Raw genomic sequence first — 112,763 nt, forward strand, 5'->3', positions numbered from 1 at the left:
CGAGGGAACTCTGGGAAGGGCGTAGTCGGCAGAAAGGTGACGGACCCCGAAGAGGAGTCGGTTCCCGGAAGTCTCTCCGTAGTTCCGGGCATTCAGATCGTGGGCGAAACGGTCCCCCACCCCAAAAGTAAAAGCGGAAGAGGGACAGGCGCTCCGTACGGTGCTTTGCACACGGTGAGCGCTCAATAAATACAATTAAATGAATGAATGACCATCTTTGGATATTCTGGACCGGTAATATGGAAACTACCACATGCCAGTTGCTCTCTTCCCTTTCTAAACTCACACATAGACACACACGCACACACACACACACACACACACAGGTGAGCGTGCACAAAATTACACACACCCACACACGCTCATGCCTCACATGCACATTCGCAGGCCGGACCCCGACGACCGGAGGCTGGACACGTCGTGCCTCGGGCCCCCGTCACCGAGAGGCCGGCTCCCTCTAAAAGGCCCAATTCCCGGGGGCATCGGAATGGCTGCCCGGCTCTGACGGTGGCAGGTTCTGGAGGGGGAGAACGGGAAGAGCTGTTCATTAAGAGATTGTACCAACCGCAATCTGCTACACTGGAGAGGGAGAACTTTACCCTCCTCGTTTTAGGACGCCAGGGGAAAGGCTACGGAGGGGCACGGAGCTTGGCGAGGGCGTGGCCTCTCGTCCGCCAGCTCTCCAGCGGGGCTAGGCGAGAGGCTGGGAAGCGGGGGTGGAGAGGGCGCCCCGGGGCCGAGAACCGCTACCCCCGCCGGGGGCACCTGCCCTGTTCTCTTTCACCTCTCTCCCTCTCTCCCTCACAGCCTCACGCGCAGTCGCACACCCCCGTCAGTGTCCGGTGTCACGGTGATCCGCTCTTGGAGGGCTCGGGGCTGTCACACCTGGGGAAAACTGTTCGCCAGCCGAAATGACATCCTCTTGGCTCTCTCGCTCTCCTGGGAAGAAGGGAGGCACGAGGTCAGGGCTAACCGGAGGAACCCGCGGCTAGGATTTGTTTTCCGGGGGAAAGGTCTACCCGCGACGTTTCCCTGAGGGTGCTGCTTGTCTGGGCTCCGCTCCCCAGGAGCCCTGGGGCCTGCTCAGCGGGGCGGATCAGCACGCAAAGCCGCCAGCGGAGACGGTCCAGAGAACTGGCTCGAGGGGAGCTCCCGTGGGCCCCGAGGAGCCGGGAGAAACTCTTCTTGCCCCTGGGGGAGAACGGGAGATCGGTCGATCAAATCGTATCTCTTGAGCGCTTACCGGCTGCGGAGCACTGGACTAAGCACTTGGGAGAGTCCAACGGAACAGAGTCGGGAGACACGTTCCCCGCCCGCAGAGGCGGCTAGGCTAGAGGGAAGAGAGACGGATGCCGGCCGGAGTCATTTCCCTGGAGGTTCCGGGCTAGGGCCTGGCAGGGGCCGAGACTATCCGGGCCTCTCCCCCTTCAAACCTTGAATCATAATAATAATTATGATGGTATTAAGCGATCACTGTGCGCCAAGCACCGTTCTAAGCGCTCGGGTTTGCCGGGTGGGACGTGGCTGTGACCCCACAGGTGGCCGCAAGTGGGCCGGGGGCCTCGGATGTCGGCCGGCAGCCCCGCCTCTGCTTCGGGTCCCCGGGGAGGCCGCCGGGCCCAGAGCCCGCACCGTCTGCCCCCAACCCCACCGTGGAGACCCTTACGGCCTGGCGGCGCCTCCTCTTGGGCTGGACGCTCTCCTGCCCGTACGCCGGCCACTGGAACGGCCGAGGAGCTCCTCGCTCCAAATCCTCCGAGTCGGAATCTTCCTGCAGGGGCAGGGCAAACAGCTTCTCGGGGTAGATCTCCTTCAGCCAGCCCTCGAAGAACACCTCCAGGCAGCGGCCGGCCTCCGCCACCTCAGAATCCGGCTGGGGCGGGGAGAATTTAAAAAAAAAACATTAATAATATTCGTTAAGCACTTACACGGGACAAGCACTGTACTAAGCACTGGGGTAAATACAAGGTAATCAGGCTAAACATAGTGCCTGTCCCGCTTGGGGCTCACAGTCTAAGGAGGAGGGAGAGCAGGTATGAAATCCACATTTTACAGATGAAGAAACTGAGGCACAGAGAAGCAAAATGACTTGCCCAAGGTCACAGTAGAAAGGTAACAATAATGATGATACTTGTTAAGCACTTACTATACGACAAGCACTGTACTAAGCGCTGGGGTAAATACAAGGTTGAACCCAATGTCTTTCCCTCACGGGGCTCACAGTCTAAGCAGGCGGGAGAACGGATATAGAATCCACATTTCACAGATGAGGCAATTGAGGCCCAGAAAAGCCAAATGATTTACCCAAGGTCCCACAGCAGACACGAGGTAGAGTCAGGATTAGAACTCAGACCCTCTGGCTCCCGGGCCAGTGCCTTTTCCAGTAGACCCCGCTGCTGGGTGGAATGAGGGGAGTCCTCGTCGGAGCCGTGGGAGAGGGCCGGGCGGGGACTCACGTAATTAAACTTGGCGCAGTTCCAGAACATGAGCCGCACGTCGGCCACCACTTCTTCCGGAGAGGAGTAGTGGGCGATGTCCTTCTTCTGGAGCTTCCTCCGAATAATGGACAGGTCCATCGGCCGTTTGATGATCTGGTAGTAATGCCGAGCCTGCGGGAGTGGGGAGGAGGGAGAGGGGGCAGGGTGGGGCCCGGGGAGGTGATTACAAAGCTGCTAAAACCCCACCTCCTCCAGGAAGCTCTACCCAATTAATTCCCAATGCCCCAAGTCGTATCCATCCAAACAGCATCCCCTCACTCTTCTACATAGGTAAAAATAATAATAATATCTATGGTTTTTGTTAAGCGCTTACTATGTGCCGAGCGCTGTTCTAAGCGCTGGGGTAGATACAAGGTAATGAGGTTGTCCCATGTGGGGCTCACGGTCCTAATCCCCATTTTACAGATGAGGGAACTGAGGCCCAGAGAAGTGAAGTGACTTGTCCAAAGTCACACTGCTGACAAGTGGCGGAACTGGGATTAAAACCCACGACCTCTGACTCCCAAGCCCGTGGTCTTTCTACTAAGCCACGCTGCTTCTTTACAGATTCCATTGTATGTTCAATGATTTATCCTGATCCTTCATCCTGGCATATTTGCCTATCTGTTTTGGGTTTTTCCAACCACCCCCAAGAGCTGTACGTCGTTTCGTATGCCCGCCTCACTCATTAAAAATTATGGCATTTGTTCAGTGCTTGCTCGGTACCAAGCCCCGAGACAAGCACTGGCGAAGCATAAGATAATCAAATCGGACACAGACCCTTTTCCACCCAGAGTTCACAGTCTAAGAAGGGGGAATTGTAGCAGTCGGAGCATTTATTAAGCACTTACTGTATGCAGAGCACTTTACTAAAAGCTGGGAGAAAAGACACCGGTGGGAATTAAACATGGGCCCTGTCCTTCATGGGGCTCATAATTTACAAAATCATACCTAGAGTGTCAGTTCCTTGTGGGAGGGGAGTTCTGTCTCATTTCTGTTCTTTTCCAAGAGTTTACTAACGATGTTTTGCACTCAACAGTTGCTCAATACATGCCACCAACCCCACCCCCACTCCTTCTACTATTACTAATAATGATGGTATTTGTTAAGTGCTTACTATGTGCCAGGCACTGTACTCACAGTCCCGATCCCCATTTTACAGATGAGGTCACTGAGGCCCCACCCCCGAGAGCTTTCCAGTGGTGCCAGCGCCACTGAGGGCTGCCTGAAGGACGCCGAACCAACCCTCCTTAGAGGAAGAGCTTATCCCGGTGGCGCCGAGGGCCCGAGAGGGCAGAACTTGCCATATTGTACACTCCAAGCGCTTAGTACAGTGCTCTGCACACAGTAAGCGCTCAATAAATACGGCCGAGCGAATGAATGAACTTACCAGAGGGCTGACGGGCTCGTGGAACGGAAGGCTGAGGCTGCTGCAGCACAGAGATAGCACCAGCTTTTCGCATTTCTGCAAAGACCAAAATCCACCCTGTGACTCTAGACTGTAAACTTGTCGTGGACGGGGAAGTGTCTGTTATATTGTTCTATTGTACTCTCCCAAGCGCTTAGCACAGCGCTCTGCCCACAGTAAGCACTCGATAAACACAATTGATTGACTTGTTGAGCAGGGAGGAGGGTGGGAGAAGGGAACGCTGCAAAATACCTGGAGATTGGGAAATCTTGACCCAAGCCTTTACCTTGCTTTGTTTTTTAAAAAAAATGGTATTTGTTAAGCGCTTATTATGTACAGTCAGGCACTGTACTAACTGCTGGGGTAGATACAAGAAAATCAGATTAGACACAGTCCATGTCCCACCCGGGGCTCACAATCTTAATATCCACTTTACAGATGAGGTAACTGAGGCACAGAGAAGTAATGTGACTTGGTGGATCCGGGATTAGAACCCAGATCCCTATTGACTCCCAGGCCTGTGTTCTATCCACCAGGCCATGCTGCTTCCTTTGTCTTATACTCTCCCAAGCGCTTAATACGGTGCTCTGCACACATTATACACTCAATAAATACCACTTATTGACTGATTGAGAAAATAGTGACCTAGCAGAGTATGGGCCTGAGAGTCAGAAGGACCCGGGTTCTAATCCCAGCTCTGCCATTGGTCCGCTGTGTGACCTGGGGCAAGTAACTTCGTTTCAGTGGGCTTCAGTTACCCCATCTGTAAAATGGGGATTAAGACTTTGAGTCCCACATGGGACATGGATTATATCCAACCTGTTTAACTTGCATCTACCCCAGGACTTAGTAGAGTGCCTGGCAAAAATACCATTAAAAAAACAAATCAAGGCACAGAACTCTGACAAAACTAAGCCACCCTAATCCATCAGCAGGCCACGGCTCCTGTCCCTGAACTAATAGTATGGGAAGCCAGGGCCCCACAGACAAAAACTTGCTCTTCCCCTCCCAGAACAGTCGTCACCGCCATAACAGGCAACAGAGACAACAAGGGGTTTTTTTATGGTATCTCTTAAGCACTTACTATGTGCCAGGCACTGGACTAAGCACTAGGGTAGATAGGAGCTAATCGGGGTGTACATAGTCCCTGTTCCACATGGCGCTCGCAGTCTTAATCCCCATTTCACGGATGAGGGAACTGAGGCCCAGAGAAGTAAAGTGACTTGCCCAAGGTCACACAGAGCGGACAAATGGTGGAACCGGGATTAGAACCCGGGTCCTTCTGACGCCCAGGCCTTTGCTCTATCCACTAGACCACACTGCTTCAGGGCCTTCTCCTAAGACGAGGGGAGGTGGGATGTGATGGGGGGGGCAGGGGACACCGGGGGGCGGGGGGCACCGGGGGTAGGGGAGAAAGGGACGCCCACCTTCTGGTCGTAGTCGTTCAGGCCCCGCAGGGTCCCGTCCTGGTGGGCGGCTCGGCTGTAGCGGGTGTTGTCACAGTCGTACTCCACCTCGGGCTTGGTCAGGTTCCGGCAGAGGGCACACACCCACTCCCCCCTGGGGGGCAGAGAGGCTCTGCTCAGGCCCACACAGCCCCCCACCCCACCCCGACCCACCTCCGGCTCCCCTCTGGCCCAGCGCGCCAGTTCCTCAACTCTTCCTCCACCCGGGGAGATCTGGCAGGGGCGGCCTAGGCGGGCACATCCAATGAGGGGGTCCAGGAACTCAAGTAGGAGACAGCGGCACCTGGCCCTGTGGGGATTTTCACTAGGGACCGTGGGGCGACGTAGGTAGAAAACCAGAGAGCGCAAAGCTCTCAGCTGCTTCCACCCAGGTCTCCGGGGCAGAGCTGTGGAGACAGTTGCTGGCAAGTCCCCGGGCTGGGGAGAGGCCTTTACCCCAGGACTGGGCTGGGGCTGAACGGGGGCAGAAGAGGGGCCAGGCTGGGGTTGGACGGGAGCAGGGTAGCGTCCTGGCTTTGAACTGGGAAGCTGAGCGGGGCCTGGGCCGGGGCTGGAGCTGGGGCTGGGCTGGGGCTGGGCTGGAGTTGGACTGGGACTGGGCTGGAGCTGGATCAGGGCCAAACTGGAGTTGGACCAGGGCTGGGACTGGGCAGAGGCCAAGCAATGCCCTGGACTCCCACTGGGAAGGTAAGCGTTGGCTGGGGCTGGGGCTGGGGCCGGAGCCGGGCCGGAAGCCGGACCAGGGCCGGGCTGGAGCCTGACAGGGGCCGGGCAATGCCCCGCACTCACACGGGGAAGCCGAGCGTGGGATGAGCTGGGGCCAGGCAGCGCCCGGGATTCACACTGAGAAGCCGGGCAGGGGCTGAACCTGGGTTGGGCCGGGGCCAGAGCTCGGGCAAGCCGGATCTGGGGTCGAGCAGGGGCCGGGCAGGGCCCTGGACTCACACTGGGAAGCTGAGCAGGGCCGGCACGTGGCAGGAGAGGTGGTACACTTTGGGGCAGTGGTCACAGCAGAGCAGCTCCCCGCCGTTGAGGCAGACAGCGCAGAAGTCCTCGTTCTCGATGGGGTCGGAGTCCTGGTCCAGGGACGGCCTCTTGCCCCCGGGGATCCCGGGGCCGAGCCTGTGTTCCCCGGGGTATACGTCCTCAAACCCGGGGGGCCTCTGCCCGCCAAGGAGACCCGTCAGGACCTTCCTCTCTTCGGAATCCTCGGGCTGGGGTTTCACAGGCTCTGGCCCACTGTCTTGGTTGACCTTGGGAGAGGAGCCGAGAGCAAAGAGACACAGTTCAGGGGGTGGTTTGGGCGCGGGGGGAAAGAGTGAAGAGACTCCTGAGAACTCAGGGTCCCTAAGCCTGGAATTTACAAGGCTCGAGGGAGAAGTAGCATGGTCTAGTGGAAACAGCAGGGGCCTAAGAATCAGAAGGACCCGGGTTCTAGTCCCGGCTCTACCCCTTGTCTGCTGGGTGACCCTGAGCAAGTCATTTCTCTTCTCTGGGCCTCGGTTAGCTCACCTGTAAAATGGGGATTAAGACTGTGAGCGCCACGTGGGACAGGGACTGTTTCCAACCTGAATAGCTTGCCTCTACCCCAGTGCTTAGAATAGTGCCGGGCACAAAGTGTGCGCTTAACAAATACCATTTAAAAGAAAAAAGGGTTCTCCATAAGGAGGACAGTAGCTGGGCATCTGGCCTCTGTCAGGGACCACTGAGTCAGCCAGACATCTCCCCCTGCCAGAGTGTGCTCTGAGCTGGCTGAACGGTAGCCGGGCACCTGGCCTCTGTGAGGGACCAATCAACTCAGTCAGTTTATCGTATTAATTGAGCACTTACTGCGCTCAATTAATTACTGTGCTCACTGTACTAGGCATTTAGGAGAGTTCACCGTAACAATACAACAGACATATTCTCAGCCTACAACGGGTTTGACAGTCTAGAGGAAGAAACAGACATTATTATAAATAAATTAAATTACAGATATGTATATAAGTGCTTTGGGGCTGGGAGTGGGGATGAATAAAAGGAGCAAGTCAAGGTGACGAAGAGGGGAGTGGGAGAAGAGGAGAGGAGGGCTTAGTCAGGGAAGGCCTCTTGGAGGAGATGGGCCTTCAATAAGGCTTGGAAGGTGGGGAGAGAAACTGTCTGTCGGATATGAAGAGGGAGGACATTCGACCCAGAGGAAGGATGTGGACGAGAGGTCGGCGGCAAGACGGAGGTACAGTGAAAAGGTTAGCATCAGAGGAGCAAAATGTATGGGCTGAGTGGTAGTAGGAGAGTAGTATAGGTGAGGTAGGAAGGGACAGGGTGATTGAGGGCTTTAAAGCCGATGGTGAGAGGTTTCTCTTTGAAATGGAGGTGGATGGGCAACCACTGGAGGTTTTTGAGGAGCGGGGAACCGTGGCCGGAATGTTTCTGTAGAAAAATAATCAGGGCAGGGAGTGAAGTATGGACTGGAGTGGGGAGAGACAGGAGGCTGGGAGGTCAGCAAGGAGGCTGATGCAGTAATCAAGGCGGGATAGGATGAGTGCTTGGATTAACTAAAGTAGCAGTTTGGAGGGAGAGGAAAGGGTGGATTTTAGCGGTGTTACGAAGGACGAACCGACAGGATTTAGTAGCGGATTGAATACGTGGGTTCAGCGAGAGAGAGAGAGAGAGGAATCGGGGATGACGCCAAGATGACGGGCTTGTGAGACAGGAAGGATGGTGGTGCCGTCCACAGTGATGGGAAAGTCAGGGTTTGGGTGGGAAGATAATAAGATCTGCTTTAGATATGTTAAGTTTGAGGTGCCCGGTGGGACATCCAATTAGAGATATCTTGAAGACAGGAGAAAATGTGAGATTGTGAGGGAGGAGAGCGATCAAGGCCGGAGATGTGGATTTGGGAATCAGCTGCATAAAGATGGAAGTTGAAGCCAAGTGAGCAAATGAGTTCTCCAAGGGTGTGGGTGTAGATGGAGAATAGAAGGGGACTCAGAACTGAACCTTGAGGGATACCCATAGGTAGGGGGTGGGAGGCGGAGGGGGAGCCCACGAGAATGAGCAGCCAGAGAGATAGGAGGAGAACCGGGAAGCCGAGAGGCAGTGTGGCTTAGTGGAAAGAGGACGGACTTAGGAGTCAGAGGTCGTGGGTTCTAATCCCAGCTCCTCCAATTGTCAGCTGCATGACTTTGGGCAAGTCACTTAGCTGCTCTGTGCCTCGGTCACCTCATCTGCAAAATGGGGATTGAGACTGTGAGCCCCACGTGGGACAACCTGATGACCTTGTATCTACCCCAGCGCTTAGAAGAGTGCTTGGCACATAGTAAGCGCTTAACAAATACCATCATCGTCGTTATTATTATTAACCAGGAGAGAACAGTGTCAGTGAAGCCAAGGTTGGATAATGTTTCAAGGAGAAGAGGATGGTCGACAGTGCTGAAGTCAGCTGAGAGGTCGAGGAGGATTAGGATGGAGTAGAGGCCGTTGAATTTGGCAAGAAGGAGAACACTGGTGACCTTTAAGAAGGTGGTTTCTGTGAAGTGAAGGGGACGGAAGTCAGATTGGAGGGGGGCAAGGAGTGAATTGAAAGAGAGGAACTTGAGGCAACTGGTATAGACAATTCGCACAAGGAGTTTGGGGAGGAATGATAGGAGGGAGATGGGGCGATACCTGAAGGGAGCCATGGGGTCAAGGCAGGGTTTTTTTAGGATAGAGGAGACGTGAGCATGTTTGAGAGCAGTGGGAAAGGAGGTACCGGAGACCGAACAGCTTAAGATGACAGGAAGGGAAGAAGGAGGAGGGGCAAGTGTTTTGATGAGGGGTGAAGGGATGGAGCCTGGTGCACCGGAGGAGGGGGTGGATTTTGAGAGGACGCAGAAGATCTCACGGAGTCTAAAAGTGTGACCCAAGCTGGCTGGACTGTAGCTGGACACCTGGACTCTGTGAAGGATCACTGAGTCAGCCAGACATTCCCCCCACACCAGGGTGGGCTCTGGCTTGGCTGCCCTCTGTACCCCCAGTCAACGCTCCCCCGGCTCCCACTTGTTCACTTGTTTGGATGTCTGTCTCCCCACTTCGAGACCGTGAGCCCACTGCAGGCAGGGATTGTCTCTCTTTGTTGCTGAACTGTACTTTCCAAGCACTTAGTAGAGTGCTGTGCACACAGTAAGCGCTCAGTAAGTACGAATGGTTGAATGAATGAACACTTTTTTTAAAATCACGGTATTTGTTAAGTGCTTTCTATGTGCCAGGCACCAAATTAAGCACTGAGAAAGAAACAAGCTAATCAGGTTGAACACAATCCATGTCCCACGTGGGGCTCACAGTCTTAATCCCCATTTTCCAGATGAGGTGACTGAGGCCCAGAGAAGTGAAATGACTTAGCCAAAGTCACACAGCAGACAAGTGATGGAATCAGCATTAGAACCTGTGTACTTGTTTTGATGCCTGCCTACTTGTTTTGTTTTGTTGTCTGTCTCCCCCTTCTAGACTGTGAGCCCGTCGTTGGGTAGGGATTGTCTATCTGTTGCCGAAATGTACTTTCCAAGCGCTTAGTTCAGTGCCCTGCACACAGTAAGAGCTCAATAAATACGACTGAATGAATGAATAAACCTAGGTCCTTCGATTCCCAGATCCACGCTCTCTCGCTAGGCCATGCTTCATCTCGCTTGATTGCCGTATAAACTGGAAGCCACTTGTGGGCAGGGAATGTGACTACCAACTCTGTGGTACTGCACTCTCCCAAGAGCTTAGTACAGTGCTATGTACACAGTGAGTACTCAGTAATTGATTGACTGATTCTCCACTCCAAGAGACAGGGAAAGAGGAGGGAGGACATCCCCAGATTATGGGTATCCCACCGCAGGGACCCTAGCTTGGCAAGGGGGAGAGGGAGTTTCCCCAACCTCCCCTGCACAATGTGAGGAGCGGGCCCTCAGTCTGGAGGGGGTCCCTGGGGAGGGCCTCTGTGCAGTCAAAAGGGTGGCAATGTGGGAAAAGGTCAAAAGGCAGCAGGCTCACCACCGGAGAGACCTCGGAAATCTACCGCGGGGCATCCTTGTGCCCCACAGGTAATAATAATAATAATAATGGCATTTGTTAAGCACTTACTATGTGCAAAGCACTGTTCTTAAGCGCTGGGGTAGATACAAGGTGATCAGGTTGTCCCACATGGGGCTCGTAATCTTAATCCCCATTTTACAGATGAGGTCACCGGAGCACAGAGAAGCGAAGTGACTTGCCCAAAGTCACACAGCTGACAAGCAGCAGAGCCGGGATTAGAACCCATAACCTCTGAATGCCAAGCCCGAGCTCTTCCCACTGAGTCAATTGGCGGGTGACTGGACGGGACATGGAATCGATATACGGGGGGGTACACTGACACTCTTGACTACCTATTACCCTATTACCTATTACCATTACCCTATTTATTCATTACCCTATTTATTTTGTTAACGAAATGTACATCGCCTCGATTCTATTTAGTCGCCATTGTTTTTACGAGATGTTCTTCCCCTCGACTCTATTTATTGCCAGTTCTTGTCTGTCCGTCTCCCCCGATTAGACCGTAAGCCCGTCAAAGGGCAGGGACCGTCTCTATCTGTTGCCGACTTGTTCATTCCAAGCGCTTAGTACAGTGCTCTGCCTGTAGGAAGCGCTAAATAAATACTATTGAATGAATGAATACCTCACCCCGTGGCAGTGAGCCCTAAAGGGGCAGAGCTTGATCAAAGAAACGACAGCATCAGCCACACTGTCCCACAGGGTTGTTTGTAGCCGAGCCAGGTGGGACCGGGAAGTTAGTAAAGAATGACGAGATCCCTTTTTATTTTTCATTTTCTTTCATTCAGTCGTAATCACTGAGTGCTCACTGTGTTCAGAGACTACAACGCAACAATAAATAGACACGTTCCCTGCCTACAACAAGCTTACGGTCCTATAAGGGGAGATCCCACCCTCCCTGTGAGATAGAGTGAGGCAGGGATAATTATCCTCACTTGCCAGGTAAGGAAACTGAGGTCCAGAGAGGTTAAGGGAAATGCCCGAGGTGGCCCAGCAGGCCGGGGCAGAGCGGGAAGTCGAACCCAGGTCCACAGCAGCAGGAAGGAGAGGGAAGATGGGGTAGATAAGGGTTTACCTTGATGGCCATGGTGGAGGTCTGAGCGCCGCACTCAATGATCAGCAGAAACGTTCCGTCCTGCTGGCCGTTCTGGGGCTGCAGTTTGAACACGGGCAGCTCTCCCGAGGGGGCGGCGGCCCCACAGATTTTCAGCCGCTCCAGGCGCACGTAAGGGACCTTCAGCTCCTTGTCATAAACCCTGAAATAACAATAATAACTATAATAATAATTCATGATAATAATTAAGGTAGTTACTATGTGCCAAACACTGTTCTAAACACTGGAGTAGATAAAGTTAGGCAGGTTAGCCCCAGTCCATGTCCCTCATGGGGCTCACACTCTTAATCCCAGTTTTAAAGATGAGGTCACTGAGGCCCAGAGACGTGCCCCACCTCTCTGGGCCTCAGTGACCTCATCTGTCAAAAAGGAATAAAAGCTCCGCATCCCATATGGGACATGGACTGTGTCCAACCTGACTAAATCGCATACACCCCAGTACAATGCCTGAGCCATAGTCACGCTTAACACATATCGTAAAAAAAAATGCCAGAGCTGGGATTAGAACCCAGGTCCTCTGATTCCCAGGTCCATGAGCATTCCACTAGGCCATGCTACTTCTCCATCTGACATCCCCAACCCCTAGGGCCAAAGCGTTTTGGCTGCGGGGTTTTGCCGGAGATCCAGCGATCAGCCCGGGATCGTGGGGAATCAATCAATCAGTCAATGCTATTTATTGAGCACTTACTTAGAACAGTGCTTGGCACATAGTAAGTGCTCAACAAATGTCATCATCATTATTATTATTATTATTACTATTTGCAGAGCACCCAGCTAGAGCAGTTCACTGTGACTTCCAGCTTGTACCCTTCCCCCTGCCTGGGATTCCCTCCTCTTTTCAGCTCTCCCCATCTACAGTGTCCTGGAAAGCCCACCTCCTCCAGGAGGCCTTCCCCAATTCATTTTTCTTCTCCCCACGTCATACCCTCCCTGCTGCACTTTGGCTCCACTTCAGCAGCCCCAGCTAAGCAGTGTGGCCTAATGGATAGAGCCCGGTTCTGGATGTCAGAAGGTCCCGGGTTCTAATCCCAGCTCTGCCGTTTGTCTGCCGGGTGACGTTGGGCAAGTCACTTCATTTCTCTGGGCCTCAGTTACCTCATCTGTATAGTGGGGATTGAAACTATGAGCCCCATATGGAATATGAACTATGTCCAACCCGATTAACTTGTATCTACACCAGGGCTTCGTACAGTGCCTGGCACATAGTGAACACTTAACAAATACCATAAAAAAAAGAGAACCACACAGTGTGGTCTAGTGGAAGAAGTGCAGGCCTTGGAGCCTGAGGATCTAGGTTCTAATCCTGGCTCTGCCATTTGCCTGCTGGGTGACCTTGGTCAAGTCACTTAACTTTTCGGTGCCTCGGTTTCCTTAACTGCAAAATGGGGATTCAATACCTGTTCTCTCTCTTACTAAGACTGTGAACCCCATGTGGGACGAGGACTGGCCTAATTAACATGCAGCTACCTCGGCACTTAGAACAGTGTTTGACACATAGCGCTCGATCAATCATATTTATTGAGCACCTACTGGGTGCACAGCACTGTACTAAGCACTTGGGAGAGTACAATACAACAGAGTTGACTGATCTCTTGCCTGCCTACAACAAACATAACGAATATAATTAAAAACCCAGATGTAACACTTCTGTAAATATAGATTTACTGTATTCTTTGAGTACTTTTTCATCCACATAACCACCTTTCCAATCTCTTTTCCCTTCTATCTATAATGATGTGGTGTCTGATTTGTCATCTCCTTTGCTAGGTACCCTTAAGCTCCTTATGGACAAGGAATACTTTTTAACTGTACTATATTAAGCACTTATTATGTACCAAGCACTGTTCTAAGCGCTGGGGTAGATACAAGATAAGCAGGTTGTCCCGTGTAGGGCTCACAGTCTTAATCCCCATTTCACGGGTGAGGTAACTGAGACCCAGAGAAGTTAAGTGGCTTGTCCAAGGTCACCCAGCAGACAGGGGGAGGAGCCGGGTTTAGAACCCATGACCTCTACTGTTCTCTCCCAAGGGCCTAGTACAGTGCTCAGTAAATAGTAAGTGCTCAATATATACCAGTTACTGTTTGCTAGTGTACTCTCCCAAGTGCTAAGTAAAGCGCTCTGCACACAGGAAGCACTCAATAAATGATGGATCGCCTTGAGGGCTAGGAATCACTCACTCATTCATTCATTCAATGAAGCAGCGTAGCTCAGTGGAAAGAGCCCAGGCTTGGGAGTCAGAGGTCATGGGTTCGAATCCCAGCTGTGCCACTTGTCAGCTGTGTGACTGTGGGCAAGTCACTTCATTCATTCAATAGTATTTATTGAGCGCTTACTATGTGCAGAGCACTGTACTAAGCACTTGGAATGAACAAGTTGGCAACAGATAGAGACGGTCCCTGCCGTTTGACGGGCTTACACTTCACTTCCCTGTGCCTCAGTTCCCTCATCTGTAAAATGGGGATTAAGACTGTGAGCCTCACGTGGGACAACCTGATGACCCTGTATCTCCCCCAGCGCTTAAAACAGTGCTCTGCACATAGTAAGTGCTTAACAAATACCAACATTATTATTATTATTCAATCCTATTTATTGGACGCTTACTGTGTGCAAATCACATTGCTAGGCCCTTGGAAGAGTACTATATAACAAGAAAACAGACACATTCGCTACCCACAATGAGCTTACCGTCTAGAGGGGGAGATGGGCATTAATAAAAATAAATAAATGACAGATATATACATAAGTGCTGTGGGGCCGGGAGGGGGGATGAATAAAGGGAGCAACTCAGGGCAACACAAAAAGGAGTGGGAGAAGAGGAAAGGAGGCCTTAGTCGGGGAGGAGGTGGGCCTTCAATACGCCTTTGAAGGAGGTGGGGGAGAGTGTTTTCTAACTCTCATAATCTCCCAAGCTCTGCACGGGTTGACTGGCAGACGGGGGCGGGGGCTATCACACTGTTAGAAAGCCCCTGCCACCCCCAGCCTCCCACCGAGCCCGCTCCCCCCAAACCCCAGTTTGGGGGGCAGGAGAGCGTGCCTCCATCCACACCTGTTCTCGTTGGACAACTCCCCCAGCAGCCACATCCAGCGAGACGAATTCCCGGCAGCCCTGGCTGGATCCTACCCAAGCCCCCCCGGAGCTTCTTCTTCCATTTCTCCTGGTTAAGGAGTCTGAGAGCCTGAAGGGAGAGACTCTTTTCGGTGCCATCAGCAATGAACTTTCCCATTCTGAGAATTACAGAAAATGCCAGAGCCATAAAGCATTCCCTGACCACAGGACTCAGAGCCGGCCGGCCGGGGGCTCCGACGGCTGCCGTTTTATTGAAGTCACCTGGAATTATCCGAGAAAGGGCAAACTTCTGTCCTATTTGTGCAACTCACTGAGGGCTTTAGGTGCCAACTTTTCATCTTGAGCCCAGGGACGGAGCGCAGGCAGGATGTCTGGGAGCAGAGATTTATGGAAGTAAAGGCTTCCAGAAATAATATAAAGATGCAGCCCCACTTTTGAGGCTTTTTGATTTTTAATGCATTTTTTTAAGAGCTTACTATGTGCCAGGCACTGTACTCATGGCTGGTAGATACAAGTTACTCGGGTTGGACGTTGTCCATATCCCATATGGGGCTCACAATCTCAATCCCCATTTTACAGATGAGGTAACCGAGGCCCAGAGAAATGAAGCGACTTGCCCAAGTTCACACAGCAGACAAGTGATGGAGACAGGATTAGAACCCGGGTCCTTCTGACTTCCAGACCCATGGTCTATCCATTCGGCTATGCTGCTTCTCGAGGCTTCATCAATAATAGTAACAATTATTATTATTATAATTGTGGTCTGTTCAGCACTTGTCCCGTGTCAAACACTGGTCTAAGCATTGGGGTAGATTCAAGGTCATCAGGGAGGATGCAGTCCCTGTCCCACTGGGGATTCACGATCTAAATAGGAGGGAGAAGAGGCACGGAATCTTCATTTGGCAGATGAGGACACCGAGGCACAGAGAAGTTAAGGGATTTGCCCCAGGTCACACAGCAAACAGATGGCTAAGTGGGGATTAGAACCCAGCTCCTCTGACTCCCAGGCCCAGGCTCTTTCCCCTAGGCCACTCTGCTTTTCTGTAAGTGACTGTAAATTCATTCATTCGTTCAAAAGTATTTATTGAGGGCTTACTGTGTACAGAGCACTGTACTGAGCGCTTGGAAAGTACAATTCGGCAACAGATAGAGACAATCCCTACCAAACAACGGGTTCACAGCCTAATAGGGGGAGACAGACAACAAAACAAAACAAGTAGACAGGCATCAATAGCTGTGGAAGAGCGGATGATAGAATCGGAAGAAAAGGGTTTAGGAGTGCTAAGCATTTAACACAGTGCTCTTCACATGGTAGGCGCTCAAGAAATACCATTAGTTGCTTGACTGACTGAATGCAGATCTCAGAAAATCACAGGCAAACTAGACCGTGCCGTGGACCTGCTCGTAGCAGAAGACACACTGCCCAAGCCGACCACACAGTGCGGTCTAGTGCATAGCGCACGGGCTTGGGAGTCAAAAGGACCTGGGTTCTAATCCTCGCTCTGCCGCTTGTCTTCTGAGTGACCTTGGGTGAGTCGCTTAACTTCCTCTGTTCCTCAGTTCCCTCATCTGTAAAATGGGATTCAAACCCTATGTAGGACGGGGGGGGGGACTGTGTCCAACCCGACGATCTCGTATCTCCCCCAGGTCTTAGAACAGTGCCTGACGCATAGTAAGCACTCAACAAATACCACAGTTCTTATCGTTGTTATTATTTTTTTTCACTCGACCATAGTTCGGGACTAAACAGACCAGCGTCCTTAAATCAGACCACCTCACGCAGCTAAACAGGTGCTGCTGGCAGAGTTCAAGGCGTTCCCCAACCTCCTGGTATTTGTTATTTGTTAAGCGCTTCCTACGTGCCGAGCACTGCTCTAAGCGCTGGGATAGATTCAGGGGGATCAGGTTGTCCCACGTGAGGCTCACAGTTAATCCCCATTTTCCAGATGAGGTAACTGAGGCACAGAGAAGTGAGGTGACTTGCCCACAGTCACACAGCTGCCAAGCGGCAGAGCCGGGATTCAAACCCATGACCTCTGACTCCCAAGCCCGCGCTCTTTCCACTGGGCCACGCTGCTTCTCTGGGCTCATCCTACCTTGATACGATATCAATCGGGCCCAACCTGGGCCTCTCCCCTCCACCTCGGCCCCCCCAAGTTCAACTTTCATTCATTCATTCGATCTCATTTACCGAGCGCTTACTACGTGCAGAGCACCATACTTGGGAAAGTGCAATACAACAATAAACGGCGGCGTTCCCCGCCCACGACGAGCTCCCGGTGCTAGGCCGGCCCAGCCTCCGCTCGGAAACACTCGGACCTTTTGGGGCTCCAGTGGAGACCTGAGAGGATCTGGGGGGCCGGACACAGAGGGTGACTCTTGCCCATGGATCCCAACTCCCAGGGGACCCTCACCCCCACACACGAGCACCAAGGAAACAGTGTGGTCTAGAAGCAGCGTGGCTTAGTGGCAAGAGCCCGGGCTTGGGAGTCGGAGGACCTGGGTTCTAATCGCGGCTCCGCCTCTTGCCTGCTGTGTGACCTTGGGCAAGTCACTTAACTTCTCTGTGCTTCAGTTACCTCATCTGTAAAATGGGGATTAAAAGTGTGAGCCCCACACGGACAACATGATTACCCTGTATCTATACCGGCTCTTAGAAGCAGGGCCAAGAGAAGCAGCGTGGCTCAGTGGAAAGAGCCTGGGCTTGAGAGTCAGAGGTCATGGGTTCGAATCCCAGCTCTGACACTTGTCAGCTGTGTGACCGTGGGCAAGTCACTTAACTTCTCTGTGCCTCAGTCACCTCATCTGTAAAATGGGGATTAACCGTGAGCCTCACGGGGGACAACCTGATGACCCCGTATCTACCCCAGCGCTTAGAACAGTGCACTGCACATAGTAAGCGCTTAACAAATACCAACATTATTATTATTATTAGAACAGTGCTTGGTACATTGTAAGCACTTAACAAATACCATCATTATTATTATTTTTATTAGATCATGGGCCAAGGGAGTCAGAGGATGTGGGTTCTAATTCCAGCTCTGCCACTCGTCTGCTGTGTGTCCTTGGATAAGTCACTTTACTTCTCTGGGCCTCAGTCACCTCATCTGGAAAATCTGAATTAAATCTGTGAGCCCCTCATGGGACACGGACCGTGTCCAACCTTGTTTCTACCCAGCGCTTAGTTCAGTGCCTGGCTCTTCTTAGGCGCTTAACAAATACCATTTAAAAAAAAAAAAGTCCTGGGGAATAGACCCAGGCCCCTGGCGATAGAGGGAGTTGTTTTACCTGATATTCTGATTTCTCTTGGGGTCGATGTCAAATGATTCCTGCTCAGCTTTCCCACAATCTAGGAGAGAAGGGAACAAAGAGCATCCGCGGTTGCAATTCCGGCGTTGGGCCTTTCAAGCCAACGGCTCCCTCCCTTCGCAGACGAGCTCATCCTCCTCCCATTCCCCGACCTGGCCCCAGGCCTCCTTTCTCCGGGGAATGAACGACCGAGGCGTAGGGTGGCTCTCTGGACACAGCACGGGCCCGGGAGCCGGAAGGACCTGGGTTCTAACCTCTTCTCCGCTGCATGTCTACTGTGTGACCTTGGGCAAGTCATTTCTCTTCTCTGGGCCTCAGTTACCTCAACTGTAAAATGGGGATTGAGACTGTGAATCCCACGTGGGACGCGGACTGTGTCCGACCTGATTTGCTTGTATCCACCTCAGTGCTTAGTGCCTAATGAATACCACAGTTATTATTATTATGGAGTTATGGTTATTATAGAGTGGGCTGGTCCCATCCTACCCCACCCACCAGGGGCCCGGAATCCAGAGTATGGGACTGTTCCCCCCAGCCAGAACGAGACCCTCGTCCCCCGTTTTGTTCTCAGATTGGACAGGGCAGTCATCCTCCTCCTCCTCCCCTCTGTCACTTCTGGAAGCCCTGGAAGGAGACTAAAGGCTGGGGTCCATCCTCGGTTGGGCAGGGAAAGCGTCTGCTGATTATGGTATTTGTTAAGCGCTCACTATGTCCCAGGCATTGTACTAAGCGCTGGGGTAGATACGAGCAAACCGGGTTGGACACAGTCCCTGTCCCACGTGGGGCTCACAGTCTCAATCCCTATTGTACAGATGAGGTAACTGAGGCACTGAGAAGTAAAGTGACTTGCCCGAGGTCACACAGCAGACAAGTGGCAAAGCCTGGATTAGAATCCATGACCTTCTGACTCCCTGGCCCGTGCTCTATTCACTATACCATGCTGTTTCTCATAATAATTACGGTATTTGTTAAGTGCTTACTATGTGCCAGGTACTGTACTAAGCGCTGGGGTGGTTCCAAGCAAATGGGGTCAGACCCAGTCCCTGTCTCACGTGGGGCTCGCGATCTCGATCCCTGTTTTACAGATGAGGTAACCGAGGCACAGAGGAGTAAAGTGACTTGCCCAAGGTCACACAGTAGATAAATGGTGGAGCCAGGATCATGACCTTCTGACTCCCAGGCCCATGCTCTATCCACTCTATTTACACCGTAAGGCACAGAGTAAGCGCTCGATAAATACCATTCACTGATTGATTGAATCTAGATCCACCCTGGTACGCGGCAGGAATATCGGCACCTTCTAACCCCGAAGACCCACGGGACCAGCCATGGTACAAAATCTCCATCCGCCCACCCCAGGGAAGAAGCAAGATGGTATTTGTTAAGCTCTTCCTATATGCCAGTCACTGTACTAAGCGCTGGGGTCGATACAAGCTAATCAGGTTGAGCACAGTCCATGTCCCACATGGGGCTTCCAGCCTTAATCCCCACTTTCCAGATGAGGGAACTGAGGTCCAGAGAAGTGAAGTGACTTGCCCAAGGCCACACAGCAGAGCTGTGGTGGCGGAGCTGGGATTAGAACCCTGGTCCTTCTGACTCCGGGACTTTTGCTCTTATCCATTAGGCCAAGCTGTGTTCTATGTGGGGACAGCCTGAACGTGGATCTGGGTAAAAAGGGCCAGTTTTTGGAAGCCCATCGCGCGTCTCCCTAGTTTATCTGTACCTTCTGGATCCCAAAACTGCTTGAGCGCCACGGGGGGCAGGACGATGGGGGCTGCAGGCGACTCGGCCCGCGGCGGCTTTTTGACCGAGAGGTTGATCGGCTCATCGAGCATCTTCTGCGCCGGGAGATCCGATCCGTCCTGAACGTCCAGACAGCTGGCCACCGGGTCGGGCCCCGAGGAGTCACTAATGGGGCTGAAATTCTGGTTTTCCATCTTGAGAGAAGAAAAATAAGGCCCAGAGGAGGACCCGGGAATGTTGCCAGTGGCCGTTCCTCAGTCATATATCTGTAATTTACTTATTTCTATTCATGTCATCTCCCCCTCTAGACTGTCAGCTCCTCGTGGGCAGGGAATGTGTCCGTTCACTGCTGTTTTGTCCTCTCCCAAGTGCTTAGTACAGTGCTCTGCACACAATAAGAGCTCAATAAATACGATCGACTGACTTAGGCACATATCCATAATTTATGTATTTCTATTAATGTCTCCCTCTCCAGACTCTAAGCTCGTTGTGACAGGGAATGTGTCTGCACTCACTAAATACGATCGAATGAATGAATGTTTACTGTTGCGCTGTACTCCTCCAAGCGCTTAGTACAGTGCTCTGCACAAAGTATGTGTTCAATAAATACGACTGACTGACTGACTGACTGACTGACTGAATGAACGAAGGAAGGAAGTGGGCCTGGCTCAACCATCCCCTGGGGCGAGGAGATGAGCTGAGGACCCCGGGCCTTCCCCGAATGAGCCGCGGGAGTCTCACCTTGCACTGGGAGTTCCCGAGAAGGCCGTCCCCCGTGGGCGGCAACTCGCTTCCCCCTCCCGGGCGCAGGATGGCCGGAGCTCGGGTGAGCGCGGGGCCGTAGACGGGCAGCAGCTCGGGCTGGACCTCGGAGGCGAACGGGGAGTTCTGGGGGCGGCCGGCCGACAGGCTGGTCACGCTCTGGATCTGAGGCTCCACCGACCGTGCGGGCCGCGGGGATGTCAGCTCCCTCTCCAAGGGGCCGGAGAACCCCAAGATGCTCATCGAAGCCGCCCGCTGGGGAGGCAAAGGGATCGTCAACTGGGGCTTCTCCAACGTCGTTGGCTCCGGGACGCGGAAGCTTTCTGTCAGGGACCGAGAACGGGGATGCTCGCTTGGCAGTTTTGGCAGGTAATAATAATAATAATAATAATAATGTTGGTATTTGTTAAGCGTTTACTATGTGCCGAACACTGTTCTAAGCGCTGGGGTAGACACAGGGGAATCAGGTTGTCCCACGTGGGGCTCACAGCCTTAATCCCCATTTTACAGACGAGGGAACTGAGGCACCGAGAAGTTAAGTGACTTGCCCAAAGTCACACAGCTGACAAATGGCAGAGCCGGGGTTCGAACCCATGACCTCTGACTCCAAAGCCCTGGCTCTTTCCAGTGAGCCACACTCGGGGCGCCAAGGAGAACTCAGGTACTCACCGCCCCCATCCTCCTACCCCATCCTGGGCCCCTGTATACATGGCTTTACGCTCCATTCCTTTTGCCGACCTGTAATTTACTGCAGTGTCTGCCTTCCCCACTAGATTATAAACTCGGTGAGGGCAGGGATCGTGTCTATTAATTCTTACTACATGCTGTACTACACTGTACTAAGCGCTGGGGTGGATACAAGCAAATGGGGTTGGATGGAGTCCCTGTTCTGGGGGGCGGGGGTCACAGTCTCAATCCCCTTTTTACAGATGAGGTAACTGAAGCACAGAGAAGTGAAGTAACTTGACCAGGTTCACACAGCAGACAAGTGGCGGAGCCACGATACACACACACACACACACACACAGTAGTTATGTATAGTAGAGAGGGACAGTATTAGTAGGACACGATTTTGAGTTATTTTCCAGCGGTGGTGACGGTTTGCACAGAGCCATCCACACTCTCTCAGCCGGGCCACGCGCGACCCTCAGCAGACACGGCAAAATGGCCCTTCGTGGGCTGGGGGTGCCATCTGTTGCCATGGGACAGATTATTACTTTCTCCGTACCGACGGACTGCCGGAATCGCCATCTTTCCCATCCCTTCTGAAGAACGCAAAACCCCACTTCATCGCTCCACTGATCTTCCCAGTCCCCGTCTCCACTAAAGAAGTGGGGAGTCTCACGCTCCACGGCTATCGAAACCAGGATCGGGAGAGACCAGCACGGTGGACTCGGCCACCCAGACGCGGGACCGGGAAGATGCCACATCTCCTAAGAGAAATGCCGCTTTACGTTTACGCTCCGCTAATTAACTAAGCAGCTGGTGCTCTAATGAAAAATGATGACGGAGGAAATAAGCAGTTGATCAGTGCACGTAAACTGCAGTGAATTTGTCGGCTCAGACGGCTGGGAGTCCTGAATTACATTTCTGGGCAGAAACAACGAGGGCCTTTGGGTTGGGAAATGCCTGGGGTGGGAAAAGAGTATTAGGTCACTTTGGGTGAGGAAGGAAGATGGATGAAAAAAAGAACTGACTGATTGACAATAGGTAAACCACAGGAATGCTCTCGGTGGCTAAATCTGCTTCCTCTGGTTTTCCTTGACCAAGGCCAGGGAGATGACAGAAAAGATGTGTTGTGTAAAGTTCAAACGCCATCGAGCAGGAGAGCCGAAGGTGGAGACGCTTTTGCTGCTTCCGGGACGCAGCGTGGCGTAGCGGATAGAGCACGGGCCCGGGAGTCAGAAGGTCATGGGTTCTAATCCCGTCCCTGCCACTTGTCTGCTGCGTGACTTTGGGCGAGTCATTGCACTTCTCTGTACCTCAGTTACCTCGTCTGTAAAATGGAGATTAAGACCGTGAGCCCTCTGTGGGACAGGGACCGTGTCCAACCCAATTTGCTTGTAATAATAATGTTGGTATTTGTTAAGCGCTTACTATGTGCCGAGCACTGTTCTAAGCGCTGGGGTAGGTACAGGGTAATCAGGTCCCATGTGGGGCAAACAGTCTTAATCCCCATTTTCCAGATGAGGTAACTGAGGCACAGAGACGTTAAGTGACTCGCCCAAAGTCACCCAGCTGACAAGCGGCAGAGCCGGGATTAGAACCCATGACCTCTGACTCATAAACCCGTGCTCCTTCCACTGAGCCATGCTGCTTCTCTATAACGTTGGTATTTGCTAAGCGCTTACTATGTGCAGAGCACTGTTCTAAGCGCTGGGGGAGATTTACAGGGTAATCAGGTTGTCCCACGTGAGGCTCACAGTTAATCCCCATTTTACAGATGAGGGAACTGAGGCACAGAGAAGTGAAGTGACTTGCCCACAGTCGCACAGCTGACAAGTGGCAGAGCTGGGATTCGAACCCATGACCTCTGACTCCCAAGCCTGGGCTCTTTCCACTGAGCCACGCTGCTTCTCTGCTTCATAGCTATGCTAGCCATGAAGAGGGAGGGCGTTCCAGGCCAGCGGCAGGGAGGAGGTGGGATTTTAGGAGGGCTTTGAATGTGGGGAACCTGTCTTGTCCCCCACCAGTCTCTCTGATACCATGAAAAGGGCCCACACAAACTAAACCGCAGCCCCTATGTCTGACTCCTCCTCTAGACTGTAAGCTTCTTGTGAGCAGGGAATGTTTATTGTCGTATTGTACTCTCCCAAGCACTCAGTACAGTGCTCAACACACAGTAAGCGCTCGATAAATACAACTGAATGACTGGATGGATGAATAAATAAATTCTGCTGCAGTCCCGGTGGGAGACATTTTTAGCTACAATGGGTCGCACCTGGAAGTTTCCAGTCCTCTACCAGTCTCGATTATTCATTCATTCATTCATTCATTCATTCAATAGTATTTATTGAGCGCTTACTATGTGCAGAGCACTGTACTAAGCGCTTGGGATGAACAAGTCGGCAACAGATAGAGACGGTCCCTGCCGTCTGACGGGCTCACGGTCTAATCGGGGGAGACGGACGGACGAGAACGATGGCGATAGACAGAGTCGAGGGGAAGAACGTCTCGTAAAAACCGATGGCGACTAAATAGAATCGAGGCGATGTACAATTCATTAACAAAATAAATAGGGTAACGAAAATATATACAGTCGAGCGGACGAGTACAGTGCTGTGGGGATGGGAAGGGAGAGGTGGAGGAGCAGAGGGAAAAGGGGAAAAAGAGGGTTAAGCTGCGGAGAGGTAAAGGGGGGGTGGCAGAGGGAGTAGAGGGAGAAGAGGAGCTCGGTCTGGGAACGCCTCTTGGAGGAGGTGATTAAGTGAGGGAGAGTCAAGCAGAGGCCCGTCCGTTCCCTTCCTAGCTTGGCCAGTGGCTCGCGAGTGGAAGACCATCTGCTACAAGGCCAAACTCACCCGCGCTGGGCAGGAGCGGCACGGCAGAGAGACGAGGGCGGAGGCTCACGTTTACGCGGAAGGAGGCAACGGTAAATCACTTCCATATTTTGACCAAGAAAACCCTATGGATCCGCTACCAGAACGATCGCAGATGGAGGTGAGACGTTCGGGGAGAGATACGTCCACGGCGTCGCTGTGGGTCGGAGACGCCTCGGCGGCATACGACAAGCGTTCCATTCAGCTGGACACCGAGGCGTTCTATTTTTCAATATTTTCAATATTCAATATTTTTTCAATATTTTTTTTTTGTCCGGGACGTGGTGGTAGATCAGAACTAGGGCACCCGAATTCCTTTCTGATTCTTTGGAACCAAAAGTTCTTTTGAGGAGCCATCTCTAGAACGCTGCCCTAAATCGCTGGACCGGCACCACCTCCAGGCAGAAAGTCGGTTCGATCATTCAATCGTATTTACTGAACGCTTACCGTGTGCGGAGTGCTGTGTGCTTACGGTGTTCTTTTCACTGGAAAGAACAATTCGGCAACAGATAGAGACAGGGTGTGCCCAAGGAAGCCCCCAAAAGCCACCATTTGCTGCCAGCTCTGACTCAGGAAACCGTTGTCAAGAGGGGGAAGGAGAAGCCGGAAGCGGAGGCCATTAACTACCCAATGAATTCACTCTCCTAAAATAATCCTGCCTTTTGTCGGCGGCGACCACCTCCCTTTTCCCCTGTTGAGCTGGAGTTCATAAAGGGGATGCTGTGGAAGGACTGATCTCCTTGGGTAAAAGCCCATCCTGCTTTCAGATTTGATCCACTGAGCAACCCAGAGCATTAATGACGCTCCCGGCCAGATGGCAGCCCCAGGTGTAGGATAATGTCTTTGGCCTTTGACATTTTAATGTGCCGTCTGACAAGAGTAAATACGTTGGTGTCATTTCAGCCGCAGTCACCGTCATACAGTCCCGAGACTGGGTATAGGGAAGGGGCTGACAAGTCTTGATTAAAAAGAAGCGGCGAGAAGCGGTGTGGCTCAGTGGAGAGAACGTGGGCCAGAGAGTAATAAAGACCTGGGTTCTAATTCCAGTTCTGCCACTTGCCTGCCGTGTGACCCCGGGCAGCTTCACTTCTCTCGGCCTCGGTTACTACGTCCGTCAAATGGGGATGAAGACCGTGAGCCTCAGGTGGGCCCTGGATTCTGCCCAACCTGAACATCTTGTAACTACCCCAGGCCTCCCCTCTCAGGGTGGCACCTGAAGAGTTCCCAGTCCTCTACCGGTCTCGACAACGGGAGGGAGATCCAGGCAGAGGCACGATTAGACTGTAAGCCCGTCAACGGGCAGGGACTGTCTCTATCTGTTGCCGAATTGTACAGTCCAAGCGCTTAGTACAGTGCTCTGCACAGAGTAAGCGCTCGATAATTACTATTGAATGAATGAATGAAAGAATGAATAATTAAATATCCATTCCATTCCTAGTGTGGGCAGCGGCTAGCGAGTGGAAGACGATCCGCTACAAGTCAAAAATCACCTGTGTTAGGCAGCGGTGGCATGGGAGAGAGTGAGGGGTGGAGACTCAGATTTATTGTGCGGAAGGAGGCTACGATAAGCCCCTTCTGTATTTCTACCAAGAAAACTACGGATACACGATTGCAGATGGAGGTCGGGCATTCTGGGAGAGACGCGTCTACGGCGTCGCTATGGGTCGAGGACTCCTCGACGGCACAAGACAAGACCCCAGCGCTAAGAAGAGTACCCGGCACATAGTAGGTGTTTAAGAAATTCCATTAAAACGAAGCTTATAGTCTAGAAGGACCTGGGTTCTAATCCCAGCTCTGCCACTGTCTGCTGGGTGACCTTGGGCAAGTCACCTCTCTGGGCCTCAGTTCCCTCATCTGTAAAATGGGCATTAAGACTGTGAGCCCCATGTGGGACCAGGCCTCTGTCCCACTTGATTAATCTGTACCTACCTCAGTGTTCAGAACAGTGCTTGGAACATATTAAGTGCTTAAAAGTTATTATTATTACTATTAGAAGGAGGAAATACCACAAAAATGGTGGCGGGGGGGAGTCTTCCCAATGCCTCTCCCATCCGACTACCCTCCAGAACTAAACCCCCAACCCCAGAAGTGTACACGGGACACACACACACACCCCCCCAAGCCAGAGAAAAGGTCAAGGTGAGGGGAGATGGGGGCAATAAGAAATTTTGGTCCGACCCTATCTGGGTCATCAGACAGATTTCACTGCGCTGTGCTCTGTTCGAATCAGGAAGGGTGGCTCAAGTAAAACGTGCTCCCAAAGAACCCTTGGATTTGAGTTGGGGCCCATTTGAAATGGGCTCCCTGGTCCTCGGTACCGCTAGAAGGAGGGTTCCGATCCCAGCTCCTCCGCTTGTCTGCTGTGACCTTGGGCGAGTCACTTCATTTCTCTGTGCCTCAGTGACCTCATCTGTAAAATGGGGTTTAAGACTGCGAGCCCCACGAGGGACAGAGACTGTGTCCAACCTGATTAGCCTGTATCTACCCCAGCGCTGAGAACCGGGCACATAGTAAGCTTTTAATCAACACCACCATTAGTCAATAAATACAGTGTGCACAGCACTGGACTAAGCGCTGGGAAAGAGTACACAGGTGAGAATTAGACACGACCCCCCGTCCCTCGAGGGGCCCAGATGGCAAAGAGGATTCCGGGCCGGCGGAGAGGACGGTGGCCGTGGTCCCGTGGCTCAGGGGAAAGCAGCCGGTTGGGTCAGTACCTTCGTCACCAGGTTGGGAGAGGAGCAGCGCGCAACATCGCTGAGGCGGTGCAGGCCGACGGGGACTTCTTCCGCCAGAGCCTGCGGCGGGGGGACCATCACGGGCCGGTCCAGGGGCAGGACCGGTTTGGGGCCTTCCGATGCCATGGGGTCGTCACAAGCCTGACGGGGGAAAGAACAGAGTTTCTGGGGAGCAGAAAGAGAAGCAGCGTGGCTCAGTGGAAAGCGCTCGGGCTCGGGAGTCAGAGGTCCTGGGTTCTAATCCCGGCTCCACCACTTGTCTGCTGTGTGACTCTGGGCCAGCCCCTGAACTTCTCTGTGCCTCAGTTACCTTATTTATGGGCCATGAGCCTCACTTGGGACAACCTGATCAGCTCGTGTCTACCCCAGTGTTTAGAACAGTGCTTGGCACATAGTAAGCGCTTCACAAATACCATTATCATCATTCTAACCCCAGCTCTGCCCCCCGTCTGCCGGGTGGCCTTGGGCAAGTCCCTTCGCTTCTCCGGGCCTTGGTTACTTCATCTGTAAAATGGGGTTGAGGACTGTGAGCCCCACGTGGGACAGGGTCTGTGTCCAACCCAGTTTACTTGTATCCACCCCAGCGCTTAGTACAGTGCCTGGCACACAGTAAGCGCTGAACAAATACCAGAATTAATATTCATAGCAGAGTTTCCGTTCCTGGTTGGGGTCCAAGTAGTTGCTCCCTCAGACTGCTTCAGAAAGCTGAAGTGTTAGAAACAGGCTGGGAAAAAAAAGCTGGGTATCTTAGGCTCCCCCCAAACAACAGCTCTGCATGGGCAAATCTTTACTCTCCTAGAAGAAAATTCAGTGGATCACGGAATATCGCAGAACAATAGTTTTCCATAGCAGAGGCACTCCCAGCTTGGGGTCCATTAGGAACGCCTGATCCCTTCCAGCTCTAACTCAACTCGATGACCCGTGAGAAGACTTTCCACTTTGTGGATTGTTTGAAGCAGGTTCTTAAATTCTCCCTAGCTGCCAGCTTGCCTAACCTCTGACCTTCTCTCACACTGCAGCACCTGTTGTTCACAGCAGTAGCTCTCCCCAGGATCTGCTCAACTGCGACTCCGCCTTGCTTTTCCCATCATCTTTTTTTTTTTTTTATGGTATCTGTTAAGTACTTTCTGTGTGCCAGACACCGTACTAAGTGCTGCAGTAGATCATTCATTCATTCATTCAATAGTATTTATTGAGCGCTTACTATGTGCAGAGCACTGTACTAAGCGCTTGGAATGAACAGGTCGGCAACAGATAGAGACGGTCCCTGCCGTCTGACGGGCTTACGGTCTAATCGGGGGAGACGGACAGACGAGAACGATGGCGACGAATAGAGTCGAGGGGAAGAACGTCTCGTAAAGACAATGGCGACTAAATAGAATCGAGGCGATGTACATTTCATTAACAAAATAAAGAGGGTAATGAAAATATATACAGTCGAGCGGACGAGTACAGTGCTGAGGGGATGGGAAGGGAGAGGGGGAGGAGCAGAGGGAAATGATAATGTTGGCATTTGTTAAGCGCTGACTATGTGCAGAGCACTGTTCTGAGCGCTGGGGTAGATACGGGGTAATCAGGTCGTCCCACGTGAGGCTCACAGTTAATCCCCATTTTACACATGAGGTGACTGAGGCACAGAGAAGTGAAGTGACTCGCCCACAGTCACACAGCTGACGAGTGGCAGAGCCGGGAGTCGAACTCATGACCTCTGACACCGAAGCCCAGGCTCTTTTCCACTGAGCCACGCTGCTTCCCCAAGATACAAGTGAATCAGGTTGGACACGGGTCAGGTCCCACGTGGGGCTCACAGTCTTGATCCCCTTTTTACAGATGAGGGAACGGAGGCCCGGAGAAGTGAAGAGAATGGCCCAAAGTCACACCGCAGACAAGTGGAGGAGCCGGGGTAAGAACCAGGTCATCTCCCCCGTCTAGTCGGTCAGTCAGTCATTCAGTTATATTTATTGAGCGCAAGCCGTGTGCAAAGCACTGTGCTAAGCACGAGGAGGAGTACAATACAACAATAAAACGACACATTCCCTGCCCACAACGAGTTTACGGTCTAGAGGGGGAGATAGACGTTAACATAAATAAATACATAACTTAGAGATATGTACATCACCTTGATTCTATTTATTTGCTATTGTTTTAGGTCATGGGTTCGTATCCATGCTTAGAGAAGCAGCGTGGCTCACTGGAAAGAGCACGGGCTTTGGAGTCAGAGGTCATGGGTTCGAACCCCGGCTCTACCACTTGTCAGCTGTGTGACTTTGGGCAAGTCACTTAACTTCTCGGTGCCTCAGTTACCTCATCTGTAAAATGGGGATTAAGACTGTGAGCCCCACGTGGGACAACCTGATTCCCCTGTGTCTATCCCAGCGCTTAGAACAGTGCTCGGCACATAGTAAGCGCTTAACAAATACCAACATTATTATTATTATTATTATTATTATTATCCCAGCTCTGCCACTTGTCAGCTGTGTGACTGTGGGCAAGTCACTTCACTTCTCTGGGCCTCAGTTACCTCATCTGGAAAATGGGGATTAACTGTGAGCCTCACACGGGACCACCTGATGACCCTGGATCTACCCCAGCTCTTAGAACAGTGCTCTGCACATAGCAAGCCCTTAACAAATACCAACGTTATTAATGAGATGTTCATCCCCTTGATTCTATTTATTGCTATCGTTCTCGTCTGTCCGTCTCCCCCGATTAGACTGTGAGCCCGTCAAAGGGCAGGGACCGTCTCTATCTGTTACCCCTTTGTACATTCCAAGCGCTCAGTACAGTGCTCTGCACATAGTAAGCGCTCAATAAATATTATTGAATGAAATACCATTGAATGAACATAAGTGTTGTGAGGCTGGGGAGGAGGGACGAATAAAAGGAGCAAGTCAGGAAGGGAGTGGGAGAAGAGGAAAGTAGGGCTTTTCAGGGAAGGCCCCATGGAGGGGAGGTGCCTTCATTAAGGCTTTGAAGGTGGAGAGAGTCATTGCGTGTCAGAGATGAGGGAGGGTCTTCCAAGCCAGAGTAAATTTCTCTCTCCCGGTCCTGCCTCCCCTGAGCCTCCTTAGAATTCAATCAGTCGGATTCATTGAGTGCTTACTGTGTGCACAGCACTGTACTCACTACTCGGGAAAGTACGATACAACAGAGTTGGTAGACACACGCCCTGTACACCCCTATGAATTCCTAGGCACTTATCTGTTTATCGCCTCGCTTCTGGCTTGCTACTGCGTTATCCACTTGTGCGAATTTATAATCCGCTCTCGTGCCCCTCTATTGTATTTTTGTCCATTTACAGTTCCCGGTTTTTCCCCACTAAACTCCGTGGGGGCGGGGACCACGTCTTAACGACTTTGTCTCCGGTGTTCCCAAATGCCAAGCCCATTGCTTTGCAGACAGCAGGTGTTCAATCCATCAACAAATCACATCTACTGAGCGTTTTCTATATACGGAGCACGGTACTAAGCACCGAACTGATCTACCTTCACGACATTGCTAAAATCCGCCCTCTCCTCTCCATCCTAAGCGCTATGACGCTGAGCCAAGCACTCGGCCCATCCTGCCTTGACTACCGCATCTGCCTCCCCGTTCTCGTCCATACTTCGCACTGTTGTACGGATCATTTTTGGACAAAAGTGTTCAGTCCACGTCCACGTGCCCCCACTCTTCAACTTTAGTGGTTGCCCATCAACAAAAACCCCTTACCATTGGCTTTAAAGGACTCAGCTCACCCCATCCTACCTCACCTCACTGATCTCCTACTATGGCCCAGCCCGCACACTCCGCTCCTCTAGTGCCAGCTTACTGGCTGTGCCCCGATCTCGCCAATCTCCCTACCAACCCCTTTCCCAAATCCTCCCCCTAGCCTAGAACTCCCGCCCCCTCCATATATGCCAGCCCACCGCTCTCTCCACCGTCCAAGCCTCATTACGGTCACATCTCGTCCAACTCCACGGCACTTACGTACATGTCTTTAAATTATACATTATGAATTACTTATTTTTTCCCACTAATGTCTGTCTCCCCCTCTAGACTGTAAACTAGTTACGGGCAGGGAACGTGACTACTAATTCTGTGGCACTGTACTCTCCCAAGTGCTTAGTACAGTGCTCTACACGCAGTAGGTGACCACTGATTGATTAAACAAACATCTGGGAGAGTACGATATAAGAGAGATCGTACCGTTGATGATGATTAGACCGTAAGCCCGTCAGAGGGCAGGGACTGTCTCTATCTGTTGCCGATGTGTACATTCCAAGCGCTTAGTACAGTGCTCTGCACATAGTAAGCGCTCAATAAATACTATTGAATGAATGAATGATGTCCCCAGGGTCCCAAGCCCTTTCACCTAAATTGTCAGTGATGCTCTGTAGCTCTGGTGTTAAGTTTACATTCCATGAACACTTAAGGGAAGCAGCATGGACTAGTGAAGAGAGCAGCAGCATGGGAGTCCCAAGACCTGGGTTCCAATTCTGGCTCTGGCATTTGTGTGCCTTGAGAGTCTGGGTAAGTCGTTTCATTTCTCTGTGCCCCAGTTATCTCATCGCCAAAAATGGAGATTGAAAGCCCACGCTCCCTCCCACATAGACTGTGAGCCCCTTGTGGGGCCTGATTATCTTGGATCTACCCCAGAACTTAATACGGGACTTAGAACATCGTAAGTACTTTGGCCCAGTAGATAAAGCACGGGCCCGGGAGTCAGAAGGTCACGAGTCCTCATCCCTGCTCCACCACTTGTCTGCTGTGCGGCCTTGGACAAGCCACTTCACTTCTCTGTGCCTCAGTTACCTCATCTGGAAAAGGGGGATGAAGATTGTGAGCCCTATGCGGGACAGGAACTGTGCCCAGTCCAATTTGTCTGTACTACCCCAGCACTTAGTACAGTGCCTGCACATAGTAAGCGCTTAAGAAATGCCATAATTATTATTATTATTACTTAACAGCGTGGCTCAGTGGAAAGAGCGTGGACTTCGGAGTCAGAGGTCATGAGTTCGACTCTCGGCTCTGCCACTTGTCAGCTGTGTGACTGTGGGCAAGTCACTTAACTTCTCTGTGCCTCAGTTCCCTCATCTGTAAAATGGGGATTAAAAGTGTGTGAGCCCCACTTGGGACAACCTGATTACCCTGTATCTCCCCCAGCGCTTAGAACAGTGCTCGGCACCTAGTGAGCGCTTAACAAATACCAACATTATTATTATTATTAACAAATACTGCTACTCTTATTATTGATGATAATGATCCTTCTTTTTATGAGATCAGCTGAGCCACGTGTGCCCATTTTTGCTGTACTCCTGCATTCTCCGCCTCCTATCTGTGCAGTCTGCCTCCCTTCCCAGACGACGTCGCCAGTCAGTCGCCGAATGCGCCCAGATCATTTTCTTTAAAAGTTTCCATCGCAACTCCACCCCGCTGAGAATCACGTGGCTGTCCACCGCCGAGCCCGAGGAAACCACAGCCCCCCTCGGCCGGGCCGGGCTAATTCGCTGTAGCAGCAGGAGGAGCTGTGAATTTTCCCAGGCACCTCCGAGGAGTGAGAAGTCAAACTCCTTCTCACCCCCTCACCGGAGAGGTGCTAACCCTGTGCAAACAACTTTTCGGCCCCTACGGTGAAGGAGATGCTCCCTCCCAGGTAAGGAACTCGATCTTGTGTTCGGTAATTCCAGAAATGACTCTTTATTTTGGGAGGGGGGAGTGAGGAGGGTAATAATCATAATAATAATTGTGGCATTTGTTAAGTGCTTACTGTGTCAGGCGCTGTACTAAGCGCTGGGGTGGATACAGTGTCTCGAGGGGTGCCAAGCACTGAGAAAGAGGGGAAGCAGCGTGGCTCAGTGGAAAGAGCCTGGGCTTCGGTGTCAGAGGTCATGAGTTCGACTCCTGGCTCTGTCACTCGTCAGCTGTGTGACTGTGGGCGAGTCACTTCACTTCTCTGTGCCTCAGTTCCCTCATCTGTAAAATGGGGATTAACTGTGAGCCTCACGTGGGACGACTTGATTACCCTGTATCTACCCCAGCGCTCAGAACAGTGCTCTGCACGTAGTAAGGGCTTAACAAATACCAACATTATTATTATCAGAAAGAAATAGGGGGAGCTGGAGGGAAACTAAAACTTGGAAAAGTTCAGCGATGAAAAACATAAATCAAGAAACAGTCTCTTTAAAGTATCAAAACACAGGCTACCGGGTGCAGGACACAGCCTGATCTATCTCTTATTTTGCAGTGCTTGTTAATCAATCGTATTTATCACATTTATTGAGCGCTTCCTGTGTGCAGAGCAGTCGATCATACTTATTGAGCGCTTCCTGTGTGCAGAGCAGTCGATCATACTTATTGAGCGCTTACTGTGTGCAGGTCCCAAGTACTAAGTTCTTGGGAGTACAAAACAACAGTATAACAGATACGGTCCCTGCCCGCAACATGCTTGGAGTCTAGAGGACTGCACAAAGCACTAGGGTGAGTGCCACACCACAGTAGAACACAAACATTCCTGCCCACAATGTTAAGCGCTTACTATATTCTAGGCACTGTGTTAAACCCTGGGCTAGACACAGGCTAGCCGGGTTGGACACAGCCCAAGTGGGGCTCACAGTCTTGGTCCCCATTTTACAGCTATGATAACTGAGGTACAGAAGTTACGTGGCTTGCCAAAGGTGTCCATTCCACGGGGCTATCCTGCTTTCCCTTGAGGTTCCTCAGCGCCTTCTATATCCAACTCAAATAATCCACTGGGCTTCCAGGCCTTCAGAACCATAATAATAATAATGTTGGTATTGGTTAAGCGCTTACTATGTGCAGAGCACTGTTCTAAGCGCTGGGGTAGATACAGGGTCATCAGGTTGTCCCACGTGAGGCTCACAGTTAATCCCCATTTTACAGATGAGGGAACTGAGGCCCAGAGAAGTGAAGTGACTCGCCCACAGTCACACAGCTGACAAGTGGCAGAGTTGGGATACGAACCCATGACCTCTGACTCCCAAGCCCGGGCTCTTTCCACTGAGCCATGCTGCCATCTCACTCCCATTTCCACCCACCTCCCCTCCTTTCGGCCTGCCGAGAAAATTACCGACAATTCCCTAGGAGGGAAAGCAGCACGGCCTGGGCGAAGCACCACGGTCTAATGGCTAGAGCACGGGCCTGGGAGTCAGAAGGACCTGCATTCTAATCCCAGGTCCGCCAGGTTTCTGCAGTGTGATCTTAAACTGTGAGCCTCACGTGGGTCAACCTGATTACCCTATATCTACCCCAGCGCTTAGAACAGTGCTCTGCACATAGTAAGCGCTTAACAAAGACCAACATTATTATCTTGGGCAAGTCACTTCACCTCTCTGCGGCTAAATTACCTCATCTGCAAAATGGGGATCAAGACCGTGAGCCCCATGTAGGACAGGGACTGTGGCCGGTCTGATTAGTTTGTATCTACCCCGGCGTGCAGTACAGTGCGTGGCACGTAAGTGCTTGGCACACAGTAAAGTGCTTAACAAATATCAGGAGAAAGAAAAAAAAGCTCATCCTCTAGACCGTCAGCTGTCGCGAGCGGGGAATGTGTCCACCGGCTCCGTTATACGGTGCTCTCCCAAGCACTTAGTAGACTGCTCTCCACGCACAGCGTGGTCTAGTGGGTGGAACACAGGCCTGGGAGTCAGAAGGACTTGGGTTCTAACCCCGGCTCCGCTACGTGTCGGCTAAGCGACCCTGGGCAAGTCGCTTCACTTCTCCGCGCCGCGGTTCCCTCATCTGGAAAGCGAGGATTCAGACGGGGGCGGGGACCGCGTCCGACCCAATAAGCGTTCGGTCGTATTTATTAAGCGCTCTCCGGGTGCAGAGCACCGTACTAAGCGCTCATCTACCCGGCCTTTAATACGGCGCCCGGCTTACAGGAGGCGCTGAAGAAATCGCCGTTAAAAAAACGACAGATCCGATGGATCGGCTCACCTGATGGACTTCCTCCGGAGCCTGAGGCGGGATCGGGGCCGGCTGCCTCACTATGTAGTTGATCTGGCCGACGATGGTCTGCTGGACGTGCTGAGGGGGCTTGGTCTGATTGAGCTGCAGGCTGGGCTGCTGGGCCTGGAGCAGGAGTTCTAGGTCCTTCTGCATTTCCTCCAGCTCGAACTTGTGGTGGATGAGATCCAGGTTCTGGTGTAAGACCGGCTCCTGCGGGGGCCCGTCGTTCTGGCCCGAGCTCAGAGGGGACGGCGGAGGGGCCTGCGGCGGCTGCATCGGCGGCTGCTGGGGCAGGTGGCTCGGCTTCGGCTTCGCGTGGTGACCCAGCTGGACCCGGACGGACGGACCGGGCGGGACGGGCGGGACCGTGGCCGACGGCGCATCCCGGGGAGGAACGACGCACGCCGGGTGGCCGCCGGGCTGGGCAGGCGGAGGGGCCTGGGGGGGCTTCCCCATCCTCGGGGCCGCGCTCTCCGGCTCCAGATGGGGCTGCTGCTCCAGCCAGGGCTGCGCCGGTCTCAGGGGGTGGGGGCCGCAGGCCTGCTCCTTCTCCCCGGCCTGCGTGGCGTACTGCGCCGACAGCTGCCGCGGTTCCGAGGCCTGGCGAAAGCCGAGCTGCTGCTGCTGCTGCTGCGGCTGTTGCTGCTGGTGGTGGTGGTGCATCCCCGGATGAGGGGCCTGGCCTTTGTGGCAGGGGGGGCCCGGGGCGCAGTGGGAGCAGCAGACGGGGAATTTCTGCGGCTGGTGGTTCAGGGGGTCCGGCGGGGGGGCGGGGGAGTGGTGTCCGTGATAAAAGGCCGGCGGCAGGCCCGGCCCGGTGCCGTAACCCGGGACGTCCGAGGGAGGAGGAGGTCCGCCTTCCGTGGTGATGCAGCCTGGAAAACCGGAGAGGTCCATTTTCCCACGGAGGTCCTCCGGGGGCGTCTCCCCCACCCCGTCCCGGTTGGCCGTTTGTTTGCCGCCGCCTCACCCGTGACCCTCTGGATTGACCCCATTCCGGGCGAATCCCCTTCGCCGGATTCCCGGTGGATTCCGAAGAGATCCGGTTGGGAACGGAGGAAAGCTCCCCAGCGGGCAAGATGCCACAAGGCCTTCTTGGGCCGGGAGGCCGGGCCGGGTCAGCGGGAGGGGCGACCCCGGGGCGGACTAATTTTAAGTGGGAAGAGCACGGGCCTGGGATTCAGAGGACTCGGGTTCTAATTCCGGCTCCGCCACTTGTCTGCCGTGTGACCCCGGGCAAGTCACTTACCTTCTCTGGACCTCGGTTTCCTCATCTACACCACGGGGATTAAGTCCTTGAATCCCAAGCGGGACAGAGGCTGTGTCCAACCTGATTAGCTTGGATCTTTTCCAGCACTTAGTAATAATAAAAATTATGTTAGTATTCGTTAAGCGCTTACTATGTACCGAGCACTGTTCTAAGCGCTGGGGTAGATACAAGGGAAACAGGTTGTCCCACGTGAGGCTCACAATCTTAATCCCCATTTTACAGATGAGGTAACGGAGGCACCGAGAAGTTGAGAGATTTGCCCAAAGTCACACACCTGACAGGTGGCGGAGCGGGCATTAGAACCCATGACCTCTGACTCCTAGGCCCGGGCTCTTTCCACTAAGCCACGCTAATAATAATGATGGTATTATTATTTTCCAATGAGCCAGGCTGCTTCTCAAGCAGCGTGCCTGGCACAGTGCCTGGCACCCAGTAAAAGCTTAACAAATACCATACACGAAAAAAATGGGTGGCAGGGGGCAGAGATTGGCTCTTAGGGCGAATTTACTTCTAGACAATGATGGGAGCTAATGAATAAAGCTACTTTCAGTGCCAAGTCGCCTGATTTGGCTACAGCTGGAAGGGGCACGTTGGAGAGAAAAGGGAAGGGCCACAGTGAAGCAATCCGCTGACCGATCTGGCCCATTTCTACCGCGCTCGGGAAACCTGCAGATCGCCAGGGGATTTAATAACTCACCCGAGCGCTTAGGACAGTTCTCTGCACCCAGTAAGCATTCAATAAATACGACTGACTGACTGATTGACTTGTATTTAGAGAGCTTTCATTTTCTTTAAACATCTTCCTAACAGTTATCTCACGTTCTCACTACATGGGAGAGAGGACGGAGAGGCAGAAAGTATCCCCATTTGACACCTCACTGTGGGCAGGAAACCTAATGCTATTATCATTATAATTATTATGTGCAGTTTCCGATTCATAGCGACTCCATGGATGGGCTTTCTCCGGAACGTCCTGTCCTCCGCCAAAATCCGCAACCTTTCTAACAGTTCTTCCGTTATCGTTGTTAGGGTCCCTATCTAGCTGCCGGTCTGCCTCTTCCACCTTTTCCCTGGACTTTTCCTAGCGTCTTCTCCAGAGAATTAGTCCTCTTCATTCCCTGCTTCAGGGAAGCGGCGTGGCTCAGTGGAAAGAGCCTGGGCTTCGGAGTCAGAGGTCATGGGTTCGACTCCCGGCTCTGCCGCTTGTCAGTTGTGTGACTGTGGGCAAGTCACTTAACTTCTCTGTGCCTCAGTGACCTCATCTGTAAAATGGGGATTAACTGTGAGCCTCACGTGGGACAACCTGATTACCCTGTATATACCCCAGCATTAGAAGAGTGCTCTGCACATAGTAAGAGCTTAACAGATACCAACATTATTATTATTTTTCATTATGTGTCCGAAATACGCTAATCTAAGTCGAGTCCTTTGACCTTCCAAAGCCCATTTTGGTTTAATTTGCTCCAAAATCCATTTGTTTGTCTTTGGGGCAGTCCATGGTATTGGCCAAAGCCTTCTCCAATACCACATTTCAAAAGAATCGATATTCTTTCTATCCTGTTGTTTCACTGTCCAGCTTTCGGATCCATACGCCGTCCCTGGAAACACCACAGAGTTGACAGGGAACCTACCAACTCTCTTATATTGTAAGCCCGTCAAAGGGCAGGGACTGTCTCTATCTGTTACCGATCTGTCCATTCCAAGCGCTTAGTACAGTGCTCTGCACATAGTAAGCGCTCCATAGATACTATTGAAGGAATCTCCCAAGTGCTCAGTACAGCGCTCTGCACACAGTGAGCACTCAATGAAAACGATTTCTTGATCGGTTGAATGATTTGAAATTGAGGCGTGGAGCGGTCAAGTGACCTGCCTGAGTCACACAGCAGACAGGTGGCAGAGGCAGGATTAGAACCCACATCCTTCTGACGCCGAGGCCCGTGCTCTATCCTCTACATCCCTAAGGCCTAGCTCCCCCTCTAGACTTGCTCATGTGGAGCAGGGAATGTGTCTGCTTATTATTGTATTGTACTTTCCCACGTACTTAGTTCAGTGCTCCGTACAGTGTAGGAGCACAATAAATACAATTGGCTGACTTCACTGGGACTAGAACTCCTGACTCAAAACCCCATATTCTTGCCACTTCAACATGCTTCCTTCAGAGTTCAGCTCACTCGCCTGGGCATCTATCGGCCCGGGAAGCTGTCGACTCCCAACTCCAACTCTACCCACAGACAAAGATAGCGCTTGCCAAAATAGAAGGCTTTGATTATACGTTTTGGATCGAAGGCTATTAAGAAATTAGGGAACATTCTTCCAATCACAGATATCTGCCTGGAGACTGGAAGCTCTCCCGTTGCACCGTACTCTCCCAAGCGCCTCAGTACGGTGCTCTGCACACAGTGAGCACTCAATAAACACCACTGATTGATGGATTAAAATGTTTGCGGTGCTGGAATAAATGGATTTCTTGTCGATCAAGGGGGGAGGGCGACACCGCGAGCTTCTCGCAGCACGGGGTTCTTGTGGACCGCGAGCCACCGCGTGAGAGAGAACTGGATGGAATAGGGATAGTGGCATGGCCTAGTGGGTAGAGCGCATGCCTGGGAGTCAGAAGACCTGGGTTATAATCCTGGCTCCACCACCTGTTGGTTGTGTGACCTTAGGTAAGTCCCTTCACTTCTCTGCACCCCATTTCCCTCATCTGTAAAAGGAGGATTAAGACTGTGAGCCCTCAGAGGGACAAGGACCGTGTCCAGCCTGATTAGCTTGTGTCTACCCCAGCGCTCGATAAAGTGCCTGGCACACTGTAATTGCTTTATAAGTACCATAAAATGGAGAGAATTCAAAACCAGGACAAGAATCAGGATGACAAATTGTCCCCAGCTCTGAAAATTAAAGTGCAACAAACATTTTTTTGAAGTCGGACTGTGGGTCCTTGGCTATTTCCGAGCTGAATGATAAGAAATAATAATTGAGGTATTTGAAAAGTGCTTATTATGTTCCGGGCACTGTACCAAACACTGGGATAGATAGGAAGTGATGGGGTTGAACCTAGTCCCTATCCCACATGAGGCTCACAGTCTGAATCCCCATTTTACTGATATGGTAAATGAGGCCCAGAGAAGTGAAGTAACTTGCCCGAGGTCATACAGCAGTCAAGTGGTGGAGTCAGGATTAGAACTCATGACTTTCTGACTCCCAGGCCTGTGCTCTATCCACTGCATTCCTAAGGCCTTGGACATGTGCTCCTTCCATCTCCCCACGAGGAACTCCCTGCTGTTATGAATAATAATTATTATTATAATGGTATTTTTAAGCACTTACTGTGTGCCAAGCACTGTGTTAAGCATCGAGATAGATACAGGAGAATCAGGTTGGACACAGACCCTGTCCCACAAGGGACTCACAGTCAAGCACACAGTAAGCGCTCAGAAATACGATTGAATGAAAGTAGGAGAGAGAACACGTACTGACTCCCTCTTTTACAGAGAGAAGCAGCGTGGCTCAGTGGAAAGAGCCTGGGCTTCGGAGTCAGAGGTCTTGTGTTCGAATCCTGGATCCACCACTTGTCAGCTGTGTGACTGTGAGCAAGTCACTTAACTTCTCTGTGCCTCAGTTCCCTCATCTGTAAAATGGGGATTAAGACTGTGAGCCTCACGTGGGACAACCTGACTGCCCTATATCTATCCCAGTGCTTAGAACAGTGCTCTGCACATAGTAATAATAATAATAATGTTGGTATTTGTTAAGCACTTAACTTACTATGTGCAGAGCACTGTTCTAAGCGCTGGGGTAGATACAGGGCAACGGGGTTGTCCCACGTGAGGCTTACAGTTAATCCCCATTTTACAGATGAGGAAACTGAGGCACAGAGAAGTGAAATGAATTGCCCAAGGTCACACAGCAGGCAAGTGACAGAGTCAGGCCACGCTGCTTCCTACCCCACCCCACTGTGCGGAGGCCCCCAGCAAGTGCCTTCGGGAGGAGGGGTTTGACCCGCCCTGTGGCTTTCTAGGATGCCCGGGGGCCCCCCATCCAGGCTTTAAGCAACTCCACTGAGGTGGTGGGAGAGGGCAGAAGAGGAGAAAGATCTTGTCCTGACCCAGACTGGACAGCTGCTTGGTCCAGAAGGAAGGTTCCCAGGTGAACCTGATCTTCCAGGGCGAGCCGACATCCGTGTTGCAGCTGGTCTCCAGCAGACGCTGCATCTGAAACACAATCTGACAACGAGCCCCACGCTTAGAACGGTGCTCTGCACAGAGTAAGTGCTCAATAGATACCACGGATCGACTGATTGGATGCGGATGTCTCTCTCGACAACGAGGTAAGACGCAGAGAAGGTCCCGGCAGGCATCCGGAACTATTCTGTCCCCGTGGCCGGAGGCCACGGCCCTAACCCTGCTCCTCTGACCCCAGTTCTTACTGCTGGGCACGGGGAGACTGGGTGAGAGAGGGGGGACGGCTCCCAGGGCAAACCGTCGCCGCTATCAGAAAAACCCCTGCAGCTCACGTCCTGCTGGATACACACCTCCCTTCGCCCCCCCAGATCATCCCATATACGAAGACGGTGAAGGATATCGGTGGCTCAACCACCAGTGAGGCAGAAGAGACGTACGCTAACACGCTCAGTGGAAGGACTGTTGGGTTTTCAACCACACTTGCCCTCATGGATAAGGCCTCGCTCTCTGTAGCGTCATTTTCAAAAATGAGGGACAGCTAGATGTCCACGTATTTTTTTTTTCTGCCATTCACAAGGGTCCCAGTTGCTCACAGTACCTCCTTGCCCAGAGAAGAAACTTGGGCATCACCAGGCAAAGATCCTCCTACATTCCCTCAGTGCCTTTCAAAGGCTCCAGCCTGTAACTCTCAATCCTGAAAGCCTGGGAATTAGGGTGGAATGCCTGCTCATAAGACGAATAACAATAATAATAACTGCGGTATTTAAGCGCTTACTACGTGCCAGGCACCGTACTAATAATAATAATGTTGGTATTTGTTAAGCGCTATGTGCAGAGCACTGTTCTAAGCGCTGGGGTAGACACAAGGGAATCAGGTTGTCCCACGTGGGGCTCACAGTCTTAATCCCCATTTTACAGATGAGGGAACTGAGGCACAGAGAAGTTAAGTGACTTGCCCAAAGTCACACAGCTGACTAGTGGCAGAGCCGGGATTCAAACCCATGACCTCTGACTCCAAAGCCCGTGCTCTTTCCAATGAGCCATGCTGCTTCTCTAGTTATGAGCACATCGGGCTGGACACAATCCTTGTCTCACATGGGGTTCACAGTCTTCATCCCCATTTTACAGTTGAGACTCAGAGAAGTGAAGTGATTTGTCCAAGGTCCCACAGCAGACGGGTGGCGGAGCTGGGATTAGAACCCAGGTCCTTCTGACTTCCAGACCCACGCCCTATCCACTAGGCCTCGCTGCTTCTCCTCATCCAAAAGAAATCCCTTTTACCAGGAAAATCTACCTGAAACTCTCTCCCCCTAAGGCCCTGGGAACCTGTGGAAAGTCGTCTCCACCGGGCCAAGAACAAGAGCCGGTCAGTGTTCCGGGCCCCCGGGAGCGGGGAAATCTGTAGACGTGGGCAGCGGCGGCCCAGCCTGGAAACCCGTTTCTCAAGTCTTCTTTCCCCCACCCCAGAGGCAGCCAGCAAGCCTCAGTGGAAAGAGCCCGGGCTTGGGAGTCAGAGGTCATGAGTTCGAATCGCAGCTCTGCCACTCGTCAGCTATTTGACTGTGGGCAAGTCACTTAACTTCTCTGAGCTTCAGTTCCCTCATCTGTAAAATGGAGATTAACTGCGAGCCTCACGTGGGACAATCCGATTAACCTGTATCTACCCCGGCGCTTAGAAAAGTGCTCTGCACATAGTAAGTGCTTAACAAACACCGACATTATTATTATTTCAGGACAGCCCCGGGGGCAGGGGAAGTGGAGAGGATATGCACTTCGGGATCTGGCCCCAAAAGGCCCCACTAAATCTGAAGTTAGAGGAGCGACGCCAGGCAAGAGACGGGCGTCCTCCCTTACCAGCTCCTTGCTGAAGAGGAAGGGGTTGCTGTTCTTGCTGCACACGGCCCAGCTGATGAAGTTCTGCACGTGCTCGAACTGCCGGTTTAAAACCATGATGCTTTGAAGCTGCTGCTCCAGCTTGTGTTTCCTTTCGTTGGTGATGCCCTGGAGTTCGGAGAGAAGGAGGTGGATGAACGGAGCCCTGTTCCCGACGGACAGCCGGCCATCCGAATGAGCCGGGCGGCTCGACGGGAAAAGCGACGGGAGAGCCGGAAGCTCTCCGGACGGGACTCCTCCGGACGGTAAACCCGTTGCGGGCGGGGAACGCGTCTGTTACGACGTTGCGTTGTACTCTCCGGAGCGCTTATTATAATGTTCTGCACGCAGTAAATATGATTAACTCTAGGGAAGGGCGAGGGTGCCTGTCTTCCCCTCTCTGATGGCAGGGGTTGTGTCTCCGCACTTTCCTGCATTCTGCCAAACGTGCTATGCTTATGGTAAGCATTTAATAGCGTGGCTCAGTGGAAAGAGCTCGGGCTTGGGAGTCAGAGGTCATGGGTTCGAATTCCGCCTCTGCCACTTGTCAGCTGTGTGACTGTGGGCAAGTCACTTCACTTTTCTGTGCCTCAGTTCCCTCAGCTGTAAAATGGGGATGAAGACTGTGAGCCTCAGGTGGGACAAACTGTTTACCCTGTATCTACCCCAGCGCTTAGAACGGTGTTCTGCACATAGTAAGCGCTTAACAAATACATTGTTAATAAGCGTCAATGATTGACGGTAAGCACGTTGTGGGCAGGGAAAGTATCTACCAAACTCCCTTGTATTGTAGTCTCCCAAGCTCTTGGCATAGTGCTCTGTAATCACGATAATAATAATTGCGGTATTTGTTAAGTGCTAAGGAAATCAGATTTGACACAGTCCCTGTCCCCCATGGGGCTGACGGTCTTAAACCCCGTTTTACAGAAGAGGTAACTGAGGCCCAGATAAGTGAAGTGACTTACCCAAGGTCACACAGCAGACAAGCAAGAGACCCAGGATTAGAATCCAGGTCCTTCTAACTCCCAGGCCTGTGCTCTATCTACTAGGCCACGCTGCTTCCTGTGGGTGCTCAGTAAATACCATTAATGCAGGGATTGTCTCTATCTGTTGCCAAATTGTACATTCCAAGTGCTTAATACAGTGTTCTGCACATAATAAATGCTCAATAAATACTATTGAATGAATTAATTAATGATATGATGATGATGATGATGATTGATAGAAGCCCTAAAGGGAATCAGTGTGGCCTAGTGGAAAGGGCACGGGCCTGGGAGTCAGAGGACCTGGGTTCTAATCCCATCTCTGCAATTGCTTGCTGTGTGACCTTGGGCAAGTCACCTAACTTCTCTATGCCTCAGTTTCCACAACTGTAAAATGGGGATTAAATGTCTGTTCTCCCTCCTATTCAGACTGCAACCTCCATGGGGGACAGGGACTGCGTCTGGCTCAATTAACTTGTACCAACCCCTGCGCTTCGAACAGTATCAGACACATAGTAAAAAATACCATCAAAGCAAAGGAATCTCCATTTTACAATTGAGGGAACAGGGACACAGAGAAGCAAAGTGACTTGCCCAAGGTCACACAGCAGAGAGATGGCGGAGTCAGGATCAGAACCCAGGCCCTTCCGACTCCCAGGCCCATGTTCTACCCATTAGGCCGCGCTGATTCTCCGTCTTTTGAATGGATCCCTTTTCCTTTCCGATCAGTCGGCGGTATTTGCTGAGCGCTTACTGTGTTCAGAGAGCACTGTACCGAGTGCTGGGGAAAGGGCAATACAACAGAGTTGGTACACACGATCCCTGCCCACAAGTAGTTTACAGCCTACAGCCCACCGTGGTCTTCCTCAGGAGTCTATGTTTCAAGCGGGCAGTGATTTGGGCACCGGCTTGGGCCCCCCCTTTCCTCATCTCACCCCCCAGGGACACGTCCTCTCCCCCCCCCCCGCCCCCCGGCCAGCCCTTACCTCCAGCTGCTCCAAGAGACCATTGGCTTGTTTGTTGAGTTCATTCATCAGCACCATCTTGGCCATTTTGATCTGGTTTTCCACTTTCCGGTGCAGGTGTTTCACTTCAAACAGCCTGCGGGAAAACGGACCCATTGAGCGCGGGCTTCCCAATCACGAGGAGAGGATCACCGGAGTCAGCAGGCCTCACAGCCCCCCAGCTCCTGGCTGCCGGCTCGCTCGGCCTGCTGGGCCCCCCCTAGATTGGAAGCCCACCGTGGGCAGTTAATGTATCTGTTTATTGTTATATGGTACTCTCCCAAGTGCTCAGTACAGTGCTCCGCACACGGTAAACACTAAATAAATACGATCAACCGACCGACCGACAGACCGGAAGCTGCGGGCAGGGAACGTGTCTGCTCATTTTTCTTCTATCGTCCTCTCCCAGGCACTTAGAACAGAGTAAGCTCTCAATAAATACCACTCATTGATTGATGACATTCAATGAAAAGGGAGTAAGTAGAGCCACTCCCTAGCTTGTCAGTCAGTCAGTCAATCGCACTTGGAGAAGCAGCGTGGCTCAGTGAAAAGAGCGTGGGCTTCGGAATCAGAGGTCATGGGTTCGACGCCCGGCTCTGCCACTTGACAGCTGTGTGACGGTGGGCGAGTCACTTCACTTCTCTGTGCCTCAGTTACCTCAAGTGTAAAATGGGGATTATCTGTGAGCCTCACGTGGGACAATCCAATTACCCTGTATCTGCCCCAGCGCTTAGAACGGTGCTCTGCACATAGTAAGCGCTTAACAAATACCAACATTATTATTACTGAGGGCTTTGTGTGTGCTGAGCACTGTACTACGTACTTGGGAGAGTACAATGTAACAATATAACAGGTATATTCCCTGCCCACAGCAAACTTAGAGTCTTAGGGGGGAGACAGACATTAATGCTCGTTTGCAGACCAAAGACTCCCGCTTCCCAAGGGTCATGGGAAAGGTCCAGTGGATGGCACAGGTCCAGATGCTGCCAGACGGGCTTTAAGAGAAGCTGGGCAGCAATCAATCAATCAATGGTATCTACCGAGCGCTTACTGCGTGCCGAGCATTGTACCAAGCACTTGGGAGGGTCTGATACATCCGAGTCGGTAGACGTGTTCCCTGCCTACGATGAGCTTGCAGTCTAGAGCGGGAGAAGGACATGAATAGAAATAAATAAATTATGGATATGTGTATAAGTGCTGTGGGGCTAAGGGGGCGGTGAATAAAGGGAGCAGATCAGGGTGACACAGAAGGGAGTGGGAAAAGGGGAAATGAGGGCTTAGGGAAGGCCTCTTGGAGGAGATGTACCTTCATTAAAGCTTTGGAGGTAGGTCCAGAGTCATTGGTCAAATATACACCTGTGGCTGATAATAATGATAATAATAAAATTGTGGTATCTGTTAAGCACTTGCTATGTGCCCAGCATTGTCTTAAGCACTGAGGTAGATCCCCGTTAAGCAGACCACAGTCCCTGTCCCACGTGGGACTCCCAGTTGAAGTAGGATGGAGAACAGGCATGAGACAATGACTCTCCCCCGCTTCAAAGCCTTTTTGAAGGCCCATCTCCTCCAAGAGGCCTTCCCAGACTAAGCCCCACCTTTCCTCATCTCCCACTCCCTTCTGCCTCGCCCTGACTTGCTCCCTTTGCTCTTCGCCCCTCCCAGTCCCACAGCACTTATACATATCAGTCATTTTATGATTTCTATTGATGTCTGTCTCCCCTCCTCTAGACTGCTGGTGGTGGGAAGGAAATATGACTGCTTATTGTTGTATTGTACTCTCCCAAGTGCTTAGTACAGTGCTCTGCACATAGTCTTATTAAATATGATTGAATGACTGAATGAACCCCCGTTTTATGAATAAAAAAAATGAGCCACCAAAAAGAAAAGGGAATTGCCCAATGTCACCCAGCAGGGTTTAGAAACACCATGACTTGGTGAAAAGAATCCTGGCCTGGGAGTCGGAGGACTTAGATTCTAATCCCAGCCCCTCCATATGTCTGCTGTGTGACCTTGGGCGAGTCTCTTCACTTTTCTGGGCTCAATTTCCTCATCTGTAAATGGGGATTAAAACCGTGAGACCCCCATGGGAAATGGAATGTGTCCAACCTGATTAGTTTATATCTACCCTGTGCTTAATACAGTGCCTGGCACACAGTTAACAGATACCATTAAAAATGTACAGAGCACCTGAGACTTCTAGACTGAATCACTAGATTTCATTGAATGTTTATGCATTGGACTTCCATATTCATTCAATCGTATTTATTGAGCTCTTAATGTGGGCAGAGCACTGTACTAATCCTCGCTTGTCCCTGCGTAACCATGATCCACCTCCCCGGAAATTCTGCTCAGCGCCCCTCCGTCCTGCTGGATTTTCACCTTATAGGCGACTTCAGCTGCCTATTTTTTATTCTTCCGAAAAACAACAAGGCACTCACCCTAATGCTTAGTACAGTGCTCTGCCCACTTTAAGAGCTCAGTAAATAGAGCTGATTGATTGACTGATAGGTCTGGTGGCCTGGAGCCCTTGGATTCATTCATTCATTCAATAGTATTTATTGAGCGCTTACTATGTGCAGAGCACTGTACTAAGCGCTTGGAATGTACAAATCGGTAACAGATAGAGACATCCCCTGCCCGTTGAGGGGCTTACAGTCTAATCGGGGGAGACGGACAGATGAGAACAATAGCAATAAATAGAATCAAGGGGATGAACATCTCATTAAAACAATAGCAAATAAATAGAATCAAGGCGATGTACAATTCATTAACAAAATAAATAGGGTAATGAAAATGAACAGCGATCAGAGGATTTCCGGTGCTGCGAGTGGAATTTAAACACAGGAAGAAGGAAGCACTACCTGTCCTCGATCTGCTTGGCGGATGCCTGCAGTCCAGTTTTCTTCTCCTCCACTTGAGCCGTTACATTTTCCAGAAGGAGTCTCTGGTTCTGCAAAGCCTCCTCTAGATGCCTAAACCTGGGCAAGGAAGGAACAGGTCAGAAACACCCACCCTCGGGATCACACGGTCAGAAATCGGGCCCTCGGCATCGCAGACCGAGAAAGGCCGAAGCAGGGGAGACGTCGACCGCTGAACTGGGGGCGAGCTGTTCTTCCGCTTCATTTCCATAGGCAATCTGCTCTCGATCAGCCGGAAGCTGATCTTGGCTGTCTTGGTTGTGGATTATCTAGGTCCCTCGCTTCTCATCCCCTTACCTCGCTCCCTATCCTCTGACCATTTCCCGCCCTCTAGATATACGCAGAGCCCGTCGGAGGGAAGGGATTGTCTCTATCTGTTGCCGAATTGTACTTTGCAATCGCCGAGTACAGTGCTCTGCACACAGTAAGCGCTCAATAAATCCGATTGAATGAATGAACGTTGTCAGACATGGCGAGTTCAAATCTGATGAGGAGTCGACCTCCAAGGCTGGGACCCAACACTTGCTCTCTCCGTACCTCCTCAGGCCACCTTGGGACCTCTGCATGTGTGACTACAAGCCCCAGGATGGCTCGCTCCACCCACCCCCGCCAACCTAAGAACCGCGGGGCCGCAGGCCGCCCCTACCTGTGCTCTTTGTGTTCGAGAAGGAGGCAGCTTCGGCAGGTGAGGACGTCGCAGGTCTCGCAGAACAGTTTGAGGGCCTCCTGGCTGTGCAGGGGACAGCACAAGGAGAAGTCACTGGGCCCACCATCGGCTCCTGTGAGAGACGAGAGGAAAACGCCCGTTCCCTCAGCGCTGGGGCCTCCTGCGCTGCACCACACATCAGTCTAGGCTGGGCACATGCCCCAGGGGAAGTTGGAGGTGCGGGGCCGGGGTGGGTGGGAACCAGCAATTCTGCTGGGAACATGCTTGGGATTGGAATTGTGAAGGGAGCTTGGGCAAATTACTTCGCTTCTCTAGGCCTCAGTTCCCTCATCTGAAAATGGGGATTAAGATTCGGAGCCCCATGTGGGACAGAGACTGTGCCCACCCTGATTAGCTTATAGCTAAAATATCTAATATCTAAGCAGCGTGGCTCAGTGGAAAGAGCACGGGCTTTGGAGTCAGAGGTCATGGGTTCGAATCCCAACTCGGCCACTTGTCAGCTGTGTGACTTTGGGCAAGTCACTTCACTTCTCGATACCTCAGTTACCTCATCTGTAAAATGGGGATTAAGAGTGTGAGCCCCACGTGGGACAACCTGATTCCCCTGTGTCTCCCCCAGTGCGTGGAACAGTGCTTGGCACATAGTGAGCGCTTAACAAATACCAACATTATTATATCTACCCCAGTTCTTAATACAGTGCCTGGCATATAGTCAGCACTTAACACATAGTATGAAAAAAAGGGGAGGAGGATGTAGAGTTCGGATGTCAGATTTGGGGGGCCTAGATCAAAGGCTGGGTAAAAACCAGTGCCCAACCCACACGAGGCCTGGATTTTCAGAAAACTTGCCAACGACTGAGGCTTCCTAACGGTTTTCTCAGGGACCGTATCTGCCAACGCTGTGGTACTGTATTCTCCCAAGTCCTCGGTACAGTGCTCTGCACATAGTAAGAGCTCAATAAATACCATTGACGATGATGATATAGCCCTTTAAATGAATCTTGAGTGACTTGACTGAACAGGTCTGTTAGAGTATTCACTGGGGTGGGGAGGGGAGAGAGAGTGTGTGTGTGTGTGTGTGTGGATGTATATGTATATAATAATGTTGGTATTTAAGTTATATATATATATAATGTATATATGTGCTTGTGTGTGTGTGAGAGACTACAAGCCCCAGAGTGTACCGCTTCCTCCATACAACTGAGAGAACCCCAAAACCCTCCAGAGGATATAATCGTGTCTACCTACTCTATTGTATTGTTCCTTCCCAAGCGTTTAGTACTGTGTCTACACACAGGAAGCGCTGAAGAAACACCACTGATTGATCGTCCAACAAATTTAACCTGAATTACTAGGATTGATCATCCTTTGAAGATATCAGCCCGAGCCAGCTGAACCAGCCCAGCAGACTTGGGTGGCGCAGGCTGACCCAGAGCCACGCAGAGCTCTAGGGGAGAGTTTCTCCAACCAGCCAGCTGGGTTCTGGCGACAGCAGGAGGGAACTCTCTACGTGGTTCCAATCAAACAAGCAGTGGTATGTACTGGATGCTTACTGGGTGCACTGTACTAAGAGTTTGGGAAAATACAATACGGTAGAGTTGGAAGACATGTTCCCTGCCCATGAGGAGCTTACAGTTATAATGGGTAATAATATAATAATCGTGGTATTCAGTAAGTACTTACTGTGTGCCAGGCACTGTACTAAGCGCTGGGGTGGATACAAGCAAATCAGGTTGGACACAGTCCCTGTCCCACAAGGGGCTTCCTGTCTTGATCCCCATTTTACCGATGAGGTAACTGAGGCACAGAGAGGTAACTTGCCCAAGGTCACACAGCAGACAAGCAGTGGAGCTGGAATTAGAACCGATGACCTTCTGACTACTGGGCCCGTGCTCTAGCCACTAGGTCATGCCACTTCTCAATGGCTAGGGTCAGTCGTTCAATCGGTCAGTCAATTTTATTTATTGACCCCTGCCGGAGCACTATACTAAACACTTGGGAGAGTACAATATACCAATAAAGGGACATACTCCCTGCCCACAACGAGCTTACAGTCTAAAGGGACTGTCTGGGGAGCAGGTTAGGCTGGGTCAAACTGAATCCAGGGAGGAACGGACTGAGTTGGATGCCCATCCGGTGGCCCTTCCGCTGCCCCGTGGGCGGAGTTTCCAGAGGGCAGGGTTGTTGGGACTCGGTGGCCGAAGGGTAACCGAGCTACTGCAGGGGTTTCGCAGATTCACAGTGGCCCTTCAGGACTACAAATCCCAGAGGCCCCTGGGCCTGGGCAATGAACCAAATGTCCAAATGTGGGAACCAGCACAGTCTACTGGGCCTGGGAGTCAGAGGACCAGGGTTCTAATCTGCTAGTCGCCTGCTGGGTCACCTTGGGCCAGTCACTTTACAGACCTCATCTGTCAAATGGGGAAAAACTACCCGTTATCTCTTCCTTTCGGATCTACCCCAGCAGCTGGCGTAGTGCCCAGTACATAGGAAGCCGCCATGGGGGCAGAGAGAGTCACGGAGGAGGGTGGGGGACATTTCGGATTTTGGAACAAAAAAAGGCACAGCAGGTGTCTGCATCATCAAAGCTAAAGTTGTTGACTCCCACTCTTTCTCCCCCCCTTTCTTCCCCTCTCTTTTCCTCTCTCCCCCATTCTCTGTCTTTTCTCTTCTCTCACTACCTTTCTGTCTCTTTTCCTCCTTCCCCTCTCTCCTTTCCCCACTCCCCCTTCCTTTATTTGGAGAAGCAGCATGGCTCAGTGGAAAGAGGCTGGCCTTAGGAGTCAGAGGTCATGGGTTCTAATCCCAGCTCACCACCTGTCAGCTGTGTGACTTTGGGCAAGTCACTTAACTTCTCGGTGCCTCAGTGACCTCATCTGTAAAATGGGGATGAAGACTGTGAGCCTCACGTGGGACAACCTGATGACCCTGTATCTACCCCAGTGCTTAGAACGGCACATAATAAGCGCTTAACAAATACCAACATTATCATTATTAGAGCACGGGCCTGGGAGGCAGAAGGTCATGGGTCCTAATCCCGGCTCCGCCACTCATCTGCTGGGTGACCTCGGGCAAGTCACTTCACTTCTCTGGGCCTCAGTTATCTCATCTGTAAAATGGGGATCGAGACTGTGAGCCCCATGTGGAGAAGGGACTGTGTCCAAGCTGATTTGCTTGTATTCACCCCAGCACTTGGAACAGTGTCTGGCACGTTCATTCATTCTGTCGCTCACTCAAAATATGGCACATAGAGCTTAACAAATACAGGAAGCAAAAAGTCTCCCGCCAGAGTCAGATGACATTATTAGTAGAAAATCAAACTCAGGGTGACCGGGCAGCCTTTAGAAAGGTTGATAGGATCCTTCCTCACTTGTTTGGCTAGGAAAGTTCAATCTGAGCCGAGCAAGGAAAAAACTCGAGCGGAAACTCACCCAGACCGTTCTGGTCTAGCTGAGACCAGTATTAAACCAAAAGGTGTGTCACCTTTCTTCACCAAATACCACAGACAATTGTGGAACTGTGGAATTGAAGGGGCTCAGGTGACTCGGGCAGTAAATTTTAAGCTACTTTAGAACAATCCGTTCGGCACTTCCACATTGCCTTCTTTGTTGAAGACCGTGGCTGGACTGAAATCTTTGAACACTTGTCTGGGGACCTGCTAAAGCAAATTTGAAAAATCTACTTTCCGGTGAGGAGGATAGGGGTGGCAGGGAATGTGGCTGTTGTTGGATTGCACTCTCCCAAGCGCTTAGTACAGTGCTCTGCACACAGTAAGCGCTCAAAAAATACGATTGAATGAATGAATGAATATCTGGAGCTGCTGATCTGAGCCTTGACACTCCTTCCATGAATACTACTTTGTATTTCAACCAAGCGATCAGTTAATCCATGATATTTGTTGAGCGCTTAGTGCGTTCAGAAAGATGTGCTGAGGGCTTGGAAGACTACAATATAAGATAGCTGGTAGACACATTTCCTGCCCACAAGGAGCTTCCGATCTAGAAGGAGACAGTCACTGCAATAAATACAGATAGGGGAAGCGGCCGGATATAAGGAGACGAACATAAGTTTCAAGAGAAGCAGCGTGGCTCAGTGGAAAGAGCCCTGGCTTGGGAGTCAGAAGTCATGGTTCGAATTCCGGCTCTGCCACTTGGCAGCTGTGTGACTGTGGGCAAGTCACTTCACTTCTCTGTGCCTCAGTGACCTCATCTGTAAAATGGGGATTAAGACTGTGAGCCTCACGTGGGACAACCCGATCACCCTGTATCTCCCCCAGCGCTCAGAACAGTGCTCTGCACATAGTAAGCGCTTAACAAATACCAACATGATTATTATTATAGTTAATAGACACATTTCCTGCCCACAAGGAACTTCCCATCTAGAAGGAGACAGTCACTGAAATAAATACAGATAGGGGAAGCGGCCGGATATAAAGAGACGTAAATAAGTTTCAAGGGACTGGGGGTGAGGCGAATAACGAGTCCTTATTGGGTATAGATTAAAGCGTGTAGGCAATGCGGAAGGAAGAGCAAGTAGAGGAAATGCCGGCCTAGGCGGGGAAGGCCTCTTGGACGAGATGTGATTTTAGTAAGACTTGGAAAGTGGGGAGAGGGGTGGCCTGTTATATAGGAAGGGGAAAGTAGTTCAGGCCCGAGGGAGGAAGTGGGCAAGGAATCAACAGTGAGAAAGACAAGATGGACCTACAGCGAGTAGGTTACCATTAGAAGGGGGACGAGTGTGGGTTGGGTTGTAGGAAAAAATCAGCGAGGTACAGTCGGAGGGGGAGAGCTGAGTGAGAGCCTTATATAGGCATCAATCGTAAGGCATTTCTGTCTGATGCAGAGGTGGATGGGCAACTACCTGGAGGCTTTCGAGGAGTGGAGAGGTACAGGCTGAATATTTTGCATTCATTGGTTATTCCAAAGTGCTTCTATTAGCATTTTCTCATTTTATCCTCAAAGCATCAGCGGGAGGTAGGAAGACATGGGAAGGCGGGATGAGAAAACTAAGGCCCAGAGAAGTGAAGTGACTTGTCCAGTTCGGTCAATGGTATTTATCGAGCGCTTACTGAATGCACAGCACTCTATTAATCACTTTGGGAAGGTTCAGTACAACGGTGTTGGCTGACATAATCCCTGCCCACATGAATTTAACAATCTAGAGAGGGAGATAGATATCAAATAAATGAAAGATAGAGGAAAAATCAGAAACGGCGTTGCCTCGTAGAAAGAGCAGGGGCCTTGGAGTCAGAAGGATCTGGGTACTGCCACTTGTCTGCTGAGTGGCTTTGGGCAAGTCCCTTCACTTCTCTGGGCCTCGGTTCCCTCATCTGTAAAATGGGGATTAAGGCTGGGAGCCCCTCGTGGGACAGGGACTGAGCAGGACAGAGGAGAGTCTCAATTTTTCCTTATAAAACCGTAGCGAGCCTCACTTCCTTTCCGATGGTTCTGGAGTGTGACAGAGAATGCCGGTATTTCAGACGGAAGGCCTCGTTTGGAGGGAAAACTTAATAATGATAATAATGTTGGTACTTGTTAAGCGCTCACTATGTGCAGAGCACTGTTCTAAGCGCTGGGTAGATACAGGGTAATCAGGTTGTCCCACGTGAGGCTCACAGTTAATCCCCATTTTACAGATGAGGTAACTGAGGCACAGAGAAGTGAAGTGACTTGCCCACAGTCACAGCTGACAAGTGGCAGAGTCGGAATTCGAACCCATGACTTCTGACTCCCAAGCCCGTGCTCTTTCCACTGAGCCACGCTGCTTCTCTAGCCAGTCAGTCAAATTGTATTTATTGAGTGTTTACTGTGTGCAGAACACTGTGCTAAGGTCTTGGGAGGGTGCAATATAACAATAAAACAGACACATTCCCTGCCCACAGTGAGCCTAATCGGCCTAACGGGCCTTGGAGTCTGAGGATCTGGGTTCTAATCCCAGCTCTGCCAAATGCTTACTGGGTGACCGCGGACAAGTCACTTAACTTCTCTGTGCCTCGGTTCTCCTGATTTTCCTCCTACTTAGACCGTCAGCCCCATGGGGGACAGGGACTGTGTCCAAACGGGGTAGTGTAAAGATTTGGACCTAAGTGTTGTGGGGCCGGGGGTGGGGTGACTATCAAGGGCTTAAAGGGGACAGATCTGAGTGCATAAGGTGGTCGGTCAGATGGGGCTTATGTACACATCTCTAATTTTATTTATCCCTTTGCTCTTCCCCCCTCCCAGCCCCCAAGCTCTTACGTAAATATCTGTCATTTCACTTATTTATAGGGATGTCTGTCTCGCCCACTCTAGACTGTGAGTTTGCTGTGGGCAGAGAATGTCCCGACTCCACCACTTGTCTGCTGTGTGACCTCGGGCAGGTCACTTAACTTCTCTGGGCCTCAGTTACCTCATCTGTAAAAATGGGGATTAAAAAATGTGAACCCCACGTGGGACAATCTGATGACCCTGTATCTACCCCAGCACTTAGAACAGTGCTCTGCACATAGTAAGCGCTTAACAAAGACAATAATTATTATTATTTGTCTCTTCCCCAGAGCTTAGTACAGTGTTTGACACATAGTAAGTGCTTAACAAATACCATAAGAAAATCTGAGTAACCCTGAACAAGGCATTGCATAAGTCCCCCGGCAGAGTCACAATCAATCGGTGTTATTTTCTGAGCACCTACTGTGTGCAGAACACTGTGCTGTGGGCTCAAAGCTGCTCTCTAACTTTAGGAATCCCGATTCTAATCGTCTACTTTTGGCTTCTGAAATGTTTTCAGGATCTTAGGGATCCATTTTACTGCCAGGCACCCCCATCGGGCAGCCACCCCCTGCCTCGGGATTGTGGGGTCACCATGGGGCACCGGGCGACTCCCACACTGGCCAGTTTAAAGCTGACCCCGTTTCTGGGCCCGATTCTCTTTCACCGGCCGTGGGCTTCTGCTCAGGTGCCAGCGGAGGAAGTAGAGGATGCTCTGTTTCAGCAGAAGTTGAGAAACAAACCTTGAGCCTGTGGTCTCTGCACCATCACATAGAACCAGAAAACCACAAGGAGCTTCTCTGACTAGTTTGTGTGTCAAGTGGGAAGCTTCACAGCGGGCATTTGAACCCGGAAACCACGGGCTTTAACCGCTCTCCCTCGTCCTGCAAGCGGGCTGAGCTGCTGCCAGCCAAGCCCCCTTTCACGTGGGTTTGGCTCGGCCTCCCTTGGGCCACCGGAGCCGCTCTTCCGATCAGAGCGGCTCAAACGCCGCGGGGCAGCACGGCCCAGTGGACGGCACGGACCCGGGGGTCGGAAGGACCTGGGTTCTAATCCGCTCCTTCACTTGTTTGCCGCGTGACCTCGGGCAAGTCGCTTCACTTCTCCGGGCCTCATCTGTAAAATGGGGATAAAGACTGGGTGCTCCATGTGGGCCAGGGACTGGTCGGGCACATGGTGACCGCATAACAAAAATCATTTTTTTAAAAAAGAAGGTAAGCGGGATCAACCTCAGAATTCCCCTGAATCAAGACTAAACCTGCTCAAACTGAGTGACCGGGGGAGAAAGAGGTGCCATCGAAAAGCAGCGTGGCTCAGTGGAAAGAGCCTGGGCTTCGGAGTCAGAGGTCATGAGTTCGACTCCCGGCTCTGCCACTTGTCAGCTGTGTGACTGTGGGCGAGTCACTTCACTTCTCTGTGCCTCAGTTACCTCATCTGTAAAATGGGGATTAACTGTGAGCCTCACGTGGGACGGCCTGATGACACTGTATCTCTCCCAGCGCTTAGAACCGCGCTCTGCACATAGCGCTTAACGAATACCAACATTATTATTATTATTATCATTTCCTGAGCTGCAGAATCACCGCAGAGGGGTTGAAAACTCATTTTCACGTGATTAATTGCTCCTCGAGGGCAGGGATCGGACTACCAACTCTACTGTACTCTACTCTTCCGTGCACTTACTGTGTATTTATTGAGCGAGGCTCTCTCAGGAGTTTACCTCCAACTCTCACTTCCTCTATCAATCAATTAATCAGTGGTTTTTACTGAGCATTTCCTGTGTGCAGAGCACTGTACAAAACCCTTGCGAGAGTCCAATACAATAGAGCTGGTTCCTCAAGGAGCTCCTTACTGAATATGTGTGTTTTTGTGTGGGTGGGTGTGTCTGTTGGGCACTTAGAGTGGGATGAGGGAAGAACAAATACTGAGTAATAGTAGTGATAGCATTTATTGAGCACTCCCTGAGCGCAGTGCACTGTATTGAGCGTTGGGGAAGCGCAAAATAAAGAAATGACGTCCCCTGCCCACACGGAGCCTCAAAGTTAATCGATCAATGGTATTTATTGAGTGCTTAACGTGTGCAGAATGCTGTACTATGCTCTTGGGAGAGCATAAAACAACAGAGTTGGTAGACGTGTCCCCTGCCTCTAAAGAGTTTACAGTCTGAAGGGACAGACAGACTTTAATATAAATATATGAAATACCGATATATGCAAAAGTGCTGTGGGGCTGAGGGAGCGGTGAATAAAGTGGGCAAGTCACTTAACTTCTCTGGGCCTCAGTTCCCTCATCTGTAAAATGGGGATTAAGACTGTGAGCCCCACGTGGGACAACCTGATTCCCCTATGTCTACCCCAGCGCTTAGAACAGTGCTCAGCACATAGTAAGCGCTTAACAAATACCAACATTCTTATAAAGGGTGCAGATCTAAGTGCAAGGATGATGCAGGAGGGAGCGGTAGAAGAGCTTAGTACAAGTGTTTAGTACAGTGCTCTGCCCAGACAAAGCACTCAATAAATAAGACTGACCGCAAAGAGGAAATGAGCGTTTAGTCGGGGAAGTAAGCTCCTCTAGACCGGTGAGCTTCTTGCATCTACCGACTCTTTTATATCATACTCTCCCAAGTGTCTAGTACAGTGCTCTGCACCCCGGAAGCGCTCAATAAATATGATTGATTGGAAGGCCTCATGGAGGAGATGTGCTTTTAATAAGGCTTTGGAGATGGGGAGATATGAGGCGGAGGGATTTCCAAGCCGGGGGCAGGACTTGGATGAGGAGTTAGCGAGGAGACAGATGAGCCAGAGGTACAGTGAATAGACTGGAGTTACGGGAGTGAAGCGTTTGGGCTGGGTTGGACCTAAAAGTTACGTCCAGATAGAACAAAGCCCCAGCATCCGGTTCCTCGTTCATCTGTGAGGTAAAAATAATCCCCCTGGGCTGGACGACTAAAGCCACCCCTAATCCGAGTGATCCGGGGGTCGGGGTTCTTGCCAAGAATTCTCATCTTGTCTTCCAGAGTGAGGGAGAAGAATGTAAATCTGCCCATATTCATTCATTCATTCAATCGTATTTGTCGAGTGCTTACAGTGTGCAGAGCACTGTGCTAAACACTTGGGGAGAGCACGATATAACTATAAACAGACGCATTTCCTATCCACAGAGAGTTTTCAGACTGTCTCCTTAGGCTGTTCCTTATAATAATAATGATGACATTTGTTAAGCGCTTACTATGTGCCAAGCACTGTTCTAAGCGCTGGGGAGGCTACAAGGTCATCGAGGTGTCCCACGTGGGAACTCACGGTCTTAATCCCCCTTTTACAGATGAGGGAACTGAGGCACAGAGAAGTTAATTGACTTGCCCAGAGTCACACAGCCGATGAGCGGCTGAACGGGGATTTGAACCCATGACCTCTGACTCCCAAGCCCGCCACTGAGCCATGCTGTTTCTCTAATTATTATTATTAGGATTATTTTATTATTATTATGGTCTCTGTGAAGTTTTTACTATGTGTCAAATGCTACACTAAGTACTGAGAAGCTACAAGATAATCAGGTCAAATCCAGCCTCTGTCCCACACAGGGCTCAGAGTCTCAGGGAGAAGGAAAACAGGTATTGAATCCCCATTTTCCAGAGAAGGGAATTCAGGCACAGAGAAATTAAGTGATTTCCCACAGAGAGCAGACAATTAGCTGAGGCAGGGTCAGAACCCAGGCCTCCTGAGGCCAGCCTGTGCCTTTCAGCGTGGCTCAGTGGAAAGAGTCCGGGCTGGGGAGTCAGAGGTCATGGGTTCGAATCCCAGCTCCGCCACTTGTCAGCTGTGTGACTGTGGGCAAGTCACTTCTCTGTGCCTCAGTTCCCTCATCTGTAAAATGGGGATGAAGACTGTGAGCCTCGTGTGGGACGACCCGATTACCCTGTGTCTACCCCGGCGCTTAGAACAGTGCTCTGCACACAGTAAGTGCTTAACAAATACCAACATTGTTATTATTATTAATTTCCACTAGAACTCTCCGCTTCTCGTGGAGAAGGGTGGACTGGTCGGGGGTCAGTCTCCCTTGACCAGGCTGGCCTGGAGGGTTGTGCCATCTGTTAGTTGTGGTATTTGTTAAGCACGTACTATTTACCAAACTCTGGGGTGGAGAGAAGCAGTCAGGTTGGACCCATTCCCTGTCCCAGCCTCCCACTCTCACACGGGGCTCCCATGGGGTAGAGAGAAGCAGCGTGGCTCAGTGGAAAGAGCCCGGGCTTGGGAGGCAGAGGTCGAGGGTTCTAATTCCGACTCCGCCACTTGTCAGCTGGGTGACTTTGGGCAAGTCGCTTCATTTAGGGGAAGCAGCGTGGCTCAGTGGAAAGAGCCCGGGCTTGGGAGTCAGAGGTCATGGGTTTGAATCCCGGCTCTGCCACTTGGCAGCTGTGTGACTGTGGGCAAGTCACTTCACTTCTCTATGCCTCAGTTACCTCATCTGTAAAATGGGAATTAAGACTGTGAGCCTCCCGTGGGACGACCTGATGACCCTGTATCTACCTACCCCAGCGCCGAGAACAGTGCTCGGCACACAGTAAGCGCTTAACAAATACCAACGTTATTATTATTATTCATTTTTCTGTGCCTCGTTTACCTCATCTGTAAAATGGGGATTAAGACTGTGAGCCCCTGATGACCTTGTATCTACCCCAGCACTTAGAACAGTGCTTGGCACATAGTAAGCCCTTAACAAATACCATCATTATTATTATTATAATTAATCCCCATTTTACAGAGGGGGTAACTGAGGCCCAGAGAAGTAAAGTGACTTGCCCAAGTCACCCAGAAGAACGTGGAGGAACTGGGACGAGAAGTCAGGCCCTTCTGACTTCCAGGCCCGTGCTCTATCCACTAGGCCAAGCTGCCTCTCTGGATGAGGGTCACGGGGCTTCAGGTCCCTTTGGGACTTCAATCAATCGAACAACGGTGTTTACTGAGCGCTTACTACTACTAATAATAATGTTGGTATTTGTTAAGCGCTTACTATGTGCAGAGCACTGTTCTAAGGGCTGGGGGAGATTTACAGGATAAGCGGGTTGTCCCACATGAAGCTCTCAGTCTTAATCCCCATTTTACAGACGAGGTAAGTGAGGCACAGAGAAGTGACTTGCCCACGGCCGCCCAGCTGACAAGTGGCGGAGCTAGGATTCGAACCCCAAGCCCAGCTTCTTTCCACAGAGCACCGTACTAAGCGCTCGGAAGAGGACGGTACAACAGAGCCGGTAGACGTCGACTCGGAATTCCCTGGGAGAGCCCGGTCCAGACCCCCCGGCCCCGGGGCCCGGGGGAATTTACCTGGTGAGGCCTTCTGAGACAGGGACAGGTAGTGGTCGCCTTCCTCCGGGCCGTGGCTGTGCTCCTCGGTGCACGAACTGCACAGCCATTTATTGCAGTGGGTGCACAGGCTGTGGGCCGCTCTCTTCTCTTTACATTCAGTACAGCTCTGAGAGGGGGGAAGAATACCAACGAGAATGGAAAGACGGACGATGAAACAGCAGCACAGTTAATAATAATTTAATAATAATTTTGGTCATTGTTAAGCGCTTACTATGTGCTTAGCACTGTTCTAAGCCCTGGGGGAGACACAGGGGAATCAGGTTGTCCCACGTGGGGCTCACAGTCTTAATCCCCATTTTACAGATGAGGGAACTGAGGCACGGAGAAGTGAAGTGACTTGCCCACAGTCACACAGCTGACAAGTGGCAGAGCCGGGATTCGAACACATGACCTGTGACTCCAAAGCCCGTGCTCTTTCCACTGAGCCACGCTGAGACGTGCAGCTCCGTAGAGCTCATAATTATGCTACTTGTTAAGTGCTTACTATGTGACGGGCCTGAGGGGAGGGAATGTGTTGATTATTAATCATATTCATTCAATAGTATTTATTGAGCGCTTACTATGTGCAGAGCACTGTACTAAGCGCTTGGAATGAACAAGTTGATTATTATTTATTATTTCTAAGATTATAAGATTTATTGTGTATACGATTATTATTATAATCATAATAATTACTATGATGGCGGTACTTGTTAAGCGCTTACTATATGTCAAACACTGTTCTAAGCACTGGGGCAGATACACGTTAACCAGGTTGGACACGGTCCCTGGCCCACACTGCGCTCACACTTCTAATCCCCATATTTTTACAGATGAGGTAACTGAGGCACAGAGAAGCGAAGTGACTCGCCCGAAGTCACACAGCAGACGAGCGACGGAGACGGGACTAGAACCCAGGTCCTTCTGACTCCCAAGCCCGTGCTCTAGCCACTGTACCATGCTGCTGGTTATACTGTACTTTCCTAAGCACTTAGTTCAATGCTCCGCACGCAGTAAGCGCTCAATAAACACATTTGAATGAATGAACGCTAAGCGCCGGGGTGGATACAAGTAAATCCGGTTGGACACCGTCCCCGCCCCACATGGGGCTCACAGTCTCGATCCCCATTTTACAGATGAGGGAGTCGAGGCCCAGAGAAGCCAAGTGCCTTGCCCAGAGTCACACAGCAGATAAGAAGCAGCGTGGCGCAGTGGAAAGAGCACGGGCTTTGGAGTCAGGGCTCATGAGTTCGAATCCCAGCTCTGCCACTTGTACGCTGTGTGACTGTGGGCAAGTCACTTAACTTCTCGGTGCCTCAGTTCCCTCATCTGTAAAATGGGGATTAAGACTGTGAGCCCCACGTGGGACAACCTGATTCCCCTGTGTCTACCCCAGCGCTTAGAACAGTGCTCTGCACATAGTAAGCGCTTAACAAATACCAACATTATTACAAGTGGCGGAGCCGGGATTAGAACCCAGATCCCTCTGACTCTCAGGCCCGTGCTCTATCCACTAGGCCCGGTCCCCTTTCATAAAGATGGGCACGCTAACTCACCGACGCAAGATGGAGAGCAGAGCCTCCTTGGGAATGACACCGAGGAGTGAGGGATGGGCTGAAGAGAAGATAATAATAACGGTGGTATTTATTATCATCTTTGATAATAATAATATTTATTGAGCACTTACTGTGTGCAAAGCACCGTACTAAGCTCTTGGGAGAGTACAACATAACACAAGTCATATTCCCTGCCCATGATGGGCTCACAGTCTACAGGAGGAGATGGGCATTAATATAAATAGATATAGATAGATAGATAAAACAGATATATAGAGAAATATATTTATGTGCCGTGGGGAAAGGACGGAGGGTGAATGAAGGAGCAAGTGTGAGCAGCGCAGAAGGGAGTGGGAGAAGAGGGAGAGGAGGGCTCAGTCAGGGAAGGCTTCCTGGAGCCTTTGAAGCGGGGGAGAGCACTACTATTATTAAGCACTACTAGGTGCCAAACACTGTGCTGAGCGCTGGGGTAGGTTCAGGATCATCAGACCGGACACAGTCCCTGTCCGACACAGCGTCTGCAGTCTGAGACGGGGAGAGCAGGTCTATTGCATTGTCGGCCCCGCGGCACTTATGTACATGTCCATAATTGACTTATTTATATTCATGTCCATCTCCCCCTCTAAACGGTAAAGCTTATTAGGGGCAGGGTACACGTCTACCAACTTTATTGGATTGGATTCTCCCAAGCACTTAGTATAGAGTTCCACACTCAGTAGCGCTCAATAAATATCATTAATGAATTGATTATCCCCATTTTTCAGGTGAGGGAACTGAAAAAAAATTGGTATTTGTTAAGCGCTTACTAAGCGCTGGGGTAGATACAAGGTAATCAGGTTGTCCCAGGTGGGGCTCACAGTCTTCATCCCCATTTTACAGATGAGGTAACTGAGGCACAGAGAAGTGAAATGACTCGCCCACGGTCACACAGCTGCCAAGCGGCGGAGCCGGGATTAGAACCCATGACCTCCGACTCCCCAGCCGGGGCTCTTTCCACTAAGCCGCGCCGCTTCTCTAGCTAAGCTGGAGCTCAGAGAGGTTAAGGGACTTGCCCAAGATCACGCAGCAAGCCAAAAGCACAGTTGGGTTGAGAGCCTGACATTTCCGACTCCGAGACCCATTTGCTCTTTCCACTGGGCCACCCCGCCTAGATCCCTCACCCCTTCGTCTCCCACGCCGAGACGGTCAGCACGGCCAGAGGAGACGAGAACGGGGCGGCCTAGAAAACCTACGGCACGGTGCCTCAGCAGACGGCATTTACTGAGCGCTTACCGCGTGAGGAGCGCTGTCCTAAGTGATTGGGGGAGTACAGTACTATAGAGTTGGAAAGACCAAAAAGGAGGGGAAATCGGTCTTCAGAAAGAACATTGCAATTGTTTTTTGATCTACAATTTCACGAGGTTTGGATTTGTTCCACTCGAACCTAACGGGAGCGGCCTCTCCTTCCGTGTCTCTCCCTTTAATGATGATGATGTTGGTATTTGTTAAGCGTTTACTATGTGCGGAGCACTGTTCTAAGCGCTGGGGGAGATACAGGGTGTGCCCCACGTGAGGCTCACAGTCCTCACCCCATTTTACAGATGAGGTAACCGAGGCACAGAGAAGTGGAGTGACTTGCCCAAAGTCACACAGCTGACAAGTGGCAGAGCTAGGATTCGAACCCATGACCTCTGACTCCCAAGCCCGGGCTCTTTCCACGCTGCTTTAGACAATCAATCCATCAATCAGTGGTATTTATTGAGCACTTATTACGTGCAGAGCACTGGACTAAGTGCTTGGGAGAGTGATAATGCGGGAGCACTTTGAGGGCAGGGCCCACCTCCTGTGTCTTCTCTGCATGAGAAGCGGCATGGCAGAGTGGATAGAGCGCGGACCTACGGGGCAGCAGGACATGGATTCTAACCCCGACTCTGCCACTTGTCTGCTGTGTGACCTTGGGTGAGTCACTTCACTTCTCTGTGCCTCAGTTACCTCATCTGTAAAATGGGGATTAAGAGCCCAAAATCCACCGGGGCAGCCAAGCAGGCTCAAACTGCCCGACTGACGTCCGGCAGGCGGAAGAACCCGTGCAGAGACACACGTAGTAAAAACAAAGGCCGGCAAATAAATAGCGTTATTCATTCCGAAGAACGTTGAGCCGGTATCCTTTAACACCGCTCCCTAAAGGAAATCTCAGCTCCCCGGTTGTAAATACTTCGCTAAAAACTTTATTCATGGGAATCAGGGATGATGAAGGGTCCGCTCGACTCGGTGGACCGAAGATGTGGTGGAAGGTCCGACAAGCGGCGGTCTTCCAGATAAGCGGGGGGAAGACGCATGCTTGTTTGTTCAATGAGAGGAAGTGACCTGCAGCTAAAATGCAACCCCGCTGCAAAACACAGGAAATGCAAAACACAGGAAAGGGTGAGGCCGCGTTCCTAGCAGTCATCCCCAACTCCATCTTACTGCCCTCTCCCAAGTGCTTGGTACAGCGCTCTGCCACGGTGAACGCTTTATAAATACCACTGATTGATTGATAATAATAATAATGTTGGTATTTGTTAAGCGCTTACTAGGTGCAGAGCACTGTTCTAAGCGCTGGGGTAGATACAGGGTAATCGGGTTGTCCCACGTGAGGCTCACAGTCTTTATCCCCCTTTTACAGATGAGGTAACTGAGGCCCAGAGAAGTTAAGTGGCTTGCCCAAAGTCACACAGCTGACTTTTTTGGGTTTTTTTTTATTTGTTAATGAAATGTACATCGCCTCGATTCTATTTAGTTGCCATTGTTTTTACGGGATGTTCTTCCCCTTGACTCTATTTATTGCCATCGCTCTGGTCTGTCCGTCTCCCCGGGTTAGACCGTAAGCCCGTCAAAGGGCAGGGACCGTCTCTATCTGTTGCCGACTTGTTCATTCCAAGCGCTTAGTACAGTGCTCTGCACATAGTAAGCGCTCAATAAATACTATTGAATGAATGAAAGGTGGCGGAGCCGGGATTCAAACCCATGACCTCCGACTCCCAAGCCCGGGCTCTTTCCACTGAGCCACGCTGCTTCCCCGATTGATCGACGGACTCATCCCCTGCAGAAGGGCTGTGTCTTCTCCTCTGGGCGTCCTAATGGGAACGGACCACCCAGGACGATAAAACTTCACAGACTGGAGCCTTTTTTGACTTTATAACTGCCCCTGTGCTGACGGACAGAAAAACCAAAGCCTCTGAGAAACAACAAAAAGACAAAATAGCCAGAAGCTGGGGAGGATAGGAGGGTATCCTTTATGCTCTTGCCGACTAATTTTCCCTCTTGCGAAAGCAAGGTGACGGTGGTGTATTTTCTTAAGCATTTCTTTGATGGGAAAGAAAGACAAAGGCAGCATGATCTAGCGGACAGAGGACAGGCCTGGAAGTCAGAAGGACCTGGGTTCCAGTCCGGCTCCTCCCCTTGTCCGCTCTGTAACTTTGGGCAAATCGCTTCACTTCTCTGTGCCTCAGTTAAGTCATCTGTAAAACGGGAATTAAGGCTGTGAGATCCATGTGGGACGTGGACTGTGTCCAACCTGATTAGTCTATATCTAATCCAACGCTTAGTACAGTGCCTGTCCCAGAGTAATAATAATAATGGGGGTCTTTGTTAAGCGCTTACTACGTGCAAAGCACCTGACAAGGTGATCAGGTCATCCCACATGGGGTTCACAGTTTTGATCTCCATTTTACAGATGAGGTAACTGAGGCGCTGAGAAGTGAAGTGACTTGTCCAAAGTCACACAGCTGGCAAGACTCAGAAGCAGCGTGGCTCGGTCGAGAGAGCCCGGGCTTGAGAGTCAGACGTCATGGGTTCTAATCCTGGTTCTGCCACCTGCCAGCACTTAACAAATACCTTTTTTAAAAAAAAAGACACAGACAAAAAGAGAGAGTGGAAGACCAGGACTGACAGAGAGAGGGGAGAGCAGCGAAAACTGTGAAGGGAGAACGATAACCGGCTCAAATGGGGGTCATTACAACACGTGCATTACATCACACAGAGAAGCAGCACGGCCTAATGGAGAGACCACTAGCCAGGGAATCAGAGGACCTGGGTTCTAATCCCAGTTCTGCCACTTGTCTGCTGTGTGACCTTGGACAGGTCATTTAACTTCTCAGCGTCTCAGTTGCCCCATCCGTAAAATGGGGATCCGATACCTGTTCTCCCTCCTACCCGGACCGCGAGCCCCACGTGCGATAGATATTGTTTCCCACCCGATAGGCTTCCACCACCCCCAGTGCTTAGAACAGCGCTTAGAACGTAATGAGCCCTTAACAAATACCTTTAAAAAAAGGGCCTCGGAAGCACAGAACGGAATGGTTCCCATCCCTGTGTGTTTCCAGGAGGGGTTAGGATGTGTCAGAGTGGAATTGTGGGCCAAATCAGTCACCGTAGCGCCCAGCGGTTTACCCAACTGGGCGCCAAAAATAAACCATCCCAAAGGGCAGCTTCCCAAATCAGGGCACCTCCCCGAGGAGAAGCTGCACCTGTAGCAAAGAGCAGAGACCCCAAACTCAGGGGAGGAAACCAGGTAGAGATCATAAATCCTTAACAAGGAATCCAGCAGGGAGAAGCAGAGTCCCAGCAGGTGGATCTGTGACAGGATTCTCGACGTCCGTATTAACGAGAAGGAAGAGGAGCCGGTAAGAAGAGGAGCCGGGTAGGGGCATTTGAAATTCAACCAGACCAATCCCCTCGCCCGTGATGGGATAATCCCATTCTCCACCCTTAACGCGTACGTGGCTATCAGTTTATTCATCCCACTTATTATTATTATTCGCTTTTTATTTACTTTTGCTTTTACCAGTTGGGATCAGTCACTTAATCAATCAATCGGTTGCTTCATCTGTAAAATAGGGATTAAGAGCGTGAGCCCCATGTGAGACAGGGATTGTGTCCAACCCGATTAACTTGTATCTATCCCAGCGTTTAGAACGGTGTTTGGAAAATAATAAGCACTTCGCAAGAAATCATAATTATTATTATTATTACTATCATGATGATGATAATGATGACATTCAGCAGTCACGGGGAAACTGGAAAAGCAGACATCTTCACAAGATGATGCAAAACCAAGACGAGGAAAGTAGACATAGCCATGTTCCAACCTTCAGCAACCTAGTCTGTGCCTCGTTTAGACTGTGAGCCCGTTACTGGGCAGGGATTGTCTCTATCTGTTGCCCAATTGTCCATTCCAAGCGCTTAGTACAGTGCTCTGCACATAGTAAGCGCTCAGTAAATACGACTGAATGAACGAATCTATCTTTCGAGAGGAACTGTAAACTCACCACAATGCTGCACTGATTCCTGGGCATTGAGATTAGTGTTTTAGGAAGACAGTTTCTGAGGTGGGGGCTCTCATTTATTCATTCAATTCATTCATTCAATCGTATTTATTAATAATAATAATAATGTTGGTATTTGTTAAGCGCTTACTATGTGCAGAGCACTGTTCTAAGCGCTGGGGTAGACATAGGGGAATCAGGTTGTCCCACGTGGGGCTCACAGTCTTAATCCCCATTTTACAGATGAGGGAACTGAGGCACGGGGAAGTGAAGTGACTTGCCCACAGTCACACAGCTGACAAGTGGCAGAGCCGGGATTCGAACCCATGACCTCTGACTCCAAAGCCCGGGCTCTTTCCACTGAGCCACGCTGCTTCTCCATTCTTTATTGAGCACTTACTGTGTGCAGAGCACTGTACTAAGCACTCGGAAAGTACAATGTGGCAACAAATAGAGACAGTCGCTACCCAACGAAGGGCTTACAATCTAGAAGGAGGTAGACAGACAGACAGCAAAACAAAACAAGTAGACGGGCACCAATACTATCAATATAAATGAATAGAATTATAGATATATGGACATCATTAATAAAATTAATTGAATAATAAATATGTATATATATACACAAGTGCCGTGGGGCTGTGAAGGGGGTAGAGCAGAGGGAGGGAGTAGGGGCGATGGGGAGAGGAGGAGGAGCAGAGGAGAGGGGGGCTCAGCCTGGGAAGGCCTCCTGGAGGAGGTGAGCTCTCAGTAGGACTTTGAAGGGGGGAAGTGTGCTAGTTTGACAGATGTGAGGAGGAGGGGCGTCCAGGTCAGAGGTAGGACGTGGGCCAGGAGTCGACGGCGGGACGGGCGATAATGAGGCCCAGGGAGGAGGTGAGCGGCAGAGGAGCGGAGTGGGAGGGTTGGGATGGAGAAGGAGAGAAGGGAGGTGAGGTAGGAGGGGACAAGGGGATGGAGAGCCTTGAAGCCAAGAGTGAGTTTTTGCTTGATACGGAGGTTGGTAGGCAACCACTGGAGATTTTTGAGGAGCGGGGTGCCATGCCCAGATTGTTTCTGTAGAAAGATAATCCGGGCAGCAGACTATATAGACTATATAGACTGAAGTGGGGAGAGACAGGAGGTTGGGAGATCAGAAAGGAAAGAAAGAGGGGTTCTCACCCCCCCTCCCTCACCCCGCTTACCCTGGCCATGGTGGGATGTGCCATTGGGAAGTTCTGGGGAAGGGAATTCTCAACTACATCCCTGGCAAAGCAGTTCCGGTGGCACACGGGACAGGAGATGATACCTGAGGGAAGAAAAGGAACAGAGTCAGAGCCTGATCCAGACGAGGGTGACGGTGGGGATGACCCTCTCCCAGTGGTACTTATTGAGCACTTACTCTGTGCAGGGCACTGTACTAAGCGCTTGGGAAAGTACGATACAATAGAGTTGGTAGACACGTTCCCTTCCCCGAAGGAGCTTACAGTCTGGAGCGGGAGACTGGCATTAAAATAAAAAATACGGATAGGAGAATTGGCAGCGTGTAAGGATATATATGTAAGCACAGAGGGATTGAGTGGGGTGAAGATCAAGGATTTAAGGGGTACAGATCCAAGTGGATAGGTGACGCACGAAGACAAATATGGAAATGAGGGATCGAGGGAAGCCTCTTGGAGAATCACTGGACAACGGGCTTGGAAAGTAGAAAACAAAGAAGTGTCGCATTTTCTGGTCACAAGGAGTTTACGCTCAAGAGCTTACTTCCAGCTCCCACCTCCCCCGTCAACCGATCGATCGATCAACGGTATTTATGGAGACTTTACCGAATGCAGAGCACCGTACTAAGTCCTTGGGAGACTATGATATAATAAAGTAATCCCGCCCTCAAGGAGCTTCCCATTTAGGACAATCTACTATGACACAGGTTTAAGCGGTAAAAGGAAAACAACAGTCAAGGATACAGGGAGGGGAGGAGAGCAGATTGGGAACACGCCAGTGAGTTAACCAACAAAATTTCTACTATCTGGCATTCTGATGGAGGGAACCCAGAATTGTAATTTATGTGCAGGACTTGTCTCCAAAGGGTTGAGGAGACTGCACATAGAGGCAGAGAGAAATAGTGTGGCCTGAAGGGGTTGGACGCAGAGGCACAGAAAAACAGTGCGGCCTGAAGTGATTATACACAGAGGAAAAAGAGATACAATGTTCCTTGAAGAGATCGTAAATAGAGGCACAGAGAAACTAAACTACAAGGCCTGAAGAAATTCTACATAAAGGCACAGAGAAACCGTGGGCCCCGAAGAGGCTGAACATAGAGGCCCAGAGAAAAAATGTATCCTGAAGAGGCTGTACATAAAGGCCCAGAGAAACAGTGTGGCCTGAGGAGATTGTACATTGAGGCACAGAGAAACAACATGGCCTGGTGGAAAGAGCAAGGCCCTGGGAATCAGGAAATCTGGGGTCTAGTTCCATCTCTGACCTGCTGTGTGACCTTGGGCAAGTTGCTTAATCAGTCTGTGGCTCCAATCCCTCCACTGTAAAATGGGAGATAAAATGGATTCCCCCTACCTTTTAGATTGGTGGCCAAAGGTGGGACAGGGTGTCTATCCTAGTGTTTGGCACGTAGCGCTAACTCCCGTAATTATAGACGGTAAGCTCATTACGGGCGGGGAGCGCATCGGCTAATTCTGTTGTACTCTCCCAAGCGCTTAGTAGAGTGCTCTGCACATAGTAAGCGCTCAATAAATTCCACCGATTATTATGTAGCACTTTGAAGCATAAAATATTCTACCCCCTGGACCCTAAGCTCCTTGTGGGCAGGGAATGGGTCTGCCAACTCTGTTGTACTGCACTCTCCCAAGCGTTTAGTACAGTGCTCTGCACCCCGTAAGAGGTACAGATAGATGGATTCCTCCCACGCTCTGAAGTGGAGGGCAAGGGCGGATCGCCCCGTCTTTCTGAAATGTCCTTCCTCTCTTGCAGTGCCAGTTGAACTAATCCCCCAAGGCCCTTTGTGCCACCCCAACACACCCAATTCCAAGCCCTCGGGGATCGAGTCCTGGATCCCGCCAGGGTCCCCGAGACCGGAGGTAGAAAGCGCCCGGAGGTAGAAAGGGCTACCGCTCCGTCGTCTCTGCTTGCTGGAACCGAGCTCAGCCCTTCCTCCTCGACAGCCTCCTTTCAAGACAAACAGTAAGCGCTTTGCTTGTGCATCAACTTCTCTGTTCTGCTCTCGCTGAGATAAATAGCAAAGGCAGAAGCATTTGAGGAAAGGGAAGTGGTTTTTACAACTACTGTTCGGCATCCTACAAAATACCAGTTGCCGGCGAGCTTAGTCTCTCTCTCTCTTCGTCGGCCCTTTCATCATCTGACCCGCCCTGAGCCTTTGACCCTTTGAGGGGTAAGGTGGGTGAGATCAGAATCTCTTTTCAAAGGATTCCCTCTTGTCTGAAAATAATCATGGTGTTTAGCGTGCCCAGCACTGTGCTAAGCGCTCGGGGTGGAGAGAGGATAAGCATTCAATTCATTCAACAATATTTAATGAGCACTTCCTATGTGCAGAGCACTGTACTAAGCGCTTGGAATATACAATTCGGCAAGAGATAGAGACAATCCCTGCCCACTGACGGGCTTACAGTCCCTGTCCCGCACGAGGCTCCCCACCTAAGACGGAGAGCGAGCTGGTAACTTACCCCCGTTTTGCAGGTGAGGAAACTGAGGCCCAGAGAGGTGAAGCGACTTGCGCAAGGTTTCCGATCTTACTTTTTCTTTCTCTGTTGGTTCTTTGATCATCCGATCTGCCCTGAGCCTCTAATCCTTCGAGGGATAAGATGGGGGGAGATCAGAATCTCTTTTCAAAGGATTCCCTCTGGTCTGAAAATAACTGAAAATAAAGCGCTTCGGGTGGGCAGAGGATGATCAGATGGGACGCCGTCCCTGTCCCGCCCGAGGTTCACAACCTAGGAGGGAGAGAGAGCTGGGAACTTACCCCCATTTTGCAGGTGAGGAAACTGAGGTGAAGAGAGAGGCAAAGTGGCTCACCCAGAGTTTCAGCCACCTGGCCGGGGGCGGGGGGGGGAGGGACTTCATTCAATCGTATTTATTGAGCACTTACTGTGTGCAGAGCACTGTACTAAGCGCTTGGAATGTGCAATTCGGCAACAGATAGAGACAATCCCTGCCCCACAACGGGCTCGCAGTCTCAAAGGGGGAGACAGACAGCGAAACAAGTAGGCATCGATACCATCAAGATAAATAGAATCATAGATATAGACACATCATTAATGAAGTAGCTGCGTGGCTCAGTGGAAAGAGCCCGGGCGTGGGAGTCCGAGGTCATGGGTTCGAATTCTGACTCCGCTGCTTGTCAGCTGTGCGACTTTGAGCAACCCACTCAACTTCTCTGGGCCTCAGTTACCTCATCTGTAAAACTGAACCCAGGCGTACTGACTCCCAGTTCCCTGCTCTCTCCACTCAGCCGGGCTGCCTATCTGATTGACAGCCAAACCTCTACCATCCACAGTAGTTGACTGGGGAGGTCGTGGATGGGAAGGCGAGGCTGGGGGAGGCGGGAGGCGAAGAGAGGGGAAGGGTGGGGGGGCAAAGAGCCAAGCAGCTTTTCTGAGCACTTCCCAACGTGAAATACCCTTCCTTGGTATAAAGAGCAATCATCTGGATGGTGGAAATCCATGGTTCATCATGGCCTCCTGTGAAGAGCCCGGGCCTAGGAGTCAGAGGACATGGGTTCTAATCTCAGCTCTGCCGCTTCAGAAGCAGCGTGGCACAGTGGAAAGAGCCCAGGCTTGAGAGTCAGAGTTCAGGGGTTCAAATCCCGGCTCCGCCGCTTGCCAGCTGTGTGACTTTGGGCAAGTCACTTAACTTCTCGGTGCCTCAGTTACCTCATCTGTAAAATGGGGATTAAAACTGTGAGCCCCACGTAATAATAATAATAACGTTGGCATTTGTTAAGCGCTTGCTATGTGCCGAGCACTGTTCTAAGCGCTGGGATAGACACAGGGGAATCAGGCTGTCCCAAGTGGGGCTCACAGTCTTAATCCCCATTTTACAGATGAGGGAACTGAGGCACCGAGAAGTGAAGTGACTTGCCCAAAGTCACACAGCTGACAAGTGGCCGAGCAGGGATTCGAACCCATGACCTCTGACTCCAAAGCCCGTGCTCTTTCCACTGAGCCACGCTGCTTCTCTAGCACGTGGGACGACCTGATCACCTTGTATCCCCCAGTGCTTTAGAACAGTGTTTTGCACATAGTAAGTGCTTAACAAATACCACCACTTATTTTTTTTTATTTTTCTCTGGATCTCAATTACCTCATTTGTAAAATGGGGATCAAGACTGTGAGCCCCATGTGGGACAGGGAATGTGTCCAACCTGATTACCTTCTATCTACCCCAGTGCTTAGAACAGTGCTTAACAGATACCATAATTATTAGCCAATGGTCTCACCCTCCTTCTCCAGAGCTGTCGACAAATAGCAGATACTTTATCCTTTTTCTCCCTTTTTGAGATGGACCCAGAGCAGGGGCCAAAGGGAACGGAATAAGTTGGGGGTGGAGGGAGGCAGGAGACATCCAGCTCTCTTGGATAATTGAGAGCTGACTCCTTTTCGCTCTGGTAAGGGCCAGCCTCCTCTTGCATTTGGGAGTCAGAGGTCGTGGGTTCGAATCCCAGCTCTGCCACTTGTCAGCTGTGCAAGTCACTTAACTTCTCTGTGCCTCAGCTATCTCATCTGTAAAATGGGGATTAAGACTGTGAGCCTTATGTGGGACAACCTCATTACCTTGTATCTACCCCAGTGTAGTAAGCGCTTAAATACCAACATTATTATTACTTACCTATTTATACCCATCCTCACCATTTATATCTACCATGCTTATATGGTATATTTACACGGTATATATCTACGATATTTACTTGCATAATTGCCCCAATTTTTGCAGTTCTGAAATAAGAGAGGGGCTATTATGTGGGAAATTAAGACTACCAATAAGGGGAGCAGAACTAAAAAAAGAGGAGGGTAAACAAAAAAATTAGAAGGAAAGGAGGGGAGAATCAGTCAATTAGTGGTACTTATTGAGCACTTAATGTGTGCAGAGCACTGTACTAAGCACTTGGGGCAATGCACTGTAATAGATTTGGTAGATGGGATTCCGGCCCATAAGGAATTTGTAGTCTGTGGGGTGGGGAGAGGAAGGAAGAAGAAAAAAGGTAAGACTGCCTCTCTTATTTCACCTTCAAAAGTGCTGCATACAATAGGCACTGAATGAATTCCCAGCAACCACCCTAATCCCCTCTCCTCTTCCTACCCCTGCTTCAAAAAAAGGCAAAACATTTTTATTTGCTCTTCAAAAATGGGAGGAGTGGGGGGGCAGAAGGTGTAGAGGGGAGGAGAGTGGGATTATTATACGGTGGAGGTAATTATGCCAGTAAAATTGGTATTTTTGATTGTTCAACTTTATTCTTATTCTGCTGCTTGTGAACATTTCTAGCTCTCTCTCCCCTATCTGAGCGTTAGCTCCTTGTGAGTCCCTGTGCCCCTGATGTACTTTCCCAAGGACTCAGTACAGTGGACTGCATTCAGTTGGTGCTCAATAAATACTCTCACTATTATTACCGTGACTACCAATAACTCCCAACCAAAGCAGCAGCTGTCAGTGCCTTTCTCAGAAGTGGGGGGAAGGAGAATGTGCCCGATTGAGTTCGTAATGAAGCGGGCACTGCTCTCTGTGTTTATTCTCTGTGCTGATACCCAGAAATCAGTGGCTTTTTTTTGATTGGGATTGTTCTGTCTTTAGGGAGTCGCTTTTGTTTTAAGGTTCCAGCACACTGGTTTCCCAGGCATTTCTCCCGCTACATTTTCGACTTATTTGCAGAGTGTCAAACGAAGCAACCAAAGACCTGCATAACATAGTTGGAGTTTCTCGGTCTTCCCTAAGTCCTCGTGTCCTCTTCTCCCTCTCTCCTTCAAGCCACTGGGTGAGATTTGCTGAGCATCCCGGGGGAGCCGGTGACCACTTCATTCACTTTCACAGTGTTGGGGGAGGAACCACGCATCTCTGGGGACCATTCCCAATTTGCATCTCCGGGCGCCAGCGAGCATCCAGGCGACTGAGGCGGCCTGAGGTGACTCATTCTGAGTCGTGCTTGGGCCGGTAATAGCACCGGGGCGTTCCGAGGGCCAGGCTGAGATGTTTTGCCTCCCGTTTCACATGATCGAGCACCAGAAACCAGCTGGTAAACTGGGTTCTCTCTGGCTTGGGTCCCTCCAGCCATTCCACGAGTATCTTTGGAGAAGCAGCATGGCCTAGCGGGTAGAGCCGGGCCCGGGAGTCAGAAGGACCTGGGTTCTAATCCGGCTCCGCCACTTGTCTGCTGTGTGATCTCGGGCAAGTCATTTCACTTCTCTGGGCCTCAGTTACCACATCTGTAAAATGGGGATTAAGACTGTGAGGTCTATGTGGGACAGGGATTGAGTCCAATCCGATTAGCTGATACCTACCCCAGCGCTCAGTTCAGTGCTTGGCACATAGTACGCACTTAACAAATACCACAATTATTATATCGTGTCGGACAGATGATCACTCTCCCCACCTTCAAAGTCTTATTGAAGGCGCAACTCCTTCAGTTAGCCAATCAATTGTATTTACTGAGCACTTACTGTTTAGTCAATCAATTGTATTTATTGAGTACTTACTGTGGGCAGAGCACTGTACTAACTGCTTGGGAGAGTGCAGTCTGACAATATAACAGATGCATTCCCTGCCTCCAACCAGCTTACGCTCTAGAGGCCTCCTTCAAGAGGGCTTCCCTGACTAAGCCCTCATTTCCCCTTCTCCCACTCCCTTTTGAGTCACCTTTGAACTCGGATTCTCCCCCTTTTATTCACCCTTCCCTCGTCCCCACAGCACTTACGTCTAGATCCATAATTTATTTATTGACTGTTATTAATATCTGTCTCCCCCTCTAGACCGTAAGCTCCTTGTGGGCAAGGATTGTGTCTACCAAGTCTGTTATATTGTAACAATAACTGTGGTATTTGTCAAGAGCTTACTGTGTGCCAGGCACTGTACTAAGCACTGGATAGTTATGTTAATCGGGTTAGACACAGTCCATGTCCCACATGGGACTTCCAGTCTCAATCCCCATTTTACAGATGAGGGAACTGAGGCCCAGAGTAGTGAAGGGACTTGCCCAAGGTCACACAACAGACAAGTGGCAGAGCGGGGATTAGAACCCAGGTCCTCTGACTCCCAGGTCTATACAAAGTGGTTGGAAGAGTATAATACAATAGAATTGCTAGACAACCCCTTCCTGGTAACAGAAATGAATAAAAAACCTGCTAGCTCGTATATATCCTGAAAGTCGGATTTGTGTTTTCTTCTTCTGCTATACTGTACTCTCCCAGGTGCTCAATCCAGGGCTCTTGTGCAGAGTAAACACTCAATAAATACCACTGAAAGGCTGAAAACAGAATGAAAGCTGCGTTTTAGAGACTATTTAGTATCAACTAAAAGTATCTAAGGCCCAATCTAAATTGAGCATTAGTGTCGTTCGTGAGTTTAAGTGCTCCATAGCAGAATTTGACTTACTCTTGATTAGTGAGCAAAATCATCATTATCAAATGGAGGATCCTGGGAAGACAGCAATATTTCTCATGTTTGGGGGCCAGAAACTCTCTTGTTCTTTGATCGCTTTAATAATAGCGATGGTATTTGTTAAGCGCTTACTCTGTGCCAAGCACTGTTCTAAGCGCTTGAATCAAGCTGAGCCCTCAATCTCATGGATTATGAGATGTCTAAATTACTTATATTAATGTCTGTCGCACCTTTAGTCTGAAAGCTCGTATGGGCAGGGAACTCGTCTGCTGCACTGTAATCTCCCAAGTGCTTAATATAGTGCTCTGCCTGTAGTCATGGCTCGATAAATACCGACGATGAAGATGATGATGTCAAGTCTCCCATTCACCAGTGAAGATGGAGATGGTGGAAAAGTCCTCCGTGGCTCAGGGGAATGAGTCCGGGCTTGGGAGTCAGAAGTCACGGGTTCGAATCCCCACTCTGCCACTTGTCAGCTGTGTGACTGTGGGTAAGTCACTTAGCTTCTCTTTGCCTCAATTCCCTCATCTGGGATGACGACTGTGAGCCTCACGTGGGACAACCTGATTACCCTGTAGCTACCCCGGCACTTAGAACAATGCTCTGCACATAGTAAGCGCTTAACAAATACCAACATCATTATTATTATTAAAGAATTTGAGCCCGACTGAAATTCCAACATTTTAGGAGATTCTTTTATGAGAAGTCAGCAATATCAGGCAGTGAATAAATGGGATTTTATTCAAAACCCCTGAAACAAGTCAATCTGCTGAAGCTAATTCCTTCTGGGTGTCGGGGCAGAAGCCGGAAACACAAAGAGATCCGGTGGCCAGGCAAAAGACAACCGGAATTTGGTTAAACCTGTCCAAGTAAAAAAACTGAGTTTTTCAGAGAGAATGGAATATAACAGAAAGTTGCCAAAAATATGGAAGGAGTCATCTTCACCCCAAAGATACCTTGCATTTGGAAAAAATCTGTCACTTTGGACCAGATATAATCATTTTCTCTTATGCCTCCCCGTCCCCCTGCAAGTCCTGGAGCCCAGCAAAGACCCAAAAATCAATCGATCGATCGACGGAGAAGCAGCGTGGTGTAATGGATCAAGCACAGGGCTGGGAGACGGAAGGATCTGGGTTCTAATCCCAACTCTGCCATTTGTCTGCTGTGTGACCTTGAGCAAGTCACTTAACTGGGCCTCAGTCACCTCACCTGTAAAATGGGGATTAAGACGGTGAGTCCCACGTGATGGCCACCCTAAAGGACAGTCTAGAGGAGGAGCAGCCTGCCGTGGGGAAGCAGCACGGCGTAGCGGATAGAGCACGGGCCTGGGAGTCAGAAGGTCATGGGTTCTAATCCCGGCTCCGCCACTTGACTGCTGCGGGGCCTTGGGCAAGTCACTTCACTTCTCTGGGCCTCAGTTACCTCATCTGTAAAATGGTGATTGAGACTGTGAGCCCCATGCGGGACAGGGACTGTGTCCAATCCAATTTGCTTGTAACCACCCTAGCACCTGCCTGGCACATAGTAAGCGCTTAACAAATACAATTATTATTATTCATTCATTCGATCGTATTGATTGAGCACTTACTGTGTGCACAGCATTGTAGTAAGCATTTGGAGAGTACAATTCGGCAACAGATAGAGACAATCCCTACCCAACAACGGGCTCACGGTCTAGATTATTATTAGAGCTGCCGGCCTAGAGGACAGTCTAGAGGAGGAGTCGCCGCCCTGGAGGAGTCTCACGCAGCCCTAAAGGGGAGAACTCTCTCCACTCCTCGTTGGAGCAGCGTGGGAGCCTTCTTCTCCCCTGCCCAGCCAGAAGCGTGGGGGTTGAAGACGTCGGTCCAAGGCCACCTGGCCAGGTGGGCTCCGAATTCGGCAATGCAGCCCCTCCCAGCTCCCTTTTGGACACAGACGCCGCTTCCAGGTCAGGGGACTCGGGGTCCAGGCAGAGGGAACCTGGACGATTCCAACGGAAAGACCAGAACCAAAAGGGCCCCGGCCTGGACCGGTTGCCCCAGGGTAATAGTAATAATAATGTCGGTATTTAAGGGCTTACTAGGTGCCGACCACCGTTCTGAGCGCTGGGGTAGATACAGCGTCATCAGGTTGTAATAATGTTGGTATTTGTTAAGCGCTTACTATGTGCAGAGCACTGTTCTAAGCGCTTGGGTAGTTACGGGGTAATCAGATCGTCCCACGTGAGGCTCCCAGTTAATCCCCATTTTACAGATGAGGTAACTGAGGCACAGAGAAGCAAAGTGACTTGCCCACAGTCACACAGCTGACAAGTGGCAGAGTCGGGAGTCGAACCCATGACCTCTGACTCCGAAGCCCAGGCTCTTTCCACTGCGCCAGCCTGCTTCCCTTACGTGAGGCTCACAGTTAATCCCCATTTGACAGATGAGGGAACTGAGGCCCAGAGAAGTGCAGTGACTTGACCACAGACACACAGCTGACAAGGGGCAGAGCCGGGATTCGAATCCATTGCCTCTGACCCCCAAGCCCAGGCTCTTTCCACTGAGTCACGCTGCTTCTCTGATCGGGTACTGATCAGATGAGCTCCAGGTGCCTGGGGATTATGTCCAATCTGATGATCTTGTGTCCACTCCTGCGCTTAACACGGTATGAACTGAATAACTGCTATCATTATTATTCAAAATCAGGGCTCCTTTCATTCCATAATATTTACTGAGCGCTTACTATGTGCAGAGCACTGTTCTAAGCGCTTGGGTAGTTACAGGGTAATCAGATTGTCCCACGTGAGGCTCACAGTTAATCCCCATTTTACAGGTGAGGTGACTGAGGCCCAGTTAAGTGACTTGCTCAAGGTCACACAGCAGACAAATGGCAGAGTTGGGATTAGAACCCAGATCCAACAGATAGAAACAATCCTTTCCAAGCACTTAGTACAGTGCTCTGCACACAGTAAATGCTCAGAAAATACGATTGAATGAATGAATAATAATAATTATTGTACTTGTTAAGCGCTTAGTAGGTGCCAGCTACTTGCATAAAATTAGACAACAGCCACCCTACTTCTGGATCCCTGGGTTTCTCTCCACTCTGAGTCCCCGCCCTTCTCTTCTTGCACCTCTGTCCCTTTCCCAAGAAGCTCCACCTCGAATCCCCCTTTTGCTTAAAAGAAACTCGGCATCGATGTTCAGAGTGGAGCTGGAGATCGATTCACCTGGACCTTGGAGCCGCAAAAATCACAGACCCACTGGCTTCCACAGGAGGAGACAGGAGGAGTAAGAGGAGAGTGAGAGTCGTAGCGTGGCTCAGTGGAAAGAGCCCGGGCTTGGGAGCCAGAGGTCATGGGTTCGAATCCCAGCTCTGCCACTTGTCAGCTGGGTGTCTGTGGGCAGGTCACTTCACCTCTCGGTGCCTCAGTTCCCTCATCTGTAAAACGGGGATGAAGACTGTTAGCCCCACGTGGGACAACCTGATGACCCTGTATCTACCCAGCGCTTAGAACAGTGCTCTGGATATAGTAAGCGCTTAAATACCAACAACAAAGTAGCATGGTCTAGAGGATAGAGCTCAAGCCTGGTAGACAGAAGGACCTGGGTTCTAATCCTGACTCCGCCACTTGTCCGCCGCATGACCTTGGGCCCGTAAGCTCGTGGTGGGCAGGGAATGTGTTCGTTTGTTGTTAGATTGTGCCCTCCCAAGTGCTCAGTACATACTTTGCACACAGTAAGTGCTCAGTAAATACGACTGAATGATTGAAGGAGCTTCTCTGCACCTCAATTATCTCATCTGTAAAATGGAAATTAAGACCATGAGCCCCTTGAGAGACACAGACTGAGTTCAACTCGATCAGCTTGTATCTATCTTAGTGCTTAGTAAAGTGTCTGTCACAAAGTAAGCACTTAACTAATACCATAAAAAAAAAGTCAGTTCCTGTCTACACTTAAAATGTCCATTCCTTTATGCGCGAAAGGTCATTCTTTGCAGAAGCAGATCATCCCATCAGCGGTTACCGCTTTTAAGAAAAATCGGGGGGACATCTTGATTGCAAGCCCTTTTTCAAAATGCAATTAGACACGGTTATGTTATGCTCCAGGGAGATCGTTAATTAAGGCAGACACACTGGAGCATATGATGAAAAATTGCAAACTTGGAGTCAGGATTAGATAACCAGGTAAACGTATTTTTTTTCAAATTCTGATGACCGGCAAAAAATTTTGTGGCGATGACACAGTGAGATGACACTCTGAAGAAGGGAAGGAGTGAAAGAGGTCCTTCTGGGATGGCTCGAGATTCAAGACTGCAGTGAAGGTTCAAGAATGGGGGGCCTTTCCCGAGGTCACGGGAGCATGTCGGCAGCTGCTTGAGAGGGGACAGTGCCTGAGAACCGAATAACTCGGCAAATGGAGGTTCTCCAGAGGCGGGCAGAAGCAGCGTGGCCTACTGGATAGAGCAAGGGCCTGGGAGTCAGAAGGACCTGGGTTCTAATCCCAGCTCTGCCACCTGTCTGCTGTGTGAACTTGGGCGAGTCACTTCATTCCTCTGGGTCTCGTTACCTCATCTGTAAAATGGGGATGGAGTCTGTGCGCCCCACGTGGGACAGGGACGGTGCCCAACCCAATTTGCTCGCATCCACCCCAGTGCTTAGTACAGTGCCTGGCACATAATAAGTGCTTAATAACTACTACTATTATTTTTATTATTATTAAACCAAAGACTGAGGATATCCTATGCAATCCTGGAGGACTAATACAAAGGAAAACTCTACTCTTGAGAGCAGCGTGGCCGAGTGGAAGGAACACAGGCCTGAGGGTCAGAAGACCTGGTTTCTAATCTCAACTCTGCCTCGTGTCTGCTGTGTGACCTTGGGCAAGTCGCCTAATATCTCCGTGCCTCAGTTGCCTCAAATGTAAAATGGGGATTAACTCCTACCCTCTTCTAGTTAGGCTGTGAGCTCCAGGTGGGACAGGAACTGTGCCCAAGCTAACATGTATCTAACCCAGCGTTTAGTATAGTGATTGGCACATAGTAGGGGCTGAACAAGTACAATTATTATTATTAAAATGAGGAAAAATGACAGTCCTGAAGATGAGGAAAACTTCTAGACTTTTAGCCCGGTGGGGGCAGGGATTGTCTCTTTTGCTGAATTGTACTTTCTAAGCGCTTAGCACAGCAGTCTGCACACAGTAAGCGCTCAATAAATATGACAATGAAAGACACTTTAAAAATTGTTAACTAGAGAGCTCAGCTGGAAAGGCTAACTGAAGCTCTTTAAAGCAATTAAATAGCATGTTCACGTTAGAATATCAAATATTATGAAAGGGGGGGAGTTGAGATAATTCCTCAATTAAAGAAAAAGTTTCAGAAAGGAACAGGAAATGCTGGGAGAGCCAGAATAAACATCAAAGAATTGAGCTTGAGAGAGGTTTGTGTGTACATTATTAAATCATCGAATAAACCACTTATTTGTGGTTAAATAAAGCCTGCAGTGATTGACTTCATTACCAGTGGGAGCCACAACCTCAACGATGATGTGCCACCCCAAATTATAATAATCATAATAGTGATATTTATTATGCAGTTACTATGTGCCAGGCACTGGAGAGAGCTAGCTAAAAGTGAAACCGGTGCCTTATTTTCAGCTAAAATCCTGGATTAGATAGATTTTTGTTCCAGGTGGAGTTTAGAAGAGCAGTGTAGTTGGCGACTACTGAGCTGTAATTTGGATGAATCTTTAAATTATATATTATAAATTATTTCTTTATACCAATAACAATAATTATGGTATTTGTAAAGCGCTATGTGCCAAGCACGGTTCTCAGCAGTGGGGTAGATACAAGGTTGTCCCTCATTCATTCATTCATTCATTCAATAGTATTTATTGAGCGCTTACTATGTGCAGAGCACTGTACTAAGCACTTGGAATGTACAAATCGGTAACAGAGACAGTCCCTGCCCTTTGACGGGCTTACACTCTAATCGGGGGAGACGGACAGACAAGAACAATAGCAATAGGCTCACAGTCTTAATTCCCATTTTACAGAGGAGGTAACTGAGGCACAGAGAAGTTAAGTGGCTTGCCCAAGGACACACAGCAGATGGGTGACGGAGCTAGGATTAGAACCCACGTCCTCTGACTTCCAAGCCTGTGCTCCTTCCATTAAGCCAGACTTCCTCTCCTTTATATTCATGTCTCGCTCCCCATTTAGACTGTAAGTTGACTGTAGGCAAGGAACAAGTCTGCCAACTCTGTTCTATTGTACTCTCCCAAAAGCCTAGTAGAGTGTTCTGCACAAAGTAAACACAAAATAAATATCACTGAATGACTGAATTGCTTAAATGGCGCCTACGTTATGTTTTATGAAAAGAGCACGGGCCTGGGAGTCAGAGGACTGGGGTTCTAATTCTGGCTCCGCAACTCATCTGCCGGGTGACCTTGGATGAGTCACTGAACTTCTCTGTGCCTCAGTTAACTCACCTGTAAAATGGGGATTAAGATTGTGAGCCCTACTTGGAACACAGACGGTGTCCAACCCAATTATCTCGTATCTAGCCCGTGCTTATTACAGCGCCTGACACACAGTACGCGCTTAACGACCGGCATAAAAGCAGAGGGAAGGGGAAAGAGAGACGCAAGAAAGAAGAGAGAGTGGGTTGTCTATGATCGTAAGTCACGTGTCACTGAGCAAATCACTTCACTTCTCTGTGCCTCAGTCCTCTCATCTGTAAAATGGGGCTTGACTATGCGTTCTGCCTCCTACTTAGATTGTGAGGCCCATGGAAGGCCTGATTATCTCGTCTTACCCCAGCGCTTAGGGCGGTGCTTGGCACACACTGAGAGCTGATCAGCGTGGCTAGAAAAGCAGCGTGGCTCAGTGGAAAGAGCCCTGGCTTGGGAGTCAGAGGTCATGGGTTCTAATCCCAGCCCCGCCGCTTGTCAGCTGTGTAACTCTGGGCAAGTCACTTCACTTCTCTGTGCCTCAGTTACCTCATCTGTAAAATGGGGATTAACTGTGAGCCGCACGTGGGACAACCTGATGACCCTGGATCTACCCCAGCGTTAGAACAGTGCTCTGCACATAGTAAGCGCTTAACAAATACCAACATTATTATTATCATTGAAGCTTGAAGGGTGTGGTTCAGCGGTCCTCCCTGGCAACAGACCCAAGCTGGCTTCTTCAGTGAGAGCCCCTGGGAACCAGCACGCCTAGAGTAAATACCAGGATGAGTTGCTTTCCTCTCCGAGGTCCATTTCTCGCCTGGGAACCGAACCAGCCGAAACCGTCTCCGGCGGCGGATCTGGCTGAGGCGCGGGCCGTTGGGCCTAGACCGGATCCTTCCTGGGGATGGTGGTGCTTCACCTTCGGGAGTGAAAGCTTCAGAACCTCTCAGGAGCCTCCATTCGGTCCCCTGGTCCTCCATTCTCGTGAACGGGGCTGGCATTGGCAGTAGTTCAATCAATCGATCCATCGATCGATGGTCTGGAGAAGCAGTGTGGCTTAACGGGTAGAGCCCGGGCCTGGCGGTCAGGAGGTCAGGGGTTCTAATCCTGACTCCGCCACGTGTCTGCTGTGTGACCTTGAACAAATCACTTCACTTCTCTGGGCCTCAGTTCCCTCATCTGTAAAAGGGGGATTGAGGCCGTGAGCCCCACGTGGCTCAGGAACCCTGTCTGAACCACAATTAGACCGTAAGCCCGTCAGTGGGCAGAGACTGTCTCTATCTGTTGCCGAATTGTACATTCCAAGCGCTTAGTACTGTGCTCTGCACATAGTAAGCGCTCAATAAATACTATTGAATGAATGAATCCACCCCTGCGCTTAGCACAGTACCTGGCAGATAGTAAGCGCTTATCAAATACCTTTGTTATTAACAGAAGGGAGGTGAAGAAAAGGGAAAGAGGGCTTAGTCAGGGAAGGCCTCTTGGAGGAGATTTGCCTTCAATCAGGCTTTGAAGCAGAGGCCGGGGAGAGGAACTGTCCGTCGGATAGGAGGAGGGAGGGCGTTCCAGGCCAGAGGCGAGACGTGGGCGAGGGGTTGGCGGCGAGATAGACGAGATGGAGGGACAGTGAGGAGGTTAGGATTAGAGGCGCAAAACGCGTGGTGAGCAGCTGAGCCTGGCATCCTTTGTCTGCTAGGTGGGAAGCTCCCGGGTTCCTGCCCGGGTTGCACCCACCTTCCCTCGGGGAGGGCACAGGAGGCAGAGGGGAGGGGAGAGGCCAGGCTGACACTTGACAATTAGCTCTGCAGCAACACAAATACAAGAGTCCACAGGCTCCTGTTGTTTGAGGTAGGCGGCCCCTGAGAGCCGGGGTACCGAAGCTCTCAGGTAAGAAGCAGCATGGCCTAATAATAATAATAATGTTGGTATTTGTTAAGCGCTTACTATGTGCCGAGCACTGTTCTAAGCACTGGGGTAGACATAGGGGAATCAGGTTGTCCCACGTGGGGCTCACAGTCTTAATCCCCATTTTACAGATGAGGGAACGGAGGCACGGAGAAGTTAAGTGACTTGCCCACAGTCACACAGCCGACAAGTGGCAGAGCTGGGATTCGAACTCATGAGCCCTGATTCCAAAGCCCATGCTCTTTCCACTGAGCCACGCTGCTTCTCCAGGCCTAGTGGCCTGGGAGTCAGAAGGACCTGGGTTCTAATCCCTGCTCCGCCACTTGTTTGCTGCGTGACCTTGGGCAAGTCACTTCACTTCCCTGGGCCTCTAAAATGGGGATTAAGACTGGGACCCCCATGTGGGACAGGGACCGCATCCAACCGGATTTGCTTGAATCTACCCCAGCGCTTAGTACAGTGCCTGGCACACAGTAAGCGCTTAACAGATACTATTATTCTGAAGTCTGGGAACCAGATTCAGCTTCAGGTTTCCCCCAGACCCCGCCTGGAGAAAAGGAAGAGTCGAAGGCCCAATTCCGATCAGAGCAAAGAAATCGGTGACGTGGACCCGATTCAAATGTATACCGCTAAGCAGGATGGCTCGAATACTGCAGGTGCCAGTCTGAGACAGGTATCTGGGCCAGGAAATCCCAGAGGCAAACATACGCGATAACCACCAACCCCTCCCGTGCACAAAGCCAGATCCGAAAGACCAGTCAATGGGGACGAATTTGTCCACCTCCGGGGTGGATGAAAGAGGCTGGACTGAGCCCTGGGAGACTCGAATCTCAGGATTTGCAGGGGGATGGTGTTCCTGGCCGCTGATGCGCAGAGTTCTGCTTTCTAGACCGTAAGCTCGTTACGGGCAGGGAACGTGTCTGCTAATTCTGTTGTGTGCCCTTCCAAGTCTTCAGTACAGAGCTCTGAGCATCGTAAAGTGCTCAGTAGATAGTACTCATCGATGGATTCTGCTCGACTCAAGGGAGAGTGTATGATAAGTTACAGGGAGTTATCCCGCTCTCTCTAGAACCTCTGTGGGCCCAATTCATGTTCAGGTTCTGGGTCACTCTGCTCACTCTTCAGTCAGTTTGCTCACTCTTCATTTTCTATAGGGGAGGTAAAAAGGGGTGAAGCTTGGGATTGCCAGGCAGGTTTCTGAAGCTCTGGGTCAGAAAGATGCAATTTGGGTCCAAAATTCTTAGCTTCCCGACTTCTTTGCTCTGGAGTTAGACTGGGAGCCCCATTTGGGTTATTAATTATTGGGTTTCTACCCCTGAGCTCAGTACAGAGCAAGCGCTTAAATGCCACTGTTATGAAAATATTAGCTCCACCCACGTTGGGCAGGAAATCCCCCTTAGAGATGACCTTTTTTCCACAGGCAAAGAGGACCTGGAGAACTTGGAGAGAGCAACAAGATATAGAGGAGCATTCCTATAAGGAAAGGGCAAAGCCACTGAGATTTTCCAGCCCGCTAAAGGGAAAGTGATGTAATATGGGTACAGAGGAAGGCATTATTATTAATAATCATAATAATAATATTAATAGTAATGGTATTTGTTAAGCACTTACTATGTGCCATGCACTGTTCTAAGCGCTGGGGTAGATGCAAGGTAAGCAGGTTGTCCCACGTGAGGCTCACAGTCCTAATCCCCATTTTACAGATGAGGGAACTGAAGCCCAGAGAAGTGAGGTGACTTGCCCAAAGTCACACAACAGACAAGAGGCAGAGCCGGGATTAGAACCCACGACCTCTGAGTGCCAAGCCCAGGCTCTTTCCACTAAGCCATGCTGCTTCTCTGAATTGCTTTTTCTCCTTCTGAATTTAAGCATAAGGAAATGGGCTCCAGCTATAACCCGGGAGACCAAGATTATACACAAGGAAGCGCTTCCAGGCGGGGAAGGTTGCTAAAACACTGGAAGAGTTGACCAAGGAAGACTGCAGAATCTCCCGATTGGGAGTTGTTTAAAAGTCTGATCATCCTCCATCCAAACAGTAATTGTGTTATTTGTTAAGCGCTTATTATGTCCCAGGCACTGTTTTAAGCACTGGGGTAGATACGGTTGGACACGGTCCCTGTCCCACATGGGGCTCACAGTCTTTATCCCCATTTAACAGATGAGATAACTGAGGCTCAGAGAAGTGAAGTGACTTGCTCAAGGTCACATGGGAGACAAGTGGCGGAGCTGGGATTAGAAGCCAGGTCCTTCTGGCTTGTTCTTTCTGGAGGCAAGGGATCTTTCTCCCCTAAGAGTCTAGAATTCCAATAAGGCCACTGGGGTCCAGCCCCAGTGGAGTAACTATGGTAACATGATAGTCCAGCAATCCAGATTAGAGGCTTTTGAATCTTGGGAACACATCGTGTTTGCCTTCCGCCTGGGTAAAAAGCTCCCAGGTTTGCCCTGAGCTCCTCCAAAAACAGTTGAAGTCTTCTTTTTAAGGAGGATTTTGCTTTTGCCCCACTCCCCGCAGGTTCCTTAAAAGCAGCAGGGCATACGGACAGAGGAGATGACAAACTGGATAATGATAATTCAATCGTATTTATTGAGCGCTTACTGTGTGCGCAACACTGTACTAAGCACATGGAATGTACAATTCTGCAACAGAGAGAGACAATCTCTGCCCAACAACGAGCTCACAGTCTAAAAGATAAGATAATGAGCCCTCTAGACTGGAAGCTCCTTGTGGGCAGGGGATGTGTCTGTTATATTGTTATATCGTACTCTCCCAAGCGCTTAGTACAGTGCTCTGTACCCTGTAAGCATTCAATAAATACTATTGATTGAAGTTGCCACCAATGTAGGATGGCTTGGATGTGGCTGAAGGCAGGTGAGTAGCAAGGTGTAGCAAGGTGATCCCTCTTTCAGAACTGGGATTCCATGACGGAAGGAACGGCAATTCCCCAGATTTGCAGAACAACTGCTCTCACAAGAGCTCAAAGTAATCCGGGAGCAGTTTCCTCAGGCCAAAACCGTCCCCACGTGCGTGCTCACTGACGGAGCCAGAAACGGATCACTCATTCGTTCGATCCTATTTACTGAGCACTTGCTGCGCGCCAAGCACCGCGCTAAGGGCTTGGGAGAGAGAATTGCCGGGGTATTTCTGGAAACAGAGAATTACAGCCTGGTTCTTGGCATGAATTAGGGCTGGGGCTTTGTATTGAGAACCCGGCCCGGATTCACCTCGGGTTGCCATCTTAGTGGTGTCCAGAATTTTCCCGATCACATGACAAGGAGCCTGTGAGTCCCTTGTCATGTGATTATGGAACCCAGAGCCCAGTAGCCAAGGCAAGATGGTGACATCGGCAATGGGCATAAGATGCGAGAGAGTCAACGCCCGGAACCCACCTCGCTCAATTCTGTAGAACGAGAGTGAGATTTGGTAGCAGTGCTGATGGAATTTTCCGACTCCATAAGAGTGTTTGGTCTTCTGAACCAGTTTTCTTTACTGGACCTGAGATCTTGGGGATTCGGGTAGCAAATCAACACCCTTCTACCTCTCCATCAGATTATGTTCTCAAAGGGGGAGGCGAAATAAAGGGCCCCTGCTCAACTGCACACGGTCACGGCTGAGAACCTCTACCACCATCAGCTCCTGGTGCAAAATCTTAGTGGCCCTGAACTGAGCCCCCTTGGGAGAAGGGAAGAGGATGAGAGATGCATACTTCCGCTGCCAATCAAATCAATGTCATCGACCGGGTCAGCCGCCCCTGTGTCGTCTCCTCGGAGTACAAGGAATCAGGCCTCCTCTGAGCTCCTTTCAGCCCCGGCCTCGGCTCCTGGAATGCGGGGGTTGAGACCACGGCTAACTGTCGTTTCCATGTGGAATTAATTTTCTTTCTGCCCCAACGAGGCTCAGGGGGAGAAGGGGTGATGGATGGGCTAGTAGGCCAGTGCACCAGGGCTCCTGGAGTCCCACTTCCGACTAGGCCCGATCCGGGAGGGCTTCAAGCAAATCAGTTACTCTGCTCAGGTCTCAGTTTCCCTTTTTCAAATGGTCATAATCCCCTCTGTGAAGCCTGCGTTGGGTCCAGCCTGGTCAGGCACCAACGACGGGCGCTCCGGTCGGCCCCCAGCTCAGGCTACGGCCACCGACTGTCTAGAAGCCGCAAAGATTTGCTCTGGGGAGGGCCAACCCAAATGCAAATGAACAGACGCCCCCATCAACACCCAACATCCCCACGCAAGCCAAGAGCCAACTTCCCAGCGCACAAGCTCTCCGATATTTTCTCCGCCGACAGTTCTAAAACGGTCTCCTCCCAGAATTGTAGGTTTCGGGGGTAGACAAGCAGCGTGGCCTAGCGGGTAGAGTACAGGCTCCGGGAGTCAGAAGGACCCGGTTTCTCTGCCCCTTTTCTGCTGCGTGACCTTGAGCAAGTCACTTCACTTCTCGATGCCTCAGTTCCCTCAGCTGTGAAATGGGGGGTGGAGACTGACAGCCCCCCATAGGACAGGGACTGCTTCCAACCCGATGCGCTCGTCTCTACCCCCAGCGCTTGGCACAGTGCCTGGCACGCAGTAAGCGCTCAACGAATCCCACGATTGTTAGGATGGTTAATCTTTTGGACGCCCAGGCTCCTAAGGTACTCCCTTGGGCCAGCCAGCCTTCAAGGCGACGTGTCCCCTTCGAGGTCACCACACTTCACCTGAGCCGCTGCCCCGAGCAGCAGAGAGGTCCGACGTGCAGGCACCCCTCCCCGGCTGAGCCCCTTAGGTTGCAGCGGGGGCCGTTTCCGGCCCACCGTCTCGCCCGACCCCCCGAAACCTCCCGCTCGCTTACCTGTTGTCCGCCGCCTCTCGGTCCTGCAGCCGCCCACCTGGGTTCCCAGCTGAGCCTTCGGGATGGGTCGTAACTAAGCAGAAGGGCACGCACGGCGCGGACTCCCTGGAAACGGGCTTTTCTGTACATTAATTGTCAGCCGCGCCGCTGAGAGAAAGTGAGGCTCTATGCACCACTACACCTCTGCTCTGAGCAGCTGGGGGCATCTCCCTTTTCCCATCAGGAAACCAGGGATTCAAACCAGGGATCTGGGGGCGGGGGGGAGGGGGGCCGGGGGTGGGAGGGGAGGAGGGGGCTTGGGGAGGCTGGGCAGGAGGAGCCGAGTCCTCGTCTCCCTACCTCTCACCTGAGATACCCGAATAAGGGAGGCCTCTGGTTCGTCCTCCTGCTCGTATTTATCTGGCGAGCACTGCAATGAAATTCCCCAACTGAACGGCAAAGGGGCTGTGTCTTCTCTCTGATCCTCGGGGTGACTTGTGAGAGCAGCGCGGGAGGAAGAAATCGGGACTCCCAACTTTGGGGAACCGTGCCCGGGGCGCTCCGCGCCGCTCGCCGGCACCTTCACTCCCGGGTTTTGGTCCTCAAAACCCTCTGATCCTCCATGTTCCCTCTAAATGACAAGGCTCATTTGTCACTAGAACCTGTAGGTTTCAGGCAGCTCATTTAAATATCTCATCATAACAACATTGTTGGTGAAGAAATGAATAGTTGGTCGAGCCCTGGGGACTCCCTGTTTGTACGTATGAAGGATGATGCAATCCCAGGATCCAAATAGCAATCCAACATGGAATAACAGGATTAAAACAACAGTGTCTGCCTAGCCGGAGATCAACTCGACACGCACTGGCAGCTCCACGCTGTACCGATCGGACGCCAAACCCGGTACCCTTGTTTCATCGTTAGAAAGCTGCTGACGCCTCACATTTTGCCTCCGTGGCCTATATTCGGAGGGAGGGGGGAAGCCTTGCGCTGTTTGCATTCGAGCTACAGAGAACGTTGGCGCCCCAGCAGAATCCCCTTCTCCTAAGCCTCGCTTGCTTCTGCCTCTCCACCTGACATTCCCCTCCTGTGACATCACAATCTGTTGCCTTAGCAACCAGTTGTGAAGTCCCAAGCTGAGGGTTAGGACTTCAGGGTGGGGGGAAAGAAGAAGAAGAGGAGGAGGAGGAAAAGGAAGAAGAGAGGGGGAGAAGGAGAGCAGGAGGAGGAGGAAGAGGTGAATTTCCAGAACAGAGGGGTCCTGGGTCTCTCAGCTGCCAGCTCTGACCTCTGGAGATGCACAGAAGGACAAAGCAAGAGGCATCAAGGACGGAGAGGAGGGTCTCAAGTCCGAATCCTGTTAACACTCCAGTTGCCTTTACATGCCAGTTGATGAGGTAGAGAAGAGGAAGGTAGGGATAGTGACCATTCTCCACCAGTTGAAGGAGGAGACAGGCACCCCCATCCCCACCCCACACGAGAAGCAGCGTGGCTCAGTGGAAAGAGCACGGGCTTTGGAGTCAGAGTTCATGGGTTCGAATCCCGGCTCGGCCACTTGTCAGCTGTGTGACTTTGGGCAAGTCACTTCACTTCTCTGTGCCTCAGTTACCTCATCTGTAAAACGGGGATTAAGACTGTGAGCCCCACGTGGGACAACCTGATTCCCCTGTGTCTACCCCAGCGCTTAGAACAGTGCTCGGCACATAGTAAGCGCTTAACAAATACCAACATTATTATTATTATTCTCCATCCCTGACCGGTGCAGGGTAATGGGGCCCACTGGTCCCATGGATTTCCAGCTGGCCGGTGGCTGAAGCCATCGTCTTCACCGACCACCGTTCCCGCTGGACCCAGCTCGCTCCTCCCGGGTCTCGTGAAGCCCTAAGAGCTCCTCAACTGGGTTCCATCAAGACCTAAGAGCTCCTCAGCAGAGCTGACAGGGCCCCAGTTCGGTCTGACCCACAGCTTTTCAAAGCCTATCACTCCCAACCCTCACCCCCTGCTGACAGCGCTTAGTACAGTGCCTGGCACATAGTAAGCGCTTAGCAAATACCATAATTATTATTATTTTTATTCCCTGTGGTTCTCAAAGTCCACCCCACCCCCGCCGCCAACTCAAAATGAAAAACTAGCAACTCTGCCCACAGGTAAACTCCGCTCAGTAGAACCGCGCTCTCTTCTCAGGGATGTTGCTCTGGAAGAAGATGCCCAACTCAGGAATGGCATGGCAGGCCCCCTGGGAAGGGGTTGAGGGTTGAGGGCTGGGGGGGAGGAGGAAGTAGGGAGGTTATATGGGAATAATAAGGAAATCAGTTTCCCATCGATCTTCTTGGTGACCCAAGATCGTGTTGTCTGTCTCCCCGCTTCTAGACTGTGAGCCCGGTGTTGGGTAGGGACCGTCTCTACTTGTTGCCAAATTGTACTTTCCAAACGCTTTGTACAGTGCTCTGCACACAGTAAGTGCTCAATAAACGCGACTGGATGAAAGAATGAATGTCGCCTCGGACGGTGCTGAGGTTCCAGTAGTTTTTCCCCCAAGAGAAGATCGGAATCATGTCAACCTTACTCATCTTCCTGAGCCTACACCCGTCTCTCCCAGCTGCATTTTTCCTTTCCACAGTAGGTAAGCCCAACCCCTAAGGACACCCAGAAATGGGGGGAAATCTCTTCTCACACATAATCCAGTCCAACATGCAGAAAGGAAAACATAATTCTGTCTTTGGTCTTCTACACAGTCCCAGCCATCCCTACAACTCTCCAATGGAGATTTTCTAGGGATGGCTAATTTTTCTTTTTTATGGGATTTACTAAGCACTTCCCAATGTGCCAGGCACAGAACTAAGCGCTGGTGTAGATACAAGTTAATCAGGTTGGACACAGTCCACGTCCCACGTGGGGCTCACGGCCGTAATCCCCCATTTTACAAACGAGGGAACTGAGGCCCGGAGAAGTGAAGTGGCTCGCCCGAGGTCACGGAGCAGACAAGCGGTGAAGCCGGGATTAGAGTCCGGATCCTTCCGACTCCCGGCCCGTGCTCTAGCCACGAGGAGGGCACGTTGCTTCTCGTTACTAATTGCTCTTAAATGGGAATATAGGGGTCAGCGGTTTCTAGTTATTCTTTTTAGCCATTTTGAGAGCAAAGTAAAGGGGTTCAGAACTCATTCAAACAACCCAGCCTTGTCAATAAATACAAATAGATAAACTATTCCTAAAAAGTCATTTTTCCCCACCCTCTTTCCTGTCCAGAGCATTGAATAAGTGACCCCAGAGCAGCTTTTCTCCACTGAGCTGACCCCGGGCTGTCTGTAAATCCCGGCCTGGATGGAAAAACAGAAGCCCCATAGTGGATCCCAGCAGCCCCTTAATCCGCAGCTCCACCTTCAATACGTACAACTCTAGTTTCAGTCTGGATAATAACAATTACAATAATTGTGGCATTTATAAGCACTTACTATGTGCCAGGCACTGTACTAAGCTCTTGGGCGGATGCAAGATGAGTCCGACACAGTTCCTGTCCCATCTGGAGCTCACAGTCTCAATCCCCATTTTACAAATGAGGTAATTGAGGCACAGAGAAGTGAAGTGACTTGCCTGAGGTCACACAACAGGTTAGTGGCAGAGCTGAAATTTAAACTCAGGTCCTTTGACTCCCAGGCCCGTACCTTTACCACTAGGCCACTTAATAATAAGAATAATAATAATAATAGTATTTAAGTGCTTACTATGTGTCAGGCACTGTACTAAGCGCTGGAGTGGATACAAGCAAATTGGGTGGAACACAGGCCCTGTCCCACATGGGGTTCACAGTCTCAATCCCCATTTTACAGATGAGGTAACTGAAGCACAGAGAAGTGAAGTGACTTGCCCAAGGTCCCACAGCTGACAAGTGGCGGAGTCGGAATTAGAACCCGTGACCTTCTGACTCCCAGACCCGTGCTCTATCCATTAGGCCACGCTGCTTCCCCTATTTACTACGCACACTCGTCTGCTGCGCGATCATGGGCAAGCCACTTCTCATCTTCATGCCTCAGTTTCCTCCTCTGTAAGATGGGGCGTCACAAACTTGCTCTCTCGCCTATTTAATGTTGGTATTTGTTAAGTGCTTACTCTGTGCAGGGCACTGTTCTAAGCGCTGGGGGAGACACAGGGTAATCAGGTTGTCCCGCGTGAGACTCACAGTCTTAATCCCCATTTTACAGATGAGGTCACTGAGGCACAGAGAAGTGAACTGACCTGCCCACAGTCACACAGCTGACAAGTGGCAGAGCCAGGAGTCGAACCCATGACCTCTGACTCCCAAGCCTGTGCTCTTTCCACTGAGCCACGCTGCCTCTCGTGCCTATTTAGAACACTTTCGATTAGACCGTAAGCCCGTCAAACGGCGGGGACTGTATCTGTTGTCGACTTGTTCATCCCAAGCGCTTAGTACAGTGCTCTGCACATAGTAAGCGCTCAATAAATACTATTGAATGAATACTTAGAACGTGAGCCTCTTGTGGGACAGGGACCGTGTCCCACCCCACTACAATAATAATGAAGGCATTCGTTAAGTGCTTACTACGTCCCAGGCCCTGTACTGAGCGCTGGGGTGGCTACAAGCGGATAAGGTTGGGCACGGTCCCCGTCCCACGTGGGGCTCACTGCCTCAATCCCCACTTTACAGATGGGGGAACTGAGGCCAGAGAAGTGAAGTGACTTGCCCAAGGTCACAGAGCAGACCAGTGGCGGAGAGGGGAGTAGAACTCGTGACCTTCCGACTCCCAGGCCCGGGCCCCACTAGGCCGTGCTGCTTCTTGGAGCTACCCCGGTGGTTGGCAGATAGTAAGCGCTTAAGAAATACCACGACTATTAAATACGTCTTCCAGTCAGTGCTTTAGCGTGGCCGCCCCCTGGCCTCTTTTCACAGACCCCCAGAAAAATCTCTTCCTTGCCAAAATCTGTGCTACTAATTAGCCCGCGCATCATCCTCCCAGACCGGCCACCCAGCAGCAGAAGTCGCTCTCGCTCTCAAAACCCAAACCCCGCACCCTCCAACCGCCCCCCCCCAGCCCATCCTCTCCCTTCCTCCCACATTCTAGGACTGTCGGGGTAATTACTCTCCCGGTGCAAATCCGACCGATCCGTGGTGCCAAGGCGATTCACATCGCCTTGGAGACCCAATTAGGGGCCAGGAAACGGTGTTAAAAAGACCAAAAAAAAAACCCCCAAAACCAACCCACCCCACCGAATCCACCCACCCCCAGGATGACGCTGTTCGGCAGCTTCGCACGGATCCAACCAAACCCGACCGGGGACCGAAAGGCTTGCCTTTGGGGTCTGCCGCCTCAGCGATTGATAGACTCCGATTGTCATGTAGGTCAGAGAAGCCCAACTCTGGGAAGAGCGGTTTAAACGGCGGCCGTGCTCCTGGTGCTTGCAGTTTTTTGCAAACATCAGAGACCTTCCCTGGTCCGTGATGTGGTTTGGTGTGGCTCCTCACTGCAGTGAATTAGAGCACCGGCGTTTGCTGCACAACCTCGGGGTGGGTTGCTAATTAAGGCAGCAGCGGGCATTTCTCTCTCTGACTCTGTGGTTGTGACATCTTGCATCACATCCCACTTTTTTTTTTCTTCTCACGGTATTCGTTAAGCGCTTACTGCGGGCCAGGCACCGTACCGAGCGCCGGGGGTGGATACGAGCTAAGCGGGACGGATGGGCACGGGCCGTGTCCCACGTGGGGCTCGCGGCCGTCGTCCCCATTTTACAGACGAGGGAACTCCGGCCCAGAGGAGCGAGGTGACTTGGCCAAGGTCACACGGCAGACGGGTGGAGGAGGCGGGATTAGAACCCGCCTGGCCGGCCGTCGGCCGTCTGGAGTCCCCGTAACCTCTAACCTGTGACTCCGCGTTTGAGGTTAGCCGGTCAGGGGGCCTCTCAGCCACGGCCCCTGAAAACTCCTGAATTTGATCTAAGATACTTGTTCTTCTGATCGCTTCTCCCCCGCTGCCCCCGTCTCTGTCTGCTAAATCCTTTACACTCACTGATCTCCATTCATTCATTCATTCAATAGTATTTATTGAGCGCTTACTATGTGCAGAGCACTGTACTAAGCGTTTGGAATATACAATTCGGCAAAAGATAGAGAGCTCCTGCCCAATGACGGGCTCACAGTCTAATCGGGGGAGACAGATGGACAACAACATAAACACAAAGTAGTGTGACCTAATGGATAGTAATAATAATAATAATAATGTTGGTATTTGTTAAGCACTTACTATGTGCAGAGCACTGTTCTAAGCGCTGGGGGAGATACAGGGTCATCAGGTTGTCCCACGTGAGGCTCACAGTCTTCATCCCCATTTTACAGATGAGAGAAGTGAGCCACAAAGAAGTGCTCTGCACATAGTAAGCGCTTAACAAATACCAACATTATTATTAATAAAATGGGGATTAACTGTGAGCCTCACGTGGGACAACCTGATCACCCTGTATCTCTCCCAGCGCTTAGAACAGTGCTCTGCACGTAGTAAGTGCTTAACAAATACCAACATTATTATTATTAAAATGGGGATTAACTGTGAGCCTCACATGGGACAACCTGATCACCCTGCATTAATTCATTCAATAGTATTTATTGAGCGCTTACTATGTGCAGAGCACTGTACTAAGTGCTTGGAATGAACAAGTGGGCAACAGATAGAGACAGTCCCTGCCGTTTGACGGGCTTACGGTCTAATCGGGGGAGACGGACAGACGAGAACAGTGACAATAAATAGAGTCAGGGGGAAGAACCTGTATCTACCCCAGCGCTTAGAACAGCGCTCTGCACATAGTAAGCGCTTAACCAATACCAACATTATTATTATTGAGCCAGAAATAGCTTTCCCAAATCTATGTGGTGTTGAAGCGCTCTATTGACCAACGGGAACGGGGAGGATCCAGCACCTCAAGCCTTAAGGGTCACTGGTGAAACCCACCTGCAGTTCAGAGAGCTGAACACCTGAGACTTGCCCAGAGTGGATATTCTGGGAACTTGGGCTAGACCCCTTGCTTGACTAAGATTGGCTTTCCTTGTTCATTTTTAATTTTTTTAGGGTATTTATTAAGCACTTACTCTGTGCCAGGTGCTATGCTAGACAGCGGGGTAGACAGAAGCTAATCAGGTTGGACACAGTCCATGTCCCACATGGGGCTCACCGTTTTCAGCCCCACTTTCCAGAGGACCTAAGTGAGGAACAGAGAAGAAGTGACTTGCCTAAGGTCATACAAGCGGACAGAGCCTAGGTTTATTCATTTGCATTTGAATGCCACCTGGGTGTTGAACCCTTGGTGAAGTTCTGGGAATTTTTAAAGTGAAATTCTGGAGAGGCAGTGTGGCTTAGGGAAGGTGGTGGGAGTCTGGGAGTCAGAGGAATGGAGTTTGAATCTCAGCTCTGCCACTCGTCTGCTCTGGGACTTAAAATCCCTTAATTTCTCTGTGCCTCAGTTACCTCATCCATAAAATGGGGATTAAAGTTGCGAGTCTCATGTGGGACACAGACTCCAACCTGATTAGCTTCTATCTACCGCAGCACTTAGCATAGTGCCTGGCACATAGTGAGCGCTTCACAAATACCATAAAAAAAGCCTAGCCTGCAAGCTACTAGGCAGCAAACTTTTGGGCCCAGACTTTGACCTGTATTGCAAATCAAACTTTCCAAGCACTTAGTCCAGTGCTCTGCACAGAGTAAGCACTCAATAAATACAACGGAATGAAACTCAAACTCCCAACTAAAAAAGTTTTTGGCCCTTTTCCAATTTCAATCACATTTATCAAGCCCTTACTGTATGCAGAACACTGTATTAAGCAGCTGGGAGAGTAAAAACAGTATAATAGACACGTTCCCCGCCCACAGGGAGCTTAGAGTCTAGAGGGGGAGATAGTGGCTCAGTGGAAGGGCCCGGGCTTGGGAGTCAGAGGTCATGGGTTCGAAACCCAGCTCTGCCACTTGTCAGCTGTGTGACTGTGGGCAAGTCACTTCACTTCTCTGTGCCTCAGTTCCCTCATCTGTCAAATGGGGATTAAGACTGTGAGCCTCACGTGGGACAACCTGATTACCCTGTATCTACCCCAGTGCTTAGAACAGTGCTCTGCACATAGTAACAATACCAACATTATTATTAGCTACAGACAGGAACAATTTCCATTCCCTTCCTCCACATGCCTTGCCGTGATGCTACAATCCTTTCGCTCCTTGAAAACTCCCCCAAGCCATCAGCAGGTTCTTTCAGACACCCCTAGACACCACAACCCCCTAACCTCCATCATGGCAACATCCTAGAATTTAAACAAGCCCCATTGAACCCACCGTTGTCAAGAAGACACACTACTAAAGACAAACTCATATTTTCCCTTTGGCCCTTCCGCCCAGGATGAGAAGCAGAGGATCTGCCTAGCATAAACCTAGCTTATGTTTGCTTCCCACTTGCTGCAGAGGCTGTTTTAAATGAGTGAGTCCCAGCTGTGCTTTCCTTCCTGCTTCTTCATTAATTAAAGCCTTGCACCTGGTGGCTCTCTGAACCGCTTACTCTGCTGCCTGGCTGCTTCTCTTCCCCCTCGTTTCTTCCCCAGGGTGGGTCTCCCATCCTAAGAGGCTTGGGGATGGATTCTGGGTACAGCAGGTATTACTTTCCCTGAGCCCCCAACTCAGATCGTCACAAAAGAGGTGGTGGGCATCACGGGATCCGGGGCCTGACTAAGGGTAGTGTCTGTTAAGAGATTAACCTGTCAAGTGCTGTCCTGAGCAATGGGGTAGCTGCAAGATCATCAGATCGGATACAATCCCTGTCTCACTTGGGGCTCACAATCTAAGTAGGAGGGAGAAATGGGTATTTAATCCCATTTTACAGATGAGGAAACTGCGGCACAGAGAAGTCAAGTGACTTGCCCAAAGGCATACAGCTGGCAAGAGGCATTCCCAGGAGTCCTGAGCCCATGTTCTTTCCCCTAAGCTTCTCTGCCTTCTCCCCTGATAATCCTTCCAGAGGGCAGGAAGCTGTTTATGTCCAGGTTCTTTCCCAAACCTTTTAATAAACATGGAATCTCAGCCACTTTGGCAAGCCCTCTTTGGTGTGCCCACTTGTAACCAAGAAGCCACGTAAGATATAACAATAATAATAATGGCATTTGATAAGCACTTTCCATGTCCCAGGCACTGTACTAAACACCGGAGTAGATAAAAGCAAATTAGGTTGGATCCTGTCCCTCATGGGGCTCACAGTCTTATTCCCCATTTTACAGATGAGGGAACTGAGGCACAGAGGAAGGGAAGGGACTAGTCCCAGGGTCAAACAGCCAACAAGTGGTAGAACCCAGGTCCTCTGACTTCTGGGCCCGTGCTTTTTCCACTAGTCCATGTTGCTTCTCTGCCTTTTTCCCAGATATTCCTTCCAGAGGGCAGGAAACTGTCTTGTGCCCAGAACTCTTTCCCAAATATTTTAATAAACACAGAATCTCAGATCTGCCTCAGCCACTTTGGCAAGCCCTCCTAGGTACCCAAGAAGCCATGGAAAATGTGGGAAAGCATCACCTGGTATAATCAGCTTTGTATTTTATTATTATTACGGTATTTGTTAAGTGCTTACTATGTGCCAAGCACTGTTCTAAGCGCTGGGTAGATAAAAAGTAATCAGCTTGTCCCCTGTGGGGCTCCCAGTCTTAATCCCCATTTTCCAGAGGAGATAACTGAGGCATACAGAAGTTTAGCAGCTTGCCCAAGGTCACACGGCATACAAGTGGCAGAGCTGGGATTAGAACCCATGACTTCTGACTTCCAGACCCGGGCTCTTTCCACTATGTCAGGCTGCTTCTCGTGGTGATTAGACACGCGGTGGATCATTTGTCTTCTTGTTCCTTCCTCCAAAATCCACCCTCTGGAATCTTCCCCTTGGGTCCCTGAGAACCAGAGCGGGGGGGACAGGAGAGTCTCTTGCCGCCTCCTCACCATGAGCGATACCCGCAATTATCGGTCCATTTCTAGTTTCCGTCGCCCTCCGCTACAAATAGCCAGAGACTCAAATGCAAAAATACCTTAACCACCAGGCCGGCCTCAACCAAGGGCCAGTTTCTCAAACCGTTGCTTCCCATCATTAACGAGAACCGAAGTCACAAATGTCAGCGGGTAGTGAAACAGCGATGACCCCACTGTGTCTCGCATCTGACGGAGAGCACTTCTGAAGTCCTAGAAATACTTTTGTTTGGCCACAAGCATTCTTCCATTCCCCAGATGCAGATGTGGTGTGCGGTAAGGCAAAACGGGAACCATTGAAAGGGAACCGAGCTTGACTGAGATGGAGAAGAAAGCCTCAAGGGTCTTTTTTTTTTTTTAATGGTCTTCGTTAAGCGCTTTGTTACTATGTGCCAGGCACTGTACTTAGCGCTGAGGTAGATGCAAGCTAATCAGGTTGGACACAGTCCCTGTCCCGCCTGGAGCTCACAGTTTTAATCTCCGGGTTACAGGTGAGGTAACTGAGGCCCAGAGAAGTGAAGTGACTTGCCCAAGGCTCCCCAGCAGACTAGTGGCAGGGTAGGATTAAAATTAAAAAAAAAAAATGATGGCATTTGGTAAGCGCTTACTATGTGCAAAACACTGTTCTAAGCGCTGGAGAGGATACAAGGTGATCAGGTTGTCCCCCGTGGGACTCAGTCTTCATCCCCATTTTACAGATGAAGTCACTGAGGCACAGAGAAGTGAAGTGACTTGCCCAAAGTCACATAGCTGACAAGCGGCTGAGCTGGGATTTGAACCCATGACCTCTGACTCCCAAGCCTGGGCTCTTTCCACTGAGCCATGTTGCTTCTCTAATAATAATGGTGGTATTTGTTAAGTGCTTACTATGTGCTAAGCATTGTTCTAAGCACTGGGATAGATACAAGGTAATCAGGGTGTCCCCTGTGGGGCTCACAGTCTTCATCCCCATTTTACAGACGAGCTAACTGAGGCACAGAAAAGTTACAACCCCCATCCTTCTGACTCCCTGACCCATGCTAGAAACCACGGTTCAATCCGTTTCTGGGCAATTGTAAACCGAGGATTGTATTAATTCAATCATTCAATCGTATTGATTGAGCGCTTACTGTGTGCAGAGCACTGTACTAAGCGCTTGGAATGTACAATTCGGCAATTGGTAGAGACAATCGCTGCCCATCAGCCGGCTCACAGTCCAAAAGGGGGAGTCAGACAGCAAAACAACACAAGTAGACAGGCATCAATACCATCAAAATAAATAGAATCGCAGGTATATACACACTACTAATAAAATAAATAGAGTAATAAATCATACTCTTGCGAGCCCCCTCAGGGACAGGGACTGTGTCTACTTCCCACCCGTGGAATTTCTCCCGGTGCTTAGTACTGTGCTCTGCACACAGGAAGCGCTTAATAATTACTATTATCCTGAGCATATTTATTAAGCTCACATTTTGTACAGCGCCCGGCACATAGTAAGTGGTTTAACAAATACCACTTAAGAAAAACCAAACCAAAAACACAGATGCCAAGTATAGCGTTAAGTGCTGGTGTAGAATCAGAATAATCTGTTTGGAGACAGTCTCTGTACCACACAGGGCTCACAATCTAAGACCTAGGAAGAGCAGGTATCTTATTCCCATTTTACAGAGGAGGAATCTGAGACCCAGAGAGGTGGAATGACTTGCCCAAGGACACACAGCAGGCCCGTGGTAGAACTGGAACTTGATCCTGGGTCCCCCGACTCCCAGTCCTACACCCTCTAGACTGTAAACTCGTTATGGTCAGGGAATGCATCTGTTTATTGTGATATTGTACGCTCCCAAGCGTTTAGCACGGTGCTCTGCCTGCAATAAGCGCCCAATAAATACAACCAACTGACTGACAGAACCATTAGCAGTTTACCCGCCCCACACCAATCAGACTAAGGAATTTCTTTCTGGTCTTTTGTGGAAAGTCATGCGAGAAGAGTAGGATCAAGAAAATGTGGGTTCATCTGCTGCTGAGAAAGTACCAGAGAGGCGCTGTAAAAACACTGCTCAGGAAACAACCGTCAAGAAAGTTTGCAAGTTCTGCCCGGTGTTTTCGTCTCACCCACAACAAAACTTACTCCACAGGAAAACCGTGACACAGAGAAGAAAACATTCGAAGGAGCGGCTTCTCTGGACCAAAATCTATTCTCCCAGTGGGCCTCCGCTGATGGGACAAATTGAAGCTCGGCTATTTAGAAGCAACAGCAGAGCAAATTCTCTCATGAAAGACCCATCATGTTTTCTCCTTGGTAAGCACACCTTTCACTCAGGCTCCCTTTTGCCCGCGGCTTGTTTTTCTCTGCCCTAAAAGGAGAATGGTGGGTTGGAGGGCTGGGACCTAAAACCAAGTATTGCTCAATCTCATCCGATACCACATAGGGCAGTGAGGAATCTTACCCCTCCACACACTTCCACCCCTCAGAGCCAGTCTCTCGGTCAGCTGGGTACCTGGAAGCTGACGCTTCCCAAACTTTCTTTTATAGGGAGAAAAGAAACCAACCAACAACCCGCTATTGTTGTCCAAAATATTACCTTCGGGGGCAACTCCCCACGCTGTAGGAGTGTAATTGTATCCATGAATTAACTGTGGAAGACAGGCCTTACAAAACAAGTGAAGACAAGGGAGAATCCTAGCTGCTCTCCTCTTGAGGACCCGACGGCACAACAGGCAGGCCTTCATCACCTGCACGTTCTCCCCCTTCGGACTCCAGCAGCGTCCCAGAGTCGCCAAACGGCTCATGGTCAAACGGACCCGTCCTCTCTCCTTCCAGGCCCGCTCCGTCACCCGGTTCCAGCGGTCCGGGCTGAGGCGGTGCGGGGGAGAAGTGAGCGAAACAAAACAAAAACGATGGGTTTCCTTTGAAGAAAAGGAAGTTCTTTGAGATGCTGACCCGATTTCACATTCGCACCGCTAGGCAAATCGGCAAATCCAGATGACTGTGCACGGAAACTTTTGTAAGTTTAGTGCCCTGTGAAACCAACTCTTCTATAAAGCATCGCCGTGGCCCCGTACAGTTCACCAGACTCTGCAGCACAAGGCGAGGGGGAGGTGAAGGGGGTAGGAGGCTGTTTATAAATAGCAGGGAGAGCATAATGACTAGTTTGAAACCTCTCACTTCTGTATCATTTCCTGCCTGAGGTTCTTGCTGATAAATGCCATTCTTATCTAATTATTAGTTGCTCTTTTTGTGGCTTCATCTCTGCCCTCTTTGAACATCCATATTTAGCTTCGAGGACGCGGTCGTATTTGTATTATTGCTGGAATCCTAATAATTCCAAGGGGCGTGGCGGCTAAAGTGATAGAAGTCACTTTTATTTACAGCTGGCCCCATAAAGAGAGTAAAAACATTTGTTTTTTTAATATTCATCATCAATTGGAAGCTTGACAATGGGATAGGTCCTCTGGACTGAAAAGTTTCAATGTCGGGGAGAGCTCAAGTAGATGAAAGGCTAAACGGTATAGATGCAAAGATAGCAACCAAGTTCTAGACTGTGAGCCCATTGTTGGGCAGGAATTGTTTCTCTCCATTGCCGAATTGTACTTTCCAAGCGCTTATTGAGGTGTTCTGCACACAGTAAACGCTCAATAAATTCGACTGAGTGAATGAAATGAGGAGTTGTGAAGAAAAGGTGACTCGGGGATTGATGACTGCTTTATTATTGTTGTTCATAGTAATTATAATAATTGTGGTATTTGTTAAGCACTTACTATGTGCCAGGCACTGTACTAAGTGCTGGGGTGGATACTAGCAAATCAAGATGGACACAGACCCTATCCCACATGGGGCTCACAGTCTCGATCCCCCTTTTCCAGATGAGGAAACGGAGACACGGAGAAGTGAAGTGATTTGCCCAAGGACACACAGCAGACAAGTGGCGGGGCCGGGATTAGAATCTGGGATTGAGGGGAGGCTTCCTGGAGGAGGTGGGCTTTGAGCTGTGAGCTCAAAGCAGGTGCAGCTTAGCTGATAGGGAAAAGTGTGGGTGGGTTAAATTGTGGAAGTGCGGCCTGTCTCCTTCCTATATCCAACTGGCAGCAGAAGAGCAGCATGGCCTCGTGAGTAGAGGCCATGCTGTGTAAGTACCCCAGCGCTTACTACAGTGCCTAGCACCTAGTAAGTGCTTACCAGATCCCATTAAAAAAAAGTGATATGGTTAGCAACTGTCCGCTGCTGCTGACTGCAGGGTGACAACATAGGGGATTATTACCAACATTCATTCATTCAGTAGTATTTATTGAGCACTTACTATGTGCAGAGCACTGTACTAAGCACTTGGAACATACAATTCGGCAACAGAGAGACAATCCCTGCCCATTGACAGGCTTATCCTAGCTGGAGTCCCAACAGGAGAAAGTAGGTGCCTGAATTGGGTCCCTAGGCTGAATTCAAACTTCTTTGAGCCTCAGTTACCTCATCTGTAAAATGGGGATTAACTGTGAGCCTCAAGTGGGACAACCTGATTCCCTTGTATCTCCCCCAGCACTTAGAACAGTGCTCAGCATATAGTAAGCGCTCAAATACCAACATTACTATTATTAATTAAAATGTTTGGCAGGCTGGGAGCCAGAGTTTGCCCAAACTTCCCATTCCTCTCATCGTCAAGCTGAAACTCCTGATCATTGGCCTTTAAGGCACTCGATCAACTTTCTTCTCTCACTGCGACCTAGCTCACAATCAACTCTCTCCTTCATTCATTCGATCGAATTTATTGAGCACTTATTGTGTGCAGAGCACTGTACTAAGTGATGGAAAGTTCAATTCAGCAATAGAGAGACAACCCCTGCCCACAGCAGGCTTATTCTCACCTCAACCCAGGACCTGGGAGTCAGAGGCTCTGGGTTCTAATCCCAGCTCCACCACTCATCTGCTGTTTGACCTGGGGCAAGTCACTTCACTTCTCTGTGCTTCAGTTACCTCATCTGAAAAATGGGGATGAAGACTGTGAGCCCTATGTGGATTATCTTGTACCTACCCTAGCACTTAGGAAAGGGCCTGGCCCAGAGTAAATGCTTAACAAATGCCATAAAAAACAACTTCATCCAATCACTGTCCCTCCCCAAACCAAGTCTTTCTCTAGCCGGAAACACCCTCCTCTTCCATATCCAATGGACTACACTTTTTTTTAAATTGGTATTTGTTAAGCGCTTACTATGTGCCGAGCACTAAGCGCTGGGGTAGATACAGGGTAATCAGGTTGTCCCAAGTGAGGCTCACAGTCTTAATCCCCATTTTACAGATGAGGAAACTGAGGCACCGAGAAGTCAAGTGACTTGCCCAAAGTCACACAGCTGGCAGGTGGCAGAGCTGGGATTCGAACCCATGACCTCTAACTTCTAAGCCCGTGCTCTTTCCACTGAGCCACGGTGCTTCTCTTCCCCCTGCATCTCCAGTGCCTTTCTGAAATCACAGCTCCACTAACTTGCATAATAAAAATAGTAATTATGGCATTTAAGCACTTACTATAATAATAAGAATGATGATGGTATTTGTTAAGCGCTTACTATGTGCCAAGCACTGTTTTAAGCACTGGGGTAGATTCAAGGTAATCAGATTGTCCCATATGGGGCTCCCAATCGTAATCCACTTCATCTGTAAAATGGGGATTAAGACTGGGAGCCCCACCCAGTCTTAATCCCCATTTTACAGATGAAGTAACTGAGGCCCAGGGAAGGGAAGTGACTTGACCAGGGTCACCCAGCAGACGAGTGGCAGAGCGGGGGATTAGATTGTGACTCCCAGACCCGAGCTCAATCCACTACACCAGGCTGCTTCTCTTTCCTCTCTGCAAATTCTTGCAGTGAAGGTCTCTCTGAATAGGTTGAAAATTCTTTGAGGGCAGAGAATGTGTCTACCAACTCTACTGTACCCTCCCCAATACTCAGTTTGGGTTTCCTCATCCAGATGCTCAAATAATTCTATTGATTGATTCATTCATTAAATCGTATTTATTGAGCGCTTACTGTGTGCAGGGCACTGGAAAGTACAATTCAGCAATAAAGAGATCCACTTATTCCTCTAGGGAGAATTTCTAACTTTGGAGTACCTTTTTGAACATTCTTTCTTCTCCTTTCGTCTCTCTCCATCCCTTTCCAATCAATCAGTGGTATTATTCATTCATTCATTATTCATTCCATTCATTCATTATTGTGTGCAGAGCACTGTACTAGGCGCTTGGAATGTACAATTCGGCAACAGAGAGAGACAATCCCTGCCCGACAACGGGCTCGCAGTCTTAAAGGGGGAGACAGACAGCAAAACAAGTAGGCATCAATACCATCAAGATAAATAGAATCATAGATATAGACATATCATTAATAAAGTAGCAGCGTGGCTCAGCGGAAAGAGCCCGGGCTTGGGAGTCAGAGGTCATGGCTTCGAATTCTGGCTCCGCTGCTTGTCAGCTGTGTGACTTTGGGCAAGTCACTTAACTTCTCTGGGCCTCAGTTACCTCATCTGTAAAATGGGGATGAAAACTGTGAGCCCCACAGGGGACAACCTGATTACCCTGCATCCCCCAGCGCTTAGTAAAGTGCCTTGCACATAGTAAGCGCTTAGCAAATACCACCATTAGAGTAATAAATAATACATACAAATATACACAAGTGCTGTGAGGAGGGGAAAGGGGTAGAGCAGAGGGAGGGAGGAAGGGGGATGGAGAGGGCTCAGTCTGGGAAGACCTCCTGGAGGAGGTGAGCTCTCAATAGGGCTTTGAAGAGGAGAAGAGAGTTGGCTTGGTTATTAAACACTCACTGTGTGCAGAGCACTTGGGAAAGTACGATTGGCAGGGTGTGCGTGGATTTGTCATGCATTCTATAGGAAATCTCAACTGTTACTTAATGTTGGTATTTGACAGCACTGTTCTAAGCCCTGGGGTAGATACAGGGTAATCAGGTTGTCCCACGTGAGGCTCACAATCTTAATCCCCATTTTCCAGATGAGGTAACTGAGGCCCAGAGAAGTTAAGTGACTTGCCCACAGTCACAGAGCTGACAAGTGGCAGCGCTGGGATTCGAACTCATGACCTCTGACTCCCAAGCCCGGGGTCTTTCCACTGAGCCACCCTGCTTCTCTTTCTTCCCAGAGTAAAACCAGATGAGCTCAAGTCCAGCTGATGGGCCTTGCAAACGTGGGCCGTTGCTGCCCCCTTGAAACATAAAGGTGACAAAGCCTGTGAAAATCACAAACCAACGCAGGAAAGCCAGGAATACAAACGAGTGGTTAGTTACGGGGCAGGATAATAATCCCTTTGTTAAGACAAGATGCCATTTGGGAAGCGGGGAATTCCCTCCATGGCGTACCCGCTTGGAGCTTGCATTTAGCCAAAAAAAGGGAAATAGAAAGGAGTTGGGTTTCCCTGCCTTGTGGATTTCTTTGGCGAGGCCTTTTGGGGGAAAGTTTGAGAAAGCCATATCGTAGTTACCTTATTTACTTGGCCCATTTCCCATCCCGCCTTCTTTCCCGCGAAAGGTCAGGCAGCTCAGATGTCTCCTTCAAACTCTGCGGGTCTTTTACAAAGTGGAGAACCTCCCAAGCAGGACCTTGCAGCTGTGTTGATTAACTACTTTGTGAGATTCCTGGGGGGGATATTCCTCTTAGAACAATTAACTGTGCTCGATTCAGTTCACTCCTACAGATGAGCAGGATAAACCCACCCCCCAGGGAAACTAGGCAAACTCGATGGTAAGAGATTTAGAGTGGACTTGCTGAGACCTTTTTTTTAAATGGTGCTTACTATGTGCCAGGGACTGTACTAAACACTGGGGTAGATACAAGCTAATCAGGTTGGACACAATCCCCATCCCACTTGGGACTCACAGATTTAACCTCCATTTTACAGGCGAGTTAAAGGAGCCACAGAGAGAGAAGCGGCGTGGCTCGGTGGAAAGAATTGGGGAGGCAGAGGTCATAGGTTCAAATCCCGACTCAGCCACTTTCATTCATTCATTCGTATTTATTGGGCGCTTACTATGTGCAGAGCACTGTACTAAGCGCTTGGAATGTACAAATCATCAACAGATAGAGACAGTCCCTGCCCAATGACGGGCTCACAGTCTAATCGGGGGAGACAAATAGACAAAAACAATAGCAATAAAAAGCACTTGCCAGCTGTGGGACTTGGGGCAAGTCACTTCACTTTTCTGGGCCTCAGTTACCCCATCTGGAAAATGGGGGTTAAGACTGAGCCCCACACGTCCAACCTGATGACCTTGTATCTACCCCAGCGATTAGAACAGTGCTTGGCACATAGTAAGCGCTTAACACATGCCATCATTATTATTAAGTGAAGTAATAAGACTAAGAATAGTACTTGTTAAGTGCTTACTATGTGCCAAGCACTGTTCTAAACCCTGAGATACTTACAAGTTAATCAGGTTAATCACAGACAATTTCCATTCAACAACTGAGGCACAGAAAAGTGAAGTAATAATAATAAAATGGTACTTGTTAAGGGTTTACTATGTGCCAAGCACTATTCTGAGCTGTGGGGTAGTTACAAATTAATCAGGGTGGACACGGTCTTAATCCCCATTCTTTTACAAATAAGTTACTAACGAGTGGCCTGAGGCAGAGAGAAATTAAGCCCGGGTTTGGGAGTCCGAGGTCACGGGTTCAAATCCCTGCTCTGCCACTTGGCAGCTGTGTGACTGTGGGCAAGTCACTTCTCTGTGCCTCAGTTACTTCATCTGTAAAATGGGGATTAAGACTGTGAGCCTCATGTGGGACCAACTGATTACCCTGCATCTACCCCAGCGCTCAGAACAGTGCTCTGCACATAGTAAGCGCTTAACAAATACCAACATTATTATTAAGTGATTTGCCCAAGGACACACAGCTCTGCCACTTGTCTGCTGTGTGACTGTGGGCAAGTCACTTAACTTCTCTGGGCCTCAGTTACCTCATCTGTAAAATGGGCATTAAGACTGTGAGCCTCAGGTGGGACAACCTGATGACCCTGTATTTACCCTGGCGCTTAGAACAGTGCTCTGCACATAGTAAGCGCTGAACAAACAAATACCAACATCATCACACAGCAGACAGGATTAAAAACCAGATTCCCAGACCTGTGCTCCAGCCACTAGGTCATGTTCTTTCTCTGCCTGAAAGACTAAGATTATCCTGTTCATTCATTTAGTATTTATTGAGCGCTTCTATGTGCAGAGCACTGAACTAAGCACTTGGAATGGACAATTTGGCAACAGAGAGAGACAATACCCGCCCAACGACGGGCTCACTGTCCTTCCCGGAGGCCCAGCTCAGGGAATACCTTCTGCCCTGAATCCTCTGAATTTGGCGGACCCGGCGGAAAGCAGAAGGGAAGAGTGCACCATTCCCAAGGCTAGGAGACATTCGGCTCACACCAGAGTTGCCAGTTTTATCATGAAGAAATTGGACAGTAACCCCCACCTCTTAGCAACAGTCAGTTGTATTTAATAATAGTAATTTTGGTATTTGTTAAGCGCTTACTATGTGCCAAGCACCATTCCAGGCGCTGGGTAGATACAAGGGTTCTCGAAAAGAGAATGGAACTAAAAAGTGAGGATTCGAACCCAAGGTGGTGACGCAAGCAAGGAAAAGTAACACTCAGAGACAGTGCTGGAGAGATCAGAAAAGGGAGGAATATGAACGAGTGCCCGTTCACCTCCAAAAAGGTAGGAGTGACACAACGGCCCCCCTCTCCAGTTTGGCTGTGCCTTTATTTACAACATAATAATAATAATGTTGGTATTTGCTAAGCGCTTACTATGTGCCGAGCGCTGTTCTAAGCGCTGGGATAGATACAGGGTCATCAGTTCCCACGCGGGGCTCACGGTTTTAATCCCCATTTTCCAGATTAGGTCACTGAGGCACAGATATAGGAGAAGTAGCCAATCCCAAAAGAACTCGGACAAGTGTGTTTTCTTCCATGACAAAAGAGACTCTTCAAGCAGGCCTTATCTGTTTGGGGTAAGAAGCAATCACCAGTCCCCCGGAATTTGGAATTTGCGGATGTGGTATACATCCCACCTGAAATGGGAGACTTCCTCAGACAAAAAACAAAGCCATTTAGATCAAGAGCTGCTATGCTCAGAATGCTGTTTTTAACACAAGGTAATCAGGGTGTCGCAAGTGAGGCTCACGGTCTTCATCCCCATTTTCCAGATGAGGTCACTGAAGCCCAGAGAATAATAATAATAATGTTGGTATTTGTTAAGCGCTTACTATGTGCAGAGCACTGTTCTAAGCGCTGGGGTAGATACAGGGTCATCAGGTTGTCCCACATGAGGCTCACGGACATCCCCATTTTACAGATGAGGTAACTGAGGCACAGAGAAGTGAAGTGACTTGCCCACAGTCACACAGCTGACAAGTGGCAGAGCCAGGATTAGAACCCACCACCTCTGACTCCCAAGCCTGGGCTCTTTCCACTGAGGCTCTAACTCTGTGCAGAACAGTGTACTGAGTGCTGAATACACTATAACAGACACATTCCCTGCCAACAACGAGCAGCAGCAGACCTTTCTTTAGGAGTTGCCACTCCAGTTTTAACAATAATAATTATAATAATGGCATTTAAGCGCTTACTGTGTGCCAAGCACTGTTCTAAGCACCAGGGGGATACAAGGTCATCAGGTTGTCCCATGTGGGCCTCACAGTCTTCATTCCCATTTTACAGATGAGGTAACTGAGGCCGAGGGAAGTAGTGTGGCTCAGTGGAAAGACCCTGGGCTTGGGAGTCAGAGGTCATGGGTTCGAAATCAGGCTCTGCCACTTGTCAGCAGTGTGACTGTGGGCAAGTCACTTCACCTCTCTGTGCCTCAGTTCCCTCATCTGTAAACTGGGGATTAAGGCTGTAAGCCTCACGTGGGACAACCTGATGACCCTGTATCTCCCCCAGCGCTTAGAACAGTGCTCTGCACATAGTAAGCGCTTAACAAAACCAACATTATTATTAAGTGACTTGCCCACTGTCACACAGCTAAGTGACAGAGGTAGGATTAGAACCCATGACCTCTGACTCACAAGCCCGGGCTCTTGCCACTGAGCCACGCTGCTTAGCGTAGGGGACATTCCCCCCACTTCTGGGCATGATTATAATAATAATTTTGGTATCTGTTAAATGTTTACTATGTGCCAGGGACTGTAGTGAGCACTGGGCACTGTACACAGTGATCACCCAGACACTTTCACAACCGTGTTCAAACACATTTTCGGAGCAGGCCATTTTCTGTCTTTTGAGGTTTGAGAAGTTTGGGATGATCTGAGGCATCTATAATCAATACCATCAATCGATTGATCTCCTGAAGTCAACACATGGTTTCATGGAGACATAGGGAAGCAGCGTGGCTCAGTGGAAAGAGCCCGGGCCTGGGAGTCAGAGGTCGTGGGTTCTAATCCCAGCTCTGCCACTTGTCTGCTGTGTGAGTTTGGGCAAGTCACTTCACTTCTCTGGGCCTCAGTGACCCCATTTGTAAAATGGGGATTGAGACTGTGAGCCTCATGTGGGACAACCTGATTACCTTGTATTCATTCAATAGTATTGTATTCAATAGTATTGTAGCTACCCCAGAGCTTAGAACAGTGCTTGGCACATAGTAAGCGCTTAACAAATACCATAATTATTATCCGAGAAGCAGCATAGCTCAGTGGAAAGAGCCCAGGCTTGGGAGTCAGAGATCATGGGTTCGAATCCCAGCTCTGCCACCTGTCAGCTGGGTGACTGTGGGCAAGTCACTTCACTTCTCTGTGCCTCAGTTCCCTCATCTGTAAAATGGGGATTAAGACCGAGAGGCTAACGTGGGACAACCCGATTGCCCTGTATCAACCCCAGGGCTTAGAACAGTGCCCTGCACAAAGTAAGTGCTTAACAAATACCAACATTATGATTATTCTCTGTGCCTCAGTGACCTCATCTGTAAAATGGGGATTAAGACGGGGAGCCCCGTGTGGGACAGCGACTGTATCCGACCTGATTAGCTTCTATCTACCCCAAGGCTTAAAACAGGGCCTGGCCCATAGCAAGTGCTTAATAAATTCCATTTCAAAAAATAGCAGTGAAGTTTTAAAACCAATAGCTTCACAAGGAAACTAGGCTAATGTGTGTTTAATTGGAATGATTAGCTCTTTGATTGTTTGCCTGTTTTAATGATATCTGTTAAGTGCTTACTAGGTGCCAGTTGTATGAAGCGCTGGAGCAGGTAGGAGCAAATCAGGTCGGACGCGGTCCGTGTCCCACATAATAATAATAATAATGTTGGTATTTGTTAAGCGCTTACTATGTGCCGAGCACTGTTCTAAGCGCTGGGGTAGACATAGGGGAATCAGGTTGTCCCACGTGGGGCTCACAGTCTTAATCCCCATTTTACAGATGAGGGAACTGAGGCCCAGAGAAGTGAAGTGACTTGCCCAAGCTCACACAGCAGACAGGTGGCAGAACCGGAATTAAAACCCAGATCCTTCTGACTCACAGCCTTCTTCTCTAGCCAGTAGGCCAGGCAAGTGCTGACACAACTGCTCAAAGTTTTCCTTTTGTTTGGCTCTTCTGCACAAAAAGGTTGCAGGCACCTGTGCTACAGACTGTTTTTCAAAAATAAGAGCCTGGGCTTGGGAGTCAGAGGTCATGGGTTCGACTGCCGTCTCTGCCACTTGTCAGCTGTGTGAGTGTGGGCAAGCCACTTCACTTCTCTGTGCCTCAGTTACCTCATCTGTAAAATGGGGATTAACTGTGAGCCTCACGTGGGACAACCTGATTACCCTGTATCTACCCCAGCGCTTAGAACAGTGCTCTGCACATAGTAAGCACTTAACAAATACCAACATAATTATTAACAGTGCTCAGCACATAGTAAGTGCTTAACAAGTACCATAATTATGATTATTACCTTCCCCAGGCTCCAGTGGGCCTAAAAGGGGACTAAATAAGTGCATGGGATGATGGGAATGAGGAGAGGAGAGGCTGGGGGTTGAGCCCTAGGGCTTTTCTTTTGCAGATGGGGAAACTGAGGCATGGTGGGAGGCAGGAGTACGAGGAAGGCATGATGGTGAACTTCAGAACCTTTGTTCTTAAGATAGGGAAGCAGTGTGGCTCAGTGGAAAGAGCCCGGGCTTGGGAGTCAGAGGTCATGGGTTCAAATCCCAGCTCCGCCACTTGTCAGTTGAGTGACTGTGGGCAAGTCACTTCACTTCTCTATGCCTCGGTTTCCTCATCTGTAAAATGGGGATGAAGACTGTGAGCCTCATGTGGGACAGCCTGATGACCCTGTATCTGCCCCAGTGCTTAGAACAGTGCTCTGCACACAGTAAGTGCTCAACAAATACCAATGTCATTATTATTAAAATGGGGGTGAAGACTGGGAGCCCCAGGGGGACAAACCGGTGACCTTGTATCTACCCCAGCACTTAGAACAGTGCTCTGCACATAGTAAGCGCTTAACAACCAACATTATTATTAAAATGGGGATGAAGACTGGAAGCCCCATGGGGGACAACCTGATGAGCCTCTATCCACCCAGTGCTTAGAACAGTGCTTGGCACATAGTAAGCACTTAATAAATACCATAATTATTACTATTAATATTAATCCCAGCTCTACTGCTTGTCGGCCATGTGATCTTGGGCAAGTCACTTCACTTCTCTGGGTCTCAATTAACAAATACCAACATTATTTATTCTTATTAAAATAGGGATGAAGACTGGGAGCCCCACGTGGGACGATCTGATGGCCTTGTATCCCCACAGAGCTTAGAACAGTGTATGGCACATAGTAAGTGCTTAACAAATACCAACATTATCATTATTATTATTATTTTGGGGATGAAGACTGGGAGCCTCATGAGGGACAACCATGATGGCCTTGTATCCTCCCAGTGCTTAGAACAGTGTATGGCACATAGTAAGCGCTTAACAAATACCAACATTATTATTATTAAAATGGGGATGAAGACTGGGAGCCTCATGAGGGACAACCATGATGGCCTTGTATCCTCCCAGTGCTTAGAACAGTGTATGGCACATAGTAAGCGCTTAACAAATACCAACATTATTATTATTAAAATGGGGATGAAGACTGGGAGCCTCATGAGGGACAACCATGATGGCCTTGTATCCCCCCAGTGCTTAGAACAGTGCTTGGCACCTAGTAAGGGCTTAACTAATGTCATCATTATGATGATGACAAGATTCCTCTGCCCCAACCCAGGGGAAGATTGACAGGCCTCCCGCCCCGCCCCCTTAGACTCCGGAAGTGACGCATGAGGCGAGGAGCTCGGGGGCCCGACTTCCGGTCGCGTCTTCTCGCGAGAGTTAGCCCGGGCCCGCCTGCTCGCTCTCTCTCTCTCTCTCTCTCCCCCCGGCGATCGCCAAGATGGAAGGTGCTGGGGAGCTCGCGGGCCGAAGTCTCGCGAGAAGAAAGCGGCCTCCCCGGGGGCGGCCCCTCCTCCCTGCCCCAGCACAAGGGGGCGCCCTGCTCTAATAATAACAATCATAAATAATCAGAATAATAAGATCGAATAATCATAATGTTGGTATTTAAGGGCTTACTAGGTGCAGAGCACTGTTCTAAGCGCTGGGGGAGATCCAGGGTCATCAGGTTGTCCCGTGTAGGGCTCACAGTCTCCATCCCCATTTTACAGATGAGGGAACTGAGGCCCAGAGAAGTGACTTGCCCACAGTAATAATAATAATAATAATAATAATGTTGGTATTTGTTAAGCGCTTACTATGGCCAAGCACTTTTCCAATCGCTGGAGTAGACACAAGGTAATCAGGTTGTCCCACATGGGACACACAGTTTTAATCCCCATTTTCCAGATGAGGTAACTGAGGCCCAGAGAAGTGAAGTGACTTGCCCACAGTAATAATAATAATAATAATGTTGGTATTTGTTAAGCGCTTACTATGTGCCGAGCACTGTTCTAAACGCTGGGGTAATAATGTTGGTATTTGTTAAGCACTTACTATGTGCAGAGCACTGTTCTAAGTGCTGGAGTAGATACAGGGGAATCAGGTTGTCCCTCGTGAGGCTCACAGTCTTAATCCCCATTTGACAGATGAGGTAACTGAGGCACAGAGAAGTGAAGTGACTTGCCCACAGTCACACAGCTGACAGGTGGCAGAGCTGAG

The 112,763-nt window shown here is 50.2% G+C and overlaps 1 protein-coding gene and 1 long non-coding RNA gene across 6 annotated transcripts; one reads left to right on the forward strand and one right to left on the reverse strand.

The window, feature by feature from the left end:
- Positions 1-200: 200 nt before the first annotated feature.
- TRIM66 (tripartite motif containing 66) lies at positions 201-100,647 on the reverse strand. 4 transcript variants are annotated; one of them, XR_005659835.1, is made up of 21 exons: positions 100,195-100,647; positions 67,113-67,216; positions 59,067-59,214; positions 47,480-47,612; positions 46,777-46,893; positions 43,898-44,012; positions 41,911-42,057; positions 39,981-40,098; positions 34,597-35,483; positions 26,641-26,802; positions 20,364-20,639; positions 19,603-19,816; positions 17,859-17,919; positions 11,464-11,644; positions 6,297-6,604; positions 5,313-5,445; positions 3,868-3,942; positions 2,457-2,609; positions 1,667-1,873; positions 828-939; positions 201-517 (listed from the first exon to the last, which is right to left on the reverse strand). XR_005659835.1 is itself a non-coding variant. In XM_039911376.1 (21 exons), exons 3-21 carry the CDS (start codon positions 67,134-67,136, stop codon positions 880-882), a joined length of 3,519 nt encoding a protein of 1,172 aa, XP_039767310.1. In that variant the 5' UTR covers positions 67,137-67,216; positions 87,666-87,770; positions 88,012-88,693; the 3' UTR covers positions 201-879. The 4 variants fall into 4 exon arrangements, 3 of the variants coding, with proteins under 3 accessions (XP_039767310.1, XP_028916754.1, XP_039767311.1); XM_039911376.1 differs by lacking the exon at positions 100,195-100,647 and adding exons at positions 87,666-87,770; positions 88,012-88,693 and having other exon boundaries at positions 201-939; XM_029060921.1 differs by having other exon boundaries at positions 201-939.
- On the forward strand, positions 88,845-100,273 carry LOC103167523. 2 transcript variants are annotated; one of them, XR_003757922.2, is made up of 3 exons: positions 88,845-89,056; positions 99,748-99,911; positions 100,146-100,273. It is a non-coding gene; the product is annotated as an uncharacterized LOC103167523 (long non-coding RNA). The 2 variants fall into 2 exon arrangements; XR_485172.3 differs by having other exon boundaries at positions 88,848-88,881.
- Positions 100,648-112,763: the final 12,116 nt, after the last annotated feature.

The sequence above is a fragment of the Ornithorhynchus anatinus genome, chromosome 3 (genome assembly GCF_004115215.2).
Source record: "Ornithorhynchus anatinus isolate Pmale09 chromosome 3, mOrnAna1.pri.v4, whole genome shotgun sequence".
NCBI lineage: Eukaryota > Metazoa > Chordata > Mammalia > Monotremata > Ornithorhynchidae > Ornithorhynchus > Ornithorhynchus anatinus.

What these genes read in the sequence shown, in the direction of transcription:
- TRIM66 (XM_029060921.1), bottom strand. Translation starts at nt 100,402, where the DNA reads ATGAGCCGTTTGGCGACTCTGGGACGCTGCTGGAGTCCGAAGGGGGAG. An exon ending in CAAGCAGCTGTCCAGTCTGG is followed by an intron (nt 35,484 to 39,980) that starts GTCAGGACAAGA and finishes CCGGTTTTCCAG; the next exon opens with GCTGCATCACCACGGAAGGC. An exon ending in CTCCGGAGGAAGTCCATCAG is followed by an intron (nt 26,803 to 34,596) that starts GTGAGCCGATCC and finishes TTCCCCCGTCAG; the next exon opens with GCTTGTGACGACCCCATGGC.